We start from the raw sequence: 144,179 nt of genomic DNA on the forward strand, positions 1-144,179 counted from the left end.
CCTCAGAAGCCATCTCAAAGGAACAAGACAAGGGGGGCAGGCCTTTGTGTCCTTCACTGCGCAGTCTTGGTTGCAGGTTACCTTGGGACAGGTAGCTCCCTGAAGGCAGTTCCTGGAGGGAGTGCGGCTCTGAGGCCCAGGCAGCTCCCCGTGGCATCACCACGGGAGACACTATTACTGGCATAAGAGATGCCTGGGATTGAAGAGAGGAAACGTGAAGGGAAGGTAGCTGGGGTCCTAAAGAGAAGTTGCTGCTAGAAAGACAACATGTTGGCTCTTAGATAGCACATTCTTTCCAGCTGTAGCCAGGTCCAAGTGTCACTTAGGTATAAAGTGGCCATTATCAGAAGAGAGAACCAATTACGTGTTCATAAGGACAAAGAGTGATTCTATCAGAAATATCCAAGGAGAAGTAAAAGTGGGTGTTTGCAAGCATGGTGTGGGACTGGCCACCGGCCAGCACAGCTGTGACGTGCGTGAGGGTCTGCAGGGGTGGATCATGGCACGAGAGCGGGTTCGGCCGCTTCCTGGACACCAGACCACTTCCCCGGGCCTCAGCTTCCTCATCTGAAACATGATGGTGGGACAGAAGTAGCCCGAGGCCTCTTTCATCTCCATAGCAATAACTCTGGATCTTAATCAGCATTGTTAGCAAGAAAACGCGATGACAAAATGAATGGCTTGGTAATTACTTTGCTTTCTGCTGCTAAGATAAATTTTGTGGCAATGCTTTCTCTGCATTATTCATTTTCCCACTGACTCACTAGTTAGAATGCTGACAGATTCCTCTTGTATTATTGCGGGTTTTATTTCTCCCTCTTTTTAAAATGTTACATTTCCACTCTATTTCTCAATTTCTTGAGGCTGGGATCTGGTCTCTTATTCGCTATATAATCCCTGGCGGAGTGTCTCTCACATGCTAGATGTATCAGTTATGTTTTATTACGGGCCGACTCAGGCTAACATACAGAAAAAAAAAGGAAGTAATTTTGAAAGGATATCATGAAGTTCACAGAATCTGTGGGCAACTGGGCAAAAGGCAGGAACCAAGGGCATTTTGGAAGACGAAGGGACAGAAGTCAGCAATAAAGAAACTATGTCCTGTCTGGAATGGCCCCACCTGAATCCCACCACTGGGGCAAATGAACCCCAAGCCTTCCAGCTGTGCATTATCTCTTGCCACAGGTTCAAATTTGGAAGAGTGAGAACTTCTAATTGGCTGAGCTTAGAACTCATACCTGCCCTCTGTACACCTCCATGCGCTTCTCTGTAAGAATCTCTCTCTAGGGGCCAGGGAAGGAAAGGCCTCCTTGCTTTGCCTCCCCATAGACTCGGGCAGACACAGGGTATTCTCCCAACAACCCAGTGATGGTGAGATCATTCTCCAAGGAAGTCACAATGTTTTTAAGATTCTCCCAACAACCCAGTGATGGTGAGATCATTCTCCAAGGAAGTCACAATGTTTTTAAGAAGGAAAATGGATTCCAGATACTTCAAAACATGACCAATGTCTGCTCCAACAAAAGCTGAAATAACTTTTTGGGTGGATATGTGTTCACACAAAAAATGCTGAACAATTTACCTGAAGTACATAAAATGCTTTGACTCAACACAGATGCATGTGCAAAACTGTTCTAAATGGTCTACAGGAGTTAGGATTCCACCTTTAGTCCTGATACGTGCATGATATCTAGACTTTCCATAGTTGAGTTTGAATCTGTAGTTTAAATTGGAACATCTTAACTTAAAAGAGAATATTCTTCACAGTTGGGCACCAGCTTACATCATTCCAAACTTATTTTCCATTACTTCTCTTCATGAATATTACGTTCCAGACAAACACAACACTTTGCTGAATACATCTGCATAGTTTCATTCTCATTTTGCTGTGTCTTTTCCAGAGCAAATGTTTTCATTTTTTAGTGCCCCCTCCCCACAGCCAGCCCTCCCCACCTGGGCCAGGGATCTTTTCTTTCTTCATTCTTCCATAGCAATTTATGTGTATCTCTTGTTGTTTTTTATCATTTGCTACATAGAATTAAAGTTACCTATATGTAGGTGCTGTCTCCACTTTAGTTTATGCTATAAAGTTCCTAAATATAGGAACCCTGTCAGATGTATCTTTTTTAACATTGTTTATTAGTATTATGAAATACATCTTATACAGAAAAGTACATAACATGACACATAACAGAAAAGTACATAAATTTCTATTTTGAAATATAGGAATGAATATGAACTATGTTTCATTTTCCTTTGTTAACATTTTTACTCATATATGTGTATTCACACACACACCCACACACACACACACATACACAAAAAAGTGCATAAAACATGTAGGTTGAGTTTAGTAATAGCTACAAACACCAATAAAGACATCATCCAAGTCAGGAATAGAGCAGAAGCCTATATGTATCCATTCCATGCATTCTGTTTATATCTATTTGTAGTTTATTTTTACACAACAATTGAAAATGGCTAAAAGAATTGAAAAATATCCCACAAAAGTATGTTTAACATCATCAGCAATCAAAAAATACAAATTGAACAACAATAAAAACCATTAACCTCTCATCGAATTGGCATAATTTAAGAACCCAGTAATCCCAAGTGTTGGCAGTGGGAATTCTCACACTGTGGATGCGAGTAGAAATTGGTACAACTACTTTAGAAAATAATGTTCCCTTGTTCACCTCTGATTCAGCAATTCCACATTCAGACATATATACCCTACAGAATTGAATGCACATGTGCACTGGGACACATGACAAAAAGTTCGTATCAGCGCTGTTCATCATTACCCCAGACTGGAGGTAAGACATGAACAATAGACTGAATAACTCAATTTTGTGTTTTTCTATTGGGCTGTCTGTCTTTTTCCTGCTGATTTGTAGGGAGTTTTAATATATGGGTATATGCATACATACCCTGACTTTGTATGTACGTGTAGACGCTAACTTTTTGCTGGTTAAGCATGCTACAAAAACTTATACCCCCCCACACACCCCACCCCACCCCCACACCCCTTATGAAATAATCACAGACCAACAACTGAGAAATCTCATGTCATGAATAGGAGGTGAGGTTCTTGGGCTTGGATCTGGGTATCTGAGTGGTGGAATCCTACAGAAGTTTTGCTATGAAACTGATTTCTCTGTAAGGACACCATGGCTCTCACAGGTCCAGGCTCTTCAACCGGTCAGATGGGAGCAAATCCTAATTGCCTGCAGAAGTAATGGACTGAGGAGCTGGTGGCCCATCTACTTGAAATCTGAGTGGTTTACTTTTCCTACAAGCCTCTGCCAACAGAAGCTCCTGCCATGTGCCATCCCATCTCTATTCCTGGGTTCAGGTGGGTCCCTGGTGGTCAAAAACTCCCCATTCAGCTCTGCTAATGATTTTGTTATCAGCAGCAATACTATTAGCAAGAAGGTAGCAACTCTAAAAATGCTCTCCTGTCCATTATCTACTTTGACCCTATGACATCTTTGAGGAAGATGTAGCCTGCTACTATCTCCACTTTGACGTGGAAGGAATTGGCTCAGAGATAAGTGACTTTGCCAGTTTCACAGCTAGTAAGTGGTAGGGTTTTGACCAGAAGCTAAGTCTCCTATGTTGGAATTCTGGGCTCCTTCTACATCACCCCTTCAGAGCTTGGCTCAAGTTCCCCTTCCTCCAAGGAGTTTTCCTTGCTCACAGGATTCTGTCTCGTCTCTGAAGAGTTCTAATTATTCTTTTCCATACTACCCACTCGACAATGACCACAAATGCCTTGAATTGCCATCTACCTTGTAGTACGTGTCTTGTTTTACCTGCATGATTTGCAAGCTACAACCATTTCCAAAGCAAGAATGGTGTTGTCTGTGGCCAGGTTCCTTCAGAGACCTCACACCATGCCTTTCGTGCAGCCTGTGCTCAGGGCCCAGTAAACATTGGCTGAGGCTGGCTCGCTCTGTGGGCTGTAGCATTCAAAGTGTCAACTCCAACTCTCAAAGCTGAAAACAAATGTGCTCTGATCCATTTGTGTTCCGTGGAGTATAGGAAAAATTCCTGCCAACAAAGTTATTGAATCCTGAGTCATTAATCTCAAAGCACATTGCACCAGTGCCCATGTATGCAGGAAGATTTGCTTTGTTGGAGTAGGAATTATATCTTACCATCTTACATTTGTTTGTATTCTCCACAGTGCCTTTCCACACGGCAGGGACTTATCACGAAAGACTGTCTGTAAATGATTTATACATGAAATAAGTTCTTTGTTGAAACTTACTAAAATATAAGGTCACTTGTTCTTTCTCAGAGAATTGGGCAGGGAAGGCAAGACTCATGTTCAAATCTTGGCTCCTCTTATGAACAGTAGGCAGGTAAGCTAACTTCTCAAAGTTCTGGTGTCCTCAGCTGCAAAACTGAAGCACAAAAATCTACCTGGTGGTGAACAATGAAAGTCAAAGTGTAAAAATGTCTTCTGACACTTCAAAAACTTTATAGAATATAAAGGATGAATAAGTCTGGTAAGACTTGGTTCCCTATGAGTTGAAGCACATTAAACTGTGGGAATCGGGGTTGTCAACTATAAAATGAGAGGGTTGGTCTAGGTTATTTTTAAAGACTCTTTGAAGGCTAAAGAGTTATGACTTTGTAATATTAGCTTCAATGGTCAAAGACTCCTAATATTTTAATTTTCCTTTCCCCACACCTAAAACTAAACAAACCATCTAATATACAAAGGGAGCCTCATAGTTAGAATAACGCAATCATGAATCCTTTTCCAAAGGGGTAATGTATCCTGGTATAAATAATCGTCTTGATTGATGTGTTTTCACTTTCTGTTTTTGGCCACTTCGAGAAGGGAAGTCTTCCCGTGCCTTAACTCTCCTGAGCTACAAGCCTTACTCAGTGCTTCCGCATTCATCAGACCATCCCCGCAGGGAGAGGGTGGGTGTTGTTAATAACCAAATGGGCATTTAGTCTCCGTTTGACGGATTTCCCATGTGGAAGTGAAAAGCTCCCCACAGGAATGTGGATTCTGTAAATTAATGTCTTGCTGGCGACAAGCTGTCTCCTTCTGAGTACCTTCTGGAAATGAATACTCATGTGATATCAGCTTGAAATGTGTGTGATGTGGAATTGGGAGCTTGGAACAAAGGAAATTAGGCAATGGATGGAAATAAAAGCTTGGACTTGGATGGGGTAGAGAGGGAGGGAGTTCAGAAGCCAAAAGCCGAGACCGGGGTGGGGGGGGGGTTGCACCTGGACGGCTCAGTTGGTTAAGTGTCCAACTTCAGCTCAGGTCATGATCTCACAGTTTGTGGATTTGAGCCCCGTCGGGCTCTGTGCTGAAAGCCTGGAGCCTGCTTCAGAATCTGTATCTCTCTTTCTCTCTGCCCCTCCCCTGCTTGTGCTCTCTCTCTCAAAAAGAAACATTAAAAAAAAATAAAAAAGAAGCCAGAAGCGGGGAGCACAGGATAGCCGGGTGACAGCTTGCACAGGAATCTGCTGCATCAAATATGCATTCATCATGCTTGGCACATCCACAGACTTTATCTCATGTCATCTGAACGATTGACCCTGCATGTTGGGTTCAAAGAGATTAAATGACTTTCTTGAGGTCATACACCTGATAAGAAGAGTAAGGATTTTTATCTAGCTCTTGTCCCTAGAACTGGTATTCCCTTATACCCATCTGCAGTCCACTGTAACTCTAGTTTGGGAAGGCTTCCACAGGAAAGAGAAATATATAGGCATTAGACCTCTCACTCATGCTTTTCTGCCTAAATTGAGGTGTGGAAGGACAAGAAACACACCCAGAAATACATCTTACTAGGTACTGTAACAGCTACGATATACAAACCCTAGAATTTGATTTTTCATAGAAGCCTAATGGCCCCTATGGTGAGGAGAGTTCTTGGTTGGGTTGAGGATAGAAAGGGGTTGAGAAGAAAATAAAGGAGAAGAGAAAAAGAAGAAGGGGAAAAGGGAGGTAGAAGACGAACAGAAAGAAGAGAGGGGCACCTGGGTGGCTCAGTCAGTTAGGTGTCTGACTCTTGGTTTCAGCTCAGGTCATGATCTCACAATTCACGAGTTCAAGCCCTGTGTTGGGCTCCTCGCTGATGGTGCAGAGCCTGCCTGGGATTCTGTCTCTCCTTTTCTCTCTGCCGCACCTCTGCTCTCTCTCTGTCTCTTTTAAAAATAAATAAACTTAAAAAAAAAAAAGAAAGAAGAGGAAAAGAACCCAATTATATTGATCGAATAGGAAAAGAAGCTGAGCTCAGACCAAAAGGCACTCAGATAACTCCTCCCAGACTCACTTCCCAATCTGGGCGCCCTTGAGCTCCGTGACTTCTGTAAGTCACCGAGAAGTGGCCACTCCTATGTGAAGTGGATGTTGGCTTCTAAAGACTGTTCTCCTAGGTGTATTGCTCAGTAGGCCACTCTTCTGGGGGGGGGGGGGGGAGGGTAGAGGAGGCAGGTCCAGGGAGTCAAGGTCTTGGATCCAGGAGAAGCTCCTGGTCTCTTCAGGTGGCGGTGGCCGTGTGCCAGGGGAAGTTTCTCCTAAAGGTCAACCTCATTTCCAAAATTCCCTCTTTGCTCTTCTCTCCACCAGACCCACGATCGCCTCTCCTCAGTTAGAGGTTGCCCTGCGCAGAATGAGTTTGGTAATTTCAAAATGAATTTGGCTTTCTAAGGTCCCTGCTTTAGCCCACCAAGATTTCTGGTTTTCACATTTAAAACAGAAATTCTTTTTTCATTGTTTTTGAGATGTTGATATCATGAAATATGTAGTGACTTAGACTAATTGTGGCTATAAACACCACGAAGCCGTAGATATGTGAGAAGTAAAATTAATCACCGCCTCCCACACACACATTTGCTGATACCATCCCGCACACAAAATAAGACCCAAAGGTGGACTTGGGCTGTCCGTCACTGTGCCATTCACATTTAGGAGGTAGGTAAATTTCTACAGGCTTCTTCATTCTTGTAGCAGCTAATTAAAGAACATCGGAATGCAACAGGGATCCAGAGGTGAACTGAATTATTGAAAAAACAGAAGTCAAGAGGGCACAGAAAGCTATTATGTGTATTCATCATAGATTCACCGAACTTAAAGGTGCTAAAAATGCAAGCGTTTAATCCAGAAGACAAATCTCCTCTTTCATAGCCCTTGGGGAAAAAAAATGCTTTTTCCTCCAAACCTTCCACAAGCTTTGGTAATTATGTTAGACAAAGGCCAAGAGCATAGAACAGAGTGCAAACTCTCTCAAGAAAGATATGTTTATTTGGGTTAAAGTTTAAACAGCTTATCTGAAACTGTTACATACAAAGGTGGCTCACTGGGGGTTTTTTGTTTTTTTGTTTTTTTACCAAAGCTGTCCCAACACATTGGCAGAAGGAGACTGAGAATACAATGTGCTCCACCAATGAGTGAACAGGAATGTGTGTGTGGAGGGGGGGGGGGCGCTGGGTGCGGCTGGAAGGACTGACAGCTGGGGCATCTGACTCTGGGTCCAGTGCCCTGTCCTTTGAGCGAAACTTTCTCCGAGGCATTATTAAAATTAATAAAAACATCCTTTGTCTGCAGTAGAAGCTTTAACTTTCAAACCCATGGACCAAAGATGAAAAGCATAATGCAGTGCATTTCAAATGATAAATATTCCACAACGAAGAATGTGATCCTTACACCAAATTTTAATAGTGAATGGAAATTTCTTCTAATTAAAAATAAGGAAGGGGAAATCCAGTGCATTGAGTTTAGGCTTTGATCTTCTGCTTTGAATCACCTCAAGAAACTAGTGCAAGAAGGGTTTAAATGTCCCATGTTGCTTTTCACTAAATAGATTACCTCCCCGAGTGAGACATTTTAAAGTGCTGCTTTTGTGGGGCACTTGGGTGGCTCAGTCGGTTAAGCATCTGACTTCGGCTCAGGTCATCATCTCACGGTTGGTGGGTTCGAGCCCCGAATCGGGCTCTGTGCTGACAGCTCAGAGCCTGGAGCCTGCTTCAGATTCCATGTCTCCCTCTCTCTCTGTTCCTCCCCCACTTGTGCTCTGTCTCCCTCTGTTTCAAAAGTAAATAAACATTTAAAAAAAATTTTTAAAGTGCTGCTTTTGTGATTTCCCCAAGTGGCAGGAGTAACCACTGTTCTTGGAGAAAAAAAGAGCTGAAATTTGCCAAACCTCAGAGTTCAATGGCATCTAGGTCTGAGGGAAGGTGTATCCCCCCCAGTTACCTGTCTACTTCCTACTCACACTTAACGACGGAGGATAAAGTTGGTTGCGTATTTTCCAGAGAGCATTTTTTACCTCTTTGTTCCTAAGGCTGTAGATCAAGGGGTTCAGCATGGGAATCACCACCGAGTAAAACACAGAAGCAATTTTGTCCGTGTCCATTGACTCGCTGGAGCTGGGCTGTAAGTACATGAAGATGATGGTTCCATAGAAGATGGTGACAGCAGTGAGGTGGGAGGCACAGGTAGAGAAGGCTTTCTTGCGTCCTTCCGCAGAACGCATCCTTTGAATGGCGATGTATATGAAGAAGTAAGAGATGAGGATGACCAGGAGGGTGAAGAAGACGTTGAAGCCCACGACACAGAAGACAGCCAAGCTGCTGATGCGAGTGTCAGAACACGAGAGAGTTAAGAGTGGCGGAATGTCGCAGAAGAAATGATTTACTTCGTGAGAGCCACAGAATGAGAGTCTAAAGGTGTTTGCCGTGTGAATGGAGGCATTGAGGAAGCCACAGACATAGGAGCCAGCAGTCAGGAGGGCACACACACCTGCCGTCATGGTGGTGGAGTAATGGAGTGGCCTACACACAGCTGCATGGCGGTCGTAGGCCATGGAGGCCAGGAGGTAGCACTCGACAGTGGCAAAACCCACAAAGAAGAAGAACTGAGCAGCACATCCATTGTAGGTGATGACTTTGCTCCCTGAATGCAGTGCGGCCACCATTTTAGGAGCTACCGCTGACGAGTAGCCCAGGTCTACGAAGGAGAGGTTACTGAGGAAAAAATACATTGGAGTGTGGAGGTGGGGGTCTGCGCGGATGATTGCCATCATCCCCCCATTCCCAACCAGAGTGATGAGGTAGATGAATAAAAATACCAGGAGGAGGGGGACCTGAAGATGAGGGTCGTCTGTTAATCCCAAGAGGATGAACTCTGTTGCTTCTGTGCCATTCTCCATAAGGGCCAACTTGAATTTCATCTGGTGATTAAGGAAGAGGTGATGAAAATGAGAAGAAAGGATAGGAGAGATGATGGGATGGTATAAAAATAGTAAACTGGGGCGCGTGGGTGGCTCAGTCGGTTGAGCGTCCCACTTCGGCTCAGGTCAGGATCTCACGGTCTGTGAGTTTGAGCCCCACGTCGGGCTCTGTGCTGACAGCTCAGAGCCTGGAGCCCGCTTCGGATTCTGTGTCTCCCTCTCTCTCTGACCCTCCCCCATCATGCTCTGTCTCTCCCTGTCTCAAAAATAAATAAAAACATTTAAAAAAATTTTTTTTAATTACAATAGTAAACTAATATGTGTTGAGAATGGATGAGGTGTAAGGCACATGCAGGACCCTTCCATCGTATGATAGCATTTAATCCTATGAGGTAGGTGCTACTATACCCATTTTACAGAAAGTTAAGGCTGGAAGAGTTTAATATCAACCCAAATAACCCAATTTCAGAATCAAAGGTCACACCTTTATATTTCTGAAACTGAAGTCCCATACACTCAGAGCTTGAATTGTTCTACCTGTTTATATCGTATAAAACAAATTATGTAACACAGTTTTTTTTTTAATTTTTTTTTAATGTTTGTTTATTTTTGAGACAGAGAGAGACAGAGCATGAATGGGGGAGGGGCAGAGAGAGAGGGAGACACAGAATCGGAAGCAGGCTCCAGGCTCCGAGCCATCAGCCCAGAGCCTGACGCGGGGCTCAAACTCACGAACCGGGAGATCATGACCTGAGCCGAAGTCGGACGCTCGACCGACTGAGCCACCCCGGCGCCCCCACAGTAACACAGTTTTAAGATCTTATTTAAAATCTCTTTTTAAAAATAAAAAAGAGTCGGGGCGCCTGGGTGGCTCAGTTAAGCGGCCGACTTGGGCTCAGGTCATGACTCGCGGTCCGTGAGTTCGAGCCCCGCGTCGGGCTCTGTGCTGACGGCTTGGAGCCTGGAGCCTGTTTCAGATTCTGTGTCTCCCTCTCTCTGACCCTCCCCTGTTCATGCTGTCTCTCCCTGTCTCAAAAATAAATAAAACGTTAAAAAAATTTAAAATAAAAAAGAGAACGGTATGAAGTAAAAAGTCTAAATCCCTCATATCTTGACTTCTTATTCCACTCCCAAGAATACAGACGCCATGGAGATTTCTTAACATTGTCTGTGCACATATGACGGAAGTATGGAAGTAATGGAAGTAATCGCAGAAATCAGAATAATGGCTTACTCTATGCTAGGCATTACTCATAGTTAACTCATTTAATCCTCACACCAACTCTTTGGGTTTGACCCTGTTATTTTCCTCCTTTTATACAAGGAGAAACTGCCGAATGACAACCCCAGTCCCTCATTTCCCATTTTTCACCTTTATGAACAATGCTCCACGATAGAGCATTTCGCCCTCTTTCTTAGACTCCAGCTGTCAGTATATCTCATGCTTGGTCTCCCTTTTCTGGCTACTATCTGCTCCTAAAATCCAGTAGCTTTTAAATGGGATTGGACAGCAATAATAATAATGATAGTAACTACGGTCCAAAGTCACAAAACCAGTGAGTGTTGGAAACAGAATGAAAAACCTGGCCTGTCTGATGTTAAGTCCAGAGGTCTTAACTACAACCCTTAGTGTCTTTATGAGTTTATTCTTCCACAGTAATTCAATTGACATTTATGCATTTCCATGGAAATGCAGATGTCTTCACCTCCCTTCGGAAACCTCTGTTATTGATCCGGGTTACAATCAAGTCCTCCAGGCCTCGGCTCTCAGGCTTGATTGGCACACAATTACTTGGGCAGCCACCCAGCTCCACAAGTAGCCCTAAACCTCTTGAGACCCTTGTCCTCATCGCCTCTGGCCCACCCAGCCTGCCAAGGCCCCTTGGCATACATAAATAAATATTTGATGAAAGGAAATCATCAGCAAAGTCTTCAAAGATTTTTCACGCTATCTAACTCCGCAACACACAGCTTGCTGTTCTGTCTAGCTGGACCCATGTTTCCTGCCAGAATATTAGCTCAGACCTGTGCTGTGAACAATGTGCAGAAATAACAGGCAAATGGAGCCGGCAGACCTGGCGAAGGGCCTGTGTCTTGATTCCGGTGCACGGTCTCTTTTTCCTGTTGTTCCCCCTCAGCCTGAAGTGTTTCCGGGCTTTCCCTACCCCTGGAAGCCGAGCAGAGGAAGAGCTCAGACAAGGGAGAGAAAACCAAGTGTGGAAGGAGAGGAAGGGCGAAACGAGGGATGAGGAGGGGAAAACGCCTCAGCTCTGCTTGACCTTGGCTTACCTTGGAAAGTGGCTGCAGTCTTCAGCTTGAGGAGCCTTTATTTTATTTTATTTATTTTAATTTATTTTTTAGTAGAGTTACTACACAATGTTACATTCGTTTCAGGTGTGCCACACAGTGAGTCAACAATTCTATGCATCATGCTATGCTCACCACCAGGAGCCTTTTTTCCACCAACAAACAAGGAGACAGCCCAGCCTGTCCTGTTTGGGCGAGTGTTACACACGCCAGTGCTGTGCAGCAGGTGAAATGCTGTTGCACAGGATCCACTCCTTGCTCTGCCGTGTGTCCCCTTTATAAACAACGTTCCAGGGGCGCCTGGGTGGCGCAGTCGGTTAAGCGTCCGACTTCAGCCAGGTCACGATCTCGTGGTCTGCGAGTTCGAGCCCCGCGTCAGGCTCTGGGCTGATGGCTCAGAGCCTGGAGCCTGTTTCCGATTCTGTGTCTCCCTCTCTCTCTGCCCCTCCCCTGTTCATGCTCTGTCTCTCTCTGTCCCAAAAAATAAATAAACGTTGAAAAAAAAAATTTTTTTTTAAAAAAAGCTTTAAACAACGTTCCAGTGAATACCCCTGCACACGGCTCCTCATGACTTTCTTGTTCTTTAGGATAAATCCTAGAGTTGTATATTTTTCATCTGCTTTTGCTTAGTGATGGATTCCCATCCAGTAATGTACCAGCTAACTTTCCAACCAGTAGCACTTTCCACTATATTCACCCAAAAACATCTGTGACTGTTTTTTTTCCTTTTGACTTTTGCCATGTGCTTCCTCTCTAGAATTCAGCGATCATAATATCCTATAATCTAGGATAGGCAATTTCTCGATCTTGTATGTTAAAAGCTGAGGTATGTGGTGCCCCCTCAAGATCACACAGTAACTTGATTGCAATATCTATGCAATGCTCCAGAGCAGGATTTCTCAGCCTCAGCGCTATTGACATTATGGGCTGAACAGTTCTTTGGTTGCAGGTGGGAGGAGGGGGCAAGGAGCAGGCTGTCCTGTGAAGTGTAGGATGTTGACCAGTATCTCTGGCCTCTACACACTAGATGCCAGTAACACACCCCCTTCCCCGGTTGTGACAACCAACAATGCCTCCAGACACTCCCAAATGTCCCACATGTTCCCTGGGGGGTGGAGGGGCAACACTGTCCCCAGGTGAGAACCAGTCTTCTAGAGTTTATAAAACTCTATTTGTGTTTATGTCTTCATTTAATTACAATTCCATCAGCCATGTATATTATACATCTTATATGTTATATAATAAATATATAATATATATAACATACCTATATAATGTTTAATATAACCATATTCATGTACAGGTATATACATGAAGAAACTAAGACTTAGAGACATGAAGTAACTAGTTCAAGGTTGGGAGATCCAGCCAAATATTGCTCTCGTTGGTGGGGGCATGGGGGAGAGCAGGAAGGGAAAACTGCTTACCAAGTACTGTGATCCTTTGACTAACAAGGTATTCCTCTCTCATAAACCAACTTCTGCCCCCAACCCACGAGAGGACAAACAACCTGGAAAAACTCCAAGAATGAAAGGCAGCTGACTCAGTGTGGATGCTGAATTCTGTTCCAAAGCACCTTCTGAAAGCGTTTGCTTGATCAATGTCCTTGGTTAGAACCGACCACTCAATTATATCCACCCAAGCTATAGGTATAATTTCTACCAGTTATCACATGCTCCTTATACTGAACTGCCCCAGAATGCCATCTTCATATGTTAGCAATTAATATTCAAGGCATTTTCTATGTTCTCATGATGGACAACTCTTTCCATTCTGCATTGCAGTCACTGTTGACAAATGTGTCTGAATCCGCAGCAGCAAAGAGAAATCTGGAAGCGTCTTTTGCCCAGAGCACTCCCTGAAGGGTTGCAAGGCCTGAATCCAAAGCCCATCGCTGCTCCTGCCATTGTATTTCTCTTACCCAAGCCCTGAAAGGTCTAAAATAAATATCAGAAGGGTCCTTGCAAGAATAAAGACATTTTTAAATATTTGAAGGTAATATAGAATAGACCACTTCATTTAATAAATAATGAATAAGGAAGTGTGCTAAAAACTGAAAAACATTCAAACTTAAAGAATTTTAGGAGCTTAAACCACCAAGATAGCCTGGAAATCAAAGTTTCATCACAATTGTTTCTAAAGGGGTTTGAAGACTCACCCCTGGCCATCACACCCCATTTGGGGAGTTTCAAAGAAGATTCTCAATGGAAAATTACTAGACTGGATTTCATAAAGAAAGAGATAAAGTCTGTCACGGTTTTCTGTATCATTATTCACCGCCTAGACGGGTGCCAGGCACATGGTACAATATTACTTATTTATCTTTGTTGAATGAATGAGCAGACTAGAAGCACAACAATTGAGTTAGAATCATAGTTTTTAATGCTTACTAGCTGTGCAACTGGAGGCAAGTCAATTTCCCTCTATCAGTAGAGGGTTAAGTAAGATAAGATATGGAAAAATCCAGCCACTCTGTGGTCTGTGGTGGGTGCTCAATACAACCTAATTTATTTCTTTTTCTATTAAGCTATTGGTCGATCATCTGAACATGGCTGCTGGGTTTTATTAACACCAGTTGGTATCAGTATCCTATCTGGCAATGACTATGTCAGTTTCTATTTAAGAAAGGTGAGCCAAAATTACCTATGGGAGGCTCACTGTGTTTCCATTTTTTATGAGATGTGGCAGAGGAGAATGAAGAAAATAGACTTCAGAGTCATGTTTTATACCATTTCTGAGCCCCTTTCTCCTAGACAGACCCATTATTTTCACCCACAGTGTGAAGAACGGTGTTTTGGAAAAGGTCAGGGAAAATATACCTGGTTCCTGGGGGAATTATGAGATCTCAATTCAGAACTGCCTTCAACTACCAGACTTTTTGAGTCTGAAAAAGAAAAGAAAAGCTGTTTAGTCCAGGAGAACCTCAGACTTCAAATAGTAAAAGATTTCCTCAGGCTGTGTAGCAAAAGTGTAAAGCCAGTTCGGCTACTTTTATAGTTTGTTTCAGAGCCCAAGTGAGTCATACCAAAGTGGGAGGGGGCTGGGGCCAGCCAGGAACTGGTAGTCATACAGATTTGGGATCCTCTGGAGGGACATACCCTAAGGTCTCAATCCCAACTCGGGGCTCAGTGTCAAGCAAACAGGCAATCAAAACACCACTTTTTCCCGAGGGAATGAAACATTGAGGGGATACTGAAGAGGTTTTAGGCCCAGGGGGAGCCACAGTTCTACAAGCACAGGTTAAAATGATCTCAAGTTCCAACAAAAATGTCTTCAAAGGAGATGGAAGGTTCAACTGTCCCTCCTCAGCCCACAGATTTCTTACTAGTAATGAGATTTGGCTCTTTCTCTACTAAATGGGGAGAACTTTTTAAATGCCAAATACAGATGATAAACATCAGAATCTCCATTTTCCCTAAACTCAGCTCAGACTGAAGAACCCCAAGTTCCAGGGAGTTTTGGGGATCAAAACACTTTCAGGAAAAATTTTCCCCCGATCGATCTGGTTTCAAATGAGCTTTAACATGGAGCTTATAGAAAGGGAAGAATTCTATTTCAGCCTCTACTGAATTGTCAGATAGTGGGTGCTTCCTATGGTTCAGGCCCTTGTTTAAGTACGTGTGTGTTGTTTCACTTAAAGTTCACACAACTCTACAAGAATTGTATTACCTTTCCAATTTTATAGATGTGAAAACTTCACTGTATACCTGGCACCTAGATCTTGGCTTCAATAGAAGGAACCAGGGCTCCTTGGAGAAATGATTGGTTTTAGAATGAGAACAGGGGATATAGCAGACAAACACTGAGCATCTTATAGTTCCAGAAAGTGGGGACATGCTTGTCCATCGGACTCAAAGTCCATGTACTTTTACACAACGCTGTACTGCTCCTTTGGGAGTAAATGTGGAAGAGTGAGGATGTTCTCAGAATCTAGAAAAGCGTCCTATTTCTCATAAGGTTTCACAAATGCGTGTTCCAGTAAAGTCGGCTACATGGGTAAAGCCTACTTACTTAATTTTTTTTTCATGCAAATGTTTTCATGGAAAAATTTCCAGTTAGAACAAATTTAGAAATTTTTGATAGAAAAAGAAGTAAGAAGGGGCCAAGTAGGTGGCAAGGTTAGGTCAAATGAGGCCAAGGAGTTTTTGCACCGCTCTTGGAATTTCATAGCATCAAATCTCCTGACCCACACACTCAACTCTGAAGACTAGGCATCCTCTGCATTATTTTATTTGATCAATACAGCAGCCAAGGGGAAAATGGAGAGAACAAGAGGGAGAGAATAAGAGAGAGAGATGAAAAAAGAAAGAGAAGAGAGAAGAGCAAGAAGAAGAAAGAGAAGGAGAGGAAGAATAAGGAGGAGAATGAGGAGAAGGAGAAGCAGGAGGCAGAAGAGGTGAAGAAGGCAGAGAAGGAGAAGAAGGAGGAGGAGACAGAGAAGTAGGAGGAGGTGAAGGAGGAGGAGGAGGAAGGGGGAAAAGAAGGGGAAGAAGAAAATGAAGAGAATAGGAAGAAGGCAGAGAAAACTTCACCTGTAGGATAACACTAACTATTGAGACCATCTAGCCAAAACACCTGGCTCTATAAAATAATTTAGTAGTCTCCTTTACCAGTGCTGAATAGTCTAAAAAATTACACAGCTGAAAACAAAGACTATTTACATGGTAAAACGGAATGGTCCCAGGTTGTGATGAGCGAGAATGTGCTGCTTACTGAATGAATAACTCAGATAAATTATGAATCTCTGAGTCTCATCAGCTTCTCACAGCACTGAATGTGTCTTCCTCCTTTTCCCTCAAGAAGGCTCTTAATTCCCCGGGGAACACTTCTGCTTTAACTTCTCTGGCTCCTTCAACAGTTGGTCTCCCCATAAGATTAAATAGTGGCTTCCCATTCAAATAGTTATCCCTGGGGGTTTCAGAAAAACGAGGGCCAAGACAGGGGCCAATTCTGACTTGGGGGCTAGTTCAAGCCCAGTGGTGTCTCTATCCATCTTTGAGTTAATGCTGCCACCTTGAGGCCATTTTTCATATGATGAGCCAATCCCAGCGGTGCTGACTGGGAAGGAGAGCCAGTCTTCATTAAGTTCATGGAGGAAACATGCTTGGGACTTACAGGCAGAATCCAGAAGCTACTCATCTGTCTAAAAAGTTAATTTCACGGACACATTATATGTCAGCACCTTGTACGAACTAAGAGATCACTGAGTGTTATGGTACCACAAGACACCATAGCACAGAGCACGTGCATGGGTTCAAAGCCCAGCTCTCCTCACCAGTGCCTAGAAGACTCATAAAGCCAGCCTGTCCATTCCTCGCTTTCTCATTACAGAATTGGTGTAAGAATTAATTAAGTTAATGGGTGTAAAGTACTTAGAATACTAAGCACCGTATAAATGTGTGCCATTTTGTAAATATCTAATTTCCTCAAGGAATAAACAGACTCATAGAGGTGAAGCGATCTGCCTAAATCCACGCCGCTGATTAGCAGCATAATTGAAACCCATGGCTCTGAGATTCCAGGCTTGTTTCTATGCATTGATTTCCCCAGAATTTCCTGAGCTTCTGTTGACTCCTCAGCACCCCCACTCAGGTACTTGCATTCCCTGAGGATGACATCTTCCTCTCCTTTGCTAAGAGCGAGGCCATCTAATGTTAACTCCTCCTCAGCCCATCCAGTCTGCTTCCTCCTTCCTATCTCAGAACTTCCCTCCTCTTTTCTCAGCTTGCCCTTCAGTTCTGTTACTGTGGATCCTATCTCGACTTTTGTGAGATCTTACTGTAGGAATTACTGCCCATCCCTTACACCCTCCCTTACTCACTCCTACCCCCATTTGTCCACAAACACGCCTAAGTTACCCATTCCTTCTCCCAAAACTCTCAAAAGGTTTTCTCTCACAACCACCCCCCACCCCCTGCACCTGACTCTTGATTTCAGCTCAGGTCATGATCTCAGGGTGGTGAGTTCAAGCCCCTCCTGGGGATCTGCTCTGGCAGAGTGGAGCCTGCTTGGGATTCTCTCTCTGCCCCTCCCCCTGCTTGCACTCTCTCAAAATAAATAAACTTTTTTTTTAAAGGCTTTAGCCCACCCCAACACCCTTGTGCTATCCCAGTGCCTCTACCATCAAAATTATCAAGGGCGGTCTACCTCATCTTTCACCCTATCCTCATTCCACTGTGCTGGAGCCTCATCTCTTTCCATCCTACCCCCAACCCCCTTCCACTGAAACAATATTCTTTTTTTTTCAAGTTTACTTATTTATTTTGAAAGAGAGCGTGCACACACACCAGCAGGGGAGGGGCAGAGAGGGAAAGTGAATCCCAAGAAGGCTCTGCACGAGCCTGGACTTGGGGCTTGAACTCATCAACCACTGTGTGATCATGACCTCAGCTCAAGAGATTTAACCGACTGAGCTACCCAGGTGCCCCTGAAACACTGTTCTTCTGTTTCTATGTTTTAATGTTTACTTATATTTGAGAGACAGAGAGAGAGACAGAGCATAAAGGAGGGGGTGGGGCAGAAAGAGGGAAACACAGAGTCCAAAGCAGGCCCCAGGCTCTGAGCTGTCAGCACAGAGCCCGATGTGGACCTCCAACTCATGAACTGCAAGATCATGACCAGAGCTGAAGTTGGACACTTAACCAACTGAGCCACCCAGGTGCCCCTGAAACACTATTCTTAAAGGTTACTCAAGAGCCGGCCTCACAGACACACATCCAGCATAGTCACAGGGGGCTCTCTACTAACAAGGGCCCCATTTGGGAGTTTAATGCTCTGCAGTTTGCATCTTCAGATTATGAATAATTTCCTCTTTGAATCTGTGCTTTGTAGGTAAAATCCAGTGGGACAATGGAGCATGCATGGGAAGCTTGGAATCTCAGCCCACGCATGGTCATGCCTTCCCCACTGCCTCCCATTCTTCAATCCACCCTGTTGAAAACCCTGATGGCCACTTCCTGCCCACAGGATAATGTGCCTCCTGACGTTCAAAGCAAACTAGACCCAACCAACCTTTCCGATTTTATTTCCCTTCATCACCACCATGCACTCCCCCTTTTATGCTCATGTACCACAGTGTGTGGCCTCACTAGAGGAGATCCTCGATAGACGAGCTCCTCCCTCCACCTATTTCCCATGCACGCTTTCCCATTTGCCTTACTTCATGCTTTACCCTCCAGCTGGAAGGCCTGGTTTTCTCTCTCTCACTTGTGGATTCCAAGTAAAGCCGACTCCACCATGACATTTTTCTTGGAGGTTATGGAAAATGTGTGTGTCCTTCCATTGGTGACACTTTTCCAAAGTGCCTTCTCATGTTCAGTTCTGCACATTTTCTGGCTCCTTTTGTTTCTTTTCCCAGAAATTAGTGCAGACGGTCTCCAACTTATGACGGTTCAACTTAATGATTTTTTGACTTTATTATGGTGCCAATGCAACGTGCGTTCAGTAGAAAGCTTTCCCCGAATTTTAAGTGTTGGTCTTCTCCCAGGCTAGTGACCTGCGGTACAAGCCTCTCTCATGATGCTGGGAGGGGGCAGCGAGCCACAGCTCCCAGTCAGCCCCACGATCACGAACGCCAATCACTCATTCACCCGCAACCATTCTCTACCCACACAACCATCCGCCTTTCACTGTTAATGCAGAATCCAATAAATTACATGAGATAGATAGGCACCACTTTATTATAAAGTTGGCTTTGTTTGAAAAGATGGGGCCAACTGGGAGCTAATGTCAGTGTCTGAGCACATTTAAGGTAGGTTAGGCTAAGCTGCGATCTTCTGTAGGTTAGGTATATTACATATAATTACTATATTTTCAATTTGGGGTTTATCCAGATGTAACCCCATTGTAAGTCAAGGAAGATCTCTACTTTTGCTTCTCCCACCAGATGTCCCTATGTCTTTCATTACCTTGTCCTCTGCTGCCAAGGAAGAAATCATCCTGTGTAGATAAGCTCATATTAGGATGGAATGTGTGACCCTTCCTAGACTATAAACTCCTTGAGGACAGTGCATGTGTCTTACTCCTCTTAGGCTGCCTCCCAGAAGCTAGAACAGTGCCTGTAGATGGCAAGGGCCTACTGAATTATGTAAATCCTATCTGATCCTCTATTTAGTAAATTGGAGGAGGCACAGAGGTCTAGGCACAAAGATGTCACTTGAGGAGCTCACTTAAGGGAAACGTCCTTAAGTCAGCAGTTGTGGTAGTATTAAAAAAAAAAAAAGGACCGTATGCTTCTAATTAGGAATAAATGGAAAATTATTGATTTGTAAGTTTATAAACCCTGGAGGCCTATTTGTTAATGAAAAATAAAAAGAAAGAGTTTAAGTTGAAATGTATCTCCCACCTCTGAAAAGAAAACCAACATCCATCTCCTGTATCACAGCATATTTGCATATATAAACACATAGAAGAGGGGCCATCCTCATTCCTAAGGGTAACACTCTCATCTGGGCTCTTGCCCCCACCTCATCTGTCTCTTACAGAACCTGGTTTATTTAATCAAGTTTTCATCTTAAATCTTCGTATTCCTCTTAATCTTCACCTTAAGCTCCAGCATCCCCATTGCTGTGGCCCTCTTCCTCTCAGCACACAAACATCTAGAAAATACTTCTCTACTCAGGTCACTCTTAGAGCTACCTTTCACGCACCTTTCCTTTCCATAAAACATCTCAGAAGATCTCTGTATTTAAAAATCTCTTATGTATGGCCTCTCTCTGTGTTTTTATCTTACTGTTCCTTCCCTTCCCCTATGTTCATCTGTTTTGTTTCTTAAATCCCACATATAAGCGAGATCATAAGATACTTGTCTTTCTCTGACCGACTTATTTTCCTTAGCATAAGACACCCTAGTTCCATCCACGTTGCTGCAAATGGCAAGATTTCATTCTTTTTGATCACCAAGTAATATTCCATATTCCGTATATGCCACGTCTTCTTTATCCATTTATCAGTTGATGAAAATTTGGGTTCTTTCCCAAATTTGGCTATTGTTGATAGTGCTGCTATAATCATTGGGGTGCATGTGCCCCCTTCAAATCAGCATTTTTGTATCCTTTGGATAAATACCGGAGGGGAGGGGAGTGGAGGGGATGGGATGGGCTAAATTGGTAATAGGCATTAAGGAGGGCACTTGTGGGGATGAGCACTGCGTGTTACATGTAAGTGATGAATTAATCACTGGGTTCCACTCCTGAAGTCAAGACTACACAGTACGTTAACAGACTCGAATTTAAATAAATAAATTATTTACTCTAAAAAAGAATCTCTGGGTACCTGGGTGGCTCGGTCGGTTAAGCATCCGACTTCAGCTCAGGTCATGATCTGACGGTCCGTGAGTTCGAGCCCTGCGTCGGGCTCTGTGCTGACAGCTCAGAGCCTGGATCCTGTTTCAGATTATGTGTCTCCCTCTTTCTCTCTCCTCCCTCACTCATGCTCTGTCTCTCTCTTCTCAAAAATAAACGTTAAAAAAAAATTTTTAATAAATAAATAAGAATCTCAAAAGAGATGTTCATGTTGATGGAATGAATGAACAAATGATAAAAAATCAAGTGATGCTGCACGAGGTAACAGAACGAGCGAGCAGTTCTGGGATGGAAACCCACACCCGAAGTCAAGACCCACATCACAAAGCCTTCCCCCGGTCTTGCCTACAACTCAAATACATCAGTCCCAAGTGAAGCATGACTTAGTGTGTTAACTCAAAGAAAATGGGATTACCACACAACAAGCAGAAATCACTATATTCTATAAATGAGTTGGTCAAGACCACGGAGGTCGACATGAATATCATTTCAAAGGTTGGTCACCAGGATGCAGCCAAGATCTCTCTCCAGAAAATAACATCTCCGATTGCTAATGTGGAAAAGTGAATGGTTGTTTTGGAGAAGAATGAATTTTCATCCCTCAGAGCAGAAAGTGAGAAAATAAAACTGGAATTGCATGTGTTAAAAGAACGATGGCTGAAGCGATCAGAATCTGAATAGGATAGCAAATTTGACATCAGTCTAGAAAGAAGCAGAGTAAAAGAATTATATTCGTTGAATGAAAGGAAGCTTCTAGAGTGAGGACAGAAATGGTGGCATTTCATGCCAAGTGAGATCAGGCCCCTCATCCAGATAGACAGGACGATAGACCCTGAGGTCACTGGTCTCAAAACCATGCTTGAATCACACAAGCTTGATAGTATTAAAAATTTAGGTCTGTATTTACATGTGTACCCGTGGCTCTGGAATTTTATCACCTGGGGATGTAATCAAGTGCCTACTGAAAAAAAGAAAAAGAAAAGAAGACCAAAATTTACCCATCGATGAGTTTGCAATTAGCTAACAGAGTTTGGTCATCAGAAAGCATGTAGAATTGTATCTTTGCCACTGTGTTCTTTTAAGTAATGTTTTGGGCTGAGTTATGTCCCCATAAAATTCTTTTGTTAAAGCTCTAATCCCCACTGTGTCTGTGTTTGGAGATGCAGTCTTTAAAGAGGTAATTAAGGTTAAATAAGGTCAGAGGGTGGGGAATCCAATCCAGTAGGACTTATAAGAAGAGGAAGAGATAGTAGGGAGGCACGAAGAAAAAAGGCGATGTGAGGACACAGTGAGAAAGTGGCCATCTGAAAGCCAAAGAGAGAGGAGGCCTCGGGAGAAACCAAACCTACTGACCCCTTGATCTTGGAGTTCTAGCCCCCAGAACTGCGAGAAAATACATTTCTATTGTTTAAGTCCCCGGTCTGGTGTTTTGTTATGGTAGCCCTAGCAGACCGATACAAGTAATAATGATGATAAGGATTTTCCTGGGAATTTCCCTTGACTGATGATTAGGCCATTGACAGGCAGTGAAAATCATAACATTGGAAGGTTCCTGAACTTCCTCTCTGTGGCTCTGCTTCCTTAACCCAGGTTAGCTGTTTCCTATCTGTGGCAGGCAGCTAACTGGATGGATTTCCTGTGCCATGCTCACTCACTTGTGAGCATTGCTTTGCCAATATGTTGCTGCAAAGGAAGATTATGGGCTCCAATTCAAGCTCTTCTAATCTCCCAGCGTTTTCAGTTCCATCGATTTCATCCTGAGCCTTAAAAAAGATTTCTAAAATCATACAAAAACAACTAAGAGCCTGCTACAGTTTCACAGTCTCCATGGCAATGTTAGAGGCGGAAGCCATGTTGACTTCTTCACATATCTCCCGGACTATTTTGTCAGTGCCTTTTATGTTCGGTTTTGGGCGCCTTACAAAGCCTTTCTCACTTATTATCTTGGTTAATCCTCATGGCAAACTCATGTGGGAGGTATTATTACCTACATTAGGCCTATTATGAAACAGGTTTGGAGACGATAAGTGGCTTAACCAAGGTTTACACAGTTTGTAAGTGGAAGAATCAACATTTGAACTTTGATTTGCCTGGTGCGAAGGCTGTTCTTGATCCTCTAATCACAAACAGCCTAGGCTACAGCAGTGGACAACTTTCCTGCCCCGGTGCCCTTACTTGTCACTTGAAAATTTACCACCTGGGCCACACTTCTGAGATGGGCTTTACATTGTTGGCGTGGAGCCTAAAAGACAGCGTCCCAGGCAAAGATGAGGCAAACTTTAGTCTGGTACTAGTGTAATCACTAAAATTGAGTGATCTTGGCCTATTCATGTAAATTGATCATTTTTCCCACAGGTAAAGTGGAAATAATAATCATCGTCCACTCTCTTCCCCAATCCCCTCAATCACCCAATAGGTGAAATGCATTAAGCTTCCCAGAGCAGGGAATATTTTAAAGCATTGCAAACAACTGTGTTGCTTCAATGTATTATGATTACCAGTGACTGGAAGAACTTTCTAATGACTTTTTGCTTATATACTTACCCCTCCATAACTTTCCCCAAGAGATGTTGTGAGTTCCCCAGCCCTATTGTTGGCACTGGCTGCTAGGCACACGCTGATGCTTCCTGAAAGCTTTCAAGCACCTGTGACTTAGATGAAGGGCTTTCTTTGGCCACAGAAGCATGTCCTGCTTGCAAACAGGGCAGGCTAAACGAGGCAGAGGTGGGGCCGGGGTATTTATTGACTGACATCCCTTGTGTCCTCCCATAAATTCCAGACATCCTCAAGAACGCTGAGCTCCATCTTCCAACAGAGTAACCTGTTCGTCAATGCACACTGAACTGGCCTGCTTCCCTTTGCTATCCCCTTTTTTCCCACTCTCCTACCTGTACATCCAGAGGTCCCCTCCTAAATAGACTATTGCACACAAATCCTGATCTCGGGGTCCACTTCTAGCAAAACCCAAGCTCAGAGACACCCCAAGATAAGCAATAGCTTCCCCTGGAGCTGAGTGGCAGACTCCCCACCCCAATCCCCACTGCCTTTCTTGTCCTCACAGAGTGTTGTATATCACCTTCTTCTCACCCATCTTTCTTCCTTCGCTGGAAGCTCTGGAAATTTCACCTTGCCTAACTCACGAGTTCTCTCACATATCTTATCATTTTCTCCCCTCCCACTTTCCCTGCCTTTCAAATTTTTTCAGATTATTTTAGGAAAACCTCTCTCCTTCCAAGCTCCTCACTTCATTTTGAGCCTCTAATATTTTTTAACTCATGTCTGAAAAATGCAAGAGCACCTGGAGAGGGAAAGTCCTATTTTCCAAGTGTCGTTGCACATAATGAAACTCATCGCCCTCAACCTCCAAAGCACTGAAAGGTGTCCCTAAGATCTTCTCTCAGAATCACTATAAGTGTTTTCTTTCTCTTCCTTGGGCTCTTGTAAACCCAATTTTTTTTCAAGGACCAACTTTCACCATGCAGGTAAATCCAGTTGTCTTAAAATTTTCTAAATGGTTTTCTTTGTTTGCAAGTAAAACAGAAAGATTTTTTCTGAAACTATGTTTCCTTACAAATACACAGCATTACAATAACATTAAAGATGTAATAGTTTTCTGTGGATGAGCATTAGATAAAGCAGCACATTTAACATGATTTCCAACACATTTTTGCATCTTAAAGAGTGACAGCAGCCTCCTCTCTCTCCTCTCCCTTAGAGATATTGACACATACAACTCAACTTTATTAGAAAATTGTTACAGGAACAAAAAGTTTGTATTTTAAGCATATGAGCTATCTACAGGATGCCTCAGACTTAAAATGCAAAGTGTTTCATGGTGCTCTAATGTAAAAAGCATTGGGAACACCAGATTTTTGTCTAGTAGTTTTACTGTGGTAAATAATGGGCCACTGTTGAGTTTATTTGTTCATTCATTTATTATTTCACAATACTTTAAGTCTATAAAGGAGAGAATATGCCTGTTCTTCTTACACAATTCTTCAGTGACAGAATTCCAACTCAAATCAGTTGAAGCAAAAAAAGAGGTTTTATTTGCTCACATAACTTCTCAGTCTGGGGTGAAGGTGTTAACATTGTAGGATTGAGTGGCTCAAAAAAAGAAGACTCTATCTCTTCATGACTCAGCAATTTCTTTCCTCTGTGTTGGCTTCTTTCTCTCAGGCAGGCTCCTCATAAGTGACCATAAAGATATTTCCCAGCAGCAGTGGGTTTTTATTATCCTCACAGCTAGACTCTCAACAAAAGGAGAATACCTTTTTCCCCCACAAAAAATCCAGCAAAGGTCCTGGGGAGAAATCTAATTGGCTTTGCTCAGGTCACATGACTATTCCTGATCCAATCACCTTGGTCCAGGAGAACAAAGCACGTTTATTGGTCAGGCCTGAGATGTGTGTCCCTCCCAGGGGCTAAGGGTAAAGTCAGCCCCACCTAACCACCTGGGCGAAAGACAAGAACAGTGTGGTGCTCCCATTCTATTTCACATTCCCAATTATGTCTACTCATAGGACATAACTTAGGTTTAATTAAGTTCATTTAAGTTGATATACTTTAAGTCAAGCTCAAAGGAAGTAAAGTCCTCTTTGATTTCTTGGTCTGCTCATGCTGAGCTATAGGAGTTTTTCCATCAACACTTGTGACCTGAGATATCTTCTCAGTGGAAGAAGGGTAGTTATCCCAGGCAAGAATGTTACTCCTAGAATACAGTATTTGTTGAGATTTGGTGATATCCAAAATTGAAGGGAAGAAGGATCTCTCAGCAGGGTGCCAGGAAGTGTGTGCCATTGTCCAGAATCCATGATCTGTGAACCTAAATGCAGTTAGGACATAGCTTCCCACAGGAAATGAATTTAGGTACTGTGGGTTTACCATATCCAGGAAGGAGAAACCTCTTATATAAACTGTCTCATTTCTTACAGAATAAATTTGAGACATTGCCGCCTCCCAGCAGTTATAAATTTGCAATAAGGACAACTCAAGCCCCAGCTCTTCTCTGAAATGTCTTTCTTTCTCATCCAGTGGGGCCCAGTAGATTTCCATTTCTCCTTTGAGCTCTGGGTTCTCAGCGCTCACCTGATGCCCTGATGGCAGGTTCCATCTAGCAACACTGCTCCCAAGTATGTAGGGGGTAGGTGGTCACTTTTTCAGCCCCATGTGTTAGTGGCTGCCACCACCGTCCTTAGTAAGGACCAGTTCATGTCCAAGACACTTGCCCCTAAAGAAAACTGGCACTCCTTCTCATCTTTATTTCAGCTGGAAGAGCTCCCTTGATGTTGTTTTTTTAAAAATTCTTTTTTACATTTATTTATTTTTGAGAAACAGAGTGAGACAAAGCATGAGCAGGGGAGGGGCAGAGAGAGAAAGAGACACAGAATCCAAAGCAGGCTCCAGGCTCTGAGCAAGCAGTCAACACAGAGCCCGATGCGGAGCTTGAACCCACGAACTGTGAGATCATAACCTGAGCCGAAGCCGGATGCTCAACCGACTGAGCCACCCAGGCGCCCCTGGAAGAGCTCCCCTTTAAGATCACCAGACTGAGGCTGCTTTTGATGCTTCTTAATGCTGTGTCTGTAGGGGCCCAGTGAAAACCAATACCTCTGCCCCCTGTTCCTCATGATCCCATCATTCTTGACTCTCCTCTCCTTTGGAATTCTGTTAAGTTCTCAGACATGTTGCTTCGGGCACTAGAAATACCTGCTTGCCTCCCTTCTGTATCACTTGAAACTCAGAAATGCTTTAATATTTTTGTTTTTGAGTGTATAGTCCTACAAATTTGAGATTCATCACCCCCTTCTTACCAGTACCCAGACTTTTAAAGTATTCACATCTCTTCCACACTGCCCTTGTGTTTTTAGGAACTTAGTCCTGCCCTTAGCTCTAGGAATGGTCTGGTTTGGCTTAAGCCAAGCTGCATCATCTATTATTCCAGTAAAAATTACTGAGTAATGACCGAAACTTCTCCAAGTTAGGATGAATCTCAGGACTTTCACTCGCAAAGTCAGAGAAAAGTGCTCTCACTCCCTCTACTGGTCATGACAAAGGGAGCATGTGGCTGGAGGCCATCCTACACAGATTGAAGTAACTGCTGGAACTTGTATGGAAAAATCATTGTTGTTCTCCACTTTGGAGGACTTTATTACTTATTCCAAAGAATAATTGGCCAAACGAATTGAGAAATTTCTCTTTGAGAATAGAGTTCCCAGTCACTCATTCATATGTGTGTGTGTATGTATGTTTGTGTGTGTGTGTGTGTGTGTGTGTGTGTGTGTATGGAAAGAGAGCTTACTGATAGAAAAGCTCTATTCCTCAGATTCTATGTTTTCAAAGCTAGCGTTACTCAGAACCAAGAATAAACAGATAGGGAATCAGTTTGAGTAATAGTATTTCTCTTGTGTGTGTTTTTTTTTAAGGAAAATTTCTTGTGAATGGTTTCCTTGCTGCTAAAACACGGCCCTGAAGGCAGCATCTCTTCTTGGAGCAAATATGACCACTTATATTCACGATAAGGAGGAAAAAAAGTGTCCATTTCTCTTTTTTAAATATTTATTTATTTTTGAGAGAGAGAGAGTGTGTGAGCAGGGGAGGGGCAGAAAGAGAGGCAGACAGAGAATCCAAAGCAGGCTACAGGCTCTGAGCTGTGAGTGCAGAGCCCGACTTGGGGCTCGAACGCACAAACCACAAGACCATGACCTGAGCTGAAGTTGGACACCCAACCAACTGAGCCACCCAGGAGCCCCAAAAATGTCCATTTCATAATTGCACCTGGCAAACACTGGATTTTCTCTGACGTTGTTAAATAGCAGATTCTACCGATATCTCAAAATAGCTAATCCTTAAAAAAAAAGTGTTAGCACCTGAACATTCTTTCTTAAAGGCTAAAACCTCAAGTGCATTTTGTCAAATTGCCAAGGCAACCATGAGCACTGTCATATTGACACCTGCATGTGACATCATAGGGTGCAGACATTGTAAAGAAGATGTTTAAAAGGAGAATGAATACTTTGTTTAGTCTGGTACTCAACCAAACAGGGCAGGAGGTCCGATGGCTCCCTGCATGACCTCCCACATAGCATGGATGTGTTGAAGTTCCTATTTTATTAACCGTTACCACTTCCTTTTAATTCTCAAAAACCCCCTGATGATCCATTTCCTCAAAGGAGACAGATGTGATCAAGTTTAACAAGAATCATTCTCTAAGAAGTCGTTTCCCATATTGGTCTAAAGACCCTTAAATTGGTCCTATTTTTTTTTAATTTTAATGTTTATTTATTTTTTGAGAGACAGAGACAGAGCATGAGCAGGGGAGGGGCAGAGAGAGAGGGAGTCACAGAATCTAAAGCAGGCTCCAGGCTCTGAGCTGTCAGCACAGAGCCAGACATGGGGCTCAAACTCACAGACCGTGAGATCATGACCTGAGGCAAAGTCGGACACTTAACCGACTGAGCCACCCAGGGGCCCCATAAATTGGTCCTATTTTTAAAAATACCTCGGATAAAGGAATTTTCCTCAGTAACTTAAACTCCGGGTTGTTGTTGTTATTGTTGCTGTTTTTTCAAGTAATTACACAATTATTTTAAGACCATGGTAAGAAAGACATAGTACAGATATCAATATCAATATCTCCTTTGAGGAAGGACTCATTCTGAAGTTTACTTGAAATAGGGCATGAGAAAGTCAGATTTCTTTAATAGCTGACAAGCTTTTTCACAAATTTACTTATGATAGTTTGCAGAGGAACAAATAGCTAAATGGAGATTGTCTTTGGGGCTTGGATTTCCTAATCCAAACTGGAAAATATCTAAGATCCTTCATAGCAACTTCCTTGAGAGATAAAACAGCTATCTTGTCTTTTTGAGAGAACTGTGAAGTTGAGGAAGATGTTTCATTTAAAAAAAAAAAGCTTTATTGAGATATAATTGATATAAAAAATGGACATATTTAATACATACAATTTTATGAGTTTGTAGCAATGCATACATAGGCAAATAAGAATTTTCAAGTGTCTAGTGGAGATCTGTTTTTTCACTTTAGGTAAACAAAGGGAGGGAGAAGCAGGCTCCAGGCTCTGAGCTGTGAGCACAGAGACCAACTTGGGGCTCAAACCCACAAACCGCAAGAACAAAGTGACAAAAACAATTTTAAGGAGCTTTGCCATCTTTTAAGATGATTCAATCACCTCGATGCAAAAACTAAGATGAAATGAATGTTAAGGGCCCAGATTAAGAGAAAACTTAGTGAACAGGAATCCCTCCTTTCAATTTCTTTTGATTAAAACAAAGTGCCTATTGTGTGGAAGTAAACAAGAGATATGATGTGAATTTAATTGCACATAGTACCTAGTATATAACCCAGGAAGCGGAAGTTTATCTCTAAACATGACAGCAAGACATTAAAACTAAAAGCCGTTTTATTTATCAGTGATGTTGGTACTCAAAGTAGTCCAGTTAAAACCGACATCCTCTTGAAAAAGAGAAATATACTGAAGAGAGATGAAGGGAACTTGGGAGGGGCCTCAGGACTGCTGACAGCAAGGATAATGCAGCGGTCAAAGGAAAGTGAGTCCCAGAGGGAAACCAGGGAGGTGTGAAAGGGCCCAGTTATAAGGGCCACAGGAGAGAAGACATGGGCAGGGTCGTCCCTGGGGTGAAAATGGGAGAAAACCAGCGGTGAAATAAATGTGTGCATGTGGAAGACGCATCTGCAGAGGCACTAACAGCAGGACCTAGATCTAGATCCAAGTACCCGATTTAAAAAAAAAAAAAAAGACTAGAAATCTAAAACCTAAGACTGCAAGCCTAGCCATGTAACATCTAGAAGGTTCTTTCTAGATCTATTTACTTTCTCTCTATGCCCACTGAGAAGAGCGGTAATAACAGAGTACTCTTCGCTCTCCTGGTTTAAACTTTACAGGGCATCTGTGGGGACCGTGGGGTCAGCTGAGATTACAGTGGGAAGAGTTTGTGGAAGCAGGGTTGACAGTAGGTCTTGTCATCCTGCTCCCTGAAGACGCCCTTTGACAACTGTGTCAGGCAGAAAGCACAGACAAAGTGCTCAGGATGGAACTTGTGGCCCATGGCACTGATGCAGCGGCCGGTGATGGGCTGCCCGCACCCGCGGCACAGTGTTCCTTGGCGCTGGTGGTAATGCAGCTCACAGTAGGGACGTCCGTCCAGTTCAAAGAAGGATCCAGCAGAAAAACTGCTGAAGCAGTCCTGGGGTGGGGGTGGGGGGCCGAAGAGAAAGAAAAGGGATGCAGATGTCAAGAAACAGAACATCAGCAAAGTGAAACCGCAGCCTTAAAATTCCTGCCAGTTATCTGGTGGATGGAGGCGAGGATATTACCCGCTTGCAAAGCACGCAAGCAAACACGCCCACGGGGGGCGCTGTGTTTTGTGCCTCCTTGAGCTTCACATCAAATCCTCACCCCGAGCTGTGAACCCTCTTACCAGCTGGCGTCCTGGCCTCTCAGAGAGGAGGACTCCCGACTTTCCCTAAATCCGACAGGTGAGTGAGTATACAGACCCCACAAACAAAGCATTCCGGGTGCCAGACGGTGTCCATGGCTGAAAGGTAGTTTTCCAACACTGGGCGGTTGCAGCCACCGCACTTGGGTGAGAACATGGCTAAGAAATCCTTCCGGCAGTACGGCTTCTTGTCCTTCTCGTGAAAGCCTGGAGGGGCAAAATCAAGGTGCAGGGTGATACCTTCCGCCAAGTGGGAGGCTGAGAAGAAGCCAATGATTTCGGCTTTCCTGAACCCAGTGTCCTCATATTCAAAGCGGGGCCAATAATAGATACTGACCTCAATGGCTCATTATAAGAATACAGGAGATAATGGGGGACGAGTGCGTTAGTGCTGTGCCTGGCTTATCCCTAGTAGTTAGTATTAGAGTCTATTCCTCCTCCGTGCCTTTACTACCCAGGACTTGGCATGGCCCATCTCACCTTATGATTCAGCAATCAGCTCAGATACCACCTTATCACAGAGGCCTCTCATCGGCCCATATCCATCACTTCATTTTTTTTAATTTTTAAAATTTTTATTTTAAATGTTTATTCATTTTTTGAGAAAGAGAGAGACAGAGCATGAGTGGGGGAGGGGCAGAGAGACAGAGAGACATAGAATCTGAAGCAGGCTCCAGGCTCTGAGCTGTCAGCACAGAGCCCAATGTGGGGCTCGAACCCACGAACTGCGAGATCATGACCTGAGCTGAAGTCAGAAGCTTAACTGACTGAGCCACCCAGGCACCCTCACTTCATCTCTTTTAAAAATCATCTTTCTAGTATTTAGCACGATCTGAAACTATCTTTGTGGTCTGTCCTCCATTGTTGGAGCATTAGCTCTGAAATGAGATATCCCTGGTCTTGTCCCATTAAGTCCCTCTAGTACCTAAAACAGGCCCTGAAGAAAAGTGCCTAATATTTAAAAAGAAGGTAATACGAAATAATAACTTCCAAATGGATGCAAGGTTCTAGATGTAATAATATAAAGACTTAAGCAAAAATGAGTGGGTTCCTCTTTAAACCAGGAATGAGAAAACTGTGGTAAAAATGGCTCAAATATCAAAAGCAAGTTAAACATCAATAAATTTAGCTCCATTAAAAATACCATATCAAAGACTTGTGCATGACCAAAAGTACCATAAGCAAAGCCAACACAGGATAAACTGAAGAAAATGTTTGCCAAATATATCTCAAAAGAATAGGGGGAGGGTGGACGAAAGCAAGTAAGTTAAACAACATTGTGAGGAAGCAGCCAGTCAAATCAAGAACATTTAATAAGACATAGGTTCCAGTTTCTTAAGAAACCAATGGTATTTAAAAAAGGGAAGAGAAGATCATTACAGGATTTTTATTCTGAGAGATAAAACCATCAAGTGCAATGCATACACTTTCCTTGGACCCAACTGATTCAAATAAACAAAGTAAATGACGTGTTTTAGAAATCTAACATAAAAGATCTGTACGCTGAAAACTATAGAAACCTTATGAAAGAAATTGAATAAGGCACAAAGAAATGGAAAAACATGCCACACTCATGGATTGGAAGAACAAATATTGATAAAATGTCTATACTACCCAAGGCAATCTACACGTTCAATGCAATCCCTATCAAAATTACACCAGCATTCTTCACAGAGCTAGAACAAACTATTCTAAAATGTGTAGGTAACCAAAAAGACCCCAAATAGCCAAAGTAATGTTGAAAAAGAAAACCAAAGCTAGAGGCATCACAATTCTGGACTTTAAGCTGTATTACAAAGCTGTAGTCTTCAAGACAGTAAGATACTGGTACTTTTAAAAAAGACTCATAGATTAATGGAACAGAAATGGACCCACAAATGTATGGCCAACTCATCTTTACTAAGTAGGAAAGGGTATCCAACAGAAAAAAGACAGTCACTTCAGCCAATGGTGCTGGGAAATCTGGAACAGCAACATGAAGAATGAAACTGGACCACTTTCTTACACCATACACAAAAATGAACTCAAAATGGATGAAAGACCTAAATGTGAGAAAGGAAACCATCAAAATCCTAGGGGAGAAAATGGGCAGCAACCTCTTAGACCTCAGTCACAGCAACTTCTTATGAGACAAGTAACTAGAGGCAAGAGAAACAAAAGCAAAAATGAACTATTGGTATTTCAAGATAAAATCTTCTGCACAGCAAAGGAAACAATCAACAAAACTGAAAGGCAGCGGATGGAATGAGAGAAGATATTTGGAAATAACATGTTGGATAAAGGGTTAATACCCAGAATCTATAAAGAACTTACCAAACTCAACACCTGAAAAACACATAATCCAGTGAAGAAATGGGCAGAAGACATGAATAGACACTTTTCCAAAGAAGACATCAGATGGCTAACAGACACATGAAAAGATGCTCAACATTGCTCACCATCAGGGAAATACAAAGCAAAACCATAATGGGCTATTACCTCACACCTGTCAGAATGGCTAAAATTAAAAACACAAGAACAACAGATGTTGGCTCAGATGTGGAGAAAGGGGAACCTTCTTGCATTATTGGTGGAAATGCAAACTGGTATAGCCATTCTGGAAAATAGTGTGGAGATTCCTCACAATATTAAAAACAGAACTATCCTATGACCCAGCACTACTGGATATTTATCCAAAGGACACAAAAATGCTGATTCAAGGGGGCACATGCACCCCCATGTTTATAGCAGCGCTATCAACAATAGCTGGATTATGGAAAGAGCCCAAATGCCCATCAACCGAGGAATGGATAAAGAAGATGTGTTATATATATGTATGTGTGTGTGTGTGTGTGTGTGTGTGTATCCACAATGGAATACTACTCAGCAATCAAAAAGAATGAAATCTTGCCATCTGCAACAACATGGACAGAACTAGAGCATATTATGCTAAGTGAAATCCGTCAGTCAGAGAAAGACAAATATATAATTTCTGTCATATGTGGAATTTAAGGAACAAAACAGATGATCATAGGGGAAGGGAAGGAAAAATAAGACAAAAACAGAGGGAGAGGCCAACCATAAGAAACTCTTAAATACAGAGAACAAACTGAGGGTTGCTGGAGGGGAGGTGGATGGCAGGGGAGGGGAATGGGCTGAATGGGTGATGGGCATTAAGGAGGGCACTTGTTAGGATGAGCACTGGGTGTTATATATAAGTGATGATTAATCACTAGGCTCTATTCCTGAAGCCAATTCTACACTGTATATTAACTAACTTGAATTTAAATAAATTAATTTAAAAAAAGAAACCTGAGAAATTTAGATATGGGTTTTAAATGATAATGAGGAATTAATAACTTCATCAAGTGTGAAAGTAGTTATGTTAAAAAAAAAAAAGTCCTTCTGTCCTTCTCAGATGCATGCTGAAGTATTTAATGGTGAGGTGACAAGATTTCTACAATTTGCTTTTAAATATTCCAGCAAGAAAATGGGGTAGATAGGTGGGTAGAGGGTAGAGGATTTTAGTTCAGTGAAACACGGACACTTGGTGAAGCCAGGCAGCAAGCAATTTCCATAACAAAAAAATTTAATCAATTTGTTGAAATGTAAGAGCTTTCTCTTTAATACTGGACATTTTCACTGTTGGGCTCATGCTAGAAAACCCTGGGCTTGAGTCTTATACATCCTATGTCTGGATAAAGAAGGATGAGAAACCCAAAGTGATTAATTTTTTTAAACCCCTTAAAATAAGTCCTCCTCACAAAGAGACAAATAGCACAAGAAGAAATACTTTTAGTAGTAATATATTCAACATTAGTAAGCCATGAAATTCAGAAGAAAAAAGTAAAGTTCTAATTTTTTCTAATTAGTAGTTTAGTTTCTAATTTTAGCTAAGTAGTAAAAACAGTGTTAAGTCTACCCAATACTGGAAAATACATGGAGTGAGTCACATATTTATATATTCCTGGTGAGAAAGTTAAATGTTAGTATTCTTTTGGGAAAATATTTGGTAATGCGTATCAAGAATTAAAAAAAAAAAAGACATAGATATCTTTCTCCTGGGAATTAATCCATACAAATATTCAAAAGAAGAAAATGTTATGTTTAAAGAAATTCATAGCAGCCTTACTAATACACAAGAGGTAATCTACTATTATGAACATAGTTGTTTACAATATTTGGTACTACAAATAAAGCTTCAATAAACATCTTTCAGCACATAATCTTTTATAATTTGTTTACATAAAGCCTGAATGGAATAATTGATATTATTAAAATTTATTATTATAAAAGTATGAAACCATGTGAGGAAACGCTTAAGTGAAAAAGAAGGAATTTTAGGTACACTTAACTTAGGTATGCATAAATATTAACAAATGAAGAAAAATATTAGTTTTTATGTTGCATGAGGTTAACAAGGTAATTGGTTATAAGTGAAGATTTCTGCACTGTCTTTTTATGTCTTTACATTAAAAAAAGAAAAATATAACAAACTAATTCATCTTCAAGCACCTATTTAAGTAATATGTTCCCTCTGCTTGGAAAATCACCTCCCCAAGATTCCCAGAGGGCTTGGGCCTTCACTTAACTGAGGGGGGGACCTGCTTAAAAGAGCAACTGACCCAAGTACCCTATCTCAAACAGCACCCTATCACTGTCTGTCCTAACGTGTAAAGTTATAAGTGACTTATAAGTAGAGTTAGTTAATTAGTTGGCTAGTTTGATTATTGTCTGTCTCTCTCGCTAGAGCACCTGCACCGTGAGGGTAGGAACCGTGTTTTTTGTCACTGTATCCCTAGGACCTAGAACAGTGCCTGACACACACAGGGCAGTGGCTTAATAAATGTTTATTGAATGAGCAGATGTGTGAACGATATTACACTATTGACACCATCAGCTCCAGAATATGTGTCATTTAGAGCCTCTCCAGGACTAACTAGATTATGTATAAATAGGTGGACTTTTCTGAAAGGAGCTCTCCTTACCATTTATCAGGAGAGTCTGCCTAAAACGAAGGTGACTGTTGGCAACCCTGTTTATGCAGCACCTGCTTTGTCCTGGTTTCAACCGAAGGCTCTGCCTACGGTACTAATTGAAATTAAAGTCTTCGCAGCAACCCTCCCATCTTACAAGTGAGAAAAGGGAAGCTCAGAGAAATCACATATAACGAACTAGCCAGTAGAGGACCTAAGGTCCAAATCTAGGCCTAACTTCAAAGACTAACTTCAGTGTCGCACCCCTAGTCTTGACCTCTGTGTGGGGACTGATAGTATCAGCTGAGCCTAAATATCATAACCCAATAGCTTTGTAAATATGAGGGTTCTACCTGTACTCCCGCCAAAAGAACAGGTAAGCAAAGTACGCAAGGGCATTGAAAAGCGGCCCACCCATGAAACACGGTTGCTAGGAACCCATTTTGATTACTAGCAGCCAGATCCAAAAAGGCAGTAGGAGGAGCCAGGGGTTGGGACCCAAATCATGCAACTTCAGTCTTCCTATTATCTCTGGTCACTTTTTGATATCCCTTGCTTTGTTCAGCTATGCTATCTTTGAAGTACGGACAATTGAATGGACTTCTGAGGCCTACAGATCTAAAAATCTAAACTAATAATTTTATAAGCTGTTCTGTGTTCTTCTAAGGCCCTGAGACAGAGAAGAGCTTACTCCCCCCCACCCCCCACTTTGTCAAAGAATGTCTAGGTCTGATCAAGGACAATAGCATGCAGGAAGGCCTACCATTTAAGGAAAACAAACCAGCACCCGCAATCCTTGCTTTTGTGTGGCATGGTATTTGTGAAACTTCAGCATGCATCCAACACCTGGAGAGCTTGTCAATATGCAGATTTGCTTGGCCCTACCCACCCCCACCCCCCCCCCACCCCGCCAAAGTTTCTGGTTCAGCAGATCTGGGGTGGGGGCCCAAGAATTTGCAATGATGCTCCATAAAGCAAGCGACATAAAACTGAACTTGCCTATAAATGGGTGTTACTTGAGAAAATCGTTAAGACATGCCAACTGACCTAGGAATGACCCTCATCTAGGCATTTGCAGGGTAGCTGGTCTCCAGAATGACACAGCAGGGAAGGAACCACCTCTGGTGAGTCTCAGGAGAGGAATCAAAAGCAATCAGCCAAAGTTGCTGTGATGCCCCCGCATTTAGTGATCCAATAAACTGAGAAAGTTTCAGCAGTCACTTTCCTGGAGGCTCTCTCTGGGGCCAATTACCTCTGGAGGACGGATGAGAAACACTAACAATTAAAAGTGTCACAGAGAGAGAGAGAGGTGTCTATACTCTGGTGAGGCTCTTAACCACAGGGGAAATTAGGGAGCACCTGCATGGCCTGGATAATGAACAATTAAAAAAGAAAGACACAGGCACTGAGGACCTGGTCCCCACGGGAGGATGCTAAGGCCTGATAGCTTAGAAAGTTGAGCCCTAAAGAGGAACTTTCTGAACTGAAACAAAAATGCAGATGAATTTAATTTCCCGGAAGGCTCGGTGGTTAAGCTGTCATTATAGAAACTCTGTATGACTATGTGACTCGCGGTGAGGCGGATGCCACCTAATTAACGGACCAACCATATGGCAGGAGGCCCATTTGCAGAAAGCAAAAGATAAAAACAAAAATATAAGCTAGGAGGAGCATCTGATTAATAAATGGCCTTCTTTTGTCAGGTGTATCAGTAAATGTTTTAAGTGTGGTCTGGTGAGTATGTAAGGTCATAAATGGCCCAATCCACCTCGTCTGTTAAGAGGGGGCAGGAGTCAAGAACAGTGATTATTAGCTACCCTCATTGTGCTTTCTGGTCATCCTATGGATAGGATAATTTTCTCTTGGATCTAACTTCTGTCTCTTCTTGAAATATGCCTGTGTTCTATTGTTCTGCTCTCAGGCAACCTCCATATCATAATCTTAAGTTTTTTTAATATTTATTTTTGAGACAGAGCGAGATAGACCATGAACAGGAGAGGGGCAGAGAGAGAGAGAGAGGGAGACACAGAATCCAAAGCAGGCTCCAGGCTCCAAGCTGTCAGCACGGAACCCAATGTGGGGTTCAAATCCACAAACTGTGGGATCATGACCTGAGCCAAAGTCAGATGCTCAACCGACTGAGCCACCCAGGCGTCCCATCCATATCATAATCATCCATGGGCAGCACTCACTTGCTAACTGTTCTACTCAACTAACTCTAATACCTCTATGGCTACCAGTACAGTACAAATTTACCACGACACACTTTCATATGATTCAGATTAAATCCCAATAAAAAAAAAAAATCCTGCTTGACTAAAGTGCAATCTGGAAACGAAATACCTAATGATTTGTGAAGAGCATTGAACAAGCTTCAGTGAACAAGCAAATTACTACAAAGCACTTTGCTAGTGCATTATGTCAGTGCTACTGTATCTGGGTCTATTGTCAAATAAAGTGAACCTTGTGGGTGCCAAGAAAGTGAAGATATCCAACAGCAGAAGAAGAATGGAGTCTATGTCAAGCGGCAGTTGTGATGATGTAGAAGAAGCATGGAACCTGCAGAAATGGGACCTGAGTTTCAATTCCATCTCTTTGACTCTAGCTGTATAACTTGAAGAAAATTACTTTCCCTCCCGGCGCTCAGTGTTTCCATTTATAATTAGATTACGTGTAGGATAAAAATATTCTTACAAGACTGCAGTGGGGGTTAAATGATTCACAGTTAGGAATATACATAATAACATGCCTGACATTTACGTGAGTCTCTATGTCAGTGAAGGGCAGGATACATGGGACTATTTTCATTCTCTCTTGAAATACCACCAACATGATAAAGAATGATTTACATTAGAAACACCCATAAGGAATAAGAGAAAAGGAGAGGAGATGCCACAGAGGAGATATCAATACAATTTTGCAAAACTTTAAGTAGGTATAAGAGTGGCAACTAGCTTGGCAGGAAACAAGAAAATGAAGCCTGCGTTTTTGCAAAGGGGAGGTACCAAGGCAATGCAAGCTGGGGTTCCACAGCATCAGAGGGGCTCAGAGAGTGAATGTACAAGATAGTTTTCAAGTCTGGAAACAAGATTGGCTGGAAGTCTGAAGAGCTGTTAGATCAGATCCCCCACCCTGCCACAAAATGTAGTGATTAATTCTGGAAATATCAAACCAGAGAGTGTCAAGCCCTAAAAGACCTAAAATAATAATAATATACAGGGGTTTCCCAGCAAAATGCCTACAGCATGCTACCTGAGTATCACACAGCTGAGTCCACCAGTCAACAAGTTCTGCTTGTACCACAGAGCTCCCAATTAACCTTGTAGTGTCTCATTCTTAAACAGGAAATGGACAACCAAAGATCAGCAGCATTTGACAAAGACCGGTGTAACAAGATGTAAGGCACAAGCGATGTAATAGATGTCAAATTTCTTTTTCTTTTTAACAGACAGAGCACAGGTGGGGGAGGGGCAGAGAGAGAGAGACAGACACACAGACAGACAGAATCTGAAGCAGGCTCCAGGCTCTGAGCCTTCAGTACAGAGCCCGACCCTGGCTCAAACCCACAAACTGTGAGATTACGACCTGAGCCAAAGTCGGATGCTTAACCGACTGAGCCACCCAGGCGCCCCAGAAATAGATGTCAGATTTCAAAGTGACATTTAGGACATCCCTCAAAGTAGAGAGCCATGGGCTGTTTACACAATTCTTGAACTCCTCACTCACACTGAGGATCTAAAACAGGTCAAAAGAAAGGAAAACTGAGAGAGGGACTTCTTTGGGAAAAAACTGCTATGGGCGCTTCATCGCCACCACCACCAAGAGGGATGAGGTATGCTTCCAGGTAACCTCAAGTCAAGAGAGAGACTTCGATAGGGCCACTCAGAGAGCCGGATATGTGTCCCCAGCCATCAATGCGATACAGTTGATAGTATTTAACTCACCCCTGGGAAATGTCCACGAGTGAATCTGGCTGAATACAGAGACACAGCTGATAACTAACTGCAAACCCACTGACTGTAAGAAAAACATGCCTGTCCCCCATGGTCTGTGTACAAAAGTGTGAGTGACAGAGACACGTGCAACCACTGTAATCACTTCTAAGAGATCACCAGGAGGGAACAATGAAAACCCTACAAAAATAATCTGTGCGGAATGAGTCCTTCAAGAAATGTACCAAGCAGAAAACAGCTAGCTAAGATAAGCGAAGGGTAATCAAGAGTTTGAAATTGAACCTGTACTGAATCCACAAGAGCATCCAAGGGGAAAAAAAAAAAAAAGAAAAGAAAGTTAGTTAAACATATGCCAGATCCAGAGAGCATGATGCAAATTTATGGCAGTACTAGCAAAGTTAGTACTTTCCTCCAGGCTTATCTTCCTCCTCCACTGTTTAAACCGTGGAGGGGTCAGATATCAGCAACAGGGGTGAGGGGGTGGATGCTAAAGGTAGGAAAGGACAGAGGAAGGGCTAGAACCCCCTTCCCTGGTCTCCCACAGCTTAAAGAGCCAACCAGGGGACAGTAGTGGTCACTTAAAGTTGGATGCTTTAGCTATTACACAGATGGAATTACCCGAGGACTTAGTAGTATGTTTTATGGGTTTTTTTTTCTAATTTTTTAAAAGTTTGTTTATTTTTGAGAAAGAGAGAGAGAGAGCATGCAAGTGGGGGAGGAGCAGAGAGGGGGACAGAGGATCCCAAAGCAGGCTCTGTGCTAACAGCAGAGAGCCTGACACGGGGCTCAAACCTAAGAACCATGAAATTATGACCTGAGCCAAAGTCCCACACTTGACTGACCGAGCCACCCAGGCACCCCATGTGTTTTGTGTTTTAAACTGATTTTCTATTTATAACTGTTTATTAAGGGAGTGCCTGGGTGGCTTAGTAAATTAAGCCTCCAATTCTTGATTTGAGCTCACAGTTCAGGAGTTTGAGCCCCACATTGGGCTCCACTCTGACAGTGCAAAGCCTGCTTAGGATTCTCTCCCTCCCCTGCTTATGCACACATGTGCTCTCTAAATAAATAAATAAATATAAATAAATAAATAAATAAATAAATAAATGTTATTTTTCTAATGTTTACCTATTTTTGAAAGAGAGAGAGAATGACTGGGGAAGGGGCAGAGAGAGAGGGAGACAGAGGATCCAAAGCAAGCTTTGCGCTGACAACAGAGAGCCCGATATGGGACTCAAACTCACGAACTGTGAGACCATGACCTGAGCCGAAGTTGGATGCTTAACTGACTGAGCCACCAAGGTGCCCCAATAAATAAACTTAAAAAAAAAATAACTGTTCATTAAGAGTCATTGGAAATGACATGGGACTGCCCAAATTTTTATTTAGGAGACAGCTGAATTGTCTTCCCACTGAGTTAATTCTAAAAAGACAGGAAAAAAAACACAAACAAAAGAAAGAAGCCTTCTGATTCCATGTGTGAGTCATACTAGTTCAAAACAAACATAAAAAGAAGAAGTCAGGGGGAAAAAAATCAAGATAATTCAGAAGAAAGGAGAAAAAGAAAACTTGCAAAGAGAGAAAAACAGATCACACAGTAAGTATCAGGAATAAGAACAGAAGCTTAATAAAGACATCTCAACCATGGAAGCTGGAAGACAGGGAAGCAGTGTGTTGAGAATTCAAGGGGGAAATCCCTTCACCTAGAATTCTATGTCCAGGCAACTCAAGGTAGAACCCAGAATAACAGTATTTTCAGATATTCAAGGTCTCAAGAGTTTTACCTCTTACTCCTCCTTTCCTAGGAGCTGTTCCACCAACGTAAAGGCAGTAAAAGACCGGGGATCGAGGAAACAGAGGATCCAACAAAAAAGGTAGTAAAGGAGTAAAAGAAATTCCCAGGTGGGGTGCCTGGGTGGTGCAGTCGGTTAAGCGTCTGACCTCAGCCAGGTCACGATCTCACGGTCCGTGAGTTCGAGCCCCGCGTCAGGCTCTGGGCTGATGGCTCAGAGCCTGGAGCCTGTTTCCGATTCTGTGTCTCCCTCTCTCTCTGACCCTCCCCCGTTCATGCTCTGTCTCTCTCTGTCCCAAAAATAAATAAACATTGAAAAAAAAAAAAAAAAGAAATTCCCAGGATAATGACCCAGAATAAGTGCTTCACAGCAGGCCTGAAGAGGAAGCATTTCAGGCTGCGGTGGGAGGGCAGACGTCCCCAAAGCAAAATGAGTGGAACTGACTGACTACCAGATGTGGCTGACCATTTTGAGAATGATTCCACGACTCTGTCAGATAAATTAGAGCTAGGTACAATGAAAATTGAGCCAGTGAAAAAGAACTCTAAATATTAACTTCAGGGAGAAAACTAATTTATATGAAAAGGATACCATGATAGTAAAACTAATTTTTACTGTGTCTCCAAGTGCTGGGCACTGTTCTAAACACAAAACTGCCACTGCATCTCAAAGTCCTCATAATTACCCTGTGAGGTAATTAGTACTGGGCCCATGATGAAGAAAACGAGATACAGAGTGTTAAATGACTTGAATGATATCATATAGCTAATAAATACCGCAGCCCAGATTCGAACTTGGGCAGTCTGACACTAAAATCTGTGCTCTGCTCCATGGCACCTGGGTGGCTCAGTGGGTTAAGCAGCTGACTTCAGCTCAGGTCATGATCTCAGTTTGTGAGTTCGAGCCGCACATCGAGCTCCGCACGACAGCTCAGAGCCTGGAGCCTTTTTCAGATTCTGTGTCTCCTCTCTCCGCCCCTCCCCCGCCTGTGCGTGCGCTCTCTCTCTCTCTCAAAAATAAACATTAAAATATAAAAACATTTATATTTATATTAAACATTAAAATATAAAAACATTTCTATTTATATTAAAATATAAAAACATTAAATATAAAAAACAGTTTTAAAATCTGTGCTCTGCTCTGACCATAGTTTGCTACAAGGCTTAACAATGAACAATATTTCCATGGTTGTCAATATGTGCCCACTGAATACTGGTCTGACCTGTAATTATGACCTGATTTTACACTGAGAGAATGGGGGAGGGGAGTGTGTTGAGGGTAAGGTGGGATAGTAAATTCTCATCTTCCCCGGTAGAAACTTATTATGTAATGGTTAAAATTAAGGGAAAAAAAAAAGTATGGTAATAGAAGTATATTCCTTAAAATACACAAGTACATAACAGAAGAAAAAAGCTGAAAACATTTGGAGACGATAACTGGATCTGGGGGTGGAGAAACGAAAAGCAAGGGATTGATCTTTTTCAGTATTACCCTTAAGGTAATATTTGAGCTTTTTTTTTTTTTCCAAGGGGGGTGTGGGGTGCAGGTGAGCAAGGGGCAGAGAAAATCCCAGGATGGGCAGGGGCAGGGGGTGGAGAGAGAGCTAGAGAGAAAGAGAGAGAGAGAGAAGCAGGGCTCACCCAAAGGGCCGCTCGAGCTCACCTGATGTGTGGGACTGGAACTCACCAACCATGAGATCATGACCTAAGCTGAAGTCAGATACTTAACTAAGCCACGCAGGCGCTCCGATATTTGAGGTTTTGCATTAGTATTTCTTTGATTTAAAAAACCAATTTAGTGGCGCCTGGGTGGCTCAGTCTGTTAAGCGCCCACTTCAGCTCATGTCAGGATCTCAGGGAGAGTTCGAGCCCCGCCTGGGGCTCTGTGCTGACAGCTCGGAACCTGGAGCCTGCTTGCGATTCAGTGTCTCTCTCTCTCTCTCTGCCCCTCCCCCGCTCACACTCTGTGTCTCTCTCCAAAATAAACAAACATTAAAAAAAATTTTTTTTAACCAATTCAAACACAATTTATAAATGCTGGGGAAAGGCAGGGAAGGATGGCATAGAGTACTGAACCGGGCGCTTGCTGCCAGCGGCCGGAACCACGACGACCACAACCGACCAAGGAAGAGCGATACCTTCCGCCCCGAACACCTCTCCGCAGTGCGAGCAGAAGAAGTGCTCCGGATGCCAGGTCTGGTTCATTGCCGTCAGCACTTTCTGAAAAAGGAACACACAGAGACGTCAGAGGGCTGCAGCTCTATCACCCACGAGCCCCGGCAGGAGAAGGGGGATGACTCACGTCCAGGATGGGAGCAGCGCAGTAAGCACAGCGCGGGGAGAAAAGGTGGTGGTAGTCCTTGGGGCAGTAGGCCAAGCCACTGCGCTCGAAGAAGGGGCTGCAGCCAATCTCCTCTTTGCAGTGAGCGCAGACGAAGTGCTCCGGGTGCCACGCTTGCCCCAGAGCATGGATCGCCTGGGGAGGAAATGAAGTTGGGCCACCGTGAGACTGCAGCCAGGTGCCCTAGGGTGCCCCTAGGTTGCACAGCTCTGAACAGCACTTGGCGCACGGTATTTCCTGTAAACGGCGCCCCCCTGGGGTTACGCAACACAGAGGCCTAGACCCAGGTCCCACCTACGGGGTCTGTTGCCCCTGCATTATGGAGAGCCAGAGGGTGCCCAGTTTCCTGACCAATCTTGCTGATAAAAGTCTGTTAGCTGTTGGTTGACGCTACACAGCTCCGGAAGGTGGGGGAACCAAAATCGAGCACAGCAGTGACAGACAGGGATGACTACCGTGGCCTGGAAGGGATCCCTGGAAGAGGAAAAGGCCAGATGAGGGTTTTTGTTCCTCTGGTTTGAACACCTCATCTCACGCCCCACACCAAAGCCCTTTGCTGTGGGTTTTGGTGAAGGATGACACAGCAGGAGGCTGTGGCCACGATTTGGAGCTGAGTCAGCGGAAATCATCATCAATCAACTTGAGCGGGAAGTTGGCACAGAGGGAGCAGGGGGAGATTCCCTCCCAGGACAGGCAGGACAGAAAAGTGGTTCAGAGTCACACGCGGCAGTGAGGCTCTCCTGGGCTTCAAATCTTACCTCCTCCTCTTTCTAGACCTTGGACATACATGCCAGTTAACATCCCAGAGCCCTTGTTTCCCTCATCTTTCCAAAGGAACAATAATAGAGTGTCCCTTGAAGGGCTGATGTGACCGGTAAATGAGGAAATACTTGCAAAGTGCTTAACTCAGTGCCCGGAGCACTGTAAGGGATGGGTAGTTATTAACTATTACTAAAATGTCGTAGAATAGAAGGCCATAGAGCAATCTTTGGTGAGGCAGACACAGACACACACAGATAGCTGTAGGACCAACTTCTTGGCCCATCCCACCTTGCCAGCAATCGGCTTCTGACAGGAAGCACAGTGGCCCTTGGGCACTGTGGCAATTCCAAGGTCCTGCAGGTCCTGCTCCAAACCCCCCAGCATTGAGTCCAGGGAGGCTTTCTGATCCTGCTTGTTTGCTAAGTGCTTCTTGCTGGCATCTGCTTTCGCTGCAACCTGGCACCCGGGAGAGAACCACGAAAAGAATCAGTGTCATGTACATTTCCCTTCCTTGGCACCTTCTGCATGACCTGTAAGCTCACCTCTACTGACGGATCCTTTCTTCTGTACCTAACCTCCCTCCAAAGCACTGGAAGAGTCAACATTGTAACACCAGTAAAAATGCTTTCATCTCCCTTTTATCCTAAACTCCTCAGGCCAGATGAAATAGGAGTAATCATCCTTCATTTGTAAATCTTTTCTGACCGTGGGAAATCGAGTGTACGAAGATGACACTTTTCCTCACTCTTACAACGACCATAGGTCAACAATTAATCATATCTTCTTTTTACCCATTTCTTCTGCAATGTTTTTGGAGCACCTAGTTTGTGCTGGTCACAGCCCCAGGCTCTTGGCATAGAGCAATGCCCAAGGCGACCTAGACTCCGCCCACATGGAGTTTATATTCTCTAGGTGATAGACGATAAACAATGAAATAAGTATATGATGTAACATCAGGTAGGGATAAGACCTAAGTTCTACACCCACACAGAAGTAACAGAGGGTGGGACGGTGAGAGAGAATTGATGTAGATGAAGGTGATCAGAGAAGACTGTCTAAGGAAGGTGACATTTGCACAGGTATTTCATGATGTACGGAAGGGCCCAGAAATATTGCTATTCATGGGAAAAGCATTCCAGAAGGAAGGAAGGCCCAGAGGAGGAGGAAAGTTAGGGGAAAAGTCGGAAGGTCAGGGGAGCTGGAGTAGAGGGAGTAAGAGTAAGTGTGGCAGCAGAAGACGATGGACAGAGAGGCGAAGATCACATTGGGCCCTCATGGTAAACTCAGGTTTTATCCCAAGGGTGATGGAGCCTCTGGAGGAGTTCAAGCATGAGAGTGAAAGAATCTGATCTACAGGATCCCCATGGTAGCTGAGTGAGGGATTAAGTGTAGACAAGCAAGAGTGGAGAGGCACCAGCTAGGAAGGAGATTATCGTTAACAGTTCAAACCAGAAAGAATGACTTGGTCCTGTGTTAGGGGAGAAGGTGGTGAGAAGCTGTCATATGAGACTTGCTGATGGATTGGATTTATTTAAGCAAAACCCCAAGGTAGTTATTATAATCCATTCAAAGGAAAAGCCTCAAATTACAAAAAAGATGCCCAGCTCGTCCTTCATCACTCCGTGTCCTGATTCTGTCTCTCTCTACTCCTTTCCGACCGAGCTACTACTACCATCTACCTAATACTTCCTGATCAGGAAACAGGTGCTCTCCCTACGGCCTCCATGGCATCAGATTTGCATGCACTAGACAGACCTTCAAAGCCTCCTATCCACTGCCCTCACTTTACCTTTCCAATCTCATCTTTCATTAGTCACTAAAAGCCTCCATTGTCTAAGGCCAGCCAGGCTCCCTGCAGTCTCCTGAATATATACGATCTGTTACTGTCTGCCTTCGTATCCTATTTTTACTGCCAGGAATAACTTCACATTATCTCACTAATCCAAAATGCTCATTTCCCTTCAAGAAACTTATCATCTGACAGATTTCCTCCCTCCTCTATTATAGAATGTTACTTAATGTTGAAGAGATTAGTGTTCAAAAGGTTAATGTCTAGAAGGTCCAAAAGGGCCATCCCTATTAAGTAGGTAAAAAAAACCACAATTGTATATGTATATACATATCCATGCATATATATCTATCCACACCCACGTCTACTTGCTTATATATTCCAGAACACTTCCGAATGAGGATGTAAGAAACGGGCAGAACTGGATGGCTGGGGACATGGCTGAGAGGGAAGTAGCTCACTGCAAACTTTTCCACCTTTGACTTTTGTACAACGTGCATGTATGGCCCATTCAAGAAATGAGCAGATATCTTTTATTTTTTTTATTTTTTTAATATTAAATTTATTGTCAAATTGGTTTCCATACAACACCCAGTTGAGCAGATATTTTTTAAACGTAAATAAACCATGACACATGCTAAATCAATTAGAAAACACAACATAATTAAAACTCCTAGTGTAGATTTTTTTTTTTTTGTCCTAGAACTTACAGCGGTACAATGCACTGAGGAATGTACCCAGTTTTGAATGTACCCAGGCATGGAAGAAAATTTGTTTCTGATGTTTATTCATCTGTTCCTGTAATGTGTCAGGAACTGTGCGGGCATTGGGAGTCCAAAGGTGAGCCACAAAGATAAGGTTCCTGACCTCCCCAGTCACACACCTTTTTATATACTGCCTTGTCTTAGTCACTTCATGTGGGCATATCGAAGCTTCCAACCAATTTAGAGTGGCTGGATTCTCTACCTTAAGAATTCTAGATGAGGGGTGTCTGGATGGCTCAGTTGGTTAAGCGTCCAACTCCTTGATTTTGGCTCAGGTCATGATCTCTCGGTTCAGGAGTTCGAGCTCCACGTTGGGCTCTGTGCTGACAGCATGGAGCCTTCTTGGGATTCTGTCTCCTCTCTCTCTGCCCCTCCCTCCCGCTCATGCTCGCTCACTCTCTCTCTCTTTCAAAAATAAATAAGAATAAAAAGAAAGAAAGAATTCTAGATATTTCCTTTAATAAATTCTTAATTTTTTTTTAATGTTCATTTACTTTTGAGAAAGAGAGACAGAGTATGAACAGGGGAGGGGCAGAGAGAGAGAGGGAGACAGAATCCGAAGCAGGCTCTTGGCTCTGAGCTGTCAGCACAGAGCCCGACTGCAGGCCTCAGAGTCACAAACTGCAAGATCATGACCTGAGCTGAAGTCTGACACTTAACCAAATGAGCCACCCGGGTGCCCCTTCCCTTAGTAAATTCTTAAAGTCCACTTCTCTAATTTCCATCCCCTGCCAGGCCACATGAGCTCACCACTCACTCTCTACAGGCCAGAAGAAGGTGGCAGATTTTATCAGAGTATGGGGCTCAGGACTCCTCCTCCTCCCTACTTTCAAAGCCACACTCTGATCTCCCTGGCTCTGCTGCAGCTTGCCCTCCGCGGTCCCACTCAGGCGGGTCTCTGAAGGTCCTGTCACATTCCATCCAGCCTCAGATGCCTGCACCCTCATAGGCTCATGCCCAACTGGAAGGGCCTCCTCTCTCATCTGTGTGCAAACTGTTTCCATTCTTCAGAGTCCATCCCACACCCCATCCCCACCTCTGATAAAATCTCCTTGACCTCTCTACCTTCCTAACGTTTACTGTGTATATTTTGATAACCCATCTGTGTTTTATTCTATAAATGTTTCACAGGCTTATGCTTCCCTTTACCAAGCACATTCCATACTCCTTGAGATCAGAGCCCGTATCATATTATCTTCTGTGCCCAGATAATACATCCCACAAAGTTAAATTCACAGTTGAATTAAATTTAGTCTGGGAAAATGAATGACAACTCAGAGTTCCGAAGGGGGATGCGGAGCTGAGATCCACAGAGAAGCAGCCAGGAACTATGCTCACCTGGGTTTGCATGTCACACAGATGGGCCATAAGCTCATCCAGCTGGGCAGCTGCTGAGGTTTTAGGAGGCAGCCGTGCTTTATTTGGCTCTTGGACCTCACTGTAGGGAGAGGAAAAAAAAAACAAATCCTAACACATCAACACTCAGATAAATGTTAAGCCACACATAAAATACCAGAAAATGCAATTTTAATTACTAACCCCTTCAGTGTGAGTAAAACTAGAGAGAGTATTTAAAAAGTAGGTAGTGGGCTAAAAATCTCAACACGGTCTCCCTGCATTTTTGTCTCCGTGTCCTCCTCTGGTCATCTCAAAAGCTGACCATTATTCTCAAGTCCATGAAGAAATGCTCTGGACATGTAGCTGGCAGGACGTTCTCCCCCAACAGTCAGGTGCAAAGCAGCTTCTAAAAACGGCTTGAAGATACTGGCCCAATATATATTTTGTATTATCCATAGCATTCTTTTTTAAATTATAAATTATTACACCTTCTCTCACTTACTGTCAGGCGAAAGACAAACACTAAATAAGAATAAAGAGCAAGCAACAGCAAACTAAGGTCCAAGGGCCAAATTTGGCCATGACTGTTCATTTGCACACTGTTGACTGCTGCTTTCTTACACAGTTGGATAGTTCCAACAGAGACCTTGTGGTCCACAAAGCCTAAAATATTTACTGTCTGCCTTTTACAGAAAAAAGATCACTGATCGAGTTTAGACAATGTACATAATACTGGTTTCACATCCATATAATTGGGAGTAAATTATTGATGAATACAATTTGGACCCAAGAAACTGAATACAGTCTATTCAAATACTCGCTGAGTTGTTAGTAAAATTAACTGTGTACAAGAACACAGAATAAGGCTCAATAAATTCTAAGAAGTAAGTAATACAGACCATATTCTTCTATTGCTTTAATAAAAGTACAGATTAATCATAAGAAATCTACCCACCTAAGAAAAAAATAAAACACCTCCAACAATTCTTGTGATGAAGAAAGAAAATAAACTGAATTTTCAACCTATCTAGAATTCGCAACGGAAGCATGTACACACACACACAAACACCCTTCAGAGTCAAAAGCAGTATGTTATCAAAAGGAAAAAATATAGGGGCACCTGGGTGCCTCGGTTGGCTGAGCTTCCAACTTTTGATTTCCGTTCAGGTCACGATCCCAGGGTTGTGGGATTGCGCCCCATGTGTGCTCTGTGCTGAGTGTGAAGCCTGCTTGGGATTCTATCTCCCTCTCTCTGCCCCTCTCCCTCAATCATGCACTCTCTCTCTCTCTCTCTCTCTCTCTCTCAAATAAAATTTAAAATAATTAAAAATAAAAAATAAAAGGAGGGGTGCCTGGGTGGCTCAGTCGGTTGGGCGTCTGACACCAGCTCAGGTCATGATCTCACGACAACCGGGCTCTGTGCTGACAGCTCGGAGCCTGGAGTCCGCTTCAGATTCTGCGTCTCTCTCTCTCTCTCTCTTTTGTGCTCTCTTTCTGTCTCTCAAAAATAAATAAATGTAAAAAAAAAATTTAAAGAAATAAAAAGAAAAAGATATAATGGACTGAAGTGCGATATTGAAAAATAAGAAAGACCAGAAACCAATAAACAGAACACCCAACTCAAGAATCTCAAAAAAAAAAAAAAAAGAAACCCACCAAAACTAAAATAACTAAACAGAAGGAGTAAAAGCATGAATTACTGAAAAAGAAAACAAACAAAAACTGGGTTTTTTGGAGCACTGTGTAAATTTCCAAGTTCATAGAAAAATATGGAAAATCACCAAATAAGGCCTATAAATATCAGAAATGCAATACTAGAACCAGACAAAGAGAGAACAGTGTGTGTGTGTAATGTGTGTATGTGGGATGGGGTGGTGGGGGCAGCTTAATAAAGACAGCAGAAATATGTTTTAAAAACATCCTGGCTAGATAGTGTTATGCCAGTCTTTTAAGCATGGTTCAACATTAGAAAAAGGATTAATGTAATTCATTATACTAAAAAATAGAAAAAGCTTTATAAACATATTGATAGGTGCTGAACCACACAATCCACCACCATTCCTGTTGTTGAAGATGGAGGAAAAGAAGTTTTATAACCTGATAAAATACAAGAAATCTATAGTGAACCTCATATTTAATGGTCAAATACTAAACACATTTCTAATTAAGAGAAGAGGAGGACAAGGATCCTACTATCACTGCTGGTCTGCAATATTATTCCAGATTGCATTACCAAATGCATTCAAAAGTAAAAATAAGAGACTTATATATTGGAAAGAAAAAGGCAAAGCCTTCTCATTCCTATTTTATTTTTTATTTAAAATTTTTTTTAATGTTTATTTATTTTTGAGAGAGAAAGAGAGAGAAAGAACACGAGCAGGGGAGGGACAGAGAGAGAGAGACTCAGAATCCGAAGCAGGCTCCAGGCTCTAAACTGTCAGCACAGAGCCTTACGTGGGGCTCAAACCCATGAATAGTGAGATCATGACCTGAGCTGAAGTTGGATGCTTAACCAACTGAGCCACCCAGGCACCCGTTTATTTTCTTTTTTAAATAGGTGATATAATCACTTACCTGGAAAATGTAAGATAAATGATTGGACAACTATTAGAATGTATCAAAAATATCAGGATGGTTACTGGGTACAGGAATACGGTGAAATAATTAGTCTCTTTCCTATAGACAGCAGTAGCCAATTTGAGAGTCCGTTGGGGAAAAAGCACATGTTCACAACACCACCAAAAAAACATATAAAATATTAAAGAATAACTCTAACAAGAACTGTGCAAGGCTTCTGTGAAGAAAAAACACTGGCAGACATACAAGACATGCATAAGTAATGATGCATAATACGATGTCAGTTTCTCCCATTAAACTACAAATTCAATGTAATTCATAAAGAAATCTTAAGAGAATTATTCAAGTTCATTAATAAGCTGATGCTGAGATTCATGGGCCAGAACACTCAAGATAATTTTGTAAAAAGAGGTGAGGAGGGAAGATGTCTCAATAGATGTGCTGTCCGATAAAGTGACAATAAAATGTGTGTGATGTTGGAAAAGAAACAGATCAGCCAACAAATCAGAGGACTGGAGAGCAGACACAGCCCAGAAACAGACTCCTGAACCATGAGAACTTTGCATATGGTAAATGTGGCCTTTCAAATCCTCATAAACAACGTAGTAGACACAAAATGCACGACAGCCTATTTGAAACAATAAATTTAGATCTTTAACAAACTTTGCACGTGAGTAAGTTTTAAATGAATTAAAGACATAAATACATTTAAACATAAAAGGAGTAAAAGAAAATGGAAGATTTTTTTTATAATTTGGGGTAATGAAGGCTTTCCTAAGAAAGGCATGAAACTGTAAAGTGAAAGCAAAAAAGAAAACAAAATATCAACAGAGCTAATTTCAAAAAAAAAATTCAACATACATAAATACTTAAAACATAAATAATATTCAAATATTAAAGTCTGCAAATCAGTAAGACAAGCTAATAGAAAAATGAGCTAAGGATTTTTTTAAAAAGCAAGTTTCAGAAAAGGAAATTTGAATGTTTATTACTGTATAAAAATATGCTGATCTAGATCTTTATCATGCAAATTCAACAGTGAGACTCCAGTTTTTATCCCTTAGCCAAAAATTTGAAAGATTAATAATGTGATTGATAACATTCCTCTCTTAAGGAAAAAAGACTGTCTTTTGGGCACAACATGTCCCACTACTGACCTACATCCGTTTGAGTATTTAACAATAAGAAAAATGGAGGAGGAAGTGGATGTCTCCCCCTCTGAAGAGAAAAGATTTTGTCTTTTAGGTACAACAGGGCCTCCTCCCAGGCATAATTTTTTTTGTTTTGTTTTTTGTTTTTTTAATTGAGGAACAAAAATGGTCAAGTAGACAAGTGCTTGATTCAATCCTTAGAGGCTTCCAAGGAAGCACAGAGAGGCTCAGCCTCAGGACACTTTGGGGTCATGACCCCTTCGTCATTTCTGCCACAGGCGTGTGTCTTGTGCGCAAAAGGCAGCCAGGCTGTCCGCACATTCTCGGCCCTGTTTCCCAGTGTAGAAGAAATGTAGTTTCTTATGTGGGTCTGTATAATCCTAAAAACCTGTCCACCTCACAGTCGGCGCACACTGGTGCTTATCCAAAACACTTCCTACTGGTTTTTAGCAAGACTTCTGGTGCCGTATGGAAAGAGAAACCCTTGTTGTGATACCTTAAGAGTAACTGGATCAACAACATAATGTTCTAAATAAGAATGGAAAGGTCAAAAGAGTTGGTGATTCCATCACTACAGGAAGTGTTCCTAAAAAGAGAGGAAGCTCAAAATGAGAGCTCCTTTGATGGGTCCCCTCACTTCCTGAAGGTGGTAAAAGGGCTTTGCTGTGTCATGGGCAACAGTTTAATTCGTGAGTTAGAGGTTTTAATAATATACAAATACAAGAGGTGTGGTGTTTGTTTTAAAATGTTTGTTTGTTTGAAGAGAGAGAGAGAGCAGGGGAGGGGCAGAAAGAGAGAGGGGATCCCAAGCAGGCTCTGTGCTGTCAAAAGAATACAGATTCCTCACGTGAGGGGCTTCGTTCGCTGGAATCTTGCCCTATTCATTCCTCTGCAATGTTTTTATGATTGGTGTTTCTCCTTCTTCTTACCAAAATTATTTTTGTTCGTGTATACGTTTCTAAATTATCCTTCATATTGCTTTGATATATAACTACAGTAGAAATATTACTACATGGCTACACATGCCACTAGTATTGAATACAGTCTCAAGGTTGAAAGCAGCGTTTGGTTCATTTAAGCAAGCCAGAGGAAATGGTGGAAGCAGAATGCAGGCATCTAGTTTCTGAGTCTCACGCTCTGTCCACACCTGCGAGCCTTATCAGCTCCGAGTTATACCAGCCTTAGGGATGTGTACCAGGCTATTGCTTATTTACTAGGCCACCTGGATTTCACTTGATCTTAGCCAAAAGGCCGAGAAGCGATTGCCACCTGGATTTCATATCAGTCTCCCATACAGATCGACACAGCAAGTGTCATTCGGTTCTGGGGAAAATGTATCAGTCAAGGCCCACTCGGGAAAATACAAGCACTCTGGGAGTAAGCCAAAGGAATTTAATCCAGAAATTTGATTACACAGGTGATGGGATAACTAAAGAGGCAAACAGAAGATACTGAGGTAACGCAAAAGATTAGCCACAGCAGAAAGCCATTAAGCGAGGGGGTGGGGAGTTACTAAGAGCCAGAGGCCAAGGTACAAGCTGGAATGGAACCACAGTAGACCTGTCTTGCTCCAGCTGAAGCCACAAAGGACATGTAACTGCCGACCCCAACACTGTGGAGAGAGATTAGGGGAGGAAATACCCTGAATTTCCCTGCCTTTCACCCTCCAGCGAAAGCCAAGTGATCCTGGAGCCTGGAAAACCCAGCCTACAGGGGTCAGCGCCCCCAGAATACAGAGCGGAGCAAGAGAAGAGAAAGAAATAGGTCTGAGGGGAAAACTATGTGAGTCTTCTCCATTGGCATGCCATCAATTGATCGAAATGCCAGATACACAGGAAACTGGCTGTTGGTTGTGCTGGTTTTTCTGTTCTATGTTCCTGTTTTCATTAATATTTCTATCGAAGTCTTGGTTTCCTAGATTTTTAAAAAGCAAACATTTACTGAAAGCCTATGTGTGCCAGGCATGGTTTCATTGTTGTTTTGCTTCTTTGGATTTTTTTTTTTTTTTACAAGAAGGAGGGATAGGGTGGTCTAGGGGGCAACCCACCAGGCAGTCTCCTGGAACTGGAACCAATTGGCAATTACATTAATATAAATTGGCCTTACTCCCATCCAAGTAGAAAGTGTTCTCAGGTGGGAAGTTACAAAAAGACTTCATAGTAACACAGGTTCTTCCCTTATTTGGCATCATGGGTGTGCACTATTGACCGGCTGCGATTCTAGAACCAAATAAGGTATGGTGTGGTACTCTACCAAGCATGAGCCTTTGCTATCTCGTTTCCCTTTTAATTTGTGAAGTCCTTCAATTTGTTTCCCAGAAAGCTGTCTGATTTTTCAAACTGTGAAGCACTACCTGAAGAGAGAATGAGAAAAACAGCCTTTTTCATTTTCTCAGACTGTTGATTCTGCTTTGGTCAGTCGAAATGGTTTAGTAAGTGGATCTGTTTGAATATGTAATGTTTTTAAAAGGAAATCCACTCCCCCCTCCACCCCCCGCCCGCCAGCTAAATAAATCTTGAACAACTATAGAAAGAAGAAGTACAGATTCATTAGAAGTATATATTTGTCAGTCTGCTGCGGAGACCCTCTTGTCTCACATCGACCCTGATCTTAGCTCTGGTTTTGTTGGCGTCTTGCTGAAATTTCTTTAGGTGTTTCCTCTTCTGCGAACTGGAGCATGATATTTGGAGTAGCCCAGCCGAAACGTGTGGTGACTCGAACGATTTACACCTTTCCAGGTGGTGAAGGAAATAGTGGCTCCCCCCAGCCTGGACGGCCCGTCTAGAAGGCAGGCACCCTAAGAAACTGCCAATTGAGCTTGGCAGAACTCCACCTCTGCTGAAACACTATGGAAAGGGGAGGAGGGAAGTCGCCAGAGTTCTAATAATGAACGCATGCAAAGCAACTTGTTGTCCAGACCCAGATTGATAACAATCATCTAATATCTTTAATATTTTAAAGTACTGAATAAGAAACATACCTGTAGATATTGGGCTCCTGGATATGGGTTGTATACACGAGCTGTACCTAAGACATATAAGTGACAGAGAAGAAAGAGCAAACAATGAGTTTCTGCTGGGAGAATGTTGTCACTCATCTGTGCCCAGAATTAGAGGATGTTGTTAGCTTCTAAATAGGACTGATAACTAGCATATCTCTGAGATTTTCTTTCCCAAGGCAGAGCAAAACCAGCCATCCCACAACAGAAGGCCAAATTCGAAGCAGCCAGCATGTGAACAAGTAACAGCGTCCCCCGCCCTGCCCTAAAAAGCACTGAAATAGAGAAGTTGATAGTACTCAGATAGGAACCATAAAACCGACGAAAAGAATCAGAGCAATTCCTTTACCTAGACAGGATGTTGTCTAGGGGAGACTATATCATGGCTAACTCTGACATACAAAAAAATAAAATATGTGTGTCTCTAAATGGTAGTTGACCAGCAACTCGTTTATTTATTGAACAAATATTTATTGGGTGCCTGTCATGTGCCAGGGCCAAGGATGCAGCAATGAAAACAGAAAATGAAATGAACAAACAAAAATTGTCTCCTCTGCCTCTGACATTATGGTGGTGAGAGCAGATAATGAACAAATTAATAAGAAAATAGAATAAATTCAGTAACGTGTAAAACTAATCAGGGGGGAGGGCATGAGAAATGGGAGAAAGATGGCAATGGAAAATGTATCTGTCGATCAGGGAAGGACTCACTGAGAAAGCGCCACTTGAGGAGGACTCACAGAAGGTGAGAGAAGTAAGGAGATTGGGGGGGACCCTGGAGCATCCATGTAACAGAAAGGCGTCCAGGGCAGCACAGCGAACTGGCAAGACAGGGACAGGGAGTAAAAGGGGCCAGATCAAGCAAGTAGGGTGACCGTATAATGGTTCAAACTGGGATGTTCTTAAAAGCAAAAGAGGGGTAGGTACCAAAAATAATTAATACTATATAACTTTAAAAATATGTATTTCTTGACCAAAAATTGGGTTTTACTATATTGATGGACCTACAAAATAATTCTTTTTTATTAATGTTTATTCTCGAGAGAGAGAGACAGAGATGGAGTGTGAGTGGGGGAGGGGCAGAGAGAGAGGGAGACATAGAATCTGAAGCAGGCTCCAGGCTCTGAGCTGTCATCTCAGAGCCCGACTCGGGGCTTGAACTCACGAACTGTGAGGTCATGACCCGAGCCAAAGTCCGACGCTTAACCGACTGAGCCACCCAGGCGCCCCTACAAAATAATTCTCTTGAAAACTTATTTTCGAAATAAAATTGTCTAGGGGTGCGTGGGTGGCTCAGTCAGTTAAGTGTCCAACTTTTGATTTTGGCTCAGCTCCTGATCTCATGGTTCGTGAGTTCAAGCCCTGTGTCAGGCTCTGCGCTCACAACAAGGAACCTGCTCGGTATTCTCTCTCTCCTTTGTCTCTGCCTCTCTCTCAAAATAAATAAACTTAAAAAAATAAAATTCTCTAGAATGTTTTTAGATGACATAGCTATAAACATTAATTTTTTTATGTTTATTTATTTTGAGAGAGAGCACAAATGGGGGAGGGGCAGAGAGAGAAGAAGAGAGAGAATCCCAAGCAGGATCAGCCCTGTCAGCACAGAGCCTGATGTGGGGCTCAACCTCACACACCGTGAGATCATGACTTGAGCTGAAATCAAGAGTCAGTCACTCAACTGACTGAGCCACCCAGGCATCTCTAAACATTAAGTTAAAAAAAAAAAAAGCTTGTATATTGATTATTTGAACATTTTTAAACAGCACAGTAAATAATTTTTCTTGATATAGATTCATATACCTTAATTGTTTACCTAACCGTTGTTGTCTCTAACACTGTGATGTGGAAATTTTTCTGAAAGATGTCTTTTTAAAAAATATGATCTTATTAGGGCACCCAGGTGACTCAATTAAGTGTCCAACTTTTGATTTTGGTTCAGGAGGTCATGATCTCAAGGTTTGTGAGTTCAAGCCCCGCATTGGGCTCTGTGCTGACAGCATGGAGCCTGCTTCAGATTCTCTCTCCCTCTCTCTCTGCTCCTCCTCTGCTCTCTCTCTCTCAAAATAAACTAATAAAAAATTTTTTAATAAAATATGATCTTATTATTTTCATATCTTTTAGTATTGCAAACTAGTTAAGGAGCTGCATTTTATATATATGCATTTTATGCATAATATATAAATATATTTTGAAGTTATTGATACTTTTGACTGATGCTTCTCTGTAGACCATAATATTGAGAATTAATTGAGAAAATATTCCCACTCTGGATGTTGATGAGCCTATAAGTTCAGGGCAAATTCTGCTAAATGGAGGATATTCTCAAATGTTTCTCATATTAAAATGTATAAATATTTCTGCCCCAGTATTTTCACAGGTGCTGTATTTCTGCCTCCATCCAGAGCACCTTTCTTCGATAATATTTTTACAAGACAGGGCTCCTAAGTCGTCTCTGTGATTCTTTTCAACATTTTGCCAAATGTAGATACTGCAAATCATAGGCCTTCACAATTTCATCCCATTCTGGTGGAGAATATAAATTTATCCAATTAAAATTAGAAACTCCATCAAAGACAAGATTTTTTCCAAAGCACAATTTTCAAATTAGGTAATTAAACCATTTGAGCTCTCATCTGTTAAGTTGTTCAATTCCTCCCCAGCTTTTGTAGAGAGAAATTTGAGCTCCTTCCTTTTTGCAAGCTTTGTTTTACATAATTGCAACTTGCTGAAAGCTTCAAAAGCTGAATTTTCATGCTACATTCACTGAATAATTCGATTAAATATTTCTGACTGATTTTCCACATAATGCAACCTATATTTAAGTTGCTTTACAAAATGTTATTTTCAGAGGCTCAGGCATTTCTAAAATCCGATTGATGACAGGCAATACAGAGAGAAAATGCATGCAGCCATGCTGAAATGTTTCCATATTCAACATCAGCTTCTGTCACAGAAGTTTTGTAGATGAGTTAGATACATATATACTCTGATGGTGGAAATATAGATCTGTAAATTTTGACATTTGCGGTTTCTATTTAATTGGTAGAATCCTGGAGCTTGGATGCAGTCAGGAATTTTGTGCACATCACAACCAATTCAAGCACATTTCTGCTGCATAGGTTTTTTAATATGGAACTTTTTTTTTAACGGCAATTCTGTTCTCCATCAAAATTTGTATTCATATGATCACACACGCACAATAACCCACTTTGTCTTCAATGTTGAACTTCCCAACTAAATTTACAATGGCATTAACAATGTCAGATGTTCTGCTTTTGAGGGAAGAATGAATTTCCAAATACTGAATTTTGATCCTTTCAATTAGAGGGGAAAAAAATCAAACCATTTTGGAATTAACAAATTTTCTAACTGAGGTCTCTGGTGGCACGGATATAAAATTGACATTATTTGACGGTTTGCAAAGGGAGTCAACTCAATTGTCACATTTACTTCAGTTAGAAGCACAAGAAACCTTGAAGCTGATACCAAACAAAACCAGTTTAGAAGCGACACTTGATGCAGATGTAAAGGTGTGCTTCACTGTGACATGTTAGACACGCCTCCTGCAGCTGCACATGCTAAACCATCAGGCACGTTCTTTTTACATGAGCAACTTATGAAGTAGATGCTGATGTTTCGTCCCTATGGCTGTGTCTTCCTGTCTTCTAAGGGGCACTAACATCTCTACTTGCCACCGGGGGTGGACAGGAAATGCTGGCATATATTTTGTGCAAATTACACATTCATCATCAATTCCTTGAGAAAATTAAACATGTAATTCTGGGTTTGGTTTTGTCGTGAGCCAAATGCTGCTAAAAGCATCTGCTGCAAAAATAAAAGCATTGCCAAATAATAAAACAAATAGCTATAGCTGTACATACACAATTAAGGACAAAGCTGCTTTAATGAGAACATTTAGAATACAGTACACTCAGCGGTAAGAATGCTTGGCCTCTATTTCCTGCACGTAATTTGTATGATATTAAGCCACAGTTTCCCATATTTTTTCTGACCCTGAGGAGGGTCCATGATTCTCATGAGCATGAGTGGTGCTATACAGAGTGACCGGCTGGGGAAAAAGCTTCCAAAGTTCCCCCGCCATCACCTGCAACCAGAGGTGTTAGCTGTCCCTGACGGTGCCTAAGCTTTTAGCTTTAACAGCCCACACCCTGCATGTTATCCCTGAAAAGGACCTTGCCAGTTAGGATGTGTCTGAACAGGATCAGGGAAAGAGAGATGAGTTGTCATTAGCCATCTTTAGGATTCAGCCATAATACAGTTCGAATTCTGGTCACTGGATGTATTTCACATGCTACTAGATGAGGCTTTAGAAGAAGCCAGAAGAACCAAATGGAGGTCTATGAACCCACGCTGGTTTAGTGTAAATACTAATAAGAAAACACTAATAAGAAAACTTCCTAAAATATGTAAGACTTAGGGTAAATGCCAAAGCCAATAATAGGATGTCAAGAAAACAAGCATAAACTCAGGGCTCGTCCAAGTGAACCGAGCGTATAGTCACCCCACTAAGGTCAGCGTAAAGATGGTGGCTTTTGCTTCAAATGGAGATAGAAATTCACTGTGGGGTTCCGAGTAAAGGAATGACATCATCTGATTTAAGTTTTACGGAATCACTCTGGCCGCTACTCTGAAAATAAAATGCTGGGGGCAAGGGTAGCAGACCAGTTAGGAGCCTATGGCTATGATTTTGCATTGAGGAAAAGAGACAGTAGCTCCCTAGGAGAGAAATAAATGTTCATCCTTAAAACTGTATGTATATAGGTGGAGGGAGGAACCATTAAAGGGGGAAGGAACCACAGGCTCAGATTTCATGTCTGTGCAACCTGTGATTTCATACCAAGTGTACAAGGACGAATCAGAATATCATAGTTCAAAACACCACATGTGAAAACTACTTAATTCCTCTTCTACACTAATTCTATTCTCATCAAGCAACCTCCTAAGTACAACATAGATTCATGTAGACTTACATATAGGAAGGAAATATATATATATACATATATATATGTATATAGCAAATACTAGTATCTATTATTCTATTTGATGGTTAGACTATCTCTAACCAGACAATGATAAATTGGATTTCTGGATTTTTAAAAAAATACCATCTGAGTTTAATTTGTTTCTGTTGGTCCCCTAGAGTGTCATCATCTCTAGGTATACTAATAATTGAATTTCCTAATAGATTTAATAGAAAATAAGACATGGAAAATTGTGGCCCTAGAAGGTCACCCTGAAAAGACTTGTCTGAGCTCCCACCTGGCCTTGCCCAGGTAATCCCTGGTCTTCTGGAGTGTTAATTCCAGACATACTGCAACATGCATCTCTGATGCCCAGACAGCAATATCAGAATTTTCCAAGTAAACTAGGGAAGACTCTGTTACCATGCCCTCACTAGAAAAAAATTTAATTCTCAAAGATTTATTCTTCCATGATGATTTTCTCAATTCTCCTCCTTTCCAAAAACAACCACCTTTAAGTTATCATTGAGGGATTTTTCTTGGATATATGATTCTCCTCTCACATCACTCTATGTAAGATACAATTAATTTTCAGAAATGCACTCAAACACTTATATTCAAGGTACTCCAATAAATGAAAGTTACCAGCAAGGGACTTGTATCATCCTGAACAGAAGGGACACCTGAAGTCTCAGCAAGGTCAGTCTCCTTTCTGGAATGCTGATCCAGGGAAAGAGGAGCTGGGCTGGAGGATTCATCACTGTCCTGGAGAGTGGAGCGTTCCAGTTCCTCCAATAAGGCATCTATATTATAAGATACAAGAGAAGCATAATACAGAATATGGAAGTCTTCTGGGATAATTTTCCTCCTTAATTATCCCCACTGTGCCTCCATTCATCTTCTCCTTTTGGGTTAGGGCTATTTCCAAATATCTTCTCTTATTCCATATTTTACTTCAAGACTGTGGTCTATTCTACCAGAAGATGTTTAATGCCTCCACATACTGTGACCTATTTCCTATGGTTGCGTTCAATTTCACAGCATCACTCAAGAATTTGACTTCTTATAATGCAGCGTATTAATACTTATCATTCATTTTGGGTGGATTGCCTACAAAGATCCCCAATAAGAAAAAAGTAAATCCCTATATATTTTTCCTATCAGAAAAATAGAAGTAATTATATTACATTTTTTCTAAATATACCAAGACAGTGGGGCACCTGGGTGATGCAGTTGGTTAAGCGTCCAACTCTTAGTCTTGGCTCAGGTCATGATCTCACAGTTGGTGAGTTCGAGCCCCACGTAGGGCTCTGTGCTGATGGCGTGGAGCCTGCTTGGGATTCTGTCTCTCCTTCTCTCTGCTCCTCCCCCATTTATGCTCTCTCTCTCTCTCAAAAAATAAATAAACTTAAAAAAAATAAGTATACCAAGACAGTAACACTTATTCTTAACTCTGATTATTTTTTTTTCTTACATACCAAGCACATGATAAAACTGTCAAAACCAAGTAGAAGTATTCTGTCTTTTAGACTAGGGGGGAAAAAAGGGATCATGGAGAAAACAGCTATTGCAAAATCAAGCGAGATGTTGCAATCCAAATACTTGAGACTTGTTTCCCTTGTAGTTTTCTTCAGAAAAACCAATGCACTTTACAAGTAGCACACTACCACTTTTCTGTTATGATGAAATTAATAATAATTAATAAAAATCAACACATTACAGGCACTATGCTCAGGAACTTATATATTTCATTTAGTCATCCTAATGCTTTAAGGCAGGTGATATTATCATCCTTACTTTGTAAATCAGCTACTACTGATGCAGCCTTGTCTGACTGATCCTGGACTATCTGATCCCAGACCCTGCATTAACTTCAAGTCAAAAATTCCAGTCCCCATCCTCACGTGGATTCTCGGGGCCATCTTGGCATGACTTCTCTGAAGTCACTTCCTCATCCCCATAATCAAGTCATTTTATTACAGGTTTTCTCAAATTGTGGGTTGAGGTCCATTAGTGGATCTGTGGTGGCTTTCTTACCACAGGTCATGTTTTCTTTAAGTCAGCAAAACAGTGGATTATATTATTTCTAAGGATCTGCCTAGGTCTGAAGTCCTCAGATGAGGAAAATGAACTTTACACAGGTCATTAAAAAAACAGATTTTCATTTATTTTAGATATCAGGGGGGATGGGTATTTATTAACGGCATAAGAAAAGACTTAGTCATTTCTGCCCAAAAGTCCATCAACTGATGAACAGATAAAGAAGATGTGGTGTATGTATATACAATGCAATATTATTCACCCATAAAAAAAGAATGAAATCTTGCCATTTTCAAAGATGTGGATGGAGTTAGAGAGTATCACGCTAAGTGAAATAAGTCAGAGAAAGACAAATACCATATGATTTCACTCATATGTGGAATTTAAGAAACAAAATAGATGATCGTGGCAGGGGTGGGGGAGGGGAGGGAAAGAGAGAGGAAAACCAAGAACCAGACTCTTAACTATACACAACAAACTGATGGTTATCAGAGAGGAGGTGGGTGGGGGTATGAGTGAAATAGGTGAAGAGGAGTAAGGAGCGCACTTGTTGTGATGAGCCCCAGGTGATATATGTAAGTGTCGAATCACTATATGGGACACCTGAAACTAATATTACACTGCATATTAACTAGCTGGAATTTTTTTAAAAATCTAGTAATTTCTTGCAAGTGAAATTTTCTACAGATCTTTCTTAGTCACCCATCTCATAAAAATATTGACGTTTATGCATCATTTTAGAGATGAGCAAGCTGAGCTAAACTCTTCAAGGCAAACTACCCTTCAAAAACTAACGGCAGTGGAAAAAAAGAGATGAAGGGGAAACTGAGATTAAAAGAGATTTAAGAAACACAACTAATTTCAATGTGTGAACTTCAATAAAAAGAAAACAAGGAGGAATATTGAACACTGAATATTCAATACTTTAAATAAGCACTGTTAACTTATATTAGGTGTAAAAAGACATTTGATAATATTAAGTAATGTCTGTTAACATTTTACGTGTTTCATGATATTAAAGAACGATTATGAATTTTGTTCGTGATAATGCTATTATGGTTATTTGTATATGTATATATTTATTTTAGAGATTAATACTGAATTATTTACCAATGACATGAATGTAATATCCGATTATCACTTTAACATAATCCAAGAGTGGGGCGCCTGGGTGGCTCAGTCGGACAAGTGTTGGACTTTGGCTCAGGTCATGATCTCACCGTTCACGTCGGGCACATGGGGCTTTGAGCTCACAGCTGACAGCAAGGATCCTGCTTCAGATTCTCTGCCTCCCTTTCCCTCTGCCCCTCCCCACCACGTGCATGCTTTCTCTCTCTCTCTCTCTCTCTCTCTCTCAAAAATAAATAAACATTAGGGGCACCTGGGTAGCTCAGTTGGTTGGGCATCTGACTTCAGCTCAGGTCATGATCTCACAGCTTGTGAGTTCAAGCCCTGCATCGGGCTCTGTGCTGACAGCCCAGAGCGTGGAGCCTACTTCAGATTCTGTGTCTCCCTCTCTCTCTCTGCCCCTCCGCCACTCACACTCTGTCTCTCTCTCTCTCTCCTTCAAAAATAAACATTAAAAAAATAAAATAAAATAAAATAAAATAATCCAGGAGTGAAAGGAATGGATGGGTGTATTAATGAAATAAGATTGGCCAAGAGCTGATGATTGTTTACGCTGGTTGATAGGTATACTAGATTTCATTAAACTATTTTACTTGCGTATATTTTAAAATTGCTGATAATAAAAGATTTTTTTAAATGAACAAAAAAGAAAAGGAAAACTAAAGTAGAAAGAGAAAGCAAAACTTTTTTCTAATAACCTTACTAGCCAGAATGAATGCCAAACTGAGTTCCAAAGTTTTATTCGGTGCCCCTCCATTAAGACGTAGCCCCCCCCCCTTTTCTTTTCTATTTTCTAAGCTTCACTCCAACCAGAAGTCATACATCTCCTTGGATTCAAAATAAAAGAGCATTTACAATAAAGATTAGGGGAGAGAGGAGACCCTCCATGAGGCACACACAACATCTCTAGGAGTAGGTTACACACCAAAGTTAGTGAAACTCTCCCGCTGGGTCATGAGTTAACAGGCCTCCCTCTTCCCTTTTCCTATGAATGCACATACACCAACACCCGAGATTATCTTGCTTTCTGCCAGATTCCGTAATTTGAGGATGACTAACTTCAGTATGACAAATGCAGGGTTACAAGGGGTGGGGGGTGGTAGTACGCTGAAAACTCCACAGTCCTTCTCTGTGGTGCTTCATCTGTGGAAATCCAATCATGTCAACATTAACATGAAAGGAGTAAGGTGAGGTCTCTTGGGGGATCTCACTGGATTGTAAAGCTTTCATTCAGAGCCAGAGGCTGCTCCTGTTTCCCCATTAGCCGGCCTCCCTGAGTAATGAAGCTTCAGGTAAAAGCTGGTGGCTGCAAACTACCGACCTTGGAGGAGATACTGCAAAAAGAAAATATCTGCCTGCCTTTGCTGACCTGTCACCTGTTAGGAGGTTTGGTACTTTCCCCCTTTCTCCATTTCTGGACCAGGTTTCTCTACCACTTCATCCTGCTCAACTAGGGCAAAACTGTACAAATCTAATTTGTAATTTTTTAAGTATCTGGGTTGTTCTACTGGCTGGAACACACTTCTAAAACAGGAGAGGGATGCCTGGGTGGCTCAGTTGTTTGAGTGTCTGATTCTTGATTTTGGCTCAGGTCATGATCTCACAGTTGGTTGAGTTTGAGCCCTGCATCAGGCTCTGTGCCGACAGCGTGGAGTCTGCTTGGGATTCTCTCTCCCTCACTCTCTGCCCTTCCCTGGCTCGTTCTCTCTCTCTCTCTCTCCGTCTCAATAAATAAACAAATAAACATTAAAAAAAAAATAGGAGAACACCTTGTAGATTAATCAGTTTTGGTGTTAGGGGTTCCTGAGAGCGATACTGAACAAGTTTATTATTTTTCTTAGTTTTCTCATTGGAAATAAAGTGGATAATACCTATTTCAGAGAGTTGCTTCAGACACTAACATGATTAATATCTGTAAAAACGTTAGGTTTTAGCTTAACTCGCTGAATACTTATTAGTTCCCTTTTGAATTACCTGCGTGAAAGCCATTAGGTGTTGCTAAAATACGAAAGAAGGGCTAGATTCTAGTGAGCTGGACTTTGAACTTAGAAACGTGAACTTCCCCAATTCTCACACAGAATAAGAATGTGGATTCTAGTCCAAGTCCAAAACATGTTCTACCCCAAGCAGCAAAAGAGAGACTCCACCTTCAAAACAGTTTTGTGTCTATTAAATACCACCTTTCCCTCTTCATTAACATCTCTTTCCTCCTATAATTTGCCTTTCTTCCTTTCTCTGCTCCTCGCGCTCTCAAATTACACTCCCAATAACTAACACTCCCAATAATTAACAACAGCAACAAAAGACAATATGCCAGATACGTTTTGTTGTTGTTGTTGTTGTTGTTCACACTTTTGACATACCCCAGACATACAAAAACCCGTAACACTATGGAATTAATACAGCTTGGAAAGCGAGTAAAGGTTAGTGACTCAGTGTTAGGAAGGATGCCAGCAACAAAGGTCAGCTGAGGATAAAGAATGAATCCCAAGAATGACAAAGCTTCCATTACTCCAAAGATTTGAAGTCAGCGATCTCTCTGAGCCATGTGGCCAATTGTTTCACTGCTGGTTTTAATTGTTTGAAGTGGAAAGAGTATCATATTTGCAGTCCGTAGTAATCTGTTCCTTGAGAATTCCTCCAAATAAAGAGCTTAGCAACAGAATTGCTGGAGTTATTGTGCTAATTCTCCTTGGTTTAATACTAAACCATGGAACAAATGAAAGCACCCTGGCCTTTCTCCAACCTTTACAGATGTCTCATTCTTGCTCTTCCATTTCTTCTCCTCACCAACACCATCTATCTCTCTCCCTTTTTTTTTTTTTCTTCCTAAATCATATCTCTGCAGGTGCCAACTGTGTGACCACCCTGTGACCTCCAATAGTCGCCAAGGGGCAAATACTCATAATAAACAATTCAGTCCAAAAGTATTTGTGCATGGTTTACTCCGCTAAGCACCAAACTCTGCCTGTTTGTGCCACTAAAAGAGTGCACCCGGAGTTCCCCAAAAACAATCCTAGTTCCTCACGCTTCACTCTTGGTTGGGCTGAGGTCAAGAGAGAAGTGGAAACAAAATCTTCCAGCAGCACCCTCCCCCTGGCTAGAAGTACATCCCACCACACAGAGATGGTAGCCAAGTCTTCATTCCTTCAGTTTCCCCTCCAGGAAGGTCCTCACTCACCCAACTCTTCCATTGTCACGCACCCCAAGATGCGCTGGTCCCACAGGTTGTGAGGAACTGTTTTAGCATGTGCTGAAGAGGACTGCAAAGGAACTGAACGAAACAGCATGAAGCAGCCTCTATAACCCTTTTTGGTTCCTGTATTTGCGTAGCACTTCCTCTCTTTTGATTTGGTGAGTTTTTTCTTTTCTTTTTGAAAAGTTAGGGTTCTAAAAATGGGACATAGAAAGATGGGTAGTAGGATTTGAGTTCTGTTAGTGCATTGGACAGGGTGATAAAGATTCAAAATTAACTTTGAAAAAAATTGAACTCCTACTATGTGCCAGGATTCATCTTGAATTCATGGGAGTGGCAGATTTGCACTTGTTTCCTCCAGTGTGGCTGGAGCATCAGAAAACCTGCTGTGTGTGAGTGTATGTGAGTATGTGTATGCGTGTGTGTGCACATAAAGCTGGGGACCACAAAAGCAGTTTCCTTCATAAAATTTCCATCAGTTAACCAGCACCCAATTCGTTTTGCTGTCTTCATTCACTTAATTATCCTGAAACTATGCTTCCCTGCTTTCCTGAATAGACTGTAAATCCATTAAAAGCAGGGCAGAGTAGTAGTCACGTTTAGATTTTCAGGGCCTGGCTACGTCTGTGGTCCAAAACACAACCAACTATAGCAGTCATGAAGAATGAAATGGGAAGACAAGACACAAGGCGTTAAGCTGCAGATGTCTCAGTGAAGCACAATTTCTGCTTAGCTATGTTGCTTTCTAGCAATTTCTCTGAAAAAGGACACTGAGATTAACTTTCATCTTTTACCACTCTGATTTTACTCACCTTGAATGAAATAAAACATTTACAAAAGGCATCCTATGAGAAGGCAGTGTGTGAAGAACTATAATTATGGCCCTGTGAAACAGATATTATTATCTCCATCTCTACCAGTAGTGAAATAAATTCAAGGAATGGTAACTTGAGGAAATTAACAGAATTATAGGTAGCTTTACTATTTACTATAATCCAGAGAGAGAGAGAATCTAAAGCAGGCTTCTCACTGTCAGTGCAAAACCCGACGTAGGGCTCAAACCCACCAACCCACGAACTGTGAGATTGCAACCCGTGAACTGTGAGATCATGACCTGAGCTGAAGTCAGATGCTCAACCAACCGAGTCACCCAGGCGCCCCAATCCAGATTTAGTAGGATTTATCCAGATTTAAAGGAATTATTGATTCTTTCATTCCCTCTTGACACAAAGATTTTTTTTTTTAATCAAAAGATTCCCACTCTGCATTACTTTGAGCAGCCATTGGATGTCAGTGCTGTTCCAAAAGTCCAGATGGGTTTGAAAAAATTCCCATCCACACTAATCTGTAGTTTTTACAACTGAAATGTCACTAGTCCTATGAAAGTGCAGAACACTCGACAGCAAATATGCCATTTGCCTCATCTGAACTGGAACTAAGCCAAGACACCGAGGAAAAATGCACTTCAGCACTTGGCTTGCAAATATTAGACTCCATCTGCAGTTTAACTTAATGATTTATGTGAAATTTAGAATTGGATCCCCAGATCTTGTTTCCAACTGCTTTCTCTGGGGGGTTTTAACCCTGGATGTTTTATTTTCTAGGGGTAAGAACCATTCTCTCACATCGCTTCCTGGGTATAGTTCATGAAAAGCAGTAAGGAAGGAATGCAGGAGTCACTGACTGCAATTTGGAAAACAAATGGAAACTCCCATTTGACGCATTAGGATAATATAGTTGCATACGCTAGTGAACAGACAGGTAATTTCTGACAAAGCTGCTATTCTGACCGTGCTTCCTGTGCAGCAGAAACATTCAAAACCACAGAAGCCAAGTGGCTTTGAGGGAGGGAGCATGAAAGAGGCCTTGGGTTTCTCTGAGTAGGTCACAGAATCACGATAACAACCCTTCACCCTACCCCCTTCCCTGCAGCCCAGGGACCACAGCCAAGTTAGGCAGCTGACGCCAGCTCCTTGGCACCAACATCTGGTAAAACAGCAACTCTAGAATCCTTTCCACAAACTTTTATTTAAAAAAAAAAAATTTTTTTAATAGACACAGAGAGACAGAGTGCGAGTGGGGTAGAGACAGAGAGAGAGGAAGACACAGAATCCAAAGCATGGTCCAGGTTCTGAGCTGTCAGCACAGAGCCCCACGTGGGGCTGGAACCCACCAGCTGTGAGATCATGACCCAAGCTGAAGTCCCAGGCTTAATGGACTGAGCCACCCAGGCGCCCCTCCACAGACTTTCATTAAGAACCAAATGAGTGGTGGGTTTGTGCTATGCGCCAAGCACCCGACGGATCCAGATTCAGTGCCTGACCTCTAGGAGCTCACGGGTCACACATAAGATGACGAGGCGTATACTGCAAACATGAACGCTAGGAGGTGCAAAGTAACCAATCCAGGCCACTGTGAACGTGGCCACCCAAGAAATGTGTCGCCAACACCGATTCCAAAGTCGGGAAAACAGTCCTAAGCTATCCCAACCAGCAACTGCCCCGACGACCCAGATGGGATCTGTGCAAGTTTCGCGGCCTAACCCGGAAATACTACCTCCTTGAAAGAGCAGACGCCCACTGCAGAACGAGTAAACTACCTTTCCCATCGTGCATTACTCAAAACCTCCCAGCATCCTCTACGCCTCCGGTTGCCTGTCGTCTTTTGCTAAAGCTCAGGATATTCAGGACTTCATCTCCCAGGATGCCTTTTGACAAGTTGACCCTGCGCATGCGCCAAGAGGCGGGCCCTCCTTGCCCTCACGACCCCGCCTCTGTTCTACCGCCGCCATTTTTTCAGAGACTTTCATCCGGCAGCCGACGGCGTTTTTTTTCTTAAAGGAGAAGCGACAACTCAAAAAATTTTCCCCTTCTTTCCGCAAGACCTGGCGGCGCTGGGGACAGAAAGGCCACAGACAGGAAAGTGGGGTCGGGGTGGAGGCAGAAGAACGCCAAGGCTACTTCCACGGCTTAAGGAAGAAGGATAGAAAGAGCCCTGTGGCATTAGCGGCTCCTTAGGGAGGCAGGTGCGCGCGCAGCCAGTCCAGGGTGCGCGCGAGGCGGGGAAAAAGGTGCGTTTTCCTCCCACCAATCTCCTCGCGGGACCTGCTCCTCCCACTGCCCCTAGCGCGCGTTGAGCTCGTGGGGCGGGGGAGGGGGGGAGGAAGGTCACTTTAGGATTGTCGCGAGACGCAGCCGTTTAACGGTGAGAACGGGTGCGCGGGGAAGGAAACCTCGCGCGCTCCCCTAGAGCCGTTTCCTGATTGGTTGAAGGAAGGGGTGGGGGAGGGAACCTGGTACGTCGCTGCGTGAGAGGCCGCGAGGGGCAGGGCGAAGAAGCCGTCCCTCCTCACCGATTGGTCCGCTGCACGTCTGTGGCGGGCGCGCGCGCCGCCAGCGGTAGCGGGCCTTGAGTGGCAGGGGGTGGGGGGGGCGCCCTCGGAGCCGGGCGGAGGGGAGGGGGGAAAGAGGAGCGCTGAGTGAGATTGAGCCGGACGCTCCGGGAGGCGAAGGGGGCGGGGGGAGCAGCGCCGCGGCCGCCGCCGCCTCCGCCTCCGCCGCCTGGGACGAGGGGGTGGGGGACGGACGAGCCCCGATGCCGGGGGAGACGGAAGAGCCGAGACCCCCGGAGCAGCAGGACCAAGAAGGGGGAGAGGCGGCGGCGGCCAAGGCGGCTCCGGAGGAGCCCCAACAACAGCCCCCTGAGGCGGCGGCGGCGGCGGCGCCTGCAGGGACCACTAGCAGCCGCGTGCTGAGGGGAGGTCGGGACCGGGGCCGGGCCGCTGCGGCCGCCGCCGCCGCCGCTGTGTCTCGCCGGAGGAAGGCCGAGTATCCCCGCCGGCGGAGGAGCAGCCCCAGCGCCAGGCCTCCCGACGCCCCAGGGCAGCAGTCCCAGGCCGCGAAGCCCCCGTCTCCAGCTCAGGGCAAGAAGAGTCCGCGACTCCTGTGAGTAACGCAGTCTTTCAGGCGGTGGGAAAGACCCCCCTCTGTCCGCACGCAACCCTCTCGGCTCCCGTAGCGCCCACTCCACGTGACATCCTGCCTGCTCTGCCCCCTGCCGGCTCGCGCGCCAGATGACACACCGCCTCCCTGCTAGCTGTCCCGTCGCTCGTCTCTGGCCCTCCCCCGTGCCCTCCGTCCGCGGGGCCACTTCCCCTCTCCCCGAGGTCGTCCTTTGTGGGATACACCTTTCCTGCGCCTTTAGCGGCCCTCCTCTTCCCCGCCGCCGCAGGCTTCGCCCGCACTCTGGCATCTGCACTCCCTTTGTCAGCCTGTCCCTTCCCCTCGTAAGGCGGCCCTCCGGTATTACATCACATCCCCATTAGGAAATCAACAGCACGGTCTTGGCTTGTAAAGTGTGTGGCCCCCACCCCCCCTTCCCATTAATTAGCTCGAGAGCCAGTTGTATGAGCAGCTTTATGTAGTTTGTTCCACTCTGCTGAATTTTCACATCACGTTTCACTTGTTTTAGGAATCTGGTGCTTAGGAGGGTGAAACGTGGCTCTGCCAATTTTAAGTGTAGTCTTTCACACAGCAGAATCAGATGGGTATCTTTTAGTGGTTTTTCTTTTCTTTTCTTTTCTTTTCTTTTCTTTTCTTTTCTTTTCTTTTCTTTTCTTTTCTTTATTTATTTTTAGTTTTCGCTTCTCTGCTTGTGCTTATGCTCCAACGTAGGAACTTCATCCTTAAAAGACAATTCTTCAAGGAATTCTGTTATCACCTAGGGATAATGGGACCAGGAACATAAATATTTAAAGATGTTTCTATGTCGGAAATACTGAGTACGTGTGTTTGTAAATTGTAGAAATTAATCATATTAGCCATTGAATTCGTCGCTGAAAACATTTTTATCTTTCGACTTTCAAGTGAAAAAAAATGGGTAAAAGGGAAAATTGGAGTGGGGGAATTACAGTTTTAAGCGCCCCCTCCCATAGATAGTGTGGCAAGATTTGGCTCATCCCAAATTTAAAACTTGAAAACACCTCTTCCAAAATAAAAACTTAAGTCTGTGACTTGCATGCTTGTCTTAGAAGCCCCTCAGAAAGAGATAAAATTCAGAGGTGTTAGATGTACTTCAAATTTTTGAATGTTATTTAAGTTAGCATAATCCAGAGAATTTATTGGGTAAACTGCAATTCTGTGAACAAAGATCTGTACATACAAATCATTTGGCTGCGATTGGGATTCTAATTCCTGTAGATTAATTCCAGTCACAAAAACTTTTAAGATTGTGTATTTAATCTCACCAGTTTGAAAAGAGCTATCATTACCCTTACTTGGATTAAGTTCCTTGGACAAATTTCTTCAACTGCGTGTGCTTTTAGTTTCATTGTTTATAGGAGCTAATGTTAATCCTTATGAGATGAATTAGAATTAAGTACAGCACGTGAAGCACTTAACACAAAGCCTAGTACGTACTGCATGCACTTTGCTAAAAGTTAGTTTTGAGTGGTGGCAGCACACCAGAGACATAAGTGGTGCGTGGTGGTTTTATGTGAGCTCTGCAAAGTTGGGATTTTTTTTTTCCATTTCCTTCTTTTGCCACACCTGGGAAAGTTAATAACCTCATAATACATTTGTAAATGCCCTTCCATTCTCACCTACCCATCTGAGTAAAATATACCTAAACTTCCTTGCTCATTTCCCTCCCACTTTCCTACCAGTTTTACTTACAGAAATGATGTCTCAACCTGATGACACCTAGTGCAATAGTTTTTTTCCATTTCTTTGGTTTTTTTCCCCTAACTTTTGGCAACAAAAGTACTTACGAGTCTTTTTACTTTAAAACAGTTGAACTTGGATGAAGATGACTTAATTTAATCCCTTCAGTTTTTTTCCTCCATATTATTCCCTGGGGGGAGAAAGAGCCTTAATTCTTAGTGTCCTTCCCTCTTATCCAGTATTGTAAAAGATAGTAGTGTTCTTTTACCTTCTCTTAGCCTCAGAACTGTCTCTTAATTTGAAGTTACGCAATTTTGATCAGATTGTTAAAATAAATTTTCCTAGTAATAATTTACTGCATGCCCTAGAAATCAAAGGAGTTCTAAAGCATTTCAGTTAACTAAACCATGATTGAGCAGTAACTGGGCCCGGTACCCTGTTGGGCGAGGCTTTATAAAGGTAAATGAGACATTGTCCCGGTCTTGAAGGACTTTGCAGTCTGAAGGGAAGATGCAGTGATTAGTGAAGGTTTGTGAAACATGTATGCATGGTTTACAGATTTTCAGAGTGATAAAGCAAACTTTAAAACTAATCAGTTAAAATTATTTAACCGTTCAAGATATTTCAAAAGGTTTTTTTCTTTCTTTTTTTTTTTTTTCATGTTTGTTTATTTTGAGAGAGAGGAGGGGTCAGGAGGGAGGGACAGAGAGAGAGGGAGAGAGATAATCTCGTGCAGGCTCAATGGTGTCAGTGCAGAGCCTGACACAGGGCTCAGTCTTGGGGCTCAGTCTCGCAAAGCATGGGATCATGACCTGAGCTTAAATCAAGAGTTGGATGCTTAACCACATTACCCACTGAGCCACCCAGGCACCTCTCGTGAGGTTTTGAGTATCAGTTTACTGAACCCTGGTCAGGTATTCTCTGACCTTCTTCTCTATTTTCCTAACAACATATGGCAATTTTTTAAAAAGAAGGAAGAGATTTAATCTCTGTCTTAATTACTTGTTCTTTTCAGGTTCTTTTACATATTCCAACGTTTCCTCCTATAAATTCTCAGTAATAGCTGTTTCACCTACATTTGTTTCTCTTGATTGAAGAGACAGCAAAGTGTACAGTAGTTTAAAAGGTTAATAACTACAGGGATTTGGATTGTTTGAAACCTCTTTTTTTGTTAGAAGGCAAAGTAATGAAGTAGAAAAAGATTGGACTAGATAGTTTCTGCTCCCAGCTTTCTACTACTCACTAAGTGACCTTGGGCAAGTTACTTAAGCTCTTTAAATTAGTGTCTTCATCAATAACTGACAACTTATGATTTGTGAAGTTAGCTTTATAATTAAGTGATAACTAGGTTACAGTTTTTAATGTACATTTATGCTTGTAACAATGTTTTCATTTACATTGAAACATTCAAAAGTTAATGAACAGGAAATCCTTATGGAAGGAAATGATTTTTCAGTGAATTTGCTCAAAAGAAAGGCATAAAGTTAAATGCTAGAAACATTTTAAAATAAAACTTTAAGGCTAATTATAAGAAAAGATAAACCAAATATGAAGAAAGGTTTTTATATCAGTACCATTGAAGAATTTGGTTCATCATTTGCTGTATTTTGGCCAATAAGCTTAAGAGTTCAGATTCTTATTTTTTTTTTTTCAACGTTTTTTATTTATTTTGGGGACAGAGAGAGACAGAGCATGAACGGGGGAGGGGCAGAGAGAGAGAGGGAGACACAGAATCGGAAACAGGCTCCAGGCTCCAGGCTCTGAGCCATCAGCCCAGAGCCTGACGCGGGGCTTGAACTCACGGACCGCGAGATCGTGACCTGGCTGAAGTCGGACGCTTAACCGACTGCGCCACCCAGGCGCCCCCAGATTCTTATATTTTAATTGCAGATGTTTATATACATGTCTAATTTTTATTTTATTAATAACATTTTTTTAATGTTTATTTTTGAGAGAGATAGACACAGTGTGAGCAACGGATGGGGCAGAGAGAGAGAGAGGGGGAGACACAGAATCTGAAGCAGTCTCCAGACTCTGAGCTGTCAGCACAGAGCCTGATGTGGGGCTCAGACCCACAAACCGCGAGATCATGACCTGAGCCAAAGTTGGATGCTTAATCGACCGAGTCACCCAGGCACCCCAATCCACGTCTCATTTTAAAGTATATGTACAGTTCTCGGGGCACCTGGGTGGTTCAGTTCGTTAAGTGTCTGACTTCTGCTCAGGTCATGATCTCATGGTTTGTGAGTTCTAGCCATGCATGGGGCTCACTGCTGTCAGTGCAGATCCCACTTCAGATCCTCTGTTCCCTTCTCTCTCTGCCTCTCCCCGCCACTCTCCCATGCTCTCGCTCTCGCTCGCTCTCTCTCTCTCTCAAAAATATTTTTTTAAAAAACTATATGTACATTTCTACCATTTTTTTTCTGAATTCATCAAGTTAAAACATCTGCTTTTTACTAATACGGAAACTAATTCTTAAACTAAAAGTAGGTTAGATTGCAAAAAAGGCTTCTTTTTGTTCTACCATGATCATAAGGCCTGTGTTTAGCCAATGCACTTCGTGTAAAACTTCAATAAATACTTTTTTAAACTTCTAGCTATTGAGTAACCCTATTGGCTAAAATGAAGTATTCTTAGAGGGACTACTGCAGGTTTCGGGGGAGGTTATAAATGAAGGAAACAAATATTGCTCTATTTTCTGGTACATGGCATTCCATTTTTGGTGTATTTTCTTGCTTAAAGTAAAATGGTAGTAAACCTTTGGGTGACACTTTCTTGCTATTTCCTTTTGTAAGGTGTCATGATAATGGGAATGAAAAGGCAGTAATATTCTGAATTGAAACAGCTTTTGAGACTCTTTGGAGAAAGCTCCAGTTGTAGAAGTTTAAAATTCTGAGCTTTCCTCTTATGGTGATCAATATGGTAATAGAAACATGTTAGCATTCCAAACGATTTTGGAAAGTTTATTGCATAGTTTCAAAATTTAGCAATTAAATCTGTACTTCTCCTTTAGAGTTAGGATGATTAGCAGTTATCTTATGTTAATTATTAACTGGGGTGTTGATAATATAATTTAAAATAAAGGTATAATACCAAGCTTTAAAAAAAAAAAAAGTGGGATGAGAAAATGATAGCTGTTCTTTCTAAGGAGAACAGATTTTGTTGTTTTTTTTTTTTAATTTTTTTTTTCAACGTTTATTTATTTTTGGGACAGAGAGAGACAGAGCATGAACGGGGGAGGGGCAGAGAGAGAGGGAGACACAGAATCGGAAACAGGCTCCAGGCTCTGAGCCATCAGCCCAGAGCCTGACGCGGGGCTCGAACTCCCGGACCGCGAGATCGTGACCTGGCTGAAGTCGGACGCTTAACCGACTGCGCCACCCAGGCGCCCCTAAGGAGAACAGATTTTGTATTATGCTATGGCTTCTGTATTTGGACATTCTTTTATTACATAAGATTTTCATTTATATCAGGGTTACTTTCAAAAAATTAAAAAAAAAAACAAACCAACTTTGTACTGCTTCAGAAATACTGTGTGACATCTTTACAATACAGATCCAAGACCTGAGGACTTTTGAATTTGGGTAATGACTCCAGGGGCAGGGGTTCATTTTACCACACTCAACAGTTATGAATGGTAGAAATGTTAACAAATTTAAGACAAGATAGTAACATTTTAAAAAATCCATTTATAACACATAAAACTCTTTGCTGTTGCTATCTAATTTGTAAAGTACAAATTATATTTATTTCTAAGGTCCAGTCTTTTGCCTTTGTAGAAATAGATTTTGACTTGGGCATAACAAATGAATAATTTGGGGTTTTCTGTTAGGTTCATTAAATTTTTCTTATGAAAATTGTCAAGTATACACAAAATAGAGAAAACAGTACAGTGAAATCTCCATAGTTGTCAAGATTTTGCTCATTACCTCTATCTCCCTTCTCTCCCCGCTTTTTTTGACAGACATACCTTAGAGAAAATCTCAAATGTTTGATTTCACCCCTAGTTACTGCATTTAGTAAAATAAGGACATTTTCTTACATAACCACTTAATATAATAAAATCAGCAATATTTCCTTTGTATTAATCTTTTTATGGTTAGAAACTGTCTTGAAGAATACTGTAGCTGTGTGCTGTCAGATATGATAGCTATTTAAATTTACATTAATCAAAATTAAAAATTCACTTCCTCAATTACATAAGCTATTCCAAGCACTCAGTAGCCACATGTGACTATCATATTGGAAGGTGCAGATATATAGTATTTTCATCATTGCAGAAAGTTCTATTGACCACACTACTCTAGGTGCTTTCTGCATCACTCTGGAGATGAACCTGAAAGAGATAAATATCTGTGTTTTAAGAAAGTGTGCAAGATTGTTCTTTTAATAGTTGATTCTCATTTCTTTCAGATGCGTGGACAAAGTAACAACTGACAAAGGTAAGACTTGATCATTCTTATCTGTCATGTACATTACACTGGTTGTTTTATAATCTGATAGAAAATAGAATAAACTGCAGCCTAATGATTCAGATTGTTCTCATTTAAAAGTGACTTTTATTTAGTAAAAAATTATTGGTGTGATTAGAACCTATTTAGATACTAGGTTTGGGCAAGTGGAACATTTTGGCATTATTTGGAAACCTAATCAGTGTGAAATCAGATTATCTCATTTCAGTTTATTGCAATTTGTTTTTAGCTATATGGTTTTTTAGTAAAGTAACAGAAATTATACACAATATACAGAGTATAGACAAAATCTTGGTGCCTGTAGAGACTCAAATTATAAATGCAGTTTGAAGAATGTGAGAAGAAAAGTGTTCTAAGATTTCATTCAGCCTGATGAATCATTAAATGGGATTATTAGACTGTTTCTTTTTAAAAGAGTTTTACCAAACCAAATATAGGTATTAAATGTAGTCTTCTGCTTATCTGGATTATGAAAGAAAGCTAATGTCCACCTTTTTAAAAACAAAAAACAACTTTTTTTTTAAAAGACTTTATTCTGGCTTTGCAGATTGGATTATTAAAATGGCCCCTAACATGCTGGGCCAGTTGCTCAGTCATTATATGTATATATTTTTTCTAGTTACTGCCTGCATTTCTTGATGCTAAATCAAATATGCAGCATCCGTTTTAAGACTGGAACAAGTATGCTTTTAAGTGCATTTCATTTATTGTGTCTGACAAATCTACTAACTGAGGCTTGGCCAATTATGTATGTACATGTGTTTATGTATGTATGTATGTGTTTATATACGTACATATGTTCGTATGTATTAAGATTTTTCTCTTCATAAAGAATGCTTTGAGAAAATGTAACATGTATAAGGCAAGTTTAAAACCTGGATTTTAATGCCATGTAGAAGAATGACAGTGTGATTAGGAACCAGTGACTTAAATTGGTGGCTGCTTTGTAAATAATTAGATACCAGTTACCAGGTTTTTTTTTCCTCTGAATTTTAGAACCTGAGGCTAGTATTTCATATCAGGCAGAAATATTTATCCTAGGCAAATTTTTTTGTGTAGAAAACTTTGCATGACCAGTTTGCTGCTCTTACTTGGAAAATAGAGTCTGCCAAGAATGGAAGGTCTAACGTTCCTTATTCAGAGATCATTTTGAAATGTTATATTGTGAAGAAAACGTAGACAGGTGGCAATCAAGTATCAGAGCAGTTTTTATTAAAACAAAAGACAAAATCCTCAGCTTGCCTTTATTAGAGCTAAAGTTGTTTGATGTGTCTAAATAGTATGTATAAAGAAATTATTTGGGGTTGCCTTGAGGAGAACTTGGAGGATGTGGTGGTAATTTTGAATCTCTGTTGGAGATAAATTAATTGCTCTTTGCATAGATGTCTTAAACCAGAAATTGGCTTGTTACATAGCCGTGCAGCTGTGGAGAGATTAAACTGCATTCTGAGTAGCTCAGTCTCCATCAGTTCACTCAATTCATTAGTTAAATGCTCCGAATCTTGGGGCGCCTGGGTGGCGCAGTCGGTTGAGCGTCCGACTTCAGCCAGGTCACGATCTCGCGGTCCGGGAGTTCGAGCCCCGCGTCAGGCTCTGGGCTGATGGCTCGGAGCCTGGAGCCTGTTTCCGATTCTGTGTCTCCCTCTCTCTCTGCCCCTCCCCCGTTCATGCTCTGTCTCTCTCTGTCCCAAAAATAAATAAACGTTGAAAAAAAAAAAATTAAAAAAAAAATAAATAAATGCTCCGAATCTCTAGTTAGAGCTCAGCACTTGAATTCAAGTTCTGCCTTTTATTGCAAATAATACCAATACCTGAAAATCCAGTGAACATTCAGTAAAAGGTAACTGTAAAATTTTGAAGAAATAGACACTCTCCAGCCCTCATTTTCATCTCTTCATTGTGGCTGTTCAACTCTGAACAGCATATAGGAACATAAGAAAACTGTATCTTACGTACATTTAAACAACTAGACCAGGGAATACAGAAGTGGAGGCTATGGTGGTCACTTTTCCCTATGCTTTTAAATTCACCTCGATTCTTACCCTTTTTCTTGTCATTTAACTTCTCAGAAAGTTGTTCTGTTACTCTGGAATAGTTTTCATGTTCATTTGGCTGCATTTTAACTGAAGTAACTCAACTCATTCCAAAGTTATTCAAAATTTTGAGCAGGTTTTTGATATTTTCTAGAGGTACTACTAATTCTGTTTCCTTAATATTGACAAGATGTTTTCAGGATTGTTTTTAACTCTTATTTACTCCAAACAGCGTGAAACTATATCCTTTCCTTCAGTCAAAGATAAGAACCTTGGACATGTTTGAACAAATAATGTTGCATACACACAAAAAACAACTTGTTGTTTTAAAATTATGAAGTTGCAAAGTGCCATGTTGATTGTTTTACACTTGAAATAGTAAAGAAACATATTTGTATTGGTTCCTGTTCTTGTATTTATTTAACCCAGATAGGTATATGTAAAACAAATGGAAAATGAAAATATATAAAAACAAATGGAGATTTGCAAAGATAGTGTTTATTAATTCATTGAACAAGTAGTTGTTGAGCATCGCATTATGTGTCCAGCAGCATTCTAGGTACTAGGTTGTGCTGGTAATCAAATCAGTGCAATGAAACATTTGATTAAAATAATGTGGTTCAGAGTTTGATGAAGTTACGATGTCATGGGAAGACCCCTTTTGAGGTGACTATGTAACTGAGACCTGAGTGTGTGTGTAGATAGCTGAAGAGCGTTCCACACAGAAGAAGCAAAAAGGGAAAAACTTGAAACATGAAAGTTAGTTTACCATTGCCAGCTTCCAAGAGTGTTAGCAGAAATTTTGAGGGATGGAGCCTAGCAGGTTCCTTTTTAACTTTGCTCTCTGTTTTCATTCTGTTCTCTGTTTTCAACTAATGTTATTCTTATGGTAATAAGTATAGTGATAGTTTGCCACAATGCAATGTAGTTTATTAATAATTCCAGTGTTACTTTACCCACTAATTCTAATTTCTTTACTTTCAAACCTCCAACTAAAACTGCCCAAGATGAAACCTTATTTAAAAAAAAAGGAGACTATAATATCTTAATGTTTACTAAAGTGAGTTTCAAGTGTTTCGTGGAATAATAAGTATTTACAGAGTCAAATGTGCTAGGTGTTTGAGTCATCAGTGTGTTAGTTTTTTTTTTTTTTATTGCAGGGCCTCCCAGATTTTGTTTGTTGAGTAGTGAGCAATAAAAATACCAAAATGTGCAGTAACTCCCTAACTTAATTGACTATAATCCCCCCCCCCCGCTTTTTTTAAGGGATAGCTCATAAAATTAGAATTTGTGGAAAACACTTTGGAGCACTGAGTGCTTGTATTATATTAAACTCTGGGTCTCACCTTTTATTCAGAATTCTTTTACTGTTTTCAGTTACTCTTCTTGTTACAGGGTAGTAACGTTTAGAAAACATTACCTAGACAGAGTCATCAAATAAGTTCATTACAGATCTGGGAATTTACTTAAATTGGTAAGAGCTTTGATTATTTGCCTTATCTAATTTATAATCAACATAATATCTGGAATTATTACTAAAATATTAGCTTGTTTTGTTATTTCTTTCCTGGATCACATCCTCCATTTTTGTGTTCATTGGTCTAATTTATATGTTATAGCTCTGTATTCCTTTCTTTTAAAAATTGGAATTTATTTTTAGCAATTTTTATAGTTTTAATTTCATCAGACTATTTCATTTTTCCTATGTTGGAATACCTTGGATTATTTCTTATCCTGTCATTTCCAGTACCCTTAAACAATGTTTGTGTTATTCTTAACTATATAGAACAGGCTTCCCACCTGTTTTACCTACTCCCATTGAGAAAAAATCTAACTTTAATTTTTCCATTTGAGTTTTTGTACAAAGGATGATGTGAGAAGTTACTTAGGACATTGTCTTCACAATTCTTTGAAATATTTTGAGTCTCCTGGCTGATAACCTGGTGTCCCTGGTTAAAATCTTACTGGTTTTGAATAGGAAAGAGCTCTGAAAGGAGAATCACTAGGCAAAATAAAAGGGGGGGGGGAGCATATACTTAGTTTCAGTCTTAACTCTCAAATATATGATCGCTTTTAACGGAAGCATTCTTCACAAATTCAATAATACTCTTCTAAAGTTGGCTTAAATATAAGTTTAAAAAAGAGCCTTGCTTTCCTTGATTTCTCTTAATACTGCTGACGCTGGAATATTTCAAAATGGACTTTACTAATTATTTATGAGAAACAAAGAGCTAATTATAGAAATATACAGAGTAGTCTGATCAGGTTTCAGAAACTCAAGTTTCTGACTGTTACGATAATGTTCATGTCTCAAATGGCTGACAGTACATAGCATTTTATCTGTCCTATTTTGTTCCTGGCTCTTTATCTTAAGGTAACAGGAGCTATATTATTTCTCTCAGTAGGAGAATGATCTACTCAGACATCCAGTTCCTCATTGGGAATGCCCCATATCCTTTAAACTATTTTTCTTGTTCAAATACCTAGACCTCCTGTGGTTCTTGCTCTCTGTTCTAGTTTTCTAGAAGTGCAGACATACCTCGTGTGGGGATTGTGACATGGGCTCAGAAAGCCCATGGGCTTATCAACTCATTTCAGTTGTGGGATGTTTTATCAGATAAACGAGTCTTTCCCTTACATACAAAGAAATAACTTTGTAACAGTTTGCCCATTATGATTCAACTTACATAGAAACCATCTCTGACAACACTTATAAGTTAATTTTGTAATGTAGAGTAGTTATTTTGTGTTGAGATCCAATTCCTGCCACAACCACTTGAGAGATGCAGCAGAATGCCCTGGTGGAAGCAAACTGAAGCATGAGTGGACAAGAACCTCTGACAAAAAGGAGTTAGCTATGATTTCATGCCCCCTGACCTTTTAAGTCCAAGAAGGATCAAGCTCCTCTGAATTAAAACTAGCCAGATTGATCTAACTACATCAAGGCAAAGCCCCCTTTAGCTTCAGTGCAAGTAATTCTTAGAGGTAACTGTGGTTCTTTCTTCTGCCTGCCTACCTCATTGCTGTTTTGATCCCAGTTAATCTCCCAACTTGTATCCTAGCTTCTTTGTAATTTTGCCTCTTTTGAGAATTTCTAAACCCTATTTTCTTTACTGTGACTCTCCCTAAACTCTTGTATCACTTATCTATTGCCATGTAACCTTCCAAAAGTTCAATAGTTTAAAATACAGAAACTTGTTGTTTCTCAGTTGGGCTGTTCCCTCTTCTCTTTGGTCTTTCAGTCTAGACATTTTCGGGTCGTGGTGGCCTCAGAGCAGTTTGCAAAAAGATTGAAGGCAAAATCTGCAAGGCATCTTGATGCTGCCTCACATAATACAAGATCAACATACAAAAATCCGTTGTATTCCTGTATGTTAGTAACAAAAATGTTGAAATTATTAAATTATACCATTTACAGGAGCATCAAAAAATAGGTGTTAGGGATAAATCTTACAAGACATGAAAGACTTAAACATTGGAAAGTGCAAAACATTTGAATGAAATTAATGACTTAAATAAATGGAATGAATGATGTACCTTGTTCATGGGTTTGAAGGCTCAATATTGTTAAGATGTCATTTCTCTCCATACTGATCTACAAATGAAATGTAATCCAAATTCCAATACAGGTTGTTTTGGAGAGTTTCAACCTTGTAAACCTCTTGAGAAGGTCTTGGTAACCTTTAGGAATTCACAGACTATACTTTGAAAGCCTTTAGCTTACACTGATCAGGAATCCCACCATGTGTCTAAGAGTGGGATCGAGTCTTTCAGGAAAGAGGAGGCAAATAGATGCTTGGTGGGCATCCAGCCATGGCTACTACTATATTCTGTAATTTATTTAACCCTTACCTGATTGAAGGACACTTGATATTTCTGTTCTTTTTTCCTAGGATTACAGGTGATCTTTTTGAAAGTTAAGATATGCCATACATATGCACAAGCTCACTTACCATAAATGTATGGCTTTGTGAATATTCACAAGGCAAGCCCAGTCATGTAGTCATTACCCAGGTCAAGTAATAGAACCTGATCCCTACCCCCAAGTGTAACCACCATTCTGACTTTGAACAGCGCAAATTTGTTTTGCCATTTTTTGGATTCTGTATAAGTGGAGTAATACAGCATGTACTCTTGTGTAGGGTTTCTTTGCTTTCCATTATGTAAGGTTTCTCTAGGTTGTGTGTGTTATAGATTGTTCATTTTCATTGTCATACAGTGTTCCCCTGTGAGATTGTATCATGGTTTATTCATTTTACTGTTGATTAGCATTTGGGTAGCTTTTAGTTATTGGCCTTTATGTCTAGTGCTGTGATGCATATTATTAATAAGATTTTACTGAGACACAACTTATATATCATAAAATACACCTATTTCAAGTGTATAATTCTGTCTACATAGGTTTTCCTTTTCTGGGCACTTTATAAACAGACTTGTGTACAGAATATGTGTTTTGCGTTTGGCTTCTTTCACTTTGCATAATTTTGAGGTTAATCCGTATTATAGCATGTATCGATATTTTCATTCCTTTGTGTAGTACTTCTTTGTATGGAAATATTCTATTTGATTTATCCATTTATCAGTTGGTCCACTTTTTTGCTACCATGAGTAATGATACTCTGAATATTGATGGGCAAGTTTTTGAATGGATGAATGTTTTTATTTCTTTTAGGTCAATATCTAGGAGTAGAATTTTTAGATTGTAACTGATAAATGTATGTTTAAGAGCCTGGCAAAGAGTTTTCCATAGTGGCTATGACATTTATGTTCTCTAGTGATAGATGAGGATTTCTTTTGCTCCACAACCTCACCGGTGTTTGTTACTTTCATTCCACTCTTCTGTTAAGTCAGCTGCTTTAGGATTGTGGGGCACATGGTAAGGGCAGTGAATTCCATGAGCCATAGGTCCATTGCTGCATTTCATTTGCTGAGAAGTGAGTTCCTTGTTCAGAAGAAATGCTGTGTGGAAAACCATGACTGGGATAAGACATTATGTAAGTCCACAAATGGTATTTTTCACAGAAGCACTATATGCAGGGAAGGCAAATCCTTAACCAGATGTCGATTCCACAAAGAACAAAACATTGCCACTTCCATGGTGTGGGTGGTCCATTATAATGAACCTGCCATTAAGTAGCTGGATGATAACACTAGGGAATGGTGCCATATCAGGGACTCAGTGTTGGTCTCTGCTGCTAGCAGTGGTACTCAGAAGTATCTATACCCATTTGGCCTTGGTGAGACTCTGGGTTTGGTTTCCAGCAATCTCAGCTCTGTAGCTGTAGGAGATCGGGATTTCTTTCAGCGCAGGCATAGAAACTTTCAGGTCATTTATATGGTACTTGAGCTAGGAATTTAAATCCCTAAGCACATTCCTATCTTTCCCAACTTTGTCTAGTGTCATTAGAAACAACTAGCCAATTTTCTGCTCATTTAACTTGAAATATTCTAAGGTATTGACTACATAATGGCCAGAACCTTGTCTGTTATTAAAGAAATATTTGATCAGGAGTATCCATTGGTGATTTTTTGCCATAGACTTTCAGTGTTCTCTTTACTACCAAAAATAGAGTCATTAGGGCCTTTAAATCAATTAAAGAAACGATTCCAGAAACCACAGAACTAATTCAGAAAGCTCATCCTTAAGATTCTGTTCTTCTAGGAAGTTTATAGCAATATAGGCCTTCCTCAAGAAGCAAGAAAAATCTCAAACAACCTAATGTTACACCTAAAGGAGATAGAAAAATAAGAACAAACAAAACCCAAACCCAGTAGTAGGAAGGAAATAATAAAGATTAGAGCAGAAATAAGCAAAATAGAAACTTTAAAAAAAAATCAATAAAACCAGGAGCTATTTCTTTGAGAAATCAACAAAATTGATAAACCTTTAGCCAGACTCATTAAAGAGAGAGAACTCAAGCAAAATCAGAAATGAAAGAGGAGAAATAAAAACCAACACCACAAAATACAAAGGATTATAAGAGAATATTATAAGTTATATGTCGAAAAATTGGACAACCTATAAGAAATAGATAAATTCCTAGAAACATATAACCTCCTAAAACTGAATCAGAAGAAATAGAAAATGTTTACGGACTGATGATGAGTAATGAAATTGAATCAGTAATCAAAAAACTCCCAACAGGGGCGCCTGGGTGGCGCAGTCGGTTAAGCGTCCGACTTCAGCCAGGTCACGATCTCGCGGTCCGGGAGTTCGAGCCCCGCGTCGGGCTCTGGGCTGATGGCTCAGAGCCTGGAGCCTGTTTCCGATTCTGTGTCTCCCTCTCTCTCTGCCCCTCCCCCGTTCATGCTCTGTCTCTCTCTGTCCCAAAAAATAAATAAATGTTGAAAAAAAAAAATTAAAAAAAAAAAAAACAAAACTCCCAACAAACAGAAGTCTTAGGACCAAATGGCCTCACAAGTGAATTCTACCAAACATTTAAAGAAGAGTTAATACCTATTCTTAAACTATTCCAAAAACTAAAAAAGGAGGGAAAGCTTCCAAATTCATTCTGTGAAGCCAGCATTACCTTGATACCAACACCAGATAAAGACATCACAAAAAAAGAACTACAGGCTGGTTTATCTGGTGAACATGGATGCAGAAATCCTCAACAAAATGTTAGCAAACTAAATCCAGCAATACATTTGAAAAATAATTCGTGATCAAGTGGAATTTTTTTCCTGGGACAGAAGGGTGGTTCAGGATTCACAAATCAATCAGCCTAATAGGTCATATCAATAAGAGAAAGGATAAAAACCATATGATCATTTCAATAGATGCAGGAAAAGCATGTGACTAAGTACAGCATCTATTCATGAGGAAAACCCACAACAAAGTAAGTTTAGAGGGAACACACTTCAACAGAATAAAGACCATATTGGGGCGCCTGGGTGGCGCAGTCGGTTAAGCGTCCGACTTCAGCCAGGTCACGATCTCGTGGTCCGGGAGTTCGAGCCCCGCATCGGGCTCTGGGCTGATGGCTCAGAGCCTGGAGCCTGTTTCCAATTCTGTGTCTCCCTCTCTCTCTGCCCCTCCCCCGTTCATGCTCTGTCTCTCTCTGTCCCAAAAATAAATAAACGTTGAAAAGAAATTTAAAAAAAAAAAAAAGAATAAAGACCATACATGAAAAACGCACAGCTAACATCATACTCAATTGTGAAAAACCAAGCACTTTTCCCCCCTAAGATCAGGAAAAAGATAAGGGTGCCTACTCTCACCACTTTTATTCAACATAGTCCTGGAAATCCTAGCCACAGCACTCAGACATGGAAAAGAAAAGGCATCTAAACTGGTAAGGCATCTAAACTGGTAAGGCATCTAAACTTTGACTGTTTGCCAGTGACGTAATACTATGTGCAGAAAACCCTAGGGGCACCTGGGTGGCTCAGTCGGTTAAGTGGCCGGCTTTGGCTCAGGTCATGATCTCCTGGTTCATGAGTTCGAGCCCTGCATTCAAGTTCGGGCTCCATGCTGACAGCCTGGAGCCTGCTTCAGATTCTGTGCCTCCCTCCTTCTCTCTGCCCCTTCCCCATTTGCACACTGTATCTCTCTCTCAAAAATAAAAAAATAATTAAATAATAAAATGAATCTTTAAAAAATACATAAGAAAGAAAAACCTGATGGTTAACAGAAGGGAGGTGGTGCAGGGATGAGTAAAATAGGTGAAAAGATTAAGAGTATACTTACTGTGGTGAGCACTGAATAATGTATAGAATTGTTGAATCACTATATTAAAAAAACATTCTCTTCCTCTAGAACCCCTTTCCGTACCAGAGTCTGTATTATGGCTCCTCAAGTGAAGCAGAACCAATAGAATATATATAGAGAGAGATTTATTTTAAGGAATTAGCTTAAATTCTTTAAGCTTAAGTGATTGTGGCTATCAAGTTCAAAATCCACAGGGCAAACCAGCAGACTAGAAATTCAGATAAGAGATGGTGTTGTAATCTTGAACCCAAACTCCATGAAATCAGTCTTTGCTCTGAGGCCTTCAACTGATTGGATGAGGCCCACCCACATTATGGAGGGTAGTTTACTCAGAATCTACTGATTTACATGTTAATCATATCTCAAAAGGACCTTCACAGTGACATTTAGGCTGTTTGACCAAACAACTAGGCACTATAGTGGGGGTGGGGAGAAGAGGGTTTCCCACACAGCAACCAAGCAATTCTCAGATACCAGCAGGATATTCCAAGGATTCAACTCAATTCTGTTACTGTCTATAAGGAAATAGCATCAAATTCGGTAGGTTAAGGGCTCAGTCCTACAAGACTATTCCCTCACACTTCCATTCACATGCCAGTAGTAGGTCCAGGTTGTTACCTGTTCTGAACTATAAATCACAAGTTCCCATGACCCCCTCCTTGTATTCAGTTAATTTGTTAGAGCAGCTCACAGAACTCAGAAACATTTTACTTACTAGATCACTGGTGTATTATAACTCAGAAACAGCTAGGTGAAAGTGATCTGTAGGGCAAGATGTGAAGGAAGGGGTGAGAAGCTTCTGCAACCGAATCAACATGAGTTTATTCCTTGGTGAGTCACAGATAGAAACTACACCACATAAGTTGTTGCGCAAAGGAAACTTTATTTGCAACAAATAAGGTGATCACAGGGAATAACTTCCAAAGCCGTGACTCTCCAAAATGCGTTCCTTTTATTTAGGGTTAGGATGAATATTTAGATAGAGAAGCCTTGTCATATGTAGAGACGGGTATAAGGTCACATATATGCCTTAAGGAAACATGTCTGTACATACATTGTATGTTATGTAAATGAGGCTTGGCTTCTCCTTGGGTGGAGATTTTAGTTTTATAATTAGGTAACAATAGTTGTTGGTCATTCTTGAGGTTACTCCATGGTCCATGTGCACAGGTGCTAGTCTGTTACAAGAGGGAGTTACGCTCAAATGGCTTGGGTGGTCTGGGCTGGCTGGAGGTCTATCAGGGCACTTACTATTGCTTGAGGGGTGGTTTCAGTTTCCATTTGAGTTAGGAGATAAGCTAGAAAGGAGAGCTTAAGGAAAAAATGCTAGACAGGGGTCAAAGAGTAGGAGCCAGTGGGCAGGTCTTAGGGTCTATCTGGTGACACTTCCCTTCCCTCCCCTCTCAGAGCATGCCATTCTCCCCAGATCCCCACGTGTTCACCAACCCAGAAGCTCTTTGGACCCTGCCTTGGGTTTTTATAGAGCCTTCATAATTCCTGCGATTGATTAAATCACTGTCCATTGGTGTTCCATTCGGCTTCCAGAAGTGGGGAGGGAGACTAAAAGTTCAACCTTCTGGCAGCCAGCCCCCTTCCTTAGGTAGGATCCAAAAGTCACATTATTAACATAACCAGAAACACTTTTAACACTTAGGAATTTTGAAGGGTTTGGGCAACTCTGAGTTAGGAGCTTGTGGATGAAGACCATACATACTTTTCTTATAGATCACAGCATCACACTAGCCTAGTTGATAAATGAAATTAACACATAAATGATGTCAAATTAAGTTACAATGCATGTCTTCAATTTATAGCAGATTTTATGTTCTTATTTCTTTAACTGTTGCTTTTGCTTTCTCTGTTTAATTTGTTCTTTTTTCCCTCTTCTTAACCCTTTCTACTTTTATTTTCTCAGCTTAATATCTTTTCTTAAAGGTTTTAATTCTTGCTATCATAGTTTTAATTTTCCAAGAGCTTTTTTCTTCATGTATTACTATTCTTTAATGACATACTCGCTTCCTATCAATATACAAGTATGTTTCTGTGTATATGTATTTTTTTTCTGTTCCCTGAATTGCCATTTCTTTCAAGTTGTTTTTCCCATTTGTTTATTTAGCCTCTCAAGAGATTTTTGTCAAGTTTTTGGTGTTCCCTAACTTTCTTTTGATTTTTAGAGTAAAGTCTGTGATTGGGAAGTCTGTGCATGGATTAGACTTCCTGTCCCCTGTAAAGAGATGATGTGGGCATAGTCTTTCTATGGGCCATTTCATTTTCATCAGAGAGAAGTTCTGTATCTCTGGTTATAGCGTTGGGTGGGAGGTCAGTGAGGAGGGTCCTCAACATTTATTATTTTTGGTTCCATTTAATTACCACTGTTCTCTAATAATACTTCAACTCTGCCCTTACCTGAAACTGTTGATGCCAGGGCCTGTCTAGTTCACCTTTTCCTAAATAGTAAACCTCTGCTCAGAGGGGTGGTTGATGGCAGCAAAGGATAAAAGGGACCGCGTGTTGACACTAACTTTTAAAACCTTCCAACTGCTCTCTTTTCAGTCTTACTCAGCATCCCCTCTTTCAGAGGCACCTTGTGACTCTGATTCCTATTTCTTTCTGAAGTGGCTAAGTGTGTGTGTGTTAACTTATGATTTGTTTCCCAGCCTCCTAGTGTAAGTTTAAACTCTATTTGATGTGAAAGTCTTTATCACTATCCTGGTTCAGGTCTTCTAAAATTTTGTTGAAATGAAATCATAGGGCTCTTGTCTCCTTTTGTGTTCCTTTAACTTTGTGATTCTTAGTCATTTAGTTCTTCTCTGTCATTTTAGTGACATTTTAGAAGGAAGCAGACCAAAAAAATATATTCAATCTGCTGTTTAACTAGAAGTTCCCTGCACACTATTTAAAACTTAAAACCGTAGTTAATTCTAATACTCCTTTTATTCCCTCTCTATGTTAGTTACATTCATCCCACTAAATCTGTTTCTGTTGTTTTGTTTCTTGCATCCTCGAATGTGAAGAGTGAAAGAGTGAACTCTTACGTTTCTGTTGGAGACGATCTTAGGGATCATCTCTAATCCTTCATTTTATAGATGAGAAAATGGAGACTCATAGTTACGTCTTTTGCTTTAGAACACATTGCCCTGAATTGGTGTCTTAAAGAATAGTTTATTATCCCATGTTGTTTTCCAGTTGGCTGGATGCTTCTGCTGTTCTCCTGGGCTAGTCGGGCAGCTGCGGTCAGAGAACAGCTGAAAGGGCCTGACGAGGCAAGATGGCCACACTGGCGTGTGAAGCAGTCGGTGCTGGCTGTGGGCCAGCAGCATGGTTTTCCTCCTCATGGTCTCTCATCCTCCACTGGGCAAGTTCTTAATAATATGGCAGCCTCTGGGCAGCTTTACAGAAGGGCAGACCTCATTTGCAAAAGTGCCTGTCAGACCTCTGCTTGTGTCAGATTTGCATCTTCTATATCATCACCAAAACTCTCTTTATATTCAGTTGTTTTGGACCTTTCTGTGTCACTAAAACTCTTGCACTGTGCCATAAGACCAAGTGATTACAAAGTTGCTTGGTGGACATAGTATTAAAAAAGAGATTCTGTGAGAAGGAGAATTATATGATGCCAGCATTCCCTTGATAGCTCATGCATCCTTTCCTATAGGTGTAGGCAGAGCCATGGTGTTTGACCACTGTATTTGTTTTCAAACACATTATGACAAGTTGAGAGCAACACCCATTTATCATCTCTTAGTTTCCCTCCGTCAGGAGTGTGGACACAGCTTAGCTATGTCCTCTACTGAGGGTCTCACAAGTCTTGAAATTAAAGAGGAGGTGACCAATAGGTAGTTGGTTATAAAAGTCTTACCTTTTAGATACTAATTGAACTCTGGGAATGGATGAGATTGTGTAGGTGTTTTCAGTGAGAAGAGAAGCAGGCCAGTAAACACCACCATTTCAAGTAAGGTATGGAGAGCCCAGATGAGACTGAGAAGGATGAAAAGTCCAAGAAGGAAAAAAAGTGGTGGAAGTGAAGGAAAGGCAAAGAGTTTTAACTTTTAGAAGGGGGTAGGGGCGCCTGGGTAGCTCAGGCAGTTAAGGGTCTGACTCTTTGACTTCGATCTCAGGGTCTTGAGATCGAGCCCTTCTTTCGGCTCTGCACTGAGCATGGAGCCTACTTGGGATTCTCTTGCTCTCCCTCTCTCTCTGCCCCTCCCTGACTTGTGTGGTCGGTCTCTCTCTCTCTCTCTCTCTCTTTCAAAATAAAAAGCATTAAAAAACTCATTTAGAAGAAGGTAGCTGAGGGGCGCCTGGGTGGCGCAGTCGGTTAAGCGTCCGACTTCAGCCAGGTCACGATCTCGCGGTCCGGGAGTTCGAGCCCCGCGTCGGGCTCTGGGCTGATGGCTCAGAGCCTGGAGCCTGTTTCCGATTCTGTGTCTCCCTCTCTCTCTGACCCTCCCCCGTTCATGCTCTGTCTCTCTCTGTCCCAAAAATAAATAAACGTTGAAAAAAAAATTTTTTTTTAAAAAAGAAGAAGGTAGCTGGAAGGGTAGTGGCAAGTGCTACTGAAAGGTTGACCATGATTAAAAACAAAGTATCCATTAGCTTTAGCTCGAGGGGTCTGTGGATTAGCTATATTCCATTACAGTTTTCTTTGTAAGCCTTCTTTTAAAATCCTATTTTATTTTATACACTTAAAACCAATAATCCTGAGGCATATATGTTTTACCACATCCCCAGAGGAGTCCATGGCACACAAAGGTAAGAGCCCCTCTCAGCATTGTTGGCCTTGGCAAAAGCAATTTTAAAGGAACGGTAACATCACAACCAAAGTGATATTATATAGAGGTGTATATTACTTATACAAAGACGATGATGCATAGTGTGATGATAAAGTGCGTGCAAAGGACAGAAGTGAGTTCAGGGTTTCTTTAGCGTAAGAGCATCATGGCTGAAGAGCACAGTCTTCAAAATCAGACAGCCTGAACTTGAACTCTGCTTTGTTGGGAATTTACCATGTGACTTTGGGGAGTTTTCTTAACTTTTCCATGTCTCCGTTTCCTTGTCTGCAAAATTAAGAAAGTATGTAAGAAGTACTTAATGGAGTATTTTGAGAATTCATTGTGAGATGATATACATGAACTACTTAGAACAGTGGCAGCCACATGATAATATTCCTTATTATTGGTCGTTAATTAGATTGGCCCAAGTGCTAGATCCATTTTTAGGTGACTTTGTGTAGTGCTGCATTTTCATTGTGTATTGATTTGTAGTTTAATTATTAAAAGGCAACCCTTTTATTGTGCGTGGACAATGCCTCCCTGTTAAAGCACCACCATCGGCTCTCATTCACTATACTGAGTACATATTAAAACCCCGAGGAGGGTGCCTGGGTGGCTCAGTCCGTTGAGCGCCTGAGTTTGGCTCAGGTCATGATCTCGCGGTCTGTGAGTTCGCACTCCATATCGGGCTCGGTGCTGACAGCTCGGAGCCTGGAGCCTGCTTCTGATTCTGTCTTCCTCTCTCTCTGCCCCTCCCCCACTCATGCTCTGTCTCTCTCTCACTCTCAAAAATGAATAAATGTTAAAAAAAAAATTTTTTTTTAACCCAAGGAAGATGACTACTTATGATGGATACAGGCAAGAGTAGATTACAGAGAATGAATGTAGAATAAGGTGAGATGCTAGGATTAAGCTGTGGCATTTAAATCTAAAGGACAGTTGGAGGAGGAGGAGAAGCTACCAGGAAAGACTGGGGACAGGAAACTAGGAAAGTAGGAAAAAAGACCAAGAAAGTGTGATACTGTGAAAACCAACTGTCAGAAGATAAGATGGGAACTGAAAAATGTCAATTAGACTTAACTACATGGAAGACATTGGAAACCTTAACAATAGCAGTTTCAGTAGAATAACAGGGGCAGATGCCAAGTAATCCATGATGCCTTTCTTCCTTACCTCTACATCTTACCCTGCTCAAGGTCTGCTCATTTTGTGCCTCCCCCTACCCCATTCCCACTTCAACCTATCAACCTTTTTCCATTAGCATTTTTAATTAAAGTCCTTATTAAAATTAAATATACAATTGCATCCCAGCCGATCTCCTTAAATTGCAACTCTCAAACCACGTCTCTTTATGAATCCATTGTGTGCCAGATTGGTCTCCATTCAGGTCATGTAGCTCTTAACTCTGTAACCTTCAGAGATTCTCTATTACCTGTCTAACTACAGATTTCTTAGGCTTGGATCCAGAGCCTCTACAATGTAGATGAATTATACTTCCTCAGCTTTATTGCTCACAGTGTTCCTTAGGTGGACCAAATTTCTCCCTGTAATATTTCTGTGCCCCCATAACTCTGAGCTTTTCTGTTTCTGCAGCACTGTTGTGCTTTTTTCCTTTCTTTCACTTTATCCTCAGTGTCAATGTTACACCCATACTTTAGTATAACTTTCTTTACATGCCCAGATACTCTGCTGCACTACATTTTACCATCAAAATATGAAAGAGTACTTAGGAGAGAATGGATTGAAAGATGAACAAAGCAAAATCGTTCTATGGTTAATTTTTTTAAATAGACTTTACCATATGAAACTACTTCTGGAACAGAGAAACCAGTGAATAAGCCAAATGTTGGGAATAGCTAAAAATAACATTTTCTAAAAGTTGAAAATGATCATTTTATGTGGACCTTGCTAAACCTGGATCATAGCACTGTAATCAACCATGGTAATGGCAATTCCCAGTTGTAGGTAAGTAGCCCAGACTCCTTCCTCTGAACTTTGGGCTCACTGATTTTTTTCACTCTGCGGACATTTCAAATTTAATTTATCCAAAATGGAACATATATTCTCCCTACTGTCTCCTCAAAACAGTAAAAGACACCTGATCTTTTTCTGTGAATACTTTCACCATCTCTTCAGTTGTCCAGGTCATAAATCTAGAAACTAAATCCATGATACCTCTCTCTATCCCCGTCTATCCTTAGAGGCCTGTCTCCTCTAAGTGTTTTTGCAGATCTCCAATTCTTTCCATCTCCAGTGCTATTACTCTTTTTCAAGCTATTATTTGTTGCCTAGTGTATTGTAGTAGACTTTTAGCTAGGTCTCCTGGAATTCACTCTTAGCCCAACATAAGTCGTTCTCTAGCTTGCAACCAGAATGAACACAAAAACTACAAATCTCATCATGCCACATTCCAACTTAAAATCTTCTACTGCCTTTCTGTGGCTATTAGGATAAAATCCAAAATCCTCCAAGGACCTTTTTTTAATACTATTATTTTTTATTTTACAGAGAGAGCATGTGAGTAGGGGAGAGGGGCAGAGGGAGAGAGAGAGAATCCCAAGCAGCCTCCACACTGAGCATGTACATCTCATGACATATCACTGAGCATCTCATGACATTTGCACGTGCTCCTCCTTCCCACTTCTCCTCTATCACGTAGCTAGCACTTACTCATCCTTTAGAGTCCAGGCAGATCTATTCAGACTTAAATGTTAAATTTTGAGCTATGGAGACTGTCCAGTTAATGAACACTAGTTTTCAGAGCTACAGTTTCAAGGAGAATGTATCCTTTCACTTTCTCAAACCTCTGTCTAAGCAAAGTTTCTTAAAATTTTTAAGAGACAGAACTAACTCACCTGATGACTGTACTTTGAAAATTAATAGCGTAGTTTGGGATCCTAGCATTTTTGACCTAATTTTTGTTTGTTTGTTTGTTTGTTTGTTTGTTTGTTTGTTTGTTTGTTTGTTTTTTTAAGAGATAGCACAAGCTAGGGAGAGGGCCAGGGGAAGAGAGAGGAGAATCTTAAGCAGGTTCCACTCTCAGCACAAAGCCTGACATGGGGCTCCATCCTACGACCTGGGGATCATGACCTAAGCAGAAATAAAGAGTCGGATGCTCAAGTGACTGAGCCATCCAGGCGCCCCCTAAAATTTTAATATCTGTATAAATTTTATAAATGCTCATTAGTATTTTTTATCCTTTATTTTCTTTCTCTCAGTGCTCCATGGGCTGATAACTGCCCTGGAATAGGTAAAAAAATAAAACCATAGATGTAATAAGCAGTGAAGAACATGACTAGAACAAGAAAGGAAAATCTAATTCAAGGGGCACCTGGGTGGCTCAGTTGGTTGAGCATCCAACTCTTGATTTCAGCTCAGGTCATGATCTCATGGTTTGTGGGATCGAGCCCTGCATGGGGCTATGCGCTGACAGCACACAGCCTGCTTGGGATTTTCTCTTTTTCTCTCTGCCCTTCCCCCACTCAAATAAACGTTTGCATTTTTTGTTTGGTTGGTTGGTTGTTTTAAAGAAAAATCTAACTATTAACACATATATACACACAAACATTTGCATTGATTTAAATGAGTGAACCAGGGGTGCCTGGGTGACTCAGTTGGTTAAGTGTCTGACTTCAGCTCAGGTCATGATCTCATAGTTCATGAATTCAAGCCCCACATTAGGCTCTGTGCTGACAGCTCAGAACCTGGTAGCCTGCTTCGGATTCTGAGTCTCCCTCTCTCTCTGTCCCTCCCCCATTTGCGCTCGCTCGCTCTCTCTCAAAAATAAGTAAACATTAAAAGAAGAAATATACTAATCATTTAATTTCTTAATTGAAGCTTGAAAATCTTTCAGCTTTGTTCTGGTATTTAATCAGACAGTTCCCTCTATTCCTCTATTTTGAAACAAATGCCATGTGCAGTTTTAGATTAAAAATTCACTTTCATGGAATAATTCAGTAGAAAGAGTATAGACTTTGGACTTAGATGTACCTGAGTTCAAATTCCAGCTCCACAGCTTAATTTTTGAGTCTGGGAAAGTTAGTTACTTGCTTTCCCCATCTATAAAAACAAGAATAAAAATTACTTGGCAGAGTATAAGGTTAAATTTGAAAAAATTATACTGTCAGGTACTTAATGCTTGTCAAATATTTAACTTTGTTAGTTTTCCAGAAAACAAAAATGTAAATATTTAAAAAGAAATGAGAAGACCTTGACTGTGCTTTCTTCCCAGCTTACCAACCAACCATTCCCTGTTTCACCCCCCAATCAATATTAGCTCTGTAATCTTGAACAAGTCAAGATTTAATTCTCTAAGCTTCAGTTCGAAAAATAGGGCAACCTGAAGGAGAACCAGATCATATTGGGATAGCCCTTCTGACTAGAAGTGTTTTATCATGATGAAGTGGCTATCATCTTTTGGAATTTGATGAGTTAGTTTACTTGAAAGAATTATCTGTTGCTATAGGATTGAGATAAATCACTGTTATATTTCATCTTTTGCTACCTAGAAGAATTAGAAGAAACATTCCTGCCAGTAGTATGATTTCGTCTCAGTTCATAGTATCAACCATTTTTCTTTTGTCCTTTCTTCCTCTTTCAAGAATGTGGTTGTGTCTTAGGCTACTGTGGGTTTTTTTTCCTTCTTTCTTATTATATGAGCCTCTTCAAAGTCAACTGCTATTATAAGAAACAGCTAGAAATTGTCTTTGAAGTACTACACAAAAGAAACCTGGTTCTTTTCTATCTGGTCATGATTGTTCATATGTGTGGGTTATCCTTTGGTTGTCAGTTTCTCCTCTGGAAACCTGACAGTGCCTTTTGTTTAGGGGTTTTTTGAGGTTAAATTCACCCAACAAAATTAACCATTTTAAAGCACACAGTTTAGTGACATTTAGTACACTATAATGTTGTGCAACGTCATCTCTATCAAATTCCAGATATTTTCATCCCTACCAAACAAGACCCCGTACCCATTAAAAATAGTCATTCCCCAGGGCGCCTGGGCGGCTCAGTGGGTTAAGCATCGACTTCAGCTCAGGTCATGATTTCAGAGTTAGTGAGTTTGAGCCCCACGTTGGGCTCTGTGCTGACAGCTCAGAGTCTGGAGCCTGCTTCGGATTCTTTGTTTCCCTCTCTCTCTGCCCCTCCTATGCTCACACTCTGTCTCTCCCTTTCTCTCAAAAATAAATAAACGTTAAAAAATTTTTAAAAATAATAGTCATTCCCCAACACCCCTCTCCCTAGCCTCTTACAAAGATTAATCTGCTTTTACCTCACTACCTTAAAACATTAATCTGAATTTACCTATTCTGAATATTTCGCGTAAGTGGAATCATACAATATTCGACTTTCATGTCTCCTGTTGTACAGCATAATATTTTCATTGTTCATCCGTGTTGTAGCACGTGTTAGTATGTATTAGTATTTCAAGAGTAATGTGCTGTTGTATGGATATACTTCCTTTTCTTTATCCATTCAGTCAGTGTTTGATGGTCATTTCAATTGCTTCCGCATTTTGGCTGTTTTGAATTGTACGGCAATGAACATTCATGTACAAGTATTTGTTTGGTTTTCAATTTGGGGGGACTGTACCTAGGAGTGGCATTGCTGGGTCATATGGTAGTTTTGTTTGTTTTTGAGGAACTGCCACCTGCTTTCCACAGTGGCTGCACCATTTTGCATTCCCCCCAACAGTGTACAAGAGTTGCAGTCTCTCCACATCCCTCCAACATCTGTTTTTTCTGGGAGCTTTTTGTTGTTGTTTTGTTTTTAATTTTTTTTAATGTTTGTTTTTTGAGAGGGAGAGAGTGCGAGCAGGGGAAGGGCAGAGAGAGAGGGAGACACAGAATCCAAAGCAGGCTTCAGGCTCTGAGCTGTCAGTACAGAGCCCAGCTTGGGGCTCGGACCCACAAACCATGAGATCATGACTTGAGCTGAAGTCGGACGCTTAACTGACTGAGCCACCCAGGTGCCCCTGGGTTGTTTTCTTTTTAAGTTATTATTAAAGCTATCCTAGTGAATGTGAAGTGGTAATATAATATCACTGTGGTTTTTATTTGCATCTCATAAATGACTTATATTGAACGTGTGTGTGTGTGTGTGTGTGTGTGTGTGTGTTGCCATTTGTATATTTTCTTTGGAGAAATGTCTATTAAAGTCCTTTGCCCATTTTTTTAGTTGGTGGTTTGTCTTTTTGATCAAGTGAGAGATCTTTCTATATTCTGAATACTAGTCTCTTATCAGAATTAATACCTGTACATACTTTTCTCCCATTCTGTAGGTTTTCTTCTAAGATTTTTTAGTGTTAGCTCTTATACTTAGGTCTTTGATCCATTTTGAGTTCATTTTTATATATGGTATAAGGTAAGGGTTCAACTTCATTCTTTGCATGTGGATATCTAGTTGTCTCAGCTCTCTTTGTTGATGAGACTGCTCTTTCCCCATTACTGGTCTCAGCAAACTTGAAAATCAGTTGACTATAGATGTATGGGTTCATATTGAGACTCTCAAGTTAGTTTCATTGGTCATTCCGTCTGTCCTTTTGCCAGTGCCACACAGTGGCACTGATGGATTACTGCAGCTTTGTAATAAGTTATAATAAGACTGGGAAGAACAAAGTGAGTCCTGTAACTGTGTTCTTTTTCAAGATTGCTTTGGATAATCTAGATCCCCTACATTTTCATATGAATTTTAGGATCAAGTTGTCAATTTCTACAAAAAAGGAAGCTGGGATTTTGATAGGGATTATATTTAATCCATAGATCAATTTGGGGACTATTAACATCTTAGCTATATTTATGTTCAAGTATTTTATTGTTTTTAATTGGATTGTAAGTGGAATTGTTTCCTTATTCCCCTTTTTGGATTACTCATTGCTGGTATATTTAAAACAACTAATTGTTGTGTGTTGATGTGTATTCTACAACTTGGCTAAATTTGTTACCTGTAGTAGTTGTTTTGCAGAATCTATAGAATTTTCTTCAGAAATACGGTCATTTCATCCACAAATAGAGATAGTTTTACTTCTTTCTTTGCAGTTTGGTGCCTTTTCCCCCCACCTTGGCTAACCTCTCTGGCTAGAACTGTCCGTACAACTTTGAAAATAAATGGAGAAAGAGGGCATCCTTATCTTGTTGTGATCTTAGGGAGAGTTTTTAGTCTTTTGCATTGAGTATGTTAGCTCTGGGGTTTTGATAAATGCCCTCTATCAGGTTGAAGTTTCATTCTGTTTCTAGTTTTCTGTGTGTTCTTACCATGAAAGTGCTGAATTTTGTCAAATGTTTTTCTACATCATTTGAGATGATTGTGTGGGGTTTTTTTCCCCTTCATTCTCTTTAATGTGGTATAGTACACTAATTGATTTTCATATATTGAACCACCCTCATAATCCTGGGATACGTACCATTTGATCTTAGTGTTAACATGCTTCATAGTCTTAATGTGCTGCTGCTGCTGCTGCTGACTTTGGTTTGCAAGGGATATGGGTCTATAATTTTCCTATGGTGTCTTTGTCTTTGGTGTCAGAGTAATGATGGCCTTACAGAATGAATTGAGAAGTGTTCCCTCCTCTTTTACTTTTTTGGAATAGTTTGAGAAGGATAGTGTTAATTCTTTAAATGATTAGTAGAATCCATCAGTGAAACCATCTGCTCCTGGCCTTTTTTTTTTTTTTTTTTCCATTGGGAAGTTTTTGATTACTAACTTTTTGTCTTCACTTGTGTGTTAAGATTTTCTGTTTCTTCTTGAGTTAGTTTTAGTATATGTGTATCTAGATGTTTGTTTATTTCATGTAGTTTATCTAATTTGTTTATATGTAGTTGTTAATTGTGTTCTCATAATCCTTTTTATTTCTGTAAGGTCAGAAATAATGTCCACTTTAATTTCCAATTTTAGTAATATGAGTCTTTTTTTCTTAGTCTAACTAAAGGTTGTCAATTTCTTTGATCTTTTCAAAGAGCCAACTTCTAGTTCCATTGGTTCCATTCTCTATCGGTTTCTATTTTCTTATTTATCTCTGCTCTAATTTTTATTTCCTTCCTTCTGCTAGCTTTGGCTTCTTTCTCCCCTTTTCCTTTAAGGTGTAGATTATTGATTAGACATGTGGGTTTTTTTTTTTCTATTTTAACGTAGACATTTATATCTAAATTTCCCTCCATGCACTGCTTTTGCTACAGCCCATAAGTTACACTATGTTGTGTTTTCATTTTCACTCATCTTTAAGTATTTTCTAATTTCCTTTGTGGTTTCTTCTTTAACCTTTTTGTTGTTTGAAGAGTGTGTTGTTTCCACATATGTCTGAGTTTTCTAGGTTTTTTTTCTGATACTGATTTCTAGTTTCATTCCATTGTGATCAGAAAACATTCTTTCTATGATGTCAGTCTTTTAAAATTTCTTGAGGCTTGTTTTTGGACTAACATATGGTCTACCCTGGAGAATCTTCTGTGTGTATTTGAGAAGACTGTATATTCTGTTTTTGTGTGAAGGATTTTTTATATGTCTGTTAGGTCTAATTATTTTTTTTATAGTGTTGCTTAAGTCCTCTGTTTCCTAATTGAACTTCTGACTACTCTGTTACTGAAAGTAAGGTATTGAAGTCTCTATCTTATTTTAGTACTGGCTAGTTCTCCCTTTAATTCTGTCATTTTTTACTTCATATATTGGGTGTGTATAGGTTTATAATCATTATGTCTTCTTGATTGACCCTTTTATTAATACACAGTGGGTATTCTTTGTCTCGTAACGGTTTTTGACTTGAAGTCTAGTTTGTCTCCTATTAGTGGAGCCACTTGCTATGGGTTGAATTGTTTCCTCCCAAAAGATGTTGAGTACCTGTGAATGTAATGTATTTGGAAATAGGATCTTTGCAGATAAATAGGTCTTTTGTGGTAATTTGTTATGGAAGCCCTAGAAAACAAATAACAGAGCTTGATACTGGAAGTGTGGGGTGTTGCTGTAGCAAAATATCTTAAAATGTACACGTGGTTTTGGTTAATGGGTAGTAGCTGGGGAAATTCTGAGGCAGTTAATCAAAAAAGCAGCCTGTATTGCCTTAAAGAAGTTGGGAGAAATAGAGAAGTTAAAGGCAATCTGAGGAAGCCTTAGAAAAAAATGATGAACATATTAATGGGCAGTGGGAGAGAAGTGATCCTTGTTATAAAGTGGCAGATAATTTAGCTGAATTATGTTCTGTTGGGTAGAATGTAGAACTTCTAAGTGAGGAACTTGTATATTTAGCTGAGAAGATTTCCAAGCAAAGCGTGGAAAGTGCAGTCTGGTTTCTTCTTACTGCTCCATACTAAAAAGTGAGAGAAAAGAGATAAATTAAGGAATGAACTATTAAGCAAAAAGAAACCAGTACTTGGAATCTTTCTATATTGTGTGCCTATTAATACAGGTTTTTAATTATTGTTTTATACACTTTTAAGTAGGGGGAAAATGAGGAGTTATAAACCAAAAATATAATAATACTGTTTTATATTTATTTATGTAATTACGGTGTTTTTATTTCCTCATATGGCTGTGAATTATTTCCTGGTGTCCTTTCGTTTCAGCCTGGAAGACACCCTATGTAGCATTTCTTGCAGGGCACGTCTATTAGCTACAAACTTCACTTTTGTTTATATGAGAACATCTCCATTTTGAAAGGATAGTTTGCCACATATAGAATTCTTGCTTGACATTATCACTTTAAATATGGTATCTCTGCCTTCTGGTCTCCATGGTTTCTGGTGAGAAATAGGCTATTAATGTTATTGAGCATTTCTTATACCTGATGAGTCATTCCTCTTAACACTGTTTTGTTTTCGGGAGTCTCTCTTTGTCTTTTGGCTTTCGACAGTTTGATTGTAATGTGTCTTGTCTTGGATCTCCTGAGTTGTTGACCTTAAAAGTAAAACAGCCAAGGGGTGCCTGGGTGGCCCAGTTAGTTAAGCGTCTGACTCTTGGTGTTTGGCTCAGGTCATGATCTCACAGTTCATGAGTTCAAGCCCCGCATCAGGCTCCATGCTGATAGTGCAGAGCCTGTCAGAGAGATTCTCTCTCTCCCCCTCTAAATAAATAAATAAATAAACTTTAAAAAAAAAAAAAAACTATAACACCCAACTGTTTTACCAGGAAAATGGGTTTACTCAGGAATAGCAGAGGATTTACAATTCTGGACAAGCAAGCAATAACAAGTGATAGGCAAGTCCTTAAAACAAAGGAGAGGAACTTCTGGGCAGGGGTGGAGGTGGGGGCTGGGGGGCCAGAGTCCAATGGAGTAAACTGGTAGTTTGAAATATAATAGCTTTTCATTGGCTGAGTTGTGACTGTGTCTCATTGGCTGGGCTGTTGCCAGGCAAGGAAAAATCTTCCTCCTGCTAGGTAGTAGACTAGGCTTCTTTCTGTTGGGAATGCTTGGTACATCTCTTTCTCTTGGGTCCGCAAAGGGTTGCAACAGAGTGGTATGGCTTGGGTCATCCAGCTCCCCTGTAAATGTTTCCTTTATTCAGTTCCACAGAATTTGTCCTACTTGGAGTTCATGGAATGTCTGTGTACATTCATGTTTTACTAATTTTGAGAAACTGATGGCTTTTATTTCCTCAAATATTCTTTCTGCTCCACTCTCTCCTCTCTTTCTAGGACTCTCGTGTGTATGCTTAAGTCAGTATGCTTAATGGTCCCATGGGTATCTTAGGAGGCTCTGTTTACTTTTCTTTCTGTTCTTTGAATTGGATACTCTTATTTGACCTTACAGTTTGCTGATTCATCTTTCCTCAGATCCGTTTAATGAAATCCCCTAGTGAGTTTTTCCTTTCAGTTGTTACACTTTCAGCTACAGAATTTGATTTTTTTTTTTTTTTAGAATTACTACTTCTTTATTGGCATTCTTTATTTGTTGACATATTATTCTCCTGATTGTTGTTAGTTATTTGTCAATGGTTTAAACCCTTCAGCTTTTTGACCATATTTTTAAACACTATATTCTTTGTCTTGTCATCTTTAAAGGCTGTTTCCTTTAGCTTATGTTCAATAAGTAATTTGATCAAGATTTCCTTAAATGTCTTGTATAATCTGTTTCTGTTTTTTGTTTTTTGTTTTTTTTTTTTAATTTAGTGTTCACGTGTTTGCTGTAACATGTTTGAGTATTTTCCAGAGTTTGTACAAAATTGATTCTGGCAGTGTGTGTGTGTGTGTGTGTGTGTGTGTGTGTGTGTGTGTGTGTGTGTGTTTCTGATGAGGTACATTTTTGCTAACAGTACTCTGATAATGTTTCTTTTCTTTCTTATAGAGTTCAGGGGGAATGGGGTGGTATTCCACAAACCAGGCTATTATGCTTTATTTATAAGAATAAGCAATTCTCTGGTGGATAAGAGGAATAGCATGAGAAGATGTGGCCATACAATCCTTCATACTGAAGGAAAAAAGCTTTACAGGAAGTGGAATGGGTTTAAAGTCCAAGTTAGTGTCATTGGGTTGAGTAAATACATATATATTTATTTACTTTTTTTTTTTTTTTTTTTTGAGAAAGAATGGGTGCATGAGCAAGTAGGGGAGGGTCAGAGAGAAAGGGAAAGAGAGAATCCCAAGCAGGCTTTACACTCAGCACAGAGCCCAACACAGCAGTCAAACTGTGAGATCATGACCTGAGCCAACATCGAGAGTCAGACATTTAACCAAACGAGCCACCCAGGCACCCCTCCATTATTCTTATAATACTTTATGGAGGATGTTGAATTGCTTTCTTTGAAGAAATTGATGTATCTTATCTTTTTTTTATTTTTTTTTTCAACGTTTATTTATTTTTGGGACAGAGAGAGACAGAGCATGAATGGGGGAGGGGCAGAGAGACTGGGAGACACAGAATCGGAAACAGGCTCCAGGCTCTGAGCCATCAGCCCAGAGCCTGACGAGGGGCTCGAACTCACGGACCCCAAGATCGTGACCTGGCTGAAGTCTGACGCTTAACCCACTGCGCCACCCAGGCGCCCCTGTATCTTATCTTAAAAGCACTCATGACCTAGATGGAGAAGTCTCAAGACATGATTTTTATATCTGAGTCTGCTTATCTAGCTTTGTGATTTTAAACAAGTTGTCTTTGACCTTCCAGTTACTTATGGATAAAACTCATTGGATTGTAGATAGTTGAAGATATTTTAAAATCTAACCCTTTTTTATTATTATTTCATATTTTGATACTTAAAATAGTTCAGATATGAGAAGAGTGAGAAAGGCAATAATGAGTGGGAAAGAAAACTGAGAGGAAATGCATTTCTGATATAAAAATTATGTCAGGTTTTTAGGAGTTCCCACTGCTATTCTGTACAATTCAAACTAATTTTACTCCATTTCCTTAATATATTCTCATAAAATTTTCAGAGTATGTTAAAGCTGAAATAGCCTCCAGTCACCACCTTGTTCCACAGTAGAGGAAATTATATTTTTCACATCTTAAAAAACATGTTAGATATAGTTTTGTGTCTTACATTTTGCTTAATTTCTATTTAACAGTATTTTTACCAATAATTCCATGTCATTCTTTACAGATACCTCTATATAATATCCCATATATAATATCCCATAGTTTATTTGAATATTCTCTTACTCAGTATGGGTCATCATCTTGAAGGGATGGGTCGTTTCCATTCTTTAGCTGTTATAAATATGCTACAGTGAATGTCCGCTGCCAGTTTATTTTCCCAGGTAGATACTTAGAATTACTGGACATATTTTTGTACCTTCTCTGGAAGTGACCAGTGTTTATCAATTTCTTGTATGTCCTTCCAGAAGTGTTATTATCATATATAAGATACATATCTTGCATGTATATTTATTTCTATATAAAAAACAAATGTATACCTATATAATACTTGGATAATTACATGGATGTGGGGGTTTTTTGCATAATGAAGTGTCATGGAAGTATTTCCATGCAGTTGCCTACCGACTAGATGTATCATAATTCATATAACCAAGCCCCTCCTGCTGTTTTCTACTCTTTTACTACTAAAAACAGTGCTTTGATGACTATACACAAGTCATTTCATAAATGTGATTGCAATTCTGTAGGATAAATTCCTAGTTGAAGTTAATGTGAAAGGATGTGCATTTATAATTTCAGTAGATCCTGCCAAAGTGTCCTTCATAGAGATTTGCCAGTGCACATGCTGTCATCTGTGTTACTGTCTCCTGCAGCCTTGCCAATACTCTGTTGTCAAACATTTGGATCGTTGCCAGTATGACGGGAACAATGGTACCACACTAATTGTTTTCATTTGAGTTTCTCCTGAGAGGATTGACCTGTTTGTGTGAAAGCCACATGTTTTTGCTGGCTTTTTTCTGTTGGGCTGTTAGACTTTGCTTTTAGTGGAATTTGCCATGCAGAAAATTTTTATATTTACATAGTCCTAGGTACAACTGTTACTAAAATTTTGTGTTGTTCTTAGAAAGGCCTTTTCTATTATAAAGCATAGTCAAAATGTGCTCACTTTTAATATGCTAACAGTAATAAGCTACTCTAGGGATGAAAGCCAGTTTCTAATACTAAGCTTTTTTGTTTTTTTTTTATTGCTCAGGAGGGAATGGTCCTACATCACCTCATTCACCTTTAAAGCATGAAGAAAATCTAGGGTAACAGTAACATTGTGTGTATACCTGTACACAGCATCTCAGGAAAACCGAAGCAGAGCAACACTGGAGCTAGACTTTGTCATGATAGGCCCTGTAGATTTTTTTTTTTTAATATTTGTTTATTTTTGTGAGAGAGAGCGAGTGCACATGGAGGACAGGGGCAGAGAGAGAGGGAGACAGAGAATCCCAAGCAGGCTCTGCACTGTCAATGCAGATCCCGATGGAGGGCTTGAACTCATGAACTATGAGATCATGACCTGAGCTGAAATCAAGAGTCAGACACCTAACCGACTGAGCCACCCAGGTGCCCCATTGATGCTATAGATTAATTGAAATTCATGGTTTGGTTCTAAGTTATTGAAAAGAGTCAAGGGACGGCATTTTTCTTATGGAATTTCTCTTCAGCAATTTCTTCCAGCGTTGTTTGGTTGTTAACACATCTAGACCTGTGATTCTTTCTCGTGCTTCTGTAGAAGTTCCAGCCATCTTTCTGGGACCACTCACTTAATTTAGTTTCTTTTATCTTGGATGTAAAGGCTAGAATTCTAGTTGAATTACTTTGGTATATTTTGCATACTTGTCTTAGTGTTCCATTTTTTTCTAGATATGATATAAGACTACTACTTTATGACATGAATTTTTTTTTCTTTTTAGAGTGATGACAATAAGGAAAAGTTTCATCTAATTTTCCTCTCATGTTTTTCTTATTTCAGCAAAAATCTGAGGGGCTTTTCTCCTGAAAAAAAAATTTACTTTCTTTTTTATTAACTGTATTTACAATAGTAGATATACTGAGATGGTTATTAGTTAACCATAAGTAATGGTATATATTCTCATCTAGATCCTAAGGAAGAGAAAGAGGAAGAAGGAGATTCTGCTCTCCCTCAAGAAGTTTCCGTTGCTGCAACTAGGCCTAGCCGGGGCTGGCGCAGTAGTAGCAGGACATCAGTTTCTCGGCATCATGACACAGAGAACACCCGAAGCTCTAGGTCGAAGACTGGTTCATTGCAGCTCATCTGCAAGTCAGAACCAAATACAGATCAACTTGACTATGGTACAGTACAAGTAGAGTGTGCTGATCTAATAACCAGTTGCCTATTGGTTTTAAATGTAATGTTGAACAACTGTCAAGGGTAGGTCTGATGATATAGGGCTCCTTTTAGACAATTTGCAGATACTCTTCTTTGGTTTGAGTCTCTTGGCTGCAGAGACAAAATATCAATATCCATAAAGTTCTGTTTTGCTTGCTTTCTCCAGATGGTGCAGAAGAACACCAGTCTCCAGGTGGCATTAGGTAAGAAATTTCATATGTCATATTTAAACCCTTGGGGACATATAGCACATACAGAAGTTGTTTTCTACTTGAAAGAATGTGGAACTGTTACAAAAAATTAACTTCAGTTTTGGTATTTAGATGCCACTTTGTTCTTAATTAAAGCTTTAACCATGTAATCTTTACTTATCCAGTTTGGAAAGCATGTCTTGAGTACCTTCTGTATTCTGGCTTATTTTATGCTAGCCACTAATGGGAAATGTAGATGTTTTGACTAACTAGGGTTTTTGAAATTTATATTCCATGATAAAGTCATGTGAATTATTTTTTTTTTTGGTTGATCTCCTTTGATAGAGCAGATCGTCAGATGACTACACACAGTATGATAAAGTCAGTTGTTCTTTAACTCTTAGTGCCGTTGAGCAGTCATCACTTTACCTTGATTTAATGAAGTAATGTATTTTTAGTTCTAATTATTATTGTGAGGATAAAGTAGCTAGATTGCATCCAGTTAGACCGTAAGGATGAAAATTCTAAATAACGTACTGTGACTTTCTGGTACCTCTAAATAAATTAGCAAATAAAATCCAGTCAGATATAATCCTTACAACTAGAATTTCTAATCTCTTTTTGCTTCTTTTCAGTAGTGATGAGGAAGAGGAGGAAGAAGAAGAGATGCTAATCAGTGAAGAGGAAATACCATTCAAAGACGACCCAAGAGACGAGACCTACAAACCCCACTTAGAAAGGCACGTCTCAGATTTTACTCCAGACATGTCGATGAAAAATAAGTTAGGAAAGCACTATTGTGTGCTTTTATTTTGCCTTGTTACTAAACTAATGGGTATGGACTTCATTTTAAATGAGCAATTATGTACTTGTTTTGCAAATTGAACATGATCTTCTAACTCCTTCACACAGCCCTCTCTTCTATTTATATAGAACTTTATATTGATCATATCCAAATTATTGGATGTCTGCATGTTTATCTTAACAAGATACCATAATTGTCTGAATACTTAAAATTTTTTACTTTTGTCTTTCTGTGTATAACTATAGTGAATTTTGATTCTAGGGTATTGTTAGCCTAAGCGACTTTAAGTATGTATCATTACCATGCATGTGAGGAACAATTGACTGTAAATCATATTTCATGAGCTGAGGATCATAATTTTATAGTAAACCAATGATAATCACAGATTTTACCCCGTTGTCACAGGTCCCCTTGAAAAGATCATTTGCTGGATACCAGTGTTGAAATGCATTTGTGTTTTCAGGGAAACCCCAAAACCACGGAGAAAATCGGGGAAGGTGAAAGAAGAAAAAGAGAAGAAAGAAATTAAAGTGGAAGTGGAGGTAGAGGTGAAAGAAGAAGAGAATGAAATTAGAGAGGATGAGGAACCTCCTAGGAAGTGAGTAGGCAATTACTACTAAAAATGGAAACCTAACAGATTTTGAAGCCACTAGTGGGAAAAAAAGGGTGGGAGTGTGAGGAGGGTTATTGACAGGTACATATTGCTGCCTCAAGCAGCTGACAGTTTCATTCGAGATACTCAAAAGCTTGAAAAGTTTAAATTTAATTCAAATCAATACTTAAAGAGATCTTAATGAGTGGGTAAGACAGGAGCTATTGGGAGGCAGGGTAAGAGCAAAAAAAGTATGGCAAATGTGGAGCCTCAAAAGAAGGGCAAATTAAGTAAGGCAAGTGATTTAAGAATCTTGACTTCCTGTCCAGCCATCATTGCCTGTTGCAGAAATAAGATTTTGTTTTTTTAAGTGTTTAGGCTTTTGGTTCTGTATAAGGAGAGTAGAGTTTATATTCTCAGGGGTTTTAGATAATGGACTCTTTCGATTCTACTTTTTAAATTGATTAAATTTAGGTGATAGACTTTTTACTGAAACAACTCTTCAAGTAGTAACCTTGAGGTTTATCCAAATCTTCCATGGTAATGTATAGTTTATGAAAAGTATGTATTTAACTTGTGCAGATTTATTTAAGTGAAATTATTTTAGAATGACCTATTTGTTTGGCTTGTCAGATATGTCTTTGGTTCTGTCTATTATGGGGTATCCTTTGTTTCTGCCACCTTCTCTGTGGTCTTGAGTACATGTTTTCAGCCATCCTTCACTCCAAGCTTCAATCTGGAATATGTGGGTAGTTACTCTGTTCTTTAATTACAGGAGAGGAAGAAGGCGAAAAGATGACAAAAGTCCACGATTACCCAAACGGAGGTAAGTAATTTATACCCTTACTGTGTTCCTTATTCCTGATGGTAAGCACTTTACTCACATAATTACTCACAATTACCTTGCAGGAATGGCTATTTAAAAATTTCTCAAATGCAACTTTATTAATGTCCTTGATGCAAAGTTACTGTGTTTTTATTTCCATTGCAGGGTCTTAAAAAATCTTAATGCTTCTTTACCTTTTGGGGAGTTCTAATTTATTTTGTCCAATTTTTTTTTAAACTCTTTATCAAACATTTGACTGTTTCTGGTTGTTTCTAACATAAATTCTGTGCAAGCTGTATACTAGTAAAGAGATTTTCATTCTTTGTGCTGTAAAATTGCTGTCCCCTATAGTGCACTGAATTAAGTCACTGTGCAGAGTGCCTCTTTTCTGTTTGCTAACATATCTCCTACATACTGATCATAGAAAAAAGCCTCCAATCCAGTATGTCCGTTGTGAGATGGAAGGATGTGGAACCGTTCTTGCTCACCCTCGCTATTTGCAGGTCAGTAAGTTGTTACATAAGGCAGCCTTTCAGGTTAGGTTCCATTACTAGTTCTCATATTTCATGAGATATTATAATTTGTGAACTTGTGCAGGCTTTATCGTTGACGTACAATGTCAAGAAAAGTGTCTAGGGGCGCCTGGGTGACTCAGTTGGTTAAACGTCTGGCTTTAGCTCAGGTCGTGATCTCCCGGTTCGTGGGCTCAGGCCCCATCCAGCCCTCTGCTGTCAGCACAGAGTGCACTTCGGGTCCTCCGTCCCCCCTCTCTCTGCCCCTCCCCCACCCATGCATGCTCTCGTTCTCTCAGAAATAAATAAACATTAAAAAAAAAAGAAAAATGTCTAAAAACATAGCACAAAAAAAGGATTTCCTTGAAATAGTCCGGTGTTTCCTATTGTGGTGTAAATACTTCTGATAGATGATTTTACCAACACACCAGAGACACAGATGAACAGACTTTATTTTAATGTGTATTTTTAAAAATAAAATTAGCAACTCAAATCAGTGATTTCTTAAAATAAAATCTATTAATTAAAATAAATTTTTAGGGTTTTGGATTTTTTTTTAGTAGAGTTTTAAAAATGAATTAAAGATTCAGCTTATATTTAGGTCTAGCAGAGGACATGAAAGTGAAATGTTTATTACTAAACCTTAAGAAATGCCTCTTTGGGGGCACCTGGGTAGTTCAGTCGGTTGAGTGTTCATCTCTTGATTTCGGCTCAGGTCATGATCTCACGGTTTGTGGGATCCAGTCCCATGTCGGGCTCTGCGCTGACAGTGCCAGCACGGAACCTGCTTGAGATTTCTCTCTCCTGCTCTCTCTGCCCCCTCCTGCTTGTTCCTTGTGCTCACACTCACTCTCACTCTGTCTCTCAAATAAATAAACATTGTAAAAAAAGGACAAATGGCCTGTTTGATTTTTAGTTTAGCAGCAAATATAATGCAAGAGAGACTAAGCCCTCACTTTCTGATTCTGATTCTGTTATAGTAATGTTTGGTACTATTCTTTTGCTATAGGCCATTTACTGCATTCAGCGTTATATAATACATGATCTCTATATTCTCATGATAATGCAATTGGTATTGTTAGGGCAGTAACTGTCTCCATTTTGCCAGTGAGAACTGTAGCTTACAGTATTTAAGTACACTTCCTAAGGTCACACTGCTCATGAATGATGGACCCAGATTGGAATCCAGATCTGTTTCCATAGCCTATGTTCTTAACTATTTTATTATACTGCTCCCTCCCCCCATCCATATGCAGAGCATTTGGTTTTTCTTTAGCACTTTTGACTTAGCAAAGGAACAAGCTTTCAAGAAGCCTTAATTTTTATCCCTCTTTCTATTCTCTTACTGTTTTAGCACCACATTAAGTATCAGCATTTGCTGAAGAAGAAATATGTATGTCCTCATCCCTCCTGTGGGCGACTCTTCAGGCTCCAGAAGCAACTTCTACGACATGCCAAACATCATACAGGTACTTTTTTAAATAAAATGTTTTATCAGGTGTTAAGTGCATTCTACTTTTAAGTATGTAGATTGGTAATGATACTTTTTTCTAATGTAAATCTTAAAAAGTCTACAGTCAAGTGTGAGAGAAAGGTATGAAAATAAAATGTAATAAAACATAAATTTTATAAGAGATGAACAAACTAGGGCTTTTTCGCTTTTATCCTTTGACTTTTTTAAGAACTTTTATGACCAGGACAGTTTTTTTATTGAGCACATATTCTATATCACCTGTGGACTAGAAACTTTACATATGTTATCATCATCATTCAACATCACCAAGTTTGCTTATATTATCCTTGTTTTACAGCTGAGAAACCAGAGGCTTTGCACATTAACTTGGCCTTGGTGACATCACTAGTTTTTAACAGAACCAAGATTTTCTAACTCCCTTTCTGGTAGATACTTTGTAGTAGCTCTTATGGACTAGAAATGAGGAGTATTAAGAGAAAGCCTGGATGGTAAAGAGGCTTGCCTCTGGTTTATGCTAACTACTCACTAGCGCCTGGCAATTCTGGTGCTGTTGAAATTGTGAAGGCTAGCTATTACATTCCCATGAAATCTCCTGTAGGAGCTTTTCTTTTAAAAAGAGAAACCAAATGCCTTCGTAATACATAATACAGAATGGATTCAAATTCCACTCATTTTTAGCCACTGACAATCTCAAAGCCATTCAGATAATAGGAACAAATTAGGCTGGGTATTAGAGTCAATTGAGCAGGTGCCAGGCACTGGATTATTACCTACTATCTTTTCAGTAGTTGTGGAGGGTACAACTAGGAATTCTAGTTGTCTCCTACCCAGGGTTATACTGATATATGTACCCTTTCCATCTTTTACTGTATGTGTGACTTAGACAAGTTGCTTAACTTCTCGCCTTTCCTCATCTGAAAAATAGTGATAATAATGTCACAGATATCATGGAATTATTATAAGGATGAAATAAGATCACATCCATAGTGCTGTTTACTGCACAGGGCCTGGCACACAGACTTCTCAGAGCCCCAGGATTTGAGCTCAGGTCTGACTCGCTGCAAAGTCTGCAGTCTTCCCATGATACCATGCTGCTTCAGGGAGAATGTTGTCTCCACTCTATTCCTTGCTAGATGCTGCCATATCTCTGCTCCTTCTCCCTGTTAATACGGTTTTATTCTCTACAAAAGTAGTTTCTGACAACCAGTTTAGGGTATTAGCTGTAAGTATCAAGTAACTACTATGACAAACTGACTCGTTTAGAAATTCACTCCATTTCAATTATTTGTATTTGGTTAATACAATTTTATGATGTCATTGCAGTTTTTCTTTTTCCAAATTTGTATGTACAGACTCCCTTTGAAAATGTAATTTATTTGGGGCACCTGGATGGCTCAGTCGGTTAAGTGTTTGACTCTTGATTTTGGCTCAGGTCATGATCTTATGGTTTGTGGGATTGAGCTGTATGTGGGGCTTGTGCTGATGGTGTGGAGCCTGCTTGGAACTCTCTTACCATCTCTCTCTGCCCCTCCCCGACTCATACATTTTCTCAATCTCTCTCTCTCTCTCTCTCTGTCTCTCTCTCTCTCTCTCTCTCTCTCTCTCTCTCTTAAAATAAACATTGTTTAAAAATGTAATTTATTTAAGCAAGTGGATGCCCCACCCAGGTTTGCATGTTACAATGAAACTAGAAAGGTAGGCAAGACCTGGGAGACAAACTGAAGAGTTGTCTCTGGGTTAAAAGTGCATTTTTAGACCTTGCCTATTCATCTTGTAGAAAATAGCCCAACAGGAATCGATGTCACTTGAACGAGTTACTTACAGAATCTCAGACCCACTCAACTAGCATCTGCATTTACTAACATCCCTAGATGATTCCCAAATATATTCAAGCTTGAGAAAAACCTGGCTCTTCTCCCACACTTGGCTTTAGAACTGTTTGGGATGGGGCATAGAATTAAATTGGATATTGTTTGCCTTTTAACTTATCCTCGTGTTTTCACTGTGACTATGTGTAGCAATTTTAAGAGAAAGGCCCAGAAAACATAGTGGTCATTTATTCAAGAGATACAGAGCATCTCCTTGTCCACTTCTCTCCAAAACCAAGTGATAAAGAAATAATTAAGTGCAGTGCTCCTTTGACCCATAGATTTTACACCATGTTACCAAGTTCATCAAAAATCCTGTGAAATTTGGGGGGATTGTGAAATGACAGAGGCGGGGGTTGAATGGTGCAGAAGATGTGGGGTAGGAGAATAAGGTAAAGAATACAGGTACTGTTTGCACATATATGATGACAGCAACTTGAACCTTTTTGAGAGAAATTTAAATTGTTTATCTTGGGTAACATTTTTTAAACCTGAAACAGAAGACATGATTACCACTTTAATTGTGGATCACTTTTCTTCTAGGAGATGCCAAATTCTGTTGTTATTGTTGATTTTGGTGTTTGAGTGCCAAATTCTTCATATGTAAGCATTCAGCTTCCACAGTCTGGAAAAACTGTTTTAAAGAATAAAATCCAGGGAAAATGTAGTTGTTTACTTACTAAGCAATTTATCCAAGATCTGGATTATTGGTAAGATTGAGATTAGGGTTCCAATTCTCGTATTTCCATTAGGTTGTTTTTGTTTTGCTTTGTTTAGTTTTCTAAAACAAGTCCTGGGTGCCTGGGTGGCTGAGTCGGTTAAGCCTCTGACTTGCTCAGGTCATGATCTCATGAGTTCGAGCCCCATGTCCAGCCTGCAGCCTGCTTTGGATTCTGTGTCTCCCTCTCTCTCTGCCCCTCCCATGCTCACAGTCTTGTCTGTCTCTCTGTCTCTCTGTCTCTCTGTCTCTCTCTCTTCCTCTCAAAAACAAACATGAAAAAAGAAAATGGTATATATCTTTTTAAAATTCTGTTTATCCAAAGTGTATTTTATACATTGAAAACAATATTGCTCTTACTAACTGATCATCTGCTTACTTACTGTAAACTGGGAAAAAATACTTAAGAGGGATTCGAAATGGAACACTGACCACATTATTTTTCTTCTTAGATCAAAGGGATTATATCTGTGAATATTGTGCCAGGGCCTTCAAGAGCTCTCACAATCTGGCAGTGCACCGGATGATTCACACTGGCGAGAAGCCGTTACAGTGAGTGTTTATTTACTGGTGAACATCTTGGGGAGAAGCGCATACATGCCCTGCTCGCGGGTTAGCCCCTGTACAGACATTTCAGTTGCCACTACTGTTTACTTTTACCAAATCGGAGGATTGATTGGGGATGCAAGTTACTTAGTGAACTTTTCCTTGTTTCCTCTGGTTTTTACACAAAAGAAAAAAACAGATTAGTTTTCCATCTAGTTAACTTTTCCTAATTTTTCACAAGTATATGTTAGTGTCTATTGCTTGTATATGTGACCTCTAAGTTCTTGCCCTGACCCTGAGTAAGAGCCCTTTTCATTTCTCTGTTTGATCAGCCATTTCCTCTTCCACTCTCTTAGATGCGAGATCTGTGGATTTACTTGTCGGCAAAAGGCATCCCTTAATTGGCACATGAAGAAGCATGATGCAGATTCCTTCTACCAGTTCTCTTGCAATATCTGTGGCAAAAAATTTGAGAAGAAGGACAGCGTAGTGGCACACAAAGCAAAAAGCCACCCCGAGGTGCTGATTGCCGAAGCTCTGGCTGCCAATGCAGGCGCCCTCATCACCAGCACAGATATCTTGGGCACTAACCCAGAGTCCCTGACACAACCTGCAGATGGGCAGGGTCTTCCTCTTCTTCCTGAGCCATTGGGAAACTCCACCTCTGGAGAGTGCCTCCTGCTAGAAGCCGAAGGGATGTCAAAGTCATACTGTAGTGGGACAGAGCGGGTGAGCCTGATGGCTGATGGGAAGATCTTTGTGGGAAGTGGCAGCAGTGGGGGCACTGAAGGGCTGGTCATGAACTCGGATATACTCGGTGCTACCACAGAGGTTCTGATTGAAGATTCAGACTCTACTGGACCTTAGTGGAAGGGAAGACTTTGGGCACTGGGACAGCTCAGACTTTGTATTTAAAAGATAAAAAGGACAAAAAAAAATTTAAAGCATTTAAAATCTAGTAAAATAACTGAAGGGCCTGCTCTTTCCATTGTGGATCACAGCACACACATCTACACCCACCTTCTTCTCCCTCTATTGTCCCCTTTATAAAATTGATGTTGCCTTTACCAAAAAGGTAGGCAAAAAAGAAGAAGCTCTTAAAGTGAGGGTTATCCTCCTACTCCGTTCCAGCCAGGCAGACTTCGTGCTCACCGGCAGATCCCTTCTTAAACCTGTAACTCTGATGTGCTCTGGATCAGCTTTTAACTCTTGATAGTATATTACTGTCCTCTAAGCCCCTTCTCCTTCACTGCTGCCCTATGGTTCTGGCTTCTACCCACCGCGGCACACTTACCCCAAAGCATCATACAGTTCTAATCTCTGGAGGCTGGCAGCTTGACTTGGCACTTTAGGCCCCCTGGCAGGGTGAGCTGTTAAAACAGCCCACCTCTCTCACTCACCCCCTTCTCCTCCATTCCCTGCTGGGTTTAGGAAAGGAAGGATTCATGGGGACCACCTCCCTCCTCTGTGACCCCAGCACTTCAGTCCCCTCCCAACACCTCCATCTGGTTCTCAGTGGTGCTCATTAGCTTGGAAGCAGGCTCCCAACAGGGAGGGGGGCTGCCCTCTACGTGGTTTCTCTGACCATAAGACAGGGCTCTGTATCAGTGAGAAAAGTCCCAGACTAATGGCAGAAATTTGCACTTTGAACATGTGTGTTTTTGTGTTGTGGAACCTGAGATTCCTTATTTATTAATGGAAAGTCTGATTTTTTTTTTTTTTTTTTTTTTTTTTTTGGATCTTTGTTGCTATATTTTGTGGGGCTGGGAGAGATTAGATTGTTCTGACATGGGGTCCTTTCCATAAGAAGTACTTTTGAAGGCAAGATATAGGGTTGAAGAAGCACAGCCAGCCTCTAAATCATAGCTCTCCAGTGGCCTTTAAAGAAAGCTGGTCCTCAGCACTAACAAAATCACTACAGTAGCATACAGTAGCCTAATGCTTTTTCAGAAGCCTATTTAGGGAAGGTTGTTAGGTTTTCAGTATTTAGTGCTCTTTGAGTTTTTAGAGCATTGAAATTTAGGAATTTTGAGAGGATGAGAAGGATTGTTCAGGGTCTGAATTACAGATACAAGATTTTCTCTTATGCATTTATTTTCTTTTTTTGTCCCCTTCATTTCTTCCTGCACACCTTCCTGTTGACCCAACTGTGGCCCCTTGCTTTGTTTTGGTTTTTGCTTTATCATTGGTTCATTCCAGCTCCCAATTAGTGAAGGACACTGCCATCAGTGAAGAGGTCTATGACTCGTACAGTTTTAAGTCAAGGAAAATTGCTGTTTTGTTTTCCTTCTAAGAACACTTCAGAAGAGGAAAGACTTCCATAGACGAAGTTAATAATCTGTATAATAATCACCTTGGCTTTCACCTAAAATTCTGGGAATTACCACTTCCATTGAGATAGAATGGGGTAGACTGCTTATTCCTGTCCATGGGAGAGGCAGGTGGTGTTTTTTTTACAAGTTTATAACTCCCAGAAGACTAAAAACCTATTAGGGGATTTTTAGAGAATTAGAAGGGCAGTTTCTATTCTTCTGTGTACCTCACAAGCCAGAGTTAAAGGCTTGTCCTATTCATTGTTTGTCAGAAATGTGTGATGGCTATTGGAAAGAATGAAGTTTTGCTGGGAGCAAAATAAGGAACGGCTTGTTTTTCACAAACACTAAAACGACAAAGTTTATTAATTTTCTCTTTGATTTATTTTTTTCCAAAAAGAGGGGTAACAAAATGTCATCTCTGAAAGAGGCTTACTTTACACCCACTAGTGTCAGTGGTTGGGATGCCAGGGATAGGGAGTCAGACACCTACAGTGAACAGACTTAAATGCACCATTGTTTCTTTTCAGAGTGTTGCAGATTTGCCGTCCCTCCAGTGTGGGGGTAGAAAATGGAATAAGGATAGAAGGGATGTAGAATATGCTTTCCTGCCCACAGTAAGGATTTGGAATGGACTCTGGTATGTTGAGTACATTTGAAAATATTATCAGATTGATTGGGTGCGTTTACAACAAAGTCATTCCACTTCCCTTATAAGTCCTTTTTATATTGTTTCACTGGCTCGCATCTGGACTCCACACTTAACTTCTGTCGTCCTCACATTTATCTTCTTTGTCCCTGTAAGTTGTGCTTGCAGTGGTTAGTCATCAGATATTTTAACCACCTACACAAAAGCAAACTGCATAAAAAACTTGATGAGAGAAAGGAAAAATAGGTTTTTCCCTATATCACACTCCTCCCCATCAAAAGCAACAAGTTAGTTCTAATAATTAGGAACTTTCTGTTTCTCCTTTTGTTTCTTGACCTCTTTATAGGTACCATTTGCCAACAGTTTGCTTCAATAAGTTATTATTATCAGTATGCAATCAATTTTAAAATATTCTCCAGGGACTTTATCTTTTTTCCTTTTGAGAAAGGGATGCTACCACAATAAAAAGTGGTGCAAGTAAGCTGGCTTCTACTAGGCCCTCTTCCCTTTCCCTGTCTGCTTATCACGCTGTTTACTTCTATGTCCTTCCAAGGAGCTCTCCTAACCTTAAAATTCCACGTTGCCTACTCATAGTCAAATTGTGTTACCTTTTTAATAACTCTTCCCATTCCATATTCTCCATCTTGAATTGGCGATTCTAAATTCTGAAAATGTAACTCAGATACAAGTATTCTTTCTGGGAGATGCGCTTCCCCCTAATCTCTGGTTGCCTGTGGTTATTCTGCATAATTGAGACTTACTGTGCTTCAGAGAGTTTGGATACACACTGGCCAGGATTACTGGGAGTTAAAAAAAAAAAAAGAAATCAGGTATGGAAAAGCATCTACATAGAGCACTTGAACCCCCTTTGTACCTGTTGGAAAAAAATCTAAAAAGTGTACTAAAGCCAGCTAAGGTTATCACGGTCTGGTTGTTTGAAGTACCATTTTTCCCTCCTTCTTTTTCCCACTTTCCAATGTACTCAAGAAATTTGAAAAATTGTAATGGATCAATTTAAAATATTTTATTTCCTGAAAGCCTTTTTTGCCTGTTGTAATGTGCAGGACCCTTCTCCTTTGATGGGAGAGACAGGTAGTTACCTGAATCTAGGTTGAAAAGGTTATGTAAAAAGAAATTATAATAAAAGGGATACTCTGCTTTTCAAATCCTTGTTTTCTCTTAATCTAGTTAAGGCATATCCAAAATAAATATGTAAAGAAGAACAATAAAAGTTGTCTTCTTGGAAGCAACTTGTCTTCCTTGATTGTAATGATTACAGTTCTCCAAAGGATGAAGACCATTGATGCCGTTCAGTGAGAAACAAGTGCCCTCAGAGCAGGTTTTATGTGGCAGATGCTGTTTGCTCTCATTGAGAATCAGACAGTTAGCATCTGACTCATTTTAGTTCTTGATTTCTAATGCTGAGTTGCCATAGGATTCTGTGATCATCTGGCAAACTTGGAAATCCCTCCCATGTTTTGGCAGACTTGTAGAAAAGGTGGCCTTATTAGTCTAGTAGAGAGAACGTTAAGGATGCTGTGAAGTTTATGTTAGTCTGATAAGTGACAAAACCTTGGTGGCATTCAGTATCGGTGCTTTTTCAGAAAACTCCGTGTCCACGCAAGTACTAACTTAAAAAAAAGAACTAGAATCCTCCTACATTCTTAAAAGGCCTACTATGACAGCACCCACTTCTCACTTTTCTCCCTTCTTACTCTCACTTATTGTTTACTTACGGAAGTTTGCACCTGAGGTGTGGGTTTCAGTGTAGAGGCAACGTCTATGCTATGAAACAGTGGGAGCTAATTGATTGATTCAGGGATGACACTTGCAGCTCTTGGGTCAGTAAGTATCATCCTCTAACCTACGGAGTTAAATGCAATAGAAGAACAACTCTGCACATGCTGTTAAACTCTTTTGCCCTCATTTCAAAGCCCAGCTTATTCTCTTATCTTGTTGAGAAGCAGTGTGGTGTGACTGGGCTAAGGAAGAAAAAGAAAAGCATGTTGTCACTTGAGACTGCCTTAGAAATGTTACCCAGTCAGGGTTGGGTGTTTCCTGTCCTTTGGAAGAAAACAGGCCTAAACAGTCCCTTCCTCATTCTGTAGCTATGAGGAAGGCACCATGATCGAGGTTAGAGATGCTTACTTTGCTGATTTTTGAGTGTAAATTAAACTAACTTTAGATACATAATGAAGTGATACAAATGAAAAGATGCTGTATTTTTAAGGGACCTGTTTCACATAAACTTTGTTTCTTAACAGATGTGAAAAACCTAAAGAATGAAATTGGAAAGTCAATGAGAGAAACAGCTGTAAAATCAGAGACCTATATTGAAATTTTGTGCCTGCTTTCTGGGTTTTGTGTACATTATTTACTTTCTTTAAGCCTCAATTTCGTATGTAAAATGGGGAAATTAATATTTATCTCATAGAATTATTCCATAGGTCGAATAAAGGCTTTAAAGCCTTTAGCACAGTGTCTGGTCCAGAGTAGCTGCTTAATCAGTGGCGGTTGTATTTATAGTAATAACTTAATATTCTTGAACACTTTAACAGGCCAAAAAAAGGAAAGAAAGAGGAGGACATGGGGAATACAAAGGAGGGTAATAATAAAATTAAATGATTATATGTATATAATACAGATCACATTAGGCAGGGGTGTCATGAGGATTAGTGTGATAGTGACCTTGTTGCTAAGTGCAAAAGCAAAACAATGACATAAAAACAAGTAGGCTAGGCACTGAGTGGAGGAGAGAGATGGAGGCAGACACTGCAGGAAAAAAAGCTGATTAAAAAGGGGCCTTTGATTCCACAGGCACAAAAATCCACAGCCAGGAATTTGCTGCCACCTCTGAGTCAGGCAGGGGGTGGGGGTGGGGTGCACAATCCCATTAGTACAGAATGCCCAGTGGATTTAGTCTGAGAGTCACATTTCTTATTTGGACCAGTGTAGACAGAAGCAAACCCAGCTCACTTGTTTCCTGGGACATTTGAGTTAGGGGATGGCTTTCGCAGAGCACTCATCGCTGACCCCTCACCGCCGGGACCTCTGTAGCCGCTCTATCTGGCTAGCAAGGAAGATTCGTTCAGATCTGACTGCTCTTATGGAATCTTATGTAAGTTGCCTATTTTGCTGTTGTCTGTTTTCACTTCATCTCCTCTGATGGAGCCCGTTACCACCATGTCTGTCCCAGCCCCCATTGCCAATCGTGAAGGCCCTCCTCATATAGTCATTCATAGATTGGGCCGTCATTTGACATGGTTCTTCATGGTTCCTTCCCTTAAGGAAACTCCTGTGACCTTATTTTCTTCTCTAGGCTATTTAGGAGACATGCTCTTTGAATAAGAAAATATACATGGGGTTCTGGGTAGGATTGGCTGTATGTCTTGGAGGCTGTTCCTAATTTGATCGCCTACAGTCTGAATTCTACCAGAATAGATTAGCCGTGGGCCCTCTAAGTATGGGTTCTTCGTATACATCGTTCTGAATTTTTGCACTGTGTAAAGAGTGAGGTGTATAGGATTGAGAGAAGAGCAGCACAGATCCAAAGAATTTCTCCTAGCCACCCACTTTTTTGTAATTTATACCAAGTCTCCCTGTGTCTAAATAGAATAGTCACCTACACTGTCAAAAGGATCCCCTAGAAAATTCACTGGGAGTTCCAGACTGGTTTTCTGATAGAAGGAGATCCCCATCGGTGTCCATCTAAGGCCTATAGGAACACTGAAGGCCCTGTGAGAGTTCTGAATATAGATTCGTACAGCCTCACCAGTTAGAAATCAGACTCTGAGATAACAAAGAGTCTGATTTTTTTTTTTTTTTAAACAAATTCCCACTGAATTCTCTTAAAGGATTGTCCTCACCATTGAGAGTGGACAATGGAAGAGACGGGGTTAGAAGAATTCTGCAGTGGGTTAATTCTAGGGCTTCATAGATGTACCCAGTGTTTTTAAGTATGTTTAAATTACTTAAATCTCCAATATGATTTAAAATACTCCAGTTTCCAGGAGGCAGTTTGAAGTGGGAAGGAAGCATTCTAGACCAGTGGTTTTCAACCTTTAGAACCCAATGAAAACTGCAGATTCTCCCACAAAAACTGAACAGGTAGTCAAAACAGTATGTATAATTTCAGAGACAATAAGGTCTTCCTAAAGTCCCATCATTGGATCTCAAATAAAGAGTTCCTTTTGTAGATTTGTTATTTTCTTTACAATCTGGATCCTTTTTGACCAGGAAGATGAAAAAGATTTTACATGAGATTTAGGGATGAAATAAAAATGTTGGGATAATTACAGAAGATATGATGTTTTTATGTATCCTTGGCCAGATGAAGCATCAGGGCCTGAACGAGAACATAAACCTGGACTCTGTGGATGGTGTGCCAGTGGCAAGCACTGATCGATGGAGTGAGCTGACTGAGGCAGAACGACTCCAAGACAACCTCCAAGCTTATCGTGCCTTCCATGTTATGTTGGGCAGGCTTTTAGAAGACCAACAGGTACATTTTACTCCAGCTGAAGGGGACTTCCATCAAGCAATACATACCCTTCTACTCCAAGTTGCTGCCTTTGCTTACCAACTGGAGGAATTAATGATGCTCCTGGAACACAAGATCCCCCCCAATGAGGCTGATGGGATGCCTACCGTTGTTGGAGATGGTGGTCTCTTTGAGAAGAAGCTGTGGGGCCTGAAGGTGTTGCGAGAGCTTTCACAGTGGACAGTTAGATCCATTCGTGACCTTCGAGTCATTTCTTCTCATCAGACTGGGATTCCAGCACACGGGAGCCATTATATTACTAATGACAAGAAAATATAGCAGTTTTCCCTCTTCTCTCCCCCTTCCTTTTCTAGTGGAATATACACAGTTCCCTGAGGCCTCACTTTCCCATTCTTAAGTTTTGAAAGTTTTCTAACCTTTTAAGACCACAGGCATTTTCATCAAGTATGGTTGGAGACATGGACAAATGGGCATAAGGTTTATTGTGGAGAGTGTGTGTGTGTGTGTGTGTGTGTTTTGGACCATAAGGGAGTGGGGACAAGGGCAACATCCTTCCACTTTAGTGCTCTAACCTTTTCTACCCACTAAGTTAACCTTACAAGTATTTAACAGTCTCACAGGATAAATGTATGTTTAACTTTAGTCCTAGATGACTTTTCTGAGAAGACTGAAACAGTGAATGAAAAATCATGGACTCTACTAGCCAATTCAAACTCACAGATAATAAAAATAGTAACTAACGTTTATGGAGTATGTACTGTATTGTAACAGTACGCCAGGGGCTCTGTGTGTAATTTCCACAACTCTGTTGAGGGAGGTAGTGTTCTCCCCTCTTGGCAGATGAGAAAACAGGGTCACAGAAATTACAACTTGTTCAACGTTACCCACCTAGCAAATGGCACGCTTCAGTTTGAACTCAGATCTTTCTCACTCTAAAGCCTATGTGCCCTTCACTTTAGAGGCCTAATTATGAACTTCTTTCACTGCACCTCTGTGTCACGAGGGTTGGAAAATTGACCCATATAGTCTATCCCTAGCACTGGAAAAACAATCCCCATTATGTGTCCTGATGTTACTAGAACAAAATTTGCATGAAGGGCAGTATTTGTTGCCCATGCCTAGCTAAGAAGAGAGCACTGGAGATGTTAAGATTCGGTTTGGGGAAAAGATTAGGCCCACCAGACTTGTGAAATTAGGAAGCTCCAGGCTGCTTTAGAGTGCCCACAAATGTTTTTGAGTTTTGGATTGGGCACAACTCGTACTAGGTTACCTCACATTTATTGTAATCAGCAATGTGGCGACATAGGCACTGTAAGCCAAGCATTCATGCACAATGGTTGGAATACTACTCAGGTTAAAATGTCACAAAACTCCTTTTACCACACATTCTCTGGACTTAGTCATGAGGAGAGGGTGAGGCCCACTCTGTTCCAAGTAGGAATGCCAGCGATACTGAAGCAATATACAGCAAAGCCTCCATGCTTCACAAGAAAGGGGCAGGGCATTGTGTTCAATGTTCTTGAGAGAAACACTGTATGAAAGACCCCAACTAGTAAATGTGGGCATTAATGGAAAAGGTCATTTGCGGTCAGGCGTACGAACCAGTGCTGCAGTGTAAACCCAGAAGTTCTCAGGTGTGACGTTATTTTATGCTACCAGTTAAAGTCACCATCGTGGATGGGGGACCCAAATCAGTTTAGTTTACTTACTGTGCTCTTAAGTGAACCATGAGTCAGAGAGGGCTAACCGCATAGGTTGCATGAGATTGGGATGGGGTGACTTAGCTTTCATCTTTTTCCCACAAGGGTTTGTGTCCACAATTCCACGAGGTCAGTGTTATGAGGACTCTGGGAGAGGCATTGTGGCAATACAGGGCAAGGAAGGCCCTGCTCTGCAATATACATCTGTGGAAATGGCCTTGTATGTGTAGAAGACATCAGTTCTGGTTGGAATTGTGAGGCACGAGGTTAGGGTTAGGGAGTTCTAGGGAGGAGCTCGACGAGGGCCAGAAATAATTTTCTGGAGGAGGGAGGAGTTTGGTTGTATCTCAGAGGGTGGCTGGGTACCAAATAAAGAGAAATCATGAGAAGAGGAAGAGTTGGCTGGCTAGAAGAAAGTGAGGCAGTAATAAACATTTGGGTCCAGCTGCCACTCGAGGTTAATGTTTGGTTTTATTTCATTTGTAATTTTGGTGTATAGGTAGATACTGTCTCAGTAAAAGCATAGAGGCTTACTTCATTTAAGCTTTCTCTGATTTGAACTTTTTCTTCTGCTTAAGAGCAGTATTTCTAATGGATAAAGTACCTGTTTATTAATGTGAAGCTCATAGATTTACCTATGAAGTATTTTAGGCTCTTTCTGTTTAATGGATAAAGATGGGAATACAGTTTCTTACTGGGGAGTAACTGAACACAAACCTGAATCTGAAAGAAGTGGCTCCCAAGTGTTTTGTTTTTATATTCAGCAGATGAGGCAGAGCAGACGTTGGCAGAAGTTTTGGAAATCAAGGGAGCATGACTTAAGCTTTGTTGAGTTACATGTGAGAAATATTTATCTGTAAGAGGCACATTCGAAGTGGCAGAGGGTCCAGGAAAAGTACAAGTACTAACTACTGAATAGGAGAAAAATAGGAAGCTGTGTGAGTCTTGATTAGTAAGCAGCCAAGTCCCCCTGAGTGTACGCCCAGCGTTGTGATAAGAGTTCTGTATCAGTTTCTTCAAAAAAAAACTTGCAGCATGCCTCAAAAGAATTATGGGGAGGGGCACCTGGGTGGCTCAGTTGGTTGAGCGATCGACTTCGGCTCAGGTCATGATCTCACAGTTTGTGAGTTCGAGCCCTGCATCGGGCTCTGTGCTGACAGCTCGGAGCCTGGAGCCGGCTTCAGATTCTCTGTCTCCCCACTCTCTGCCCCTTCCCTGCTCATGCTCTGTCTTCTCTCTCTCTCTCTCTCTCTCTCTCTCTCTCAATAATAAATAAATGTTAAAAAAAAAAATTTTTGTTTTTTAAAAAGAAAGAAGTATGGGGAAAATCCCTAGAAAAATGTAGACAGAATAAGGGAGAAATGAGCACTCAGCTCTAATAACAAAGTCGCAAAAGTGTGTGAATCTGAACGTGTCAACTGTGCATCTTGCTTCTCTGAAATGGACGCGACATTGAAGAAGGGACTGACAACAGGCCTGTGTTCTAGGGGTGTGTCTCAAAATACAGATAGGAATGATGGCAACACTGTGGAAGTATGGTTTTTTTAAGAGTCCAGAACCCAAAAGAGATTTTTGGCCTTTAGGTTTTAGTTCCCTTGTTTTTTAGATCTATATATGGATAGGATCTCTGGGGAATCATATTTTTATAGACATATAAACTATAGTTATATAATATGCAACTATAAGATTTATATAAAATGTATAATGTAATTATATATATATGTAAAGGCATTTGTGTGTGTGTGTGTGTGTGTGTGTGTGTGTGTATATATAGAGTTTAGTTCCTAACCCCTAACTCATATTTTGTAAAGAGGAGTCCTTCTATCCCACAGCCTCTAGAAAAGTCCTTTGTTAGGAGAGAGATTCTGTTTTTCTGAATCGGTAAGGAATTACATGTATGAGAACTGGTAAACTTTGCATTGGTTTAAGAAGGTGATTTGGAAAACACTTGCAAATTGGCACAAACTCACAGGCCAACCATCAAATAAAATTAGCTTTGAAATGATCAGGTTTGAGGGAAGTGAAGGTTTTAATAAAGTCATCGCCTTGGTATTGCTGTTATTTCAGGCTCATGTGGATTAAAGCCCAGTGGATGACTCATTCTTGTGACCACTGGTCAAACAGGCAGAGGACAAGTAAATATTTCAGGGAGACCTACATAGTTCCAAAGTGGTTTAGAATGACTGAATCCTCAGCTCTTCATAAAGTGGCTGAACACCTACTCTCTTAATACTAAGGAGTAACACAGAAATGCAGGAAGCAAAGGGGCTTCCACCAGGGCGATAAAGTGATTGGTGAAGAGGAAAAATAAGTCCAATTTGGGTATCAACTTCGGTCGATTTATGGTATGTGCACGAGTGTTAGTTACTAGGCAGTGTTTAGGCCAAGGCATTTAAGAAGAATGGTGTGGCCTCCTGCCTCAGCCCACCCAAGAACAAACCTCCCGGATGTCGGGCACACTGAAAAAGTGAAAGTGGTAAAACTGTCCTCTTTCCACTCAGAAGCTTCTGTAGAGCCCTGAGGTCTACAGATAAACACAGTAAAAAATACAATTTGATCTTTTGATGAAATGTGCGGGGTGTGCGGTAACATCCATGTGCATGTGATTCTCCTGTTACTTGGATCCATCTATTTTTGGCAGATAGTAAAAGATGCAAGAGCGGCTAACAATAAAGATCTCGCCTCAGCAGGACCACGAGTCGCTTCTTTTATTTCTGTATCTTTGGATGAGCAAGAGGAATTTCAAGTGGTTTCAACATTGGATGAAATTTAATCCTCCCAGCAAGGGCCAGGCTCCGTCGAGCGTGCCGGGTAAATCTCCGTGATGCCAGGCCACCGGGAAAAACTCCCGAGGCCAGTCAGCCTAGAAAAGGCAGATTGCCCCACACCTATCAGCTAGCCTGCAGACGGGGAAGATTTCCTTTTGAATGGTTTAATTTCAACTCTGAACCCCAGTCAAAACCTTTGAAGGACAGAGAAGAACCCTGATTGGCCCGTTTCTAGTCCAGTTTGAAGGTAGACACTTAAGCTGGGAAAAATCACATAGGGCAGAATATGAGACTTAACTAAGAGATGCTGCATTTTTATCTACATGTTCAAGGCAGTGTGAATACTGCCTCATTTACTCGTGCCAGGCAGTTAATCCTCTGAGAGAACATCTCACAAATGAAGGAAACGAGAATGAGCATTAACTTGCCCAGGTCCCTCCCCTAGTACCTGACCGGTGTGGAGTTTTAGTTCTGGCTCCAAGACTCACTCCTCTATCACTGCCGTGGCCACCTAAAAATCGAGGCCATTTTATGTTGAAATCCTCCTCCATCTCTGGATTTCAGATAAAGCCAGCACAAACCTGTGCCAAACCCTGGTAAGTTTCCAAACTTTGAGACAAGTCACTTTTTCTGAGTTTTCTCATTTAAGAAATGGAAGTGGCCACTAACTTCACAGCTTGGTAAATGGTTTAGACAAATGAGTGTCTGAAAGTACTTGTGAATGACATACACACATCAAGTATATTTCATGTCTCACATAGCTTGGGTTCGTGTGAGACCTTCAGCTGAGGAGAGAGGTCTGTTAAGCATCTCAGAGAAACACCAGTTGCTCCCCAGGATCCCATCTGGTCACAGCCTACATGTCCCCCTGTTGTGCCTGTGAACCTTTGGCCAGTAGAGGCTGACCCGGCAGCCAGGAATCCTGCACCTACCTCCCTGAGAGCCCAGACTGGCTGTTCTCCACACCCAGAAGGTGGCTTTCGGAGGAGACGGGGTCAGGCAAGCTCCGGAGCAGCCTGGCAGACACTGCCCAGGATGCGTTAAAGCATGCATTTAGACAGTCACCTGCTACATGCCAGCACCTCCTCTTAACACGGAAAGGAACTCAAAACTTCTCCACCGGACAGCACCACGGGGCCAGAGGTTCAGTAACGTGCCCCGGTGTCGCAGGAGGAAAGCAGAAGAATTAGAGCTACGGCCGAGTGGGGAATTTCCCACCGCCCCGTCATGCTCCTGCACCAGACCAACCTCATCTTGGGAGGCATCTGGTGCCTCTGCGTCCTCTTGCATCCAGCACTCTGGCAACCCTTCCTCTCACAAGCCTTCGGAAACTCTGGGAACAGCAACTCCTAGCCCGGACTTCTCTTGTGACCCTATATGCCATCCCTCCCCTGACAAGGAAAGTGGGACCCAGTCTGAGGTAGTGGTTAAATATGTTATTCCTTCCAGGATGAGCGTCGTCTGAACAAGGGACCCAGGGAGGCTTTTTCAAAATAAATTCCCTGGCTCCGTCAGTTAAGCATCTGACTCTTGGTTTCGTCTCATGTTGTGATCTCATGGTTTGTGAGTCTGAGCCCTGCATCAGGCTCTATGCTGACAGCTCGGAGTCTGGAGCCTGCTTCGGACCGGCCCCTTCCCTGCTTGCTCTCTTTCTCTCTCTCAAAATAAATAAAAATAAACTTTTTTTAAGAGTGTTTTTTAAATAAATACATTTCTGAGGCAGATGTCTTTAGGTCAGACCAACCTGATGCCACACCACTAGGTAAAAGGTTTAAGATGACTTCCTCTTCTCTTGCTTAATTATCCCTGGCTCCTTATCCCCAAAGTTTGGGGTGGGGAGAGAGTTGGAAGTTACACAGACAACTCAGTAGGTCGCTAAAAAAATTACCAACCTGGTTCTAAGCTCCAAAGCTCAGTCTTCCAGCAGTTTCCTGTCCCACTCCCACGAAATGCTTATTGATGCCTACTTTGGACCAGTAATAAGGATACAGAAAGAAATGTTAGTGGTAGTAGCAGACATTCAGTATTTATTTACTCTGCCAGTCATCATTCTAACTGCTTTACGTGCATTAACTCATTTATCCCTCACAAAAAGTCTTTGAGCCGGCCACCCCAAAATGTGCCGCTTTGGCATACTGGTTATTTTAAAGTCACTTAAACAGCCTGTGCAAGGACATTCTGACCCTCTTTTGTCTCCAGAAAGCAGAAAGTAAATCTGGGAAAGGAAGGACTCTCCCTGTACCAGGAGAGAGATATATGCTCATCACCAGAGAGAAGGAATTGAGGGCTGAGAAGTCTGTATACACAAACCATGTTACTTCTTCACTAGTTTACCACCCCAAGCCCTTGATCTTGTCAATTCTTCACAAGTTTGTCTAAAAGGTATAAAAGCTGCCTGCTCTGGTCACTTCTTTGAGTCTCATATTTTTATATGCGTATGTACGAAATTAAGTTTGTCTTTCTCCCGTGAATCCGTCTTTTGTCAATTATTAGACCAGCCAACGAATCTAGAGGGAAGAAGTTTTCTTCCCCTACAGTACAAAGATTTTTATTTTACAACCACAGGAACAGGCACAGCCAGCAGATGGTTCCCTGCCTTGCAGACACTCATGATGTCCTAAGAAAGCAGGCAGACAGCCAATGGGCACAGAAGTCAAGGTGTGGTTAGTAGCACCCTGAGTAGAAAGGAAGAGCTGTAGGAGCCCCAAGGAAGGAAGGAATGTAGAGAACTGCTCCAAAAATGGTGTTTTGGGAGCTAGGCTTTGAAAAATGACTAGGATTTTGGCCTCAGGAAAAAGTAAGGAGAAGTAGGTAAGAACATTCTGGAGAGAAGGGAGAGGCACTAGTCAAGGCTTGGCTGCTGGAAGGTATGTAGCATGCTTGGAAATGTTTACCAGGACTGAGCTCAGGGTTCTCCAAGAACCACAGTAGGAGATGAGACCGGATGAATGAGGTGCTGGCACCTTCAGGAGAGATTCTCTGGAAGGTTCTTCAAGAGGGATGGTGCTAGCATCTACCCTTTGTTTTAGAAAAACAATTCAGAGGGCTCTGTGAGAGCTGTCCTGGGTGTGGAAGTGGCCTGGGGCAGAGGGATCCATTAAGAAGATGCTGTTGTTCTCAAGGTAAGATATGTTTTTGGTTATTCGTGGAAATGTTAAAGGCACCAGGGTACAGAGGTGAACACAATACAACCCCTGATCTTTTAAAATTTGCACTCTGGTTGAGTGCAACGGCTAATATAATTTAGAGAGGGATGAGAATTATATAGGAAATCAAAATTGTATAAAATTAGAGAGGAGGCCATGACAGAACTTCCCAAGGAGTTATTTTCCTGGAAATCTGAATGATGACAGCCAACCACCAAGCGACCTGAGAGGAAGTACCAGGGTCACAGGGAACTACTGAGTGCAAAGCCCCTAGGCAGGAATGAGCTTCCCATTTTCTTGGAACTGAAAGGAGGCCAATGTGGCTGAAACTAGGAGGGCAAGGGAGCAATGCCAGTGTGCAGGCCCTCAGCCAAAGACCAGGAGAAACAAACCTGTGGTCACACGGGTGGCTTTATTACCTGTAACAGCGAGGAAGAATGGACACCATGGGAAGCTATGGGGTATCTCGGTAAGACGGTGTTAGCTCTTATGGTAGGATTTAGGCTTTGGTTGTGTGATTGAAAGAAGGGCCTGAGAAAGCAGAGAGGTTGGCTCTAGCTTGGATGCTATCAGAAAGTGAGGGCAATTCTATGATTGGGTATTTTGTGGGTGGCAGCTTGATTTTGTCTGTGATTAGACAAAAGTATGAAGTGGCTTTGTTTCCCTTATCACGGTCTCCGGGAGCTTTGTGCGAAGTTATTCTTCTATGAGTTTGTTTCAATCAGTTAGGCTCACTGGCTGTGAGCCTCAGACCAGCCTGTGATACACTGAGATCCAGCTGTGAATGTCAGATCAATGCTGTGCATCAGGGGCTACGAGTTTTCTCTCTCACTAGCAGTGAGAGTAAGTGTGGAAAGGGATTTGGAACACAGCAGGTGTATAACCAACTCTGACAGAAGTCAGTGTGTGGTTAGTATTTCCACATAGACAACAGACAGCATCTCCTCCTAGATAAAAATGACCCCAATCATAGAATTACCCTTGCTTTCTGACAGCATCCAATTCAGAGCAAAACTACATTTTACCCTTTCCCAAACTAACTAACCTGAGTCTGAAGCCTATCACAAATCCTTGCTAACATTCCCTTATTGAGGTGTCCCAAAGTCCCCCATGATGTGTTGTCTCCCTCACTGCAACAAGCCAATAAACCCAACTTTGACTACAGGTGTTGTCCTAGGGGTCTTTGGCTAAAGGGCATTGACACTACAGAGAGAAACCATTGGAAATTTTCAAGAAGAAAAGTGACGTGATAGGATTTACATTTTTTAAATGAGTACTCAAGAGTCCCTGTGAGCAGGTGAGTTTATAGGGGCAAGAGTGCAAGCAATAAATAAATAAATAAACAAATAAATAAATAAATCCACAAATGATGGAGAACCTGAATTAAAAGTGACAGTTGATGGACACCAGTCAGAGTGGCTAAAATTAACAACTCAGGCAAACACAGATGTTCATGAGGATGTGGAAAAAGAGGATCTCCTTTGCACAGCTGGTGGGAATGCAAACTGGGGCAGCCACTCTGGAAAACAGTATGGAAGTGCCTCAAAAAATTAAAAATAGAGCTACCCTATGACCCAGCAATTGCCCTACTAGATATTTACTGAAAGGATACAGGTGTGCTATATCAAAGGGGCACATGCACCCCAAAGTTTATAGTAGCACTATTGACAACAGCCAAAGTATGGAAAAAGCCCAAATGTCCATCGATGGATGAATGGATAAAGATTATGTGTGTGTATGTATATATATATATGTGTGTGTGTGTGTGTGTGTGTGTGTGTTGTGTGTATATGTGTGTATGTGTATATACATACACACAACACACACACACACATATATATATACACATACAATGGAGTATTACTCAGCAATCAAAAAGAATGACATCTTGCCATTTGCAACTATGTGGATGGAACTAGAGGGTATTATGCAAGGGAAATTAGTCGGAGAAAGACAACTACATGACTTCACTCATATGAAGAATTTAAGATACTAAACAGATGAACATAAGGGAAGGGAAGCAAAATAATATAAAAACAAGGAGAGGAACAAAACGTAAGAGACCCTTAAATACAGAGAATAAACTGAGGGTTGCTGGAGACGTTAGGGGTCAGGGGAGGGGCTAAATGGGTAAGGGGCATTAAGGAAGACACTTATTGGGATAAGCACTGGGTGTTATATATAGGGGGTGAATCACTGGAATCTACTCTTGGAATCATTGCACTATATGCTAACTAACTTGGATATAAATTTAAGATAAATAAATAAATGTAAAAAAAAGTGACAGTGGATGGAGAAAAGGGGACAACTCTGATGATCATGGCAGAGGAGTTAGCATGGGAAGCTGGAGAGAAGGACTATGAGCTTTAGGAAGAGGAAAGAAGCAAAGAATACCCCCTGCAACCAAGAGGAGAGTGAATAGGCAAGAAACATGGACAGGGGGACAAGTATTGGAGGTAGCATAGGAGAACACAGTCTAGTGTTTAAATATGTTGAGTTGAATGTGGAGCATAGCAATCATGGAAGAAGGAGTGGGGAGGTGAGCACCTGGGAATGAAGTGGATAGGAAGGTTAGGGCTCAACCATAAGGCCCTTGAACATCATGCTAAGGTATTTAGATTTATCCCATAGGCAATGAGGAACCATTCAAGGTTTTATATCAGTGATCCTCAAAGTCAGCATAACAGAAGACCCAAGACCCGAAGGAAGGAAAGACAAGGAAAACCCACCAGGAGATAGGTCAGTTCTTCTGCCTTAGTTCTATAGGGAACTGACAGGGTCCCCTTGTCCAAATCCAAATGCAGAGCAAGCCCCCCCCCCAACCCTCCTGTGACTCTGACAGTCCCCAGAGCTTTTGTCATTCTAAGACATATAAAGAAATCGCTCTGCTTTCCACCTCCCAACTTGGGCAAATTTGCATCTCCTAAGAAGGTTTTCATTATAGCCAGGTTGGAACTAAGATTGAATTTAGCGAAAAAAAATGTATAGAAAAGGCCAAAATTTGGTTTTAAGCTATCTAAAAGTCAAAATAAGGACAGAGACCTCTTTGTTTTACATGACCTGAAGTGTCCTTAAAATAGCAACAACCCAGGGGTGCCTGGGTGGCTCAGTCAGGTGGGCGTCCGACTTCGGCTCAGGCCATGATCTTACAGTTCGTGGGTTCAAGCGCCGCATCGGGCTCTGTGCTGACAGCTCAGAGCCTGGAGCCTGCTTCAGAGTCTGTGTCTCCCTCTCTCTCTGCCCTGCCCCCTCTGGCTCTGTCTCTGTCAAAAATGAATAAATGTTAAAAAAAAAAAAAAAGGTAGCAACAACCCAGTTGTCCAAGAAGAGACTGCTCCAGGAGAAAACATTGTACAGTGTCCAAGGAACAACTTCCTAACAGTCGCCTAGCCGTCTCCATTCTGTCATGGGCTGGGATGGGACTGTGGCAACCTCTCCACTGTTACCCAGAGTCCCAAAAGGGCCTCGGACGCCAAATGGTTGCACCAGGTTGCCACCTCCCCTGCACCCATTCCTTTTATTTTTTGCCTACATGCCTAGGATATTTTGAGACAGTGAAATGTGAGCTTTATTCATGTTTGATCCCATGCCCATTGTTATTCAAACACTTATAATGGTCAAAAAGGGGCTTAAAACTGCTTTGTTAATGAAAAAATACATTTAAGAATCTAAGAGGGGCAGGCAACTTAAAAGGAGTTGATGGGTGGCTCTTATCACTTGGGGCCTCACAGGACCACTTCTTGTTTTCTTTCATTCAGCAAATTTGTAGAGTACCTACCTGGGTGTCCTGGCTGATGCTGAGCTCTGGAAGTAACTACAGTGAGCACACTCTCCCTCCCCCCCATCCAAAGAGCTCATAGTCAGTTTGGATAAAGAACTCGTGCAAAGTGACAAACTCACAGTAACATGCTGCTAAAGAGGTTAAGCAGAGTAAGAGATGATTCTTCCTGGGAGATTGAAGGAGTGTGTGAGGTACGGGAGGAAGGGACAAACAGAAGTGTATTGTCAGGGGAGGTGACATTTGAACACAATCTTGATGGATGAGTACGAATTCATCAGGCAAAGGCACAGCCAGGAATTAACATGAGGTGGGGATCAATGTGTGTAGCAATGGGTGTATAACATGGGGAAAGGCTAGCTGGACATCAGGGTGACAAGATAGGTCAGGGTCCAATGGCAAACCGTCACCTGTAAAAGTGGAATGACATATGTTTAGGTAAACATGTCCCGTGTGATTACTTAACAGCACCTCCTCTGAGCCTCAACAAGAATACAGATTTGGATGATGAATTCTATGGTCACCCTACACACAGGGTGGTCTATTCTGCCCCCCTTCTTTTTTCTCTCAGGCCCCAAACTTCCATTATGCCCTGATCCCCAGCTCATACCTCATTGTGGAGAGGCTCACTTTGGGAGCTCAGTGGGGGGTGGGGAGGCCTATTCAAGGAAATGGATTGAGAACATCAGAAAGGAGCATTCAGTTGCTGTTGAATCCTCCCAGGCCCACGGAACTGAACACATGTGAAAATGTGCCTGGCTGAGACCAAGAGTCCTGTCTCATCCCAGGAGCCTTGCCAGCCCCCTCCCACTTAGAATTTGTGTCCCTCTTTCACTTTCCCATGATGTTTTGTTGGAAGCTCTATGACATTTCCACAGTGAGTAATTTCAGTTGTGTGGGTGTCTGTTCCACTCAGCTGTGAGCCCTGGTGATAGTGTGTCTCCAGCTCACCCCTGCTCACCTCCACACATCACCATCAGAATTATCTGCATGTTGTGTGACAGCTCAGGGTGATATGCCAGGGTGACTGTACTAAGGGATTTCCTTGCATTATCTTGTTTAATCCGTATAACAATTTATGATATCAGTTTCAGAATGATCCCCATTTTATTTATTTATTTTAGTTTTTTTTTTTCAACGTTTTTTACTTATTTTTGGGACAGAGAGAGACAGAGCATGAAGGGGGGGGGGGCAGAGAGAGAGGGAGACACAGAATCGGAAACAGGCTCCAGGCTCCGAGCCATCAGCCCAGAGCCCGATGCGGGGCTCGAACTCACGGACCACGAGATCGTGACCTGGCTGAAGTCGGACGCTTAACCGACTGCGCCACCCAGGTGCCCCAGAATGATCCCCATTTTATAGATAGGATTAGTTCTCAGAGAGGTGAGACAATTTGGCCATGGTCACAAGCAGGAGCAGTGGGACTTGAACTCATGTCTGTCCGATTTGGTTCTGGGGCTCCACTTTTATTTTTTATTTTTTATTTTTTTTATTTTTTTTAATGTTTATTTATTTTTGAGACAGAGAGAGACAGAGCATGAATGGTGGAAGGGCAGGGAAAGAGGGAGACACAGAATCGGAAGCAGGCTCCAGGCTCTGAGCCATCAGCCCAGAGCCTGACGCGGGGCTTGAACTCACGGACCGCGAGATCGTGACCCGGGTGAAGTCGGACGCTTAACTGACTAAACCACCCAGGCGTGGGGCTCCACTTTTAAAGCAGTGGCAAATCAGACCCCATAGTGTTCGTGCCATAGATTGATTGATTGATTGATTTGTTTATTTTGAGAGAGCATGTGCATGTGCATGAGTGGGGGAGGGGCAGAGAGAGAGAGAGAGAGAGAGAGAGAGAGAGAGAGAGAATCCCAAGCAGGTTCTTTGCTGTCAGCACAGAGCCCAATGGAGGGCTCCAACTCACGAACTGTGGGACCATGACCTGGGCCAAAATCAAGAGTCAGACACTTAACTGAGACACCCAGGTGCCCCAGTGTCATAGATTTAAATTTAGAAAGCCTGGGCTATTCCATAATGCTTTGTATTCACTAGCTCATTTAGACTTTTCAAGTAACATGGGAATTTAATGTGCTAACTCCATTTTATGGAGGACCAAACTGAGGCACAGAGGAATTACTAGGAGCTGATATTTGAACCAGACCAAACCCGTAGCTTTACTGCTATACTCAGCAGCAGTTTCCTATAAAATCTACTTAACTTCTCTGAGCCTCAGTTTCCTCTCCGGTAAAATAGGGATATTCCCAGTGCTTACCTAAAGTCATTTTTCAAGGAATTAAATGAAATAACCGTTACAAAGGGTAAAGTCTAAATACTCAGTAGGTACAGGGCATTAGCATTTGAGGTATTGGAGTCACAGGACTTTGGGCAAGTCACTTACCTTCTCTGAGTCCCAGTCTCCTCATATGAGAATTACTTACCAACCTTAGGGTTTGTGAAGATAAAGTGAAATGCTATTAGAAAGGTACTTTTCACATAGAGAAAATCTCTAAAAATGGTAGTGATCACAAGTCCAGAGAAGGCACAGGAGAGGCAACAGTAAGTCAGTCCTTAGCTATCACCTCCAATGTGCACACACCAGGCCAACAGGAGAGATGATCTTAAAATCCCCAGTGTTATTTGGATTTCAGTTGCTTCTTCCTCTTAGGATTTGGGGTCTACACCAATACTATCGCATCAGTATCCAGATATCTTTCCATTTGTAGCTTGAGCAGTTGAAATACCAAGAAGTAAAATGACTCTCTTAGGGTTACCCAAGTCAGGGAAGTGGGGTGTTGCCAACCGGGTGAGGCCATACTTCCCGACTACCAGCACCGGGAGTCTCTCCATGTGCCTTCAGAATTGGCTCTAAAAATTCACATCCCAAGGAGCCATTTGAACTAGATTTCTGCATGCCCTGTGGTTCTAAGGTTGTGGGTTTAATGGGACACCCTCAGTTTGTTCTTGTGACAACCAGAGACTCATTGTGATAAGGCCTGTGGTCCAAGAACATTATAAAATTGAACTGCATCCCTAAGAGATTGCTGTCTTGGGTTACAGAACGGCAATTTTCTCTGGCATACCTGAGCTAAACAGGAACTCCAAAGGGAAGGCTGTCCAATAGGGATGGTTGGGAGTGAGATAGATTTGGGGGATACATGTAAGTTTTCCAAAGCTAAGCTCCACGGAACAAGCATTAAAAACAGTGGCTTTCAACTGTTTTGACTGTGCTCACAGTTTGAAATGTCTTTTACATTGTGACCCTGTATACTGATACGCATATTTTGGTTTATTTTTTATTTTTGTAATTTTTTTTTTTTACCGTTTGCTCATTTTTGAGAGGGAGAGAGAGAGACAGAGTGTGAGTGGGGGGTGGCAGGGAAAGGAGCAGAGAGGGAGATACAGAATCCAAAACAGGCTCCAGGCTCTGAACTGTCAGCACAGAGCTCAATGTGGGGCTCAAACTCACGAACTATGAGATCATGACCTCAGCCAAAGTCAGACATTTAACTGACTGAGCCACCTGGGCGCCCCCACATATTTTAGTTTAAATCCTAAAAAACTGCCATTTTTTGTGAGTCAAAAATGATTGGATATGGGCAATTTTCAACTTCATAACTAAAACAAAATTTCCCAAAAGCAACTCCTGTATTTATTTCATGGGATGCACTGTATTTTTTTATTCTATTTCATTTTTTAAAATGCTGATCATAACCTAATTTATTTCATGATCCACAAATAGGTCAGGCCCTATTTGGAAAAAAACAAACAAAACAACCTTTTGGATGATGAGAGAGAACTTTTGGGTCCTTGGGTACAAGACAATGATTCTGGGAAAACAGATTGAATTTTATAACAATTAGGGAAAAAATTCCAACCTCAGTTATATTGTATGTCCTAGGGTCAAGGCCAATTCTACCTTCCCTGTTGATTCCTTCCTACCAAAGTCCATCAGGAACACACCTGTATTTGAACAAAGTTGGCTTATTGGCTCCTTGCAAAAGAGAGGCTGGGCAACATGTGAACCTGCCCCACAGAAGGGTGGGGCTTCTCAGCAGGAGGGTATCAGGGCAAGGGATTGACAGGTCTTGAGTCTATGTTGGGTGATTTGGAGGAGGGTCTGAGGAAGCATGGTTTACTTCTACACTGGTACCTTCTGAAAGTGCAGCCAATTCTGTTTGGGTAACTTTTTATCTAGGTGGTAGAAGGAAGAGAGGGGGCTAAAGCCTTAATTAGTAATGAGTCAGCAGTCCTGTTCGGTTATCTTTAAGTTTGGACAGAATTCTTGTCATCGTCTATGTATTCAGACTGAGCTGGGCTCTGCAGTCGCTTGGGTGACCCCATAGGCCCTCTGTTCCTCTGTCAGGATGCCTCCCCACAGTCTCCTGTAGCCCCCTTTCTTGAAGCAACTGAAGCCATAGCTTCTGCCCAGAGCAAGAGCCACCATAGCCACAATGGTGCCCACCCAGGAGCCGGGCCAGCTCAAGAGCTTGACCGGCAGGGATGGGTCACTGATGCTGGCCTGTTACTGGTTTTGCAGCCTCACCCTGATTGCTGACCACTGGACTCAACCAGGACAGAGAGCCTGTGGGTGCTGCTGCTGTCATGCAAGGGGGGCCTGGGAAGAAATGGGGGGATCCGGACAGCTGTCCGCTGCTGGCCCAAGAGGGGCCCAGTCCTGAGGCAGTAGAGGATTTGGCAGTCATGGCTGAGGCAACCCCCAAGTTGGCCGTACCCTGTGAGGCACTTCACGGGGTGGTCCGTGGGATGTCCTGGTAGAGCATCTCCCTCAGGGGCCAGGGCTCTGGTCCCTGACAAGGCCCACCAAGGGGTGTCCCGCATAGCAGCTGAAGACACCCCCAAAGGAGACAGCTCTGAGCCGCTGCTGACCACCTTGAGGTCACCAAAGAGCGCCCGTGGGTGGAAGTAGCAGGTGCAGGCCTGGGCCCTGGTGAGCCGGTTTGGGTTGAGGACTGTAGAGGTCTCTGGAGAGGATGTCCGAAGTGGCGGGCAGGGAGGCCTGCGAGGAGCAACGGGGACGAAGGGGGTATGCCCAGGCACCCCAGGCTGTGCTGCTGGCGGCGGGGCGCAGGCCCGGCAGCCCGGGAAGAGCAGGCACTGGGGGGGGGGGGGGCGGGGAAGGGGGGGGGGCGGGCCCGTCTTCAGCAAGCTGGGCCGGGTTGGCCAGGGCAAGAGGTGTCGCGGGGGAGCGGGCTTGGGGTGCGTCCCCGCCCCCCCCATGCGGCCTCGCCCCCCTGGAAGTCGCCCCCAGGCGTCAGTTGGCTCGGCGGCCACCCCGCGCCTCAAGCAGCCAGGGAGCGCAAGGCCCGCGTGGTGGCGGCGATTGGCGCGAGGGGGGAGGGGGGGGCGGAGAAGCGCGGGCAGGTGCAGGCCCCACCGGCCGAAGCCGCGCCTCCCGGAGGCCGCGGTGCTCGCGCAGGTGCCGGCTCTGCGCCTGCCCCGACCGCGTGGGCAAACGCGGCGGAGGCGGCGCATGTGACGTCGCTCTACCCGTGGGCCGTTCGGCCGCGCAGCTCAGGCCTCTCGGCGTCCTCGGGGGTGAGTACGCGCGCGCGCGGGTCTCGGCAAGGCGTCCCTGTCAGAGGCTTGGCCTCTCGGCCTCGTTGGTCACCTGCGCGCGCAGGGTCAGCAGGTGCTGCGGGATGGCGGGCTGGAAGAAGGCGGACGGGCTCGGAGCCCTCCCCGAGTAGGTGCGCCACACGCTCCTGCGCCCAGGCTGTACCACTCGACGTCCGGGCAGCGGACGGAGAACGCGCCGTGGAGTCTGGGGAGGAAGGAGAGCGGGATATTGACGGTGGTTGCCAGATGTCAGGTGTCGGTGCAGCCGAGCCCGTGGGCAGTGAGCTCGGACACGTGTCTTCCGCCGCCCTCCCGCCACGCCCCACGTGCACGTGGTCTGGGGTGAGGTTCTCGCTGCTTCCGTGGTGCAGAGGCCCCAGGCTCCAGGTTGCGCAAGTTGTTCCCACCCCCCACCCCACAAAGCTCAGGCAAGCCCAAGGCCAGAGCCTGCTTGCGGCCCTGTGCTCCGGGCCGCCATTCCCTACCCCCTCCCGCCCCCAAAGCAGCGCCTGAGGCAGGGGCAGAAGCTGGAGAGCTTTACCTTGGCAGCCTGAAGCCCTTCAGCAACTACATGGCCCCGGGAGCCGAAGTATGTCCAATCACGGGACAGTGACTCAGCAAGACTTAGGCCACTCTCCAGTGAGTAGTCCCTTCTCAGGCTGCCCCCCTTGACATGTTCAGAGGAAAGCATGTTCCTGATCGGAAGCACCAAGGGGAGTGAAACTCGGCATAGGCCCAGGGACAGGTGGACCAGGATGGTGGAGAGCAGGTTGCCCCAGGGCCTTCCCAGTTGACCTCTGTGAAGCAAATCAAATCTATTGAGCACCCACTATTTTAGTCTCTCACTGGCTTCTGGCCACGGGGTGCAGGTAGGGTCCTGCTACCGCTACTGCACTGAATAAGGAAGTGGGTTAAGGGCAAAGCCTGGAAAATTGGGTCTTTTGCCCATTGACCAGGCAGCTCGTGTGTGAGGCACTGTGGCTGGGAGGTCACATTTACTGCAGGCTGATTTCCTTGTGGGCCTTTGGCAGATATTCCAGAAAGGAGCTCCTTTCTGGCTGGGGCAGGCTCTCAGTAGCTCTAAGAAGTTGGGGGGGGGGGGGGCAGTGCATCATTGCTTCAGAGCCCTGGTGTATGGGCAGGACTGAACTTCTAAAGGCTGCTTCTGAATAGTCCAGGGTCCAAGAACTTTCATCCTTCTTTTCCAATTTGGAGGTCTCCATCTCCTCTCCCTAAGATCAGCAGCTCTTCTAAATGTGACTCTGGCTGAGATGTTGTATAATCCTAGTTTAACCTGTCACCAGTTGCCTTTTACATTTGAAGAATCTGAGGCCCAGAGAAGTCAGGTAAAGTACCAGGGTTACAGTTCAGTACGCAGTGGAGCCAACATAGAAATCTAGGTGCATCGAATGCCAAAGCACAGTTTCCATCCACTGATCTGTGCCTGCCTTCCTATTCAAAGTCAGGGTCTGGATTTGGGGAGCGCTTAACCCAGTGGTAGCACTCCTGGTTAGACTTGGTTTCCACAGTGTGCTTGGAGCAAATTTACCACCCCCCCCCCCCGCCCCATCTCCTGCATCATGTGTGGGAGAGGGGGCACCAGCCAGAGGAATGGCTGCTGGCCTTGACTTCCCGATATGAGTTAGAATCTGGGCCCTAGCAATTTCATCAGCTGAGCCCTCCCACATTGTGGCTTTCTTCCCAGAGTCCCACTTCTCTCATTTGTTACACGTTGAGAACAATACAAACCTCTTCAGGCTTGAGCTGTTAGTGTAAAATGCCCAGCAGAGTGCCTGGCACAAAATAAGGTGTCCATTTAGTAGTGGGTTAAGTGACTTGTTCAGGGTTTGGATTTGCACCCAGGTTGGTCTGAGTCCAAAGCCTAGTGCTCTTTCTACCTACATGTGGTTCCTTCCACTCTCTATTTTGGCATTCTGTTATTAAAAAGTGTAATTGATTTCTCATAAGGTAATTTGGGGTGGATTATTTGCTAGAGAGAAGACTGTTATCTTGGGGAGACAGTAATGCCTTGTTCCCCTGTTGGTGTGTCTTCCTATGACAAGGACAAGTAATCATGCTGCTTTCCCACATCCCACTCAGTCCTTTGGGCGTGTGACTTAAGAACAAACACCTGTGTCATTGTAAATCCAAAAGAGTTTGGAAATTCATCATGTTTGGTGATAGCTCTTTCCCAGGACCTGGGGAAGGTTTGGGCATTTTATAGCAGTGGACACAAGAGAAGATAAACGCTGGGCAGTGGGTAAGCATTTGCTATGGGGGTCAGATGCAAGCAGGAGGAGGGCAAGGAAAACTTTGCAGATGTTTTGTTACCAGCCCTGGGCAGCATTTGCTGAGGCCCAGGGATTAGGGGGTCAGATAGTGCCCAGAACTCACATCCCCTAATTGTTTAGAGGCAGCATACAGAACATATAGGCAGGACAGCCTTGGGTTAGATGCCAAGGCCCTGTGACCTCGGATAAGAAGTGTGATTTCCTGCAAAACAGGAACAAATAGGACTTTCTTTGCTATTAACTTCAAAAATTACAACAAATGGCTGTGCCTGGGTGGCTCAGTTGGTTAAGTGGGTTAAACGTCTGACTTCAGCTCAGGTCATGATCTCATGGTTCACAAGTTCAAGCTCTGCGTCAGGCTCAGTGCTGACAGCTTGGAGCTTGCCTCAGATGTCTCTCTCTCTCTCTCTCTCTCTCTCTCTCTCTCTCTCTCTCTCTGTCTCTGTCTCTCTCTCTTTCTCTGCCCCTCCCCTGCTCACACTCTGTCTCTCTTTCAAAAATAAATAAGCATTTAAAAAAAATTACAACAAATGTTTGTTATGAAAAATTAAAAGAGTAAAAAGATTAGATAAAGTTAAAAAGACCTCCTTCAGCCAGTTCTTCTCCCCAGAGAGACCCACTGTGAACTGGTGGGTGTATCTCGTTTCACACATGTTTCTGTGTGTGCACCAGGCACATTTACACACAGTGTTTTCTTTTACAAAAATGGTACAGGCCTTACACACTTTCACTTTACCCACAGAGAAACTGATTCCCAGAGAAAGTGGTGTGCACAAGGTCACACAAAAGGTAGATTGTAGCAGGGCTGCATCTAAGTCCCTGCCTTTTGACTCCAGGTCCCAGGCTCAGGCCACGCCCAGCCCTGCCTCACAGCCTCAGGGCCCAGCATATTCCAGTAGAGCACTCTAGGGGACACCCATACAGTTACCCTTGTGGATAAGCAGAGGAAATAGTCCAAATATTTAACACCCTGCATGATGCACTCCCAGCCCATCAGAACCCACACTGGCTGCAAATGGCCTTCCTGAGTTTACTGGCTGGATATTGGCCCTGCATGTAGGGGTCTAATTTCACACTGTACCTGTGTCTCAATGCATAGTTGGGAAGGGGATACAGGAATGGAGGGAGGGAGAGAAGGAGAGAGGAAGGTGGGGGGAAAGGAAGAAAGATGCAAAATGGTCTTAACACCACAGAGGAAGAAAGAAAATGCTAGGAATTTGTCCATTTCTTCCAGGTTGTCCAGTTTGTTGGCATATAATTTTTCATAGTATTCTCTGATAATTGTTTGTATTCCTGAGGGATCTCTTGTGATAAGTCCATTTTCATTTGTGATTTTATCTATTTGGGTTATCTCTCTTTTCTTTTTGAGAAGTCTGGCTAGGGGGTTATCAATTTTGTTTATTTTTTTCAAAAAACCAGCTCTTAGTTTCATTGATCTATTTTACTGTTTTTTTTTTTATTCTATATTATTTATTTCTGCTCTGATCTTTATTATTTCTCTTCTTCTGCTGGCCTTGGGGTTTCTTTGCTGTTCTGCTTCTAGTTTCTTCAGGTGTGCTGTTAGATTTTGTATTTATGATTTTTCTTGTTTCTTGAGATAGGCCTGGATTGCAGTGTATTTTCCTCTTAGGACTGCCTTTGCTGCATCCCAAGGGGTTTGGACTGCCATGTTTTCATTTTCATTTGTTTCCATGTATTTTTTAATTTCTTCTTTAATTTCCTGATTAACTCATTCATTCTTTATTAGGCTGTTTTTTAACCTCCATGCATTTGGAGGTTTTCCAGACTTTTTCCTGTGGTTGATTTCAAGTTTCATAGCATTGTGATCTGAAAATGTGCATGGTATGATCTCAATTCTTTTCTATTTATCGAGGGCTGTTTTGTGAGCCAGTATGTGATCTATCTTGGAGAATGTTCCATGTGCGCTTGAGAAGAATGTGTATTCTGCTTTAGGATGAAAAGTTCTGAATATATCGGTCAAGTCCATCTGGTCCAGTGTATCATTCAAGGCTATTGTTTCTTTATGATTTTCTGCCTAGATGACCTGTCCCTTGCTGTAAGTAAAGTATTAAAGTCCCCTGCAATTACCACATTCTTATCAATAAGATTGCTTATGTTTGTGATTAATTGTTTTATATATTTGGGTGCTTCGAGTTGGGTGCATAAACATTTATAATTGTTAGCTCTTCCTGATGGATAGACCCTGTAATTATTATAGAATGCCCTTCTTTATATCTTGTTACAGCCGTTAGTTTAAAGTCTAGTTTGTCTGCTATAAGTATGGCTACTCCAGCTTTCTTTTGACTTCCAGTAGCATGATAGACAGTTCTCCATCCCCTCACTTTCAATCTGAAGGTGTCCTCAGGTCTAAAATGAGTCTCTTGTAGACGGCAAATAGATGGGTCTTGTTTTTTTTTTTATCCATTCTGATACCCTATGTCTTTTGGTTGGAGCATTTAGTCCATTTACATTCAGTGTTATTATTGAAAGAAATGGATTTAGAGTCATTGTGTTATCTGTAGGTTTCATGCTTGTAGTGATGTCTCTGGTCCTTTGTAGCCTTTGCAACATTCCACTCACAGAGTCCCCCCTTAGGATCTCTTTTAGGGCTGGTTTAGTGGTGATGAACTCCTTCAGTTTTTGTTTGTCTAAGAAAACCTTTATCTCTCCTTCTATTCTGAATGAGAGGCTTGCTGGATAAAGGATTCTTGGCTGCATATTTTTCCTATTCAGCACATTGAAGATTTCCTGCCACTCCCTTCTGGCCTGCCAAGTTTCAATAGATAGATCTGCTACTACTGTTATGTGTCTACCCTTGTAGGTTAAGACCTATTTGTCCCTAGCTGCTTTCAGAATTCCCTCTTTATCTTTGTATTTTGCCAGTTGTACTATGATGTATCATGCAGAAGATCGATTCCTGTTACATCTGAAGGGAGCTCTCTGTGCCTCCTGGATTTCAATGTCTGTTTCCTTCCCCAGATTGAGGAAGTTCTCAGCTATGATTTTTTCAGGTACACCTTCTACCCCTTTCTCTCTCTTCTTCTTCTGGAACTCCCATGATACAGATATTATTACATTTCATTGAATCACTTAGTTCTTTAATTCTCCCTTCGTGGTCTAGAATTTTTTTCTCTCTTTTTCTTAGCTTCATTTTTTCCCATAATTTTATCTTCTGTTTCACTTATTCTCCTCTCTGCCTCTTCAGTCCTCACTGTCACTGCCTCTAGTTTATTTTGTATCTCATTTATGACGTTTTTAAATTCATAATGACTATTTTTTAGTTCCTTGATCTCTGCAGCAGTAGATTCTCTGCTGTCTTCTATGCTTTTTTTGAGCCCAGCGATTAATCTTATGACTATTATTCTAAATTCTTGATCAGTTTTATTGTTTATATCTGTATTTATCAATTCTTTAGCTGGCATTTCTTCCTGGAATTTCTTTTGAGGAGAATTCTTCTGTTTCATAATTTTGACTAGTTTTCTGTGCCTTATTTGTTTTAAAAGCTTGTTATGTGTCCTGCACCTGTGAGCACTACTATGTTAAAGAGGGGTCATACACTATCCACGGCCTGGCCCTTCAGGAGCTGTTTTTTGAAGTGTGTTACTTGCTCTCTGTTGTTGTAACTCTGTGCTTTGTCAGATGTGCTTTGATTTGTTCGTTGAAGTAGCCCTGGAAAAGAAAACAAACAAAAACCCCACAAAAAACAAACAACCCCCCCCCCCCCGCCCCCAACACCAACAACAAAACACCAGCAACAAAAAAACAATGAGGTGGGGATGGTGTTAATGGAAGAGGCCTTATCCCATACAAAGAGAGAAATGACAGGGGTGGGGAAAAAGAAAAGAAAAGAAAATTGACCAGGCAGAGAAACTATATGGCTTGGTCCAGAGAGAGTGAGAGAGAGAGGAAAATAACGAAGGAGATATAGAACAGGTATAGAGAGAATAGATTAAATATGTCTGCTTAAACAAACCAACAACCAGAATAACCAGACTAGAGGAGGGAAGAAATAAGGAGAAAAGGAAGAAAAGAAATATATACATATAATAAGAATTATTCAAGCATTAAATCAGGAAATGCAAAACTGGTAGGAAGCCGTGGCAGCGCTGGGCTGGAGGAGGGGCTGTCTGGTTGGTCAGTGTCAGTCCCTCTCTGGCTCTGGCGGTTACCAGGTGCGGAGGGGCGTGGCTTGGTGTGGGCGGGGCCCACCTCCACTGTGGGCCCGCTGACCTTTCCCTGAGGCCCCACCTTGTTGGTGATGGGGAGAAGAATGGCGACACCCCAGTCTCTCCTCCACCGACCGGGTGTCCCAAAGCAGTCTGTACTGCAGGTGCGAAGGAAGCGGTCTGTCCCGCTCCGCCGACTCCCGCTCCTCCCTGGCGCTCGGCTGGGATTTAAACCCCAATGTCTTAAAGGGTCCCACTCCGTGCGCCCAGGTTTCGGGGAAGCGCTGCTGTGTGCAGCCGTTGTATGACCTCTGGCTGGTGGGTGCAGACAGACGGTCTTTGTCCTTTGAATGGTTAT

The 144,179-nt window shown here is 41.7% G+C and overlaps 4 protein-coding genes across 5 annotated transcripts; 2 read left to right on the top strand and 2 right to left on the bottom strand.

The window, feature by feature from the left end:
* Window positions 1–8,237: 8,237 nt before the first annotated feature.
* Window positions 8,238–9,191, bottom strand: LOC122482825 (olfactory receptor 1444). Its single transcript, XM_043579120.1, has one exon. It carries the CDS (start codon window positions 9,186–9,188, stop codon window positions 8,238–8,240), a length of 951 nt encoding a protein of 316 aa, XP_043435055.1. The 5' UTR covers window positions 9,189–9,191.
* A 20,031-nt stretch (window positions 9,192–29,222) lies between these two features.
* LPXN (leupaxin) lies at window positions 29,223–66,810 on the bottom strand. The gene is made up of 9 exons (XM_043581204.1): window positions 66,049–66,810; window positions 60,345–60,502; window positions 54,700–54,746; window positions 47,992–48,091; window positions 44,389–44,556; window positions 43,300–43,473; window positions 43,136–43,217; window positions 30,356–30,504; window positions 29,223–30,045 (listed from the first exon to the last, which is right to left on the bottom strand). The coding sequence occupies exons 1-9, from the start codon at window positions 66,155–66,157 to the stop codon at window positions 29,776–29,778; spliced, it is 1,257 nt and encodes a 418-aa protein (XP_043437139.1). The 5' UTR covers window positions 66,158–66,810; the 3' UTR covers window positions 29,223–29,775.
* Window positions 66,811–69,486: 2,676 nt separating this feature from the next.
* Window positions 69,487–117,153, top strand: ZFP91 (ZFP91 zinc finger protein, atypical E3 ubiquitin ligase). 2 transcript variants are annotated; one of them, XM_043581202.1, is made up of 11 exons: window positions 69,487–70,007; window positions 76,137–76,165; window positions 105,161–105,373; window positions 105,577–105,613; window positions 106,237–106,341; window positions 106,870–107,004; window positions 107,774–107,824; window positions 108,249–108,327; window positions 109,691–109,805; window positions 112,849–112,948; window positions 113,299–117,153. In XM_043581202.1, exons 1-11 carry the CDS (start codon window positions 69,658–69,660, stop codon window positions 113,807–113,809), a joined length of 1,725 nt encoding a protein of 574 aa, XP_043437137.1. In that variant the 5' UTR covers window positions 69,487–69,657; the 3' UTR covers window positions 113,810–117,153. The 2 variants fall into 2 exon arrangements, with proteins under 2 accessions (XP_043437137.1, XP_043437138.1); XM_043581203.1 differs by having other exon boundaries at window positions 69,545–70,007; window positions 106,240–106,341.
* A 1,222-nt stretch (window positions 117,154–118,375) lies between these two features.
* On the top strand, window positions 118,376–124,796 carry CNTF (ciliary neurotrophic factor). Its single transcript, XM_043581205.1, has 2 exons — window positions 118,376–119,021; window positions 120,234–124,796. The coding sequence occupies exons 1-2, from the start codon at window positions 118,908–118,910 to the stop codon at window positions 120,720–120,722; spliced, it is 603 nt and encodes a 200-aa protein (XP_043437140.1). The 5' UTR covers window positions 118,376–118,907; the 3' UTR covers window positions 120,723–124,796.
* The last annotated feature ends 19,383 nt before the right edge of the window (window positions 124,797–144,179 follow it).

The sequence above is a fragment of the Prionailurus bengalensis genome, chromosome D1 (genome assembly GCF_016509475.1).
Source record: "Prionailurus bengalensis isolate Pbe53 chromosome D1, Fcat_Pben_1.1_paternal_pri, whole genome shotgun sequence".
In the NCBI taxonomy this organism is placed as follows: Eukaryota; Metazoa; Chordata; class Mammalia; order Carnivora; family Felidae; genus Prionailurus; species Prionailurus bengalensis.

Bases quoted from the DNA above. Each gene is read 5' to 3' on its own strand.
- LOC122482825 (XM_043579120.1), bottom strand. From the start codon at position 9,188: ATGGAGAATGGCACAGAAGCAACAGAGTTCATCCTCTTGGGATTAACA.
- LPXN (XM_043581204.1), bottom strand. From the start codon at position 66,157: ATGCTGTTTCGTTCAGTTCCTTTGCAGTCCTCTTCAGCACATGCTAAA. The intron at 60,503-66,048 runs GTGAGTGAGGAC...CTTATAATATAG, and splicing joins CGTGACAATGGAAGAGTTGG to ATGCCTTATTGGAGGAACTG. The intron at 43,218-43,299 runs GTGAGTCATCCC...TTCCTTTTTCAG, and splicing joins GCGCTGCTCCCATCCTGGAC to AAAGTGCTGACGGCAATGAA.
- ZFP91 (XM_043581202.1), top strand. From the start codon at position 69,658: ATGCCGGGGGAGACGGAAGAGCCGAGACCCCCGGAGCAGCAGGACCAA. The intron at 105,614-106,236 runs GTAAGAAATTTC...GCTTCTTTTCAG, and splicing joins CAGTCTCCAGGTGGCATTAG to TAGTGATGAGGAAGAGGAGG. The intron at 109,806-112,848 runs GTACTTTTTTAA...TTTTCTTCTTAG, and splicing joins ACATGCCAAACATCATACAG to ATCAAAGGGATTATATCTGT.
- CNTF (XM_043581205.1), top strand. From the start codon at position 118,908: ATGGCTTTCGCAGAGCACTCATCGCTGACCCCTCACCGCCGGGACCTC. The intron at 119,022-120,233 runs GTAAGTTGCCTA...ATCCTTGGCCAG, and splicing joins CTGCTCTTATGGAATCTTAT to ATGAAGCATCAGGGCCTGAA.